The following is a 144,179-nucleotide window of genomic DNA, read 5'->3' on the forward strand; positions in this document are numbered from 1 at the left end:
TTGAAAATGCTTTTAGATTGCATTATGCACATACCTCCTGAGAGGAAAAAACAAGTCTCATCAGCTTTGTTTTTCATATGGAGACCTAACTGAATGGTCAGCAGTATGGAAACATTTGATTTCTTGTTCTGCAAAGTTGTTTCATCTTTTCTCAAAGCCAAATACCTACAAGTGAAAGAAAATGGCAGGCTTCTCAAGCTGCACTAAGGTTGGGCATCTTACTGCAAAAAGACATTTTGTGATTCACAAAATATGCACAATACATTGAACTGGTCACAACAACTGAGATTTGACTGAAGAGACACAGTAGTGTTGTTAAAGCTTTCTATTGTTCCATTGTTTAATGAAGCTTTAAACAACGGTTGCCCTTTGGTGATCCCTTCTGCTCAAGTTTCAGCCTTTAATTTTTTCCAGATTTCACCTGTAGCATCTCCTTTCTTCAAGAACAATTCCAAGGGCCCCAATGATAACCTTAGCATTTTCCTGTTTCTATTTTTATTTTGTAGTAATTCAGTCTTTATGTACAGCTGTCCTGCTTTGTCCTCCACTTAGAGTAACACTCTAAAGGTGGTAGTATTCCAAAGAGACTCTCATTTCTCATTGTCGGTACACTTCTTGGAGGAGATGTATTACTTCCTCTTGCTGTTTATACACCCTTAGAAAAATTACACTGAACTGGCAAATTTTAGAGACTTCTATATCCCATATAAAATTTCTGTTGGGTATCAGTGCAATTTCCTCAGAGTAGTGTTACTACCACTCCACAGAAATCACGTTTTTTGGTTTTTTTTTTTTTTTTTTTTTTTTTTTTTTTTTTTTTTAACTAACTACCATTCAACAGCTGATAGTCATTATTAATTAACATCTTTGGGTACTCAATTTGTGACCAGTTCAAGAAACATTGCATTACGCTGTCAGTCCTTTATTAAAATGCATTAATTCAAAGAAGTCAGTGAGTTAACTGCTTTTGAATTCAGATAACAGGGTGTTTATTTTATGAAAAATAAAAACAGGTACCATTTTACTGTGTTCTCCCAAATTTGCAGGAACCCTCAATCATTTCATTATGGATCATTCCCTCTTATTGTTTCTCCCTGTAATGTGGTATAAACCATAGTTCTCCTGTATGGATGTTTAGCATGATTCTGAACTAACAGTGCTTCATTTTATTGTAGAGTGCATTAAGCGTATTATAATATGTCAGATGTTGGACCAACATCAAGGTACTGCTCCTTAATGTCATATTTATTGATGGCTAAAGGTAACTATCTCTCCTTTGGTTTGTCCTTCTGTTTGGGTGGTTTATGCCACAGAAGAAGCCAAGAGGAAACAGGAAGCCTTGGTAAGACTTAAATTAACCCTGAAGCTGGCTAAAGAAGCTAAATGGAAAAGCTTCTGCCATAAAGACAACAATTTTCTTATCTCTGAAGTAAGGCTAGCTACCAGGGCTAGTGCTTGGGGACAAAAAAAACCAAACAACTGCTTGAAAAAGAAACTAACAACCAACACAAAAAAACCAAACAAAAACCCCAAACACATAACCTTGGACATTGGTGATAAAAGAATAAAAGACTATGTTTCATTTGCATTAGTTCCTTTTACTCTAAGTCTTCCAACATCACGTCTGGGTTATGTATCTTTTCATTTACCTCACATGCTGTTATGTTAGCAAAAAGCTGTGCAGACTGTGTATGTGCACACACTTGTGCATTTGTGAAAGTGAAGGAGGATGCAAAATATTGCACAACTCGCAGTTACTATTTGATTCTTTGTAACTTTCATATCACTGCTCCTACCGGTAAGTGAAAATCCTCATTTGGATCAATTTTTCGTCCGTTTTAGAACATGAAGGTTTCCAAGGATTGCAGTCTCCAGACAGCTTTCTACAGACAGGGATGTGACAGGGATACGATTTGCTGCCAGCAAGGGAAAAAAAAGAAAAAAGAAAAAAGAAAAAAGAAAAAAGCAACAAATCATTCTTAGAATCATCTTAGTGATCTGGTATTGCTGTTCCTAAATTACTCTATGTAAACCTTAAACTCCACACTCCACGCCCTCTATTAAAAAAATGTGTTAAATCCAACTATTTCAAAGAGTACAAAGGCGGCAGAGTGAGGTACGGAGCTCCGAACCCCATGGAGCACTAACTTCCCCAAGTGCAGGGGAGGACGGGGCCAGCAACAGCTCTTCCGTCAGCGAGCGCAAGCCGAGCAAGCGACAAGGCGGCTGGAGCCGCCCTCACACCCCCGGCGCGGTCCCTGTCCTTTCCGCAGCGCGGCCCCTCGGGCGCGGCCGCCTGTAGAGCACAAGGCCGACGGCGACGGTCATCGCTCCGGAGCCGCTCCTGTCCAGCCCCAGCCCGAGCCCGCCCCACGCCGCGCCGGACCCCAGCCAGCCCGAGCCCGCTGGCTCTTCCTCGAGGCGCCGGCGACCCCCAGCCCCGCCGGGCAGCGCCTCCTCTCTGCCGCCGCCCCGCCCGGAGCGGCCCCGGGCGGCGCCGTCGGGCAGCAGCGGGACGGTCCTGGGGCGAGCCGCGGGCCCCCTCAGCGCGCCGTCCCTGAAATGGCCGCCCGGCCCTCCCCTCCTCCGCACGGCCCCCGCCCTCGGGGAGACGCAGCTCCGAACGCGGCACCCCGCGGTACCGGGGGCGCCCCGACCTCCTCGCCGCGGAGCCGCCCTGCCCTCCCCGGAAGGCGGCGGGGCGGGAGCAGGCGGGGAAGAGGGGGAATGAACCGCATCGCGGAGGCGGGGGCGCCGCGTCTTGCGGGGCTGCGGGGGCGCCGCGCTCCCTCCTCACGGCGGGGAGGGTCAATAAAGGCCGGCGGCCGCCTGCCCACGGCGCGGGCACGGCTCGGGGCGCCGCTCCGCGGCCCAGCGGTCACCGGGAGAGGGGCGGCTCGCCCGCCCACCGCCCCCCGAGCCGCTCCCCGAGGTGCCGCCGCTGCCTCGGCGGGACTCGCCGGCGTGTGAGCCGCCGCGCGGAAGGAGCCGCTCCGCCTCTGACAGAGACGCGCCCCCTCCTCCCCTCCCTACCGCCCGCTCGCCCGCCCTCACCTCGAGCTGGCGCTGCGTCCCCGCTCTGCCGCCGCCTCCTCGCCCGCTCGCCGCTGCGCCCCGCTGCCGTCCCCCCGGCCCCGCCGAGGGGCACTTGGCCAGCCCAGCCGTCTCCCCCGCCGGCCCGCTGCGGCTGCTGCGGCTGCTGCATCGCGCGTCCCTCGCTGCGGGGAAGTCGCAACGGCGATTGCCAGGCGGGAGGAGAGGACAGGCGAGGAGCGGAGCCGCCGGCGGCTCGGGCAGCGCGCTGCGTCTGTGTCTCCGGGGATGGACTGGGCTTCATCCTGCGCCTCAGCCTGCCCGCGGAGAGGAGGGCGGTGATCGTCCGCCCAGCCCGGCCAGGGAGGAGAGGCGTCCCGGTTAAATGTCACGACTCCCCGTCCGCTCCCCGCCGCCACCCCGCGCATCGCTCACCTCGGGAGGGGGCTGTGAAGGTGGCGGCAGAGGCAGCCCCGGCTGCGGCGCGCCCCGCCGCCGCTCGCCGTGAGGGAGCGCCCCGGCAGCCGCCAGGTAAGCGACGGGCACCCTGCCGCTGCCGTCGGGAGCCCGCCCGTGAGGGCACAATAAGTTTCGCGGGGGGGCCTCTGGCGGGAAGAGGATCCCCGCGTCGCGGGGGTCTGCGCCTCCCGGCGTGGGGGCTGCGAGGATCGAGAGTCGGCGGGACGCGGCGTGGCCGAGCCCTGCCCGGCCTGTCCCCGGCCCCCCGAGGGCTCCTGCGGACGGCGCTGCCCGCCCGGCAGCGGGCGGTGGTGAGGGAGGGGTGAGGGTGCCCCAGCCGCGGGCCGGGGGGGCGGGACGCCGTGCCCAGCATCACACCTTCCCTGGGGAAGAGCCTTCCCCGCCGGGCGAGGAACGGTGCGATGGGAGCCGGAGTCCTGCGGGGGCTCCGAGCGACGTGACACCAACACAATAGTCCTTTGTCACCAGCCAAGAGATGTTTCTACACCTGTGTCCGCTGCCGTGGTGGATGTGCTCGCTGGAGTACGTGCATCAGTAAAGTGGGTCTGGAGGGGTGGTGGTGGTCGTGCGCGGTGAAGGCACTGTTTTATCTCTTGCACAGCAAATCCGGAATAGCCCCCCCTTTTAGGGAGCAGCTCGAAATACATGCAGGTGCTTCTGAACATACCTGGAAGAAAAAATAACGGCAAGAAAATCATCTACTGTTTCATCCTTTGTCCAGTCTCTTGAGTCTAAAATATAAGGTTTTGCAAGTCCTGTGCTATAGTTGCTGGAGTAAACAGCAGTGTTTCAAATGTTCTTAAGCATTTTCCCCTCTAGCTTTCCTTGCCAAGCAGAGAACTGCAGTGTGTTTTTATTACATGCTGCTGCTTTAAAATACTGTTGTTTCAAAAGACCTTCTCATTTAAAGAGAAAAACCTCTCATATAAAAAGAAAAAACGTCTGAACACTTCAAAAATAAATCAGATCTGAACTTGCATTGCTTGCCAAGTGCTGGGTGGTGGTGGTGGGGGCAGAAAGAAGCACACAGCTTTTCTGTGCCTTTGTCATGAAAATGAGCCATGCAGTCTTTATTTCAGTCAAAACTACAGCACTAAGGGAATGGAAGTGAAAATTAGTTTGCATGGTGTTCATGGAGGTAAGCCATAACCTGTAAAGCATGAACACAATAGTTCTGAAGCCTTACCCTACTTTTTACAGTGACACATCTGGAATTGACTGATCTACAATGTAAAGAATGTATAAGATTTCACCTCAAACCAATGTATATGCTCTAAAATAATTATATAGCATTTAACTTATCATTCAGAACCAGAACAGCTGCCTCCTTGTTTAAAAAAAAACCCAAAAAACCAAAAAAAAACCCACGAAAACACACACACACACACACACACACACACAAAAAAAAAAAAAAAAAAAAAAAAAAAAAAAAAAAAAGCTAGGAGGCAGAATGAAAGGATATGCTTTCCTGAGCTTCTACCTTCCAATGAAAAGCCCAAAATTAAAAGAAATGGTCTCTGTTCCTGCTGTATGCAATCAAGGCACCAACAGTTCCATTAGAGGCTACACCCTTTCCGGGAAGTGTGTCATTTTAGAGTTGGAGCTGCTGTGTGGTCTACTTTGCTACATAATGGGCCACACAGAAGAGTGCACTAATGTCAGTATGTTCTTCGTCCTACTGTTTACATATATACATGTAAATATCCCAGTCAAAATGGGATTTGGGATTTTTTCTTCAGCACTTAAAATGATTGACTCCTCAGCTACTGTGACGCCTCCTTATTTTTCTTGAAAAGTAGTGATTTTGACAGTAGCTAATATATGTGCATCAGAACAGCAATACTATTCCTTTTAGGTAAACAGAATATCCCCGAAAACTGTTCTTACTGCTCTGAATTCCCTCTTCAGAGAGTAGGAATAACACCTACATAGACTGAACAACGCAAGGTGTGATCAGCTACATAGAAACAGTGTGGTTTGGTAGTATAACAGATATCAGATCTTTTGTTACTGTTCTAGAATCCAGACATCCTGTGAAAGGGCTCTGGGAGGAACTGCTCTCCTAGGTAGTAGCAGCAAGAGATGAAAAAATACAAAATATTAGAGAAGTTGTTAGCTTAAGCAGCTGTCCACAGGTACTGTGATTAAGACTATGATTGCCATGCTACTGTGAGCTAATACCAGGATTTGCGTATCCTGCAGTTAAGAAAAAAAGACCTAAGTAACTTTCCCTTTGTACTTCTGAAGCTGTATAATTTTTCTCCAATACAGACAGTTAAGGAAGTCTGAAGATTGGAATATTAGGGGCCTTGTGCCAAGTTTAACAGTGAGAACCTATGTTTGTGCCTTTTTCATATATTGTATTAAGACCCTTCAAATAACATAAATGCAGGGTGGGTGTGGTTATTGGAGAAGGAGGATATTGATAAAGATTCTAGGAGGATTTCTGTGGTGATTTTTCTTAGTCATGCTGATATGACTGTTGCTTGTTTTTAGAAGTTTTATTTTTTTGTTTGTATACCTTTTAGCTGTCTAAACCCTAGTGAATAAAGCAGGGGGAAAAAGGTTAAGGAATTCTGAAGGCTCTGTATGTAGCTGTCTGTTGGTTCATTGGCTCATTCTTTGCAGGAAGGTGGATTTCCTTATAGCTGTTGTTCGTAATTAAAAATCCAGATGTTGGGTAAGTGGAGGGATAAGTGGCTCAATGTCAGTAAATTTACAGGACACTAGGTATATGTATTGCTGCATTCTCCTATTGGAAAGGAGATTATTTTGCTACTAGTACTATGATACATTATGCTGAGTACGTTCTCATTCTCTGTGCTTTCTCTTCATTTTTTGTACAGATATTCAGAAATTTAAGAAAATTCTATTTCTAATTAGTCAACTGATTGACATGCCTCTGTCATAAGGCTGATTTGGCTAAGCTCTGTCTAATTATGAATCTTTATAAATTATGGCTCATTTCTAATTAGTACAGTGACTAGTTTTAACTGTTGATTTTCCAAAATGTTTTCTTCTCATGCATTTTCAACCAGACATTCATTCTTTTTCACCTAATTTGAAACCATAAAATTAATATTTTTCTTCTTTTCTGGAGAGTGTGACTTTTCTGTTACCTTAGAAAAACATTAAAATAGACAATTCTGAAAAGAATGGCATTGAAACATTTGAAATTTATGGACATTGGTCTTCAAGATATGCAGTATACCAATCATTTTTTCTGTGCTGAGATATCAATATTATTCCCATGAGATATGCTGAGTAGAATTTGTATTTGAGCTGCTTCCCATGTCACAAGCCTTTTGATTCCTGGGGACCATTTCATTTCTTAATGATGAAAATCTGTAGAGGGAGTAAACACAGAAGATATACTGTCATCACTGTTGTATAATGACATTTTGGTGGCCCATTTTCTGTTGATAAAATGCAAATCTTGTGATTTTTTTTTTCCTCTCAGCAACTATTTCATGAAGCAGTAGTTCACAAGATTATTTATATACATACCGATCACAGTTGTTTTTTGATTAAAGTCTAATCTCTCATTCCCTTTGAAACTGGAAATAGATATTTGTATCAGCAGATTGTAGGCAGGGCTTATTATATATTGATATATTGTTAATGCTTTCAGATTGATTATTATTAGAAAAGTCCTATTAGGTCAGTGTAGATATTTAGGGAACATCTCTTCTGTGTGGCAGAATTAGTGGACCATTTAACCCATCTTCCAGAAATACTCCTAATTACATGCAAAATAAGGATGCATTACAATTAATATTTTATTGAAGGTTGAAATATTTTAAACTACTTCTTACTACTGACTTGTACTTCTGCTAATAGTTTTCTTATTCCTTTCATAGTAGGCAAGGTTTGCAATGAAATGCCATAGTCCTACCTGTGTTGGTGTATTCTAAATGGCATAGTCAAAGTAGGCAATCCTTAAAAATAAAAAAATAAGAAAAATAAATGTGTCTGATGGAAATAGATATCTGGATTTTCATCTAATGTTCCTATTATATTTCCTAAAACCAAAGAAAACTGAGAAAAATTGGTTTTAGTACCACAAATAAAGTGACATAAAATTAAGGTTGCAATGAAAGAAAAAAAAAACAGAGTACCTGCAAACTTTTGTCATCTTTGGAAAAAAACTATAATGTATTTGAATGAAGTAAACTGAATCATCTTCAGCAGAAATACTTGTCTCTATAAAAATCTTTATTGTGGGTTTTGTTTAATTAACTGCACAATGCCTGTGCTTTGGTAAGATTAAGGAAGAAAAATTATTCTACAATACTATTTCTTTTTATTTAGCTAGTATTTATATAACAGTACCATGATGAATATTTTATATGTTTTAATAAATGCGTGTTCTGTTTCTACTTTTTTTTTTATATATAAAATTTGAATGGCTTCTTAAAGCCATTATTCTTCAGGTGAAGACAGATTATTTTAAATGCTTAGAAAACCATATATATCCTGTAAAAGTATAGGTCAGGAATCTTAAGTCTTACCTATTTTTAATATTTGAAGTTATACTTTAGAAAGTTGCCTTTTTTCTGATACTCATTTTTGATGCCTAGGAGTGGTTACTAATTAAGATTTTAGGAACTTAATAGCACTCCACACCTCTCACTTCTCCCTGTCCCTCAGTTCCCAGTAATTTTAAGTACACCTGTCTTCAGCGTTGAGTAAGAGCTATGAGGTGGCATCTACTGAGTCAGGCCAAAGGCCTTCTTTGAGCTGTACAAACGCAGATCTCCATCTCTAAAGGAAGATTGGGATTTCACCAGATTCTGCTCTTTTGCATTTTTTTGTGTAACTAAGAGTATAATATAGGGAATCACATCACTAAAGAAACCAAATACGCTGGTCTTAAAACAAGACAGATATTTAGATTGTCATAATCTATTCACTTGCCAACTTGCAGATAACCCTTTCATCCTATTATTTCCTTCACTGTATCTTGTTTCCGAGAAAATACAAGGTTTTTGTAAAATGGCATTTATTTCTCAATTGCTGCAATTCACAAATTGCATTTCGACTTGTGTTTTGGTGAAGTATTTGTGGAATAGCACAAATAGATGCTGGCTGTGAAGAGTTTCCTAAGAGAGGATTTCTTGAGGAAAGCTCAGTGTGGTATCTCCAGGGTTCTGTTTCCTTTAAGGTAGAAAGGTTTGTGTTCCTCTGTGAGAAGTCAACAAATAGATTCCCATTCACAGCACATATGAGCCTCAGCACTGATATTTTCCCATGGCTGCCCTACACCTTTTGCAGGCCAACATGTACCAAAGTCAATTGAAATTATCACAACTCCACCACATTTGGAATGCATCTGTTACGCAGACAGGTAACATGTGTGGGGAGGATGCATATAAAGACCCAACTATGTTTTATCATGGTTATAGAGACTGAGATAACCACAAGAGACACAAAATAAGGGAAATAAGCTTCTTGGGAAGAATAAATTCTGCTTCACTTTAGGCCCTGGGGAATAAAAAGGAAGGGGAGATTTCAAGATTCTGAGATTTTACAACTCTGCAGACCCTTAGTTGGGATAGATAATACCTGTCAGCCCTAGTAAAGAGGAGGTAGTTTAGTGGCTCTTTGTGACAAAATCTCATGTTTCTGAAGTGGAAAGGGCTAGGGAAGACTGAAGCTGGAATGGTAGGCTGTGACTGGGAATGAGAGAGCTGGACAAGCCTGTGGCCTCTCAGCATCAATTTGCCTGGATGTTTTCAGAAGTAACTAACTATACATACGCTTAAACACTGTGGTTCAATTTTCCAGGCATAGCAATAATTGTCCTGAAAGAAGAGACTGTGTTGCTATTCCTTTCATGGGTGCTAGAAAGTGTTGAGATTCAGAAAACCACTGATCTTCAATGGCTCCATGTGAGTACAAGATTTGGTTTAGATGTTCCTTTGAATACCTATAGTGCTGTATGTAACTATCAAAATCAGAACAATTATACAGAAGAAAATATGAAACTTATCATTCTATTAAATAGAAAGTATTACTTTGACCATTACTAGCAGAAATAGGTTTTTGATTTGAAAGCCAGGAAAAAATTAATGTTAATAATCTATGTGGGCAGGAACCATTGTGGAAATGGGTTGTGTTTATGACAGTACATGAGGTGATCTGAAAGAATATGCAGAATTCTACATCAGCCAATCATTTTATAGTCCTTTTGATTGTCTTTTTTTTTTTTTTTTTTTTTTTTTTTTTTTTTTTTTTGGTCTACTAAGTGAGATCAACCAAATCTATTGAGAAAATAGCTGTTTTGTGCCAGCTTTTGACTGTTCCATTCCCAGTGTAAACTGGTAAACTGGCACACATTGCAATGAAAAAGAAACACTTTGGGCTATAGGCAACATGTGGAAACAGAAGATGTTCATTTATATATTCTGAAAACAGAATTCATTCATTCAATCTGGGTAGTGAAAGCCTTCAGAGAGTGAGAGGACCAATTTAATTTGAGATAAATTTGCTCTGTGTTCACAACATAAACACACCCTAGTACAAATAAGAATTCATTCCTGTTGGGAATGTATTGAGTTTGCTGGAATAGCTTATAAAGTAGATAAGTAGATTCACGTAAGCTTAAACACCAAAAAATTCTTGTTTCTGTTGTCTCCCTAGACAAAGAGGAGGAAGTAATTATCTTAGGGTTCTTACAAAGGTAGTGAAAAGTCATATCAAGACGAGAGGCAGTGGAAGAACTTTAGAAATTAAACTACAATGAATCATAAGCTGGCAATAGTTTTCTTCCTAGATTTCTGAAGGAAATGCATAGCTGAGGACCTGAGTGACTTTTGAATCTATTGTTTGTTTTTAAATGCTACATCCGATCTGGAAGATAGCCACTTATTAGGAAGAAAAGTTCTGCAAGGAATTACTAAGTAGTCATCAAACCCCAAGGAAGTAATTGAGAAAAATAAATGATGTCAATATCCCAAAACATCTAGATGAACACGACAGGAGGGTATGATTTTTGCCCACTTTAAGGAGACAAATATACAAATCTACTGTGAAAACAGTCCTGTCCAGTTTCATTCTCATTGCCAGCATGGCTCAAAGTGAATGTGCAGTTACAGTCCTATTATAAAACACTTTTCCTACTGATAGCATATTTCTTCAAGCTGTTCATATATTGTTATAAGAAGCTTGATTAGAGGAACAAAGTTGCATGTGTGTTTTTAAGAAAGGAAAAAGATTGTAAATAACTTAGGTTTTTTTATTCCTTGTAACAAGTGCTTCTCTGTTTTTCTCAGACTGTATTCTGAAAATGGAAATTGTGTTGAGCCACTAGGTCTTTCCTGTTCTTTTAGGGATAGAGTTTAGAGAACGGGAGTCATTGGGACTTTGAAAAAAAAAACTAGTTCTTGTAAGAAGCAGATACAATTTCTACTTTGACATAGAAATAATTAAATAGTGGCCAGTGTTATGCATTGGGGACTGGAAAATAAGTAATCAAATTACTCCTGTCAAACAATTACTGTGAAAAGACAAACTAAAAAGTTTTATACATGAAAATAAAAAAATTATTAAGGAGGATTGAAAATTTTACTAAATCTATTTAGTAATTATTTTGTACTTACCCTTTGTGAATAGTTTTTGTAGTTTTGAAAACAGACAAAGGTAAAAAAAGAAAAAAAATCATTGTGATGTATAGATAATTAAAACCCTCCATGTACTTTAAGATTAATATGCTAAAGCTTTGAAATAGAAAAAATAGAGATATAATGCAAGTATATAATTATAAATATTCTAGTTTTATGAGTTTTTTCCCCATTAGAGAAACAAAAAGTCATGTGATAAATAAAAAAAATTGAATTACTAACTATTTTTAAATTAATAGTCCATTTACCAAACAGTATTGAAATAAAAATTTCAGATTTTTTTCTCTCAAAACTATAGAGGTATTATATCCGGGCAAATTTTTCTTAACAGCAGTAGAAGAACAAAACAAGATGGAAAAAAAAAGTGAATGTTCGGAATATTGTAAAGAAATCTTTTGCGCCAATCCTTCCCTGGGTTTGGGAGATTTATCTTTTCCTGTGGGACTTTAACTGTTCAGCTGAAGCTATTCACTTAATTGCTCAAAAGAAAGGGTACCGGAGAGTAGGGACCATCAATTTAATTGCTGTTTCATTGGTTACAGCACCACTAACCAACTTGATTTACATGGCCGTTTGACCAGTGCTTGCTACTCTTCATGGTCTTGCTTAAAAGCAGTTCACTTTGCAGTGTGGGTAGAGAGCTGCCTTCAAATGCTTATATCAACACCTTGTTATGATCATGTTATCACAAAACACCATCTTGATACTAGATTGTACGACAACCAAATTTGAGTTTTTATTTTTGCTTAATATTGATTGATTTTACTTTAAAGCAGCTTGTTATAAGTATTTGAGATTTTCTCTTTCATTTGAATATACGTCAGGTGAGAGTTACAGAAAAGAGATTATGGTTAGATTTAACAGCTAGCAGGCTGAAACAGTTCATTGTTCATTCAGTTAGGGTAACAGTAGTGAATATTTGGTGCATCTAAAGATAATGGCTTGTTTTCACTGTTGCCTTTTATAAAGCAATGAAGCTATTGCTTAGTCTGCAGTTCAGAGACACCGTTGTTTATCTAGGAAAAGAAGTTTTACTGGAAGTAAGGAAATATTTCATATAGAAGAATCAATCTTCATTATTGTAGATGTTCTGTATGAGGAATCTGTGTCATGTCCATGGCTGCTAGAATTTACACTTAAATATGCAATCAAGGTCACAGTTTTATTTTATTCACATTCTAGCACAGTATTGTTGATATATGGAAGGATACTAAATGAGTGCCTGTAATGTATTGAGAGCCTGAGTTTCTGCTTTAATTGCATCCATCCTAACTGTATGGTGTTTCTGTTGGTACTAGGAATATTTTGTATGCCTTCTGGACACATGAAAAATATACTGTGCCAGAATGGTAGAGAAGAGGATATGATAACTGGTACATTTTTTAAAATTTCTACTTTTGATTGGAAGAGATATCATTACTTGAAGGAAGAGATATCATTACTTGAAGACTTGCTGTCTTCAAGTACTTTCACTCTGGACATCTCCTTGGATCAGCACAGGGGTAAAAGGACAACAAAGAGATACTGAAAACTGACATAGCTATAAATTCCTAAAACTTCATCAAATGTGGTGTCAGACATGCAAAGTCAGTTTAGAGAATATCATGGATATGATTTCTTCAGCAGCTGTCAAACCAGAACATGTTCTGCTGCAACATTTTATTTAAAGGCAATATGATCATATCTCTGATTTGAAATTGTGAATAACTCTGAAAACTAGGTAATGGATTTGGACCCCTTGAAAGTTACCAATACCTTCTGTTTGATATAGGCTGTGCAGCTAACAAAACTTTATAATTTACTGTTTGTTCAGTATTTCTGAAGCAAACAAAAAACTGCAGAAAGTAATCATGTAATATACACATAATAGTGTGGTCCTTTCTGTTGACCTAAATTAAAGCAATTACATTTTAAGCTCACCAGAAAGATTTACATTACTAAGGCTCACTAAAATTTACAGTAAGCAGCATAACTTCAAGTTCTTTTGAAACTTCTGCTCTACCAGTCTATGCTCACAAATGCAGGAATGACCTGTTACTCTTCTCATAATAGAAACTGATGTCCCTTTAAAAGTTTAGTGCATATTTTTGCATACATTTTCATCCAAATTTGAAGTCTTGAGTTCCAGAAATATTTCAGTGACTTGTAGCTGTTATGTAGATACTCTATGAGAAAGCATACTGATTTTTTTTAAGAATAGCTGCTAATAATGAAATTTTCCACAAACTAAAAAATAATCTATATTTTTACTTTTTTTCAGTATCTCTTTTGCTTGGATTCTCACATTATTATGCTAGCAATCCAATATTTAAGAATATTTATGGTCAGGGTTCATTTAGAGTTTCTGCAGCTGTCAGGGAGATAATTTAGACCTGTGTATGAAGTGTGTAGTTTTCTCTTTCTCCTGTAGTTTAATTCCAGTTAATAATTACCAGTACATCCTTCAAAGATAACAACAGAGTTACTGCTCACTAATAATTATTCTGTATTATTTGTAGAGCCTTACAAAATATTAACTCCTTGCCTAAAACTGTACTATGAGGGATGATAGTAGATTCTTCCTTTGAATCTGCTACGAGTAGCATTTTTACTTTGAAATGCAAATACTGAGCTCTCTTGAAGTGGTAAGTGCATGACCTCTGATATAATTCATTATTACCCTTGCAGTTTGTTCCACAAATGCTTTGTCTGAGAAAAGAATCAAGCTGAGTTATTGATAATATACACTGTATCATGTATTAATGCAAAACTTTTTTTATTTATGGTGGCAATCACTAGATGGCACTGCTCTATGGTCTTTTTAAGATGTTACATTTTCCTTTTCTTAAAATAATAATTTTCCTTTCTGAGATATGAAATAATGAATTGTTCCTGGTTTTGTGATATTATTTATTTGAAATTTGTGGCAAATGACAAAAAATTAGTATAAACGAATTTTCTGGGAAGGTTAAATCCCTGAACATGATGTTTTAGTTAAGTGTTTGGCATAAGGAAAAGCATGCTGTTTGCTAATCTGTTCCAGGACTAGTAAGAAAGGAAACTGTCAGAAAAAAAGCCACAATGAGAACGCTCTTCAATTTCTGTGTTTGTTGGTATCTTTGCCAGTTGTAACTCAGCATGTTAGGTGTATCCTTTACTTCTTGGCAGGAAGGTGATTGGGTAATCCTGAACTTGCTAGTTGGCAATTCTAGCTTTTCTAATCCTCAGTTGCTCAGTTGTCAATGCAATCCATGCAGTCTTTAGCCAAGTGCGTAAGGAACAATGAGGTAGGCAACAACGCAATCCCTTCTGTCACTGGAGTGTTAGCACGGTATATGGGTGATGCTATTAATTCAACATACCTCTGTGAATGGACTGCTCTAACAACTCTACCTCCAGGTCAAAAATATACTTAGGACACCATCACTGCAATAACACTGTTACTAGATACCAACTAAAAAATTAAAGGGTCTTGCGGACCTGGGACCATCAGCAGCAGCACCCTGTCAAGGAAAAGAAGCAGGAGCTGTTTTTCATGTGTGTCATCTTTTCAAAGTTTAGGGTACCACCACTGCCTCTGTTACTAAAGTTAAATACGAAGTGGTAACAGGTCTTGTAGGACTTTTATAGAGGGGAGTGCCATAAAAGTCCTCATGTATTGGTCTGTTTTACCCCAGTATTTTGTTGGGTTTTTATTGTGGCGCTCTGGCACACTGTGGCTCCAGGCCTCTATGTGGTTCCTTAATTATTTGAAGAACAGTATAAAAGAGTACATGTGTCTAATGGATATTAGACACATGTAAATATAAATTGAATATATAAAAATATAAATATAAATTGAACTTCTTTTGATCTTCAGTAAAGCTGTCTCAGGAGTGTTTTCAGTTCTAGCTGGAAGAACTGCAAGGCATTTTTTAACCAGAAAGTGACTGAGATTCTCTTGATATTAATCTCACTGTGAGATTCTTTCAAGAATAGGTGCCAATATGTCAGTAATGACAGCTGGTAGGCATTCTCTGTTGTCTAATTCTGAATGATTAAAGAGTCAGAGGCTAATTTTTGAGCTTTTGATTTGCAAAGGATTCTACCCTTTGGAATTAGGATGGTAGTTGGACCTGTTCATGTGATTTTAGGGTCCATTTCCAGAGACAGGATTTATCAGTCTTTCAGCTTTTGCTGAAAATTAAATTTCCACTCCTGTGTGTTCATACTGTGTAACATAATGATTGTGAAGCTTTAAATGAAAGACTTTTTTTCAGCTTGGTGATTTTTCGTACTTAAAATGTAGTGGTTATCCTTTCAAAAATGCACTCAGAAAAAGGCAACAGTAGTTAGCTTGAGACTTTCAGAAACTATTTTTCAAAGATAAAACTATAGATACTTTGACAGAAAAGGTTCTTTCATGAACTGCTTTTCAACAATTGGCTTTTTTTAAGAACAAAAAAGAAATAAAATTATTTTTCTTAAATTACTTCCAAAAATGAAGATGTAAATTTCATTATGCATTTACGTAATCTGGTTACTCTTGTGAAATTATAATTTTAAGTAATCTGCAGTTTTGGCTTTGGTGATGGTCATTTGCCTTAGAGTGAGCTGGATGAAAATAAATTTTGCAGAAGTTATCCATTAATAATTTTGGAATTTCATGAAAGATTGACAAATAAATCAATAAAATCTGGTTTATTTCATTATCCATAATTTTTTATGTGAAGATTCTGGGGGCCTGAGTTTAGTGTTGGCATGGCAATACTCTGCTCAAGAGGGTGTCAGTTTAGATATGATATTAATTAGCATTTTTGGATTAAAGTAGAATGCAGGATGATGCAGTAGTGATGCTGGCTTTGAATTGGAAAAATCTAGGCTGAAGAATTATTTGCCCTAGATAATGAGACTGTTGTTGGTATGTCCATGCTGCAGCCACGTGTTTGAGGCCTATCAGTACAAGAATACTTAATGACTTTTATCACCTGCTGGTTTTTATAACAATATGCTTGTGTCTGATTTCCTGATTGCTTTTTTATTTTAAAGAATGACATTTGTGAGCTTTGCCAGTGTTGCAGTGAGGAAATTGTCTCTTCACCAGGACCTGAGTAAGCAGTCCTGTTTATGAATATTTTTCACCAGTGATTGGAATCTGAACTTCATTCTCTATTAATTTCAGAGTACAGTCCACTGAAGTGGTGAATATCATAAGAGAGACTGGATGAATTGTGACTGAATTATACAAGAACTATCATATAGACTGTGCTGCAACAACAGAAATGTCTTAAAATTACTCACTTTCTTATAGTGATAGGCTAGGAAAGTGATTTTAGTAACACAGGACAGCATTGCTATGCCTAAGGCTGTTCTGTCTTACTTGACTCGAGTCAAACTAAGATCTTCTTTCCCTACTCCCCTCAGTGCCTTGCATTCAGTTAAAGCTATAAAAAACAAACAGACATTTTTTACTCTGCTTGGCAGGAGAATGAGGCTGCCTCATTTCTGTCTTTTATTTCCTTGTAGAAAACTTAATTATAAGGACCCTCTCTTAGTGCAAGTCAGGGGGAAAAACCCTCTGCTATAAAAGCATAGAATTTGTTTTTTCCTTGTTACATGACCTCTTGGTTGTTCTCTGTTGAAGTAGTAATCCAGATACTTAGGAAACATTCAGTAGTGGTTTATTTACAATGTCTTTGAAGACTGTGGAAGTTTCAGATATCTCCTCATTTTATTTTCAGTTACTTAAAATTGGCCACTTTGTTTCATAATTGGTATTAAGATTTAAAAATAAAAACTCCCTTCTGATTCATTTCTGAACATATGCACAGTTATGAAACTATTACTTTGAATGAAAGTAGCAAGCAATAATTTGGGTAACATCAGGACAAAAAGAAGTAGCACAAATATTCTATCTGTGAGGGTAGAGAGTGTATTCATATATAAAATACTGGTTTTCTTTGAATATTTTAGATATATAAAACCAGCTTCTTTATAAGTGTTGTGAGTGGGAAGGGAGCTTCAAAAAAGATTTGTCAGAGAGATCCTGCCATTGAGTCATGAGGGTCAGAAAGGACCACTTTACTTTCTTAACACCTTCAGAGAGACATCTAAGTGTATCTGGAGTTAATCCTAGTCAGACTTGGTCAGGTCTAAAGTATTATAGAGGTGCAATTGAGCCTTTATATGAGTTCATCCTTTGTATGATTAAGGATAAAATAAATAATTTATTTAAATAGATGATGATTAATGATTAGGCTAAAATGATTTTTTAAAAAATTAACTACAAAATATAGGTAGTTATAACTATTATAGCGCAATATTTTCAAAACTATATTGCAGCAATAATACTGAAACTAGCAAAATAATTAAGACAGATTGACATTACTCACCTATATCAATGAATATGGGGAAATCTTTTTCCTCAGCCTTGAGGAGTGTCCCAAGTCAAGGAGGAAATCTTCACACACACTCTGAAAAGCGAATGTATATTAGAAGACCCTGCTGTTAAAAAGTGGGATGAGGTTCTCCAGTATAAAGTGATTGACTATCAGTCATTCCTGCACACCAGCTGTGTCAGCTCAGCAGCTTTACATAAGTCATAACTGTTATCACTTGTTTGTTCTCTTACCAAAAAATTTGCCACACATTGACTGGTGCTAGTTTCCTTCAAGAAAGACATTGTTCTTCCCATCCTCAGAATATTTGGCTTTAAGACTGAAGAGTCAGTGTGGTCTCAGAATTCTTCAATACCAAAAGCGGTGTGACTCTCCTTCTTCTGTCTACCACGGATAATTTTTGCAAAATAGGGTAAAATGTGAACTTTTACCTTTTACCCCTACTGAAGCAGAGCATTCTGCTGCACTGCATCCCCTGACTGCAGTCAATCTAAAAATATTTACAGTTTTGTATGCACAGTGATTACAGCTAAATACCTTAACAAATGCACTTAGAAATTCTTTTAAGTTATCATGGACAGTTACTTCTTTATAGAACGCAGCATATTAAGAAGCCGTAGAAAACACTGAAGCTTTGTTATAAATGCTAAATATAAATGCTTCTAATGGCAAATGGTATGAAATGGAATATAGCTTTGTACACTACAAGAGCACTTGAAGAAGTCTTAGAGATATCTGACGAGCTTTACAGTAGGTTGTACTTAGTACATTTCACAATAACCTAGAATTTCAAACATGATTAATTTATGTTTACAATATCACATGAGTTAATCCATTTAATGAAGCTGTATTTTATATAAGTCTCAGGGGCTTAACTGAATTGTCTCAAATGAGTAGTCTAAATTGTACCGAATAAGCACATTGGTTTTGTGTTGTACAACACGGTGGCTTTTTTGTTGCAGCAATAATTTAGTGAACTTATCTCTACAGATGCTTTGTCACTGCAGAATCTTTAAATCAGTACAATCAATTGACAGTAAATTTGAGAAGAGGAGTATTTAGCATACCCATTTACGAAAAGGCATGAGTTACAGGGTGCGTGTCTGGCTTTTGTTGCTTTGTCAGAGTATTTTTTTAAACAGTAAGAGAAAACAGTACAGCTCTTTCCCAGGACCCAACATGCTGGTCTCAAAAACCTCAGAAACCAGGTAAAAATGAGACCGGAGACATTTCTCTATAGATATTTTAGGAAAAGGATGTTATTTCTTTTTCAAGGTAACAGCCAGACTTCACCATCTGTGGATCTTCTTCAGGTTATCCATCTGTGGATGTTCTCTGAATAAACACGTGTAAAACAACTGTGGAACAGTGGGTATGTAAACTCAATACTTAACAGGTTGAATTACAAGGAAACAAGTATAGAGGGCTCTAAGTAGGGTGGGATTTTCTTTCTCTTTTAGATTAAAATAAGACCCCATTATCTTAATTGTACATGAATAATCTATCCCTTCTTTAAGCACTACTTGACTATGATGCAACAGAAGTTTAGAGTTTTTAACAAGCACATGTATACATATTCATAGAGAACATTCTCTTATTTTTGTCAATTTAAGGTTTCTTGGAAAAGCTTGATTTTTATTTTAGGAACATGAAGAATTTTTTACTGCTGTCATAACAAGTTCATTGTCGCTTCTGTTGCTAAGAAAGAAAAATGGATATTCCTTACATGGAAATAAAAACTTTTCAACAATAGCTATACCAATGATTATCTTTTAGTTGTTTGCCTTTTAACAATTAGTGGTACAATGATATATTGGACTGAAAAATATTTTTGCAGGTTTTCTAAATAGGCACAATGAAAAGAATTTCACAAAACACTCCTAGCTGAAATATGTCTATTATCTAATGATTGCTGAAGGAAGTCCTTGAAGGAGGTAGACAAGTATTTTATATGGGTGGATAAATACGAAGATAGAAGTGTAAGAGGTACTCAACTTTTCAAGTGGTGGTTGAAATAATTCTCCTCTCTTCCTCTCAATCCTCCCCTCCCCTCCTGTCCCCTCTCCTCCCCTACCCTCTCCCTAAAGTTATTAGAAAGGGTTTTGTAAGTAATGCTGCCATGTTTTTATTTTATTACAGTTAACCAGGCTTTTTATTAAAATGCCACTGTGATTCAGTTGGACTTTCACAGCCATTCAAGTGGTACAAGCTATTGTATTAAAACAATCTTGTAAGCCAGTTCAAGATTTACTCAGTTGTTTAATAGCATTCTTCCTTTCATTTAGCATGAGAACTTGTTCATATTTTTACTGGAAAAGCTATGCAGCATTTAACAAAAAAAAAAAAAAAGTGCAATCATTAAAAAAAGGCATTACACATGCTTTTTAGGTCTTTTCTGAACTTTAGGTCCCTGATGAATTTTTGTTTTTGTCTTTTGCTTCCATTTAAGCCTCAGTTTTTGCTTCAAGTTACTCTTTTTTGTGCTGATGTTACTCAAATTATGTTATGGTTACAAAGTTTTCTGGGGTGAGTGTTCATATAACAGTGCTCTTCTTTTTCAGGAGGAATGTAGAGGAATATAGGTATTCATACAAGTAGCAAGGCTAATAAAAAACAAAATTTAAAGATTTGTTCTTATTACTAGTAAACCTAATGAAATTATGTCTGCTCAGCCTCTTGTTTCAGAACATTTTTTACCAATATGTTGTTTGAACTAACTTTTTTTATTTTTCAATAGAATTACTGAGCAGAAGGTTCTGTAACTTTTTGTTACCATAAAAGACTGATTTTGAAAGACATATCTTTCTCTAGATCTCTACAAGAGGCACTGGTTTGAAAACTGTCATACCAGTAAGATTATGTTCTTTCTTCAGTGGAGTTTTCAATTCACTAAGAAGCATGCCATCTGGTGAAAGTGACAGAGTCACTATTACTTTTGCCCAAGGGAGCAAAATGTGTTTCAGGTTAAAACAAACAAACAAACGGAAAAAAAAAAATGTACAGGGCTGGAACCTACACACTCCTAGTGAGAAATGACTTTGTCTAGAATTTTGTTATAAGTGATGATGATGTGATTTCCATGAGGGGAAAAAAATTGGCTTAAAAGTGAAAACCTTTAATTGGTATCATGAAGACTTGATCAATGCTCATTTGCTCTATGTAAGAATCATGTATAAATGTGTTTCCTTGGCACACTATGTGCCACTGCCTTTTATCTTCTATTTGAATAAAAATTCAGTTCAAGAAAAAATACTTGTCTTAAATACAGATTGTGTTGAGTTCAGCTGATGGTTTTGAATTTATGTACAAAACAGCCCCAGCATTTTGCTTGAATACTATTGAAATAAAACACTGTCTTTTGTCACCAAAAATAGAATTTGAAATTAAATTTGTTTCACTTAAAGTAGATTTTAATAAGGCCATCTGGAAACAAATAAAAATATGCTCAATGATTTTTACAAGTGGAGGTCATCAGTGGTTAAGGTTAGTCAAGCAAAAGTCATTCAGGGCTGCTCCAGAACTGATCAGTATTTTTTCTTGGAAATCAAAGGAACTGAAATACAAAAGGCAGTTTCAACATAACATTCAGGTGAAGGGATAAGTCTTTATCTCCTCCTTGCCATTAAGATGGCATCGCTGTGATGCTGGTGGATTACTCAAATATCTTAAGGGATGCTGAGTAATAGTGTTATCATTAGATTCTGGGTACTGAGGAAGAGGTGTGGCTGCCACATAAGTGCAGTTGAAATCAATAATGGATGTAGTCGAATTTATGAAAAGCCAGTAATTTTATTCTAAGCTCTTACTCTGCATGAAAGATCCAACAGACTTGTATCAGAATGACATATATTTGAAGGTAATCCTGTAGTTTCTTTCACATGGTGTAGGCCGGACAGTATTCTTGCTAGAAAAGCTTACTTCCAGCAGTCTTTCTCTTACAGTTACCTTCTTTGCTTCTGTTCATATATCATCTGCTGTTTCAACTTGTTTCCAGCTTATTTTACATGGATAGGTTAAGAAGTGGTCACAAAGACTGTCAGTATTTGCATGCAGAAGTTTCTAAGTCACTATCATGAGTCTGAGTTATATAGAAGGCAGATAAATACCTGGTTTGTAGATATTTGGATCTTGAAGACTGTCATGAACTGTTCTAAGAAGAAACTAAATAATATCTTTGTCATATCAGAAATGGATATCAAGACTTTTGTGTTGGATGTTTAAACTATGATCAGCATGTTACTTCTACATGTCACTGTAGAAGAGACATAGATTATTTTATTGGGGAAAAAGCCTCTTAAGATCATCGAGTCCAGCTGTTAACTGAGCAGTGCCAAGTCCACCACTAAACCATGTCTCTAAGTGCCACATATACACTGCTGTTAAATACCTCCGAGGGCTCAAGCATTTCCATGAGCAGCCTGCTCCACAAAACCCTTTCAGTGAAACTTTTCCTAATATCCCATCTAAACTTTACCTGAGGCATCTTGAGGCCATTTCCTCCAAGAGGGACATTTGACCAGTACTTACCCTTTTACTGACAAAGGGAGCAAAAATATTTTCCTTCTTTTAAGTTAAAATTGTTAAAATTCTGTTCTTTGTTTGACTTTGATTCCTGAATTCTCTGACTTGTCTCTTTGTTACCTACCTCCCTGTTCTTGTTCCTTCATTTGTGTAATGTGTAGTGGCAGAAATAAGTTTCCTTATTCCTGAGACCAGAAAGGAAATGAAGATTTTAACACATCTCATCTTGTAAGAAGGTTTTCCTGAGAGATTAAGTACCAGTCCCGCATCTAAGACTTTACTTAGTTGTTAAATATTCAGTGATTTGTAGTAAGCATCCATTTCCTTAGTTACCATGCTACTTCCAGCAACTAAATAGTGTTGTTTTTTTTTTAAAGCACAAGAAATTAGAAGAGAAAGTTTAAATGCACTCAGATCACATTCACCTCGAGTGAATTGACTCAGTGTAAAGTAAATATTCTAATTCACTTCTCCTGTAAATGGTCCTTAGGGCATACTTTGCTGATCAACTCAAGCTGGATTGATCTGAATGAAAAAGATAAATGTTTTTGTTTAAATTGATTTAGTTTGCAAGTAGACCAAGTGTTTGGTCTTGTTGATCATGAGCAATGTGTGTGAGCATTGTTGTAGGTGCAAAGGAGGTACTGTATCATTAATGTAGCATTACAGCGCTGGATTGACTTAAACCAAACTGGGACATACGATCTTGGAGCCATGAAAGCTGTCAACAAGGACACAGCATTCAGATCTGATATTTGCTAATGGTGTTCTGTGTGCCTAGAGCTACATGCTTTTCCTTTGTAAAGCTTTGTTTGTTTGTTTTGTTGTTGTTTTTTGGTTGGTTGATTTGTTGGGGTTTTTTTCTATTTTCTGTTTCTTCTCCCCATAATTCAAGTAAATGACATTGACAATATTCCTGCACTAGATCACCCAGTACAGACAGTAAATCTTGAGAGGACCTGGTAGATAGGAAAAAAATTACACAAAACCTCATCAAAACCAAAACGCCAGTACCCCAGTAGCCCTGAAATATTGTAAGTATTTGATAACACTTAAAATTTCAATAGCTGCAAGTCAAAGTTTCTGAATTTAGATAATCAATTATATTTTAGTATTTTTTTTACTTCTTTTTTATCATCTGATGAAGCAGTCAGCCTTGGAAAGCCTAATATATTTAGTGGAAAATGTCAAGGTTGAAAATGTGGAAAGAAGATAGGCCGGGGGGAAGGAAGGGCCTTTGGGGAAAAGAGGATGAAAGTTCTGACTATAGATTTTGCTTAGATTTGTGGCAGATCGGGCAGCCGGATGTTACTAAGGTAGTACTAACATTTATTTGCACAATTAAAGATGAACGAATCAATATAGAACTATGCCCTCAAGCTTTTTTACCGGGGAAGCAAATGAGAATGGTGTGATTATTCCACTCTGTGTAAGGTGGGAGACATTGACAGAGTTAATCGTAAGTGTACATTATCTGCTGAGAGAGACAGTCTCAGATTCTTGAAGGCAAATGAACTGTAAGTACACTTGTAACTGGCTGTAAGATATACCATTTCCAAGAACAGCACACAGATATTAGGTGATCTTTTGTCTCTGAAAGTTGTTGAAGCTTGTATCTTAATTATGAAATTAAGTTCCTTTTGCGTATTACTATGCATGTAAGTGTTTAGTTTCAGTTTTAATTTCTTCTGAAGGTTTCAACTGCATTATTTAAATGGAAACCCAAAATCCATGATGAATGAACATAGTATTTTCTCTAGATGACCTGTTTAAAGAAAAACAAAAACAAAACCAAAATGCAGAGGGAACCTGATTTAGAAAACAAAGCAATTAGAAAAGAATTTTTACCTATTTAAAAGGTAGATGTGTGAGACTTTGACTTGAGAGTTAAAATAATTTTCCATCTTTACCAATATTTGTTATTGTCTGTATACACACACAAAGGAATAGATAATAATAATAATAATATATAGAGACCCTGTTCTGGCTTCTGAAATAAGCTGACACATCTATGTTGTTTGATAATGGCAAATAGACAGTCATTAATTTCTGCAATTAAATACACTTAGGTTATCTTGTATTCCATGTCAGGAATATGAAGCTGAAGATCAAATTCTGAAATATGGTTTGCAGTAATGTGCATGCAGTGGGAGAAGCAGACATTGGGGTTTATTTTTAAGACTTCTAGTCTTAAGTAATAATGTTTCATGGCTTCTTTCCCTAAGAAGAGAACATCAAAGCAGACTCAAAGATGTAAATCCTAGTTTGCATAGACATTTGGAAAGTGAGATCTGTTGCTGCTTCTTGCTAGACATGGGGTTTTTTGTACTGAATGAAAGCGTGTGCTCTGGGAGACATAATGCTCGGTCTTTGCTTTTGCATTCAGCTATACCATCCAGTAATGCTCCAAGACTATATTTCTGTTATATGATTTTAAATTTAGAGAATTGGTTTCCTTCCAGATAAATCTATTTTTTCTCAACTTGTTATTCTCTAGGGGACAACTAAAAATGAATGAATAACAGTTGATCTGAAATATTTTGTGTTGTCTTTTGTTTGTATTTCATCTGCATGTTTTCATGTGTCATTTAAATATATATTAATATAAACAGATTTTGAAAGGAGATGTAATCTGGAAGCAGAATAATTTTGACATTGTCAGAACATATTTTCTTTTTATTCCCAAAGAGAACCTCCCAACTGAAAACTGGATTCTAACAAATGTAACTTGTGACGGAATATATGTGATGGAATATAGTTGGAGCTCAGTAGTTTTTCTAATTTCCTTTTTTTTTTTTTTTTTTTTTTTTTTTTTTTTTTTTTTTTTTTTTTAACTTCAAGTCTGTCATCTTTTATGTCAGGGATATGTAAAAATGTCCAAAACATTTGAAAAGAAGAGCGATATGATAGAATGGGTGGGGGGGAAGGGATGGGGAGGGGAATTGTGAAAAAGTGGTCTCATAGTAAATAAGGAAAATTAAAAAGTTCTCTGAGATTCAACATGGAACAAAAATCTACTGTCACATACATCTGCACATCATGGCCCACTGCATGTGATCAGTGATCAGTTAAGCTGAAGGCTCAATGTATTTGTACAGTATTTTGCACTAGGAGATTTTGCTTTACACAGAAATGTGTAATGGTAATGATACTAGTTGGGAAATCTACTTTGTGAGCACTTTATACAGTATTTGCTTTAGTTGACTTTGGTTTTGTGGAGGTTTGTTGTTGTTGTTGTTAGTTTGGTTTGGTATTTATTTGTTTATTTTGGCTTTTTTGGTTTTTTTGTGGTTTTGTGGGGGTTTTTTTTGTCAAGGATTGTCTTTGTGTATATGCTGTTCCTTAAAGAATGCTTATATTTATTGTGTTGGAAAGATTTAGACTGCTGTAACATGGTGTTACCTTGATATAGAGAAAATAAAATAACTAATTTGAAACCTTTTCCATAGCTAGTTGTCAGTTTGTATGAGCAGGTTTGGGCCTCATGTTCTAAAAGTAAGAATAGCTGCTTTTAAAATTTGCACAGTTATGTGGCTCACCTGTTCACAGAGAGGCAATGATATCAGTACTGCATGGTATGACCATGACATCTTTGAGTATATCTGTTCTTGGGTCACTGAATCTTACAGGGATTGTGTTAGCCACTTAAAAGTAAGTAAATTATATATGTTGCATGACTGATTTGGTACACAGACTGATTTTGAGGGACAAATCTAGACAAGTAAATGTGCAGATCCTCTTCATCAGAAGATAAATTGCTATTCTTGAGGTTTCTGCAGATAAACATGGCTTATGATATGGAGAAAACACACAATTCGTATGGCAGATAAAGGACATCTTAAATAAGCATTCATTTTTCTATTCTATTAAATTCACACCTCTGAGCATGTTACTATTTACGGGTGGAGTATATTATTTCAGATATATAACAATAGGTCCTGAAATGGGTTCAGAAAGCCAAGAGTTGTTAGACACATATGTGACAAGAAATTAGGGTTTGACTTGCAACAATTAAACCTATAAGGTGAAAAAGCAGGGCAAATTCAGATTCAAGATCTGAAAACTTTTTTTTTTCTGTTCTGCATTAATTTCTTAGAAAGTCTGATTAAAATTTTAGTTGATAAATTATAAATTTATCAATGGGATAAATATGAAGGAAGAAAGGAAGTTTTGTGTTATCTACTCTACTGTTATAAATGAGATTCACCTTTGGATGTATGTGCACTATGCAGTTCCAATTTCTGCTCAATATGTGGTAATTCTTCATTATTGTTGTACTATTGGCATTAGTTTTAGTAGAATCTTTAAATTGGCAATTTAGGGTGTTTTTAGGGGCCTCACTTCGTAGTAGTAGTTTTAATTTGTATGACATTACCCTTGTTTTGGCAGGGAAATAAAATGCTCAGTATTTTAATTTAGAAGTGGTTGCCTTAGAGGTAACAGGAAAACAAAATTGGGAAGTTGGTCATCCTTCTTTTTCCTGGCATTAGTATAAAATCAGTATTCTCATAGTAGACCATCACCTCCTTACTTGTCCTTACCCACAGACAAAATTATTCGCTGATTTCCAGGCAGAGTCTTTTCAGAAATATACTCAAGAACTTACTTCTCTGCCTGACTATGAAACCTATAAGGAAAATGACATTTTGAAATGCGACCTGTTCATTGTTTGAAGTGAAATTGTGGCTTATTGCTACTGATTAAGTGGATACAGTTTCACAAAATACAGTTCCACCCAGTTCTAGCTACAATAGATGAATTTTTTATGCATCTTTTGCTTCTTTCCTAATTCTGAATTAGGAAAGTGCTTTCATGCAGAGGTCTGCTGCTTTGCCAGTTCTTAAAGAATGGCTGTGATAAAACAATTTCATGTCTCTGTTTTATATACAACCATTGATTAATTTCCTCATTTAAAAATTACTTAGGTGCATCCATAATTTTGTCCTTGTTACAATTCCTTTAATGTGCATGTTCTTAATGGCTGGTTCTGCCACAGAATTAACTTGACCTGGAAGATGCCTGTACCTGTCTAATGCACTGCTTGGCCTGTCTTCATTCCAACGTTTCCTTAGAAAAGGATCCTAGTTGCTTGCAATTTCCTAGCATAGTCCTCACTATGCTTTAGTGTTTCCAGGTTCTCTACCATGCTCACAGTGTTTTTAATAGTCACAGACCACAAAGTACAGTAGGTTGATTTTATATCTTCTCTGGCACTAATACCACTCCATTTTCTATAAAGTTATGTTCGATCAGGATTACTTTTTACCTATTTTTTTTTTTTTAATATAAGTTCCTTTTCTTTTGGTCACTAGGAGAATCATTATGTGTCTCTGGTCTCTAGTAATCACTTAAAGCCCTATTTCTATTGACTATGATTTTTTTTTTTCTTTTGAAAATAAAAGGCCTGTTCTCTAACTTGGGATAAGTTGCTTCTCATTACACCTTTTTATCATAAATTTATTCCATTTGATCTGTGAAAAGAATCTTTCATATTGTTGTGGTTTAACAGCAGGTAGCAACAAAGCTCCACACAGCTGCTCACTCACTTTCTCCTAGTGGGATGGGGGAGAGAATCAGAAGGGCAAAAATGGAAAAACTTGTATTTTAAGATTAGGACAGCTACTAGGTAATGCAAAGCCATACCCGCAAGCAAAGCAAAACAAAGAATTTATTCACTGCCTCACTGAATAGGCAGGTGTTCAGGCTTCTGTGGGAAAGCTGGGCTCCACCATGTGCAGTGTTTACTTGGGGAGAAAAATACTAAAAGTCTAAATGTTCCTTCTTCCTCCTACTTCCTGTCTATGAGCATGGTGTTGTGTGGTGTGATACCTTGAGGTCAGTTGTGATCAGATGTGTCTCCTCCTAGCTTGTGCTTTGCATCCTCAGCCCTACTTGCTTTCAGGACAGTGCGAGAAACAGAAATGGCTTTGATGTTGTGCAAATATTATGTATTTTTAAGCAATAGCTGCAGCATGGGTGTGTTACCAGCATTGTTTCTGTCACAAATCCAAAACATGACACCCTGGGAGCTGCTATAGAGAAAACTGATGCTATTGCAGGCAAAACCAGTACACCTACACCTGACAAAACATAACTGATTTTTCTCTGTTTAAATTTCTCCTTTTACTTTTTAAGTCTATAGGGTCTTTTTTTCTTTCAGGAAGATTTTTTTTCCTTTGGGTTTTGGGGATCAGATGTTTCTGAATTTTAACTAATTTCTACAAACTGAATAACTTACCAGTCTTCTGTGTTGTTTGGTCAGCATTGCCTCTGGCTCACTGAGCTCACCCACTCCAGACACTAGCTGAATCATTATAAAGAGCATGGGAGCATTGATAAAATAAATGAGGTGGATAAGCTGTTAACTATCTGCTCCACACTCAAAGAAAAAGAGTAAATCACATGAATAAAATTAACCTTTTGGTGAAAATTTATTTAACAATATCCATAAAATCCTACAACTAAACAAAATAACATATTAATTCCTAAAATTTGATTCTATGCTACCTATTCCAAGCATTGGTAAAATTTTGTTATTTAAAAAAAACAAAAAGAGACTTTCCATTATGATTAACAGCTAGGTTTTAAACATCTTGTACCTAGTCTTAAAGAATCAATGGGTACATGTAAGAATTTTCTGGATCGTGCACTGCAGAAAACACCTATCTATATGTGACCTGCTTGTAGGGACAGACTCCATTTCTACAGCAAACTGAAATTTTGAAAAATTACAAGAAGTTTAGTGAAGCTGTGGGGGAATTTTTCTTCCTAGGTCTGTGAATAACCCTTTGTGTTAATGCTGTTAGAGCTCTCATAACAGCAGAGAAAAATTGTGTATCAAAATCTCAGAAACTTAACACAGAGGTTGAAGGTCTTTGATGTGGCCAGAAAAAGGTTGAAAGGAAGATGAACACAGAAGGAAGAGCTGTGTCCGAAGTTCTGTAGTGCAAAAAATGAAACTTGTTGATTTTGGATTATCTTTTCATATCATTCAAACAGATACTAGATAATAGAAGACTTTCATGCTCTAGGGTGATGGTTTACTATGCTTAAACATATTAAATTCTCAGAATAGTTTCTGCATTTTCTGATCAAATGTTTTACTGACCATACAAGATTTTTGTACAAGTAATAACATGCAGTATCAGTTCTCCTTTCCATTTCTTCTGTTTCTACTTTATACTAAATATCTGTGCAAAAAAATTACCTGAGAGGAAGAAAATTTATTCTGGATTCTAGTGAGACAGTATTTTAGATAATTATGTGAAAACTTTTCAATGCTTTCCTGTTAGTTTACAGTTATTTTTTTTCCTAAATCACTTTTCCATATCTTATTAGATGAATTACCAGTGTCAACATCTTGTATTGCATTTCCTGCTGTTACTGTTTCCTTCGTAGTCTTTATGTTTCTCAGTGCCATGGTCTGCAAGGCACAGCAAGAAATTAAGGAGGTAGAAAATGGCACAGCTTAAAAAGAGCAGAAGTTTCAGCAGTCATTGTCCCTGTATTTGGATCATTGCTTAGCAGAGCTCAGGGGTATTAGTTCACTGTTGTTGCTGATTGAAACATCAAGAATCCTGCTTTCCTGAAAGTAATGCTACCAACTGAATAGTTGAGAATTAATTTGTCAAGTTTTATTAGCATGAATAAAATGATACTTCGTACAGTCTTCGACTTGCTACATGGCACAGCAGAGTTGTCATCCCTGTGGCAATGGGCTTAGTGTTGTCCTGTTCCATGACTGCCCACTAATGAGTAGAGTGCTGGTTAAGTATATGCAAGTCTTTCTTTAAATTCTCAGTCCAGTCTCTTAATTTCAGTGTTTTCTCTACTATAAGTACTGTCAACTACTGCTAATTGATACATTCAAGCATATGTATTAGGTAGCTCTATAAGAAAAACTACAGGTCAAAAGCCAATAATTAAAAATTAAATTGTGCCTCAAAATGAAATGTTACGGCCCATTTATTGGCACATCATCACAGATAAACTATGATTTCCAAATCACATACCCTCAGATGTTTGAAGGAGGCAGAGTTAAATCTATCTATTAAGCCTTAATGGATTATTTACTTTAGAGAAGCAGAACTGAATAGCTTTCAAATAATTTTAGCATAAATGGAAGACAATAGTTTACATTCAAACTGCAATGGTGTTTCAGTTGTGTTCCATTGTTCTTGCCATTCTTTGATCTGTAGATCCAGAAAAAGTAATGAAAACTCCTGTCTCTAACTAAAGGACCACGATAATTCAATACAAAAGATTCTGAATTTTTTTTTTTGTATTCTAATCTGACAGAATATGAAGCTAGTTATGGACTCACTATAACAAAAGGCTTGCATTAAACACAGGTGTTTATTAAAAAATACAGAAAATGTTATGGTTCTATTATATTATCTGTTGGAGATTTTAATTTCCAAGACCAATGCCCAGATACAAAAAGATTTCAGCATCTTTTTTTGGGTCCCTTTTTGCCAAATGATTTGGTAAAACCTTCATTTTTTTAACAGTACAATGAAATTTGGATAGCTAATGTGTTTAATAAGGACATGCAATTTTAGCAAAGACATTTTTTTCTATGAGAACTCACAGATGACTCTACTAATTTATGAAGGTGTGGGTCTCATTTCAGAGACATTCAGAGACAGATAATGTCACTTGTTTCACTGGATTATATGAAATGACATTTCCCATCACTTAAAAAATAGAATAGGCATGTCCCAATTTGTAAATTTATAAATTACAACTGTTTGCTCTCTTTGCAGTATTAATTAACCTCTACAGCTGAATTTTGTTCAACTGTTGCCTGATCAGAATCAGTGTTTTGCCTGGAAACATTGCCAAATAAATTGTGATCTCTCAGCATCATTGGATAATTATTACAGGGAGGGCTGTAAATTCTTTCACAAGACTTTCAAGAAGAGAAAGAATGAAAGAGAAAGGAGGGGAGGGGAGGGAAGGGAAGGGAGAGGGAAAGGGAAAGGGAGAGGGAGAAAGAAAGAGATAGAAAACAAGCAAGCTCAAAATAAATGTTTTATGGTTCGGTCATCTTCATTATATTTTATGTAGTCATTTTCTAATCAATATATCAATGACCATGATGCTCAGTTTTGCTTCTCTTTCATATCATTTTGCACAAAATGATGTTCACTGTGTTTTTGCTTTTTTTTTTTTTTTTTTTTTTGAGAAGAAACAGCAATCTCAGCTGCCTCACTCCCCCAAATCAGACCCAGCCCCACCTCTAAGCTCCACATTTTGCATATATTTCTCCAATTATGATGGAAGTCTCTATCAGTTTTCTGTTAAAATTCAATTATAATTGTTAACTTGATCTAAATTTATTAGATTCTACTATTTAAATATATTCTATTATTGCACCTCTAATGCAGTACTAGATAGGAATTTCCTATATTTATAAGAAGTAAATTCATTAAAACCTTTCTTCAATGTTGAATTGGTTTTATCATTTTTTTTGTTAAAAATGCTTTAGAAATTTATTGGTTTAGGGTGTAATATGTGAGTTCTGTTTAGCACTGTGAGTTCCAACTCTGAGTGTGAATACTAACCAACTGGCCAATAACTCTGTTATATATTAAGTATAACTGGAAACCATGAAGACCATGATTTCCTTTCAGATTGATTCTATATGCATTACTAATATATGTAGTCCTAATGCTATGAACTTTTAAGCTATTTTTAATTTCCAAACCAGACAGAGAAATTTTATTTGAAAATTTAAGTAATTTATGATGTTCAGTAGACATTGAACACTGTATACACTATAGAAATTGCCTTTTTTTTTTTTTTTTTAACCTTTCAAAAAGATTAACACCATTGGGGAATTTATACAGCTAGAACTGCAGTACTTTTCTTTTGTAAATTTATTTTCTGTGCCTGCTGTGTTAAAAAGTGTTACCTTAAGGTGTACATAGGCATAGTCAGAATCAGACTGTGCAGATGTGGCATAAATGAATACAAAATCAAAAACAGGAATGTACTTTTAGGCAGGAATTTACCAGTTTTGAATGTATACACAGGCAGTGATGACAGAAAAACTCAAACCATTAATGCTTTCAGAATAATTAAAAATACCTTAATGTAACATAGTGTACTGTTCAGTCAGAAAAAGCTGAATTGAAACATGTATCTAAAGGATGTATGTGTGTGGGTATTTTTGTACAAGGATAACCCTTCTTGCAAAGAATACATTGATTAAAAAAAAAAAAAAAAAGTATATGATGTAGTGAATTCTGCTTTTCCCGTTCCCTACAAACAACAGGGAGAAAAATCCAGAATATTTACTGTTAACTCTTTGGAAACAAGATTGATCCGAAAGGAATGACTTAGGAACCATAGATTGCAATCACATTGCTGGACTTTGTGATGTGGCAAAACAGCTCACAGCCTATAAACCTGTTTTTATTTAGCTGTATTATAGTAATTTTAATTGTTTTTATGATGAGAAATATTTGATCTTAGCATACATATTCTAACTTTCAGTGTTATACAAAAATTCAGGACAAGTCAGTAGGTAGGTTCCCCACCCAAAAGGCTCCTTTAAAAGCTAAACTAACCATAACTATGTAATTAAGTGTCTGAGTCATTAAAATGTGAGTAGTGAAAAAAGGCAGTGAACGTCTGGGTATGGTGGTTATGTCATGTGGTTTAACCTTTCTCTAGAATAAGTCGATTTGGTGCAGAAATTATGGTTTGATTTGCATTATTATGAGGATTCTTGTGCCTTTCGTACAGTCTTTAAATGTGGGACTGGCAACAGGTGCTTGTTTCCTTTTCATAAGATGAAATTTACCCCAATAAACCAATGGAATTAAGTGAGTATGGTGTCATAGTTAGTTCTTGTATTTTTTGGTTGGTTGGTTGGTTATTTTATTTTGTTTTGTTTGTTTCCTATGTGTGAAATGTTTTGGAAAAAATCATAAGCAACTAGCTGGAATATTATTCTTATTATTGATTTGAGGCTTGGTAAACATGGATACTATTCTGCACACAGTTACTATTTTTCTTTATGATTTTTCTTTCCCAGAGAAGAAATAATACATTTCTTGACTGTTGTAATGTTGCTCTCTGTATAAATAGTATTTTAAAATATTCTAAGGACAATTTGCATGCAATAGCAACTTCAAGGAGTATTATGGAAGCAGTGCCAAATTCTGCTGAGGATTTCTTTTAGATGCAGTCTCACTGATAATTTTCGACACAACACATAAAAGTGCTAACTTTTCACTCTGCTATTCGAGTGACATTCTGGTGAAAGATTTCTGTAACAAAACATTAACCTTTAGTGTAATTGCATTACTCTAAACTAAACTCAGGTAAATAAAATAACTGTCCTGCATGTCTAAATGAGGGCATACTTAACCAGCTGAAGGAGTATGTTTTAGTGACTGGCAGTGATCTTTCAGAAGAGGTTTTATGATTTTTTTTCTGATCTATCTATCCTAGGGAAATGTTATATTGGAATGATACAAACATTAAAAGATTTATTTTGGTAGTTTTGACGTAAAACCAACTTAGAATTATTTCAATTTATGCACTCACCTAGTGTGTTACAGGTCATTAGTCAAAATTATTGTACCTTGAGCTGCATATGAAATTAGAGTTAAATTAGAGAGTCTGGCAGTCTTGCTATGATAATTTATCCTTTTTCTTTGACTTCCTGCAATGAAGAAATAGTCATTCTACTGCATATGATGTACAAGGTGAAAATTTTGTTTCTTGACATGTAAGGTAGACTGATCTAGTGATTTTACATGAAACCTTGAAAGAAAACCTTGCAGAAAATGAGATTTTGTTTTAATACATTTTTAGTTTTATTCAAGGTCTTTATCTGCCAGCTGTTAAAGTTAATATTCATCTCTTGATCCTAATTGCAAATACTTGGGTGTGGAGAACAAGCATATTACTTCACTTTCTTTCCTTTCATCATTAAAATAGATTTTCTCATTTTACCTTGATGATATAATACTTCCTTAGTTTGCTTTCATATAAGATTTTACTGTATTTGGTTATTTCTCGTTTCTGTGATTTTCTTCGTTTCCATTAGATTAAAATGACATGTAAAGAAAATAATTTTTATAAAGTTGATTTTTAAGTTAAGATAATGCAAATGCCTTGAAAAAAAATAGTATCATATATCTTTCTATTACCTGTCTACTTTCTATGCAAGATTGAGATTAAAAATGTGTCAGGTACTGCTCAGGCATACATGTATATACGTCATCAAAAGGAACTTTAAAGTAGAAATAGTCTGTTTTTGCTGTCAGGTCCGTATGAGTTCTTACGCAATGCATACTTACCATCAAGAAGATTAATATCTTTTTGCTATTCTAAATTTCCAACATTGTAAGAATTATGTGATTTTTTAGAAAATACAAATAGAGAAATAAAATTAGTAAATTAAGTAAAATTTAAATAATGCTATTTGATAATTGAGCCTTCTAGCCTGCCACAGAGTAATAATTTTCTAAATATTTACTAGAGAATTCTTTCTCAAGTGGCCTAGTTAAAATCTAGGATGTCAATGTGTCTGTTATAAATGGTACTGTATTTGTCTCATTTATTCTTCGACATGAAGGCTTTTATGGGAAACTAATACATTCTGTCTCTATGCTGTGTGACACAGCATAGAGTAGTTTGTAGTTTATATAGAAACACAGTGCCTAGCTTTTGTTAAAACACTGAATAACATTTCTTCTACATTCAAAGTCATTCACAAAGAACTAGAACAGAGTCCAAATTTCATAAAGGTTGTATTTTTGCCTGCTAATGATTCTGAATAAATGGAGCTCTCTAACTAATGCAGGTGCTGCATAGAAGCAATATCAGGGTTTGGCAGCTTTTTTCCTCTTCTTCAGGAATATGATCTTTAAATGAGCTCCCTATTTGAGAGAAGCTGTAATAGGTAGCTAATATCATGCCTCAGTATTTCATAAATTCTGGATAAATTTGGTCTATTTAATAGGTTGTTTTTAAGAGCAAAATATACTGTATTTTTCAGTGATGCATTTACTGCCAGTGTTCTGAAAACCATGTGACAGTTCGTTAATGCATGCATGCTAGAGACTAATTTCTGTGGACAACGTGTGTGTGCCTGCCCACAGTGGGGAGGTCAGAATAAGATGATCTGTAAGGTCCCTTCCAACACAAATGGTTCTATGATTATTGCGTAGTATTTGACCTTGGAATAATTTACGTTTCTTTACAGAATTTTTCTTTGGACTAGGATCACTACTTAGTTTTACCCTCTGCCACCATGGGGTGTTCCTGCCCTGATCCAGTTGTTTGGATTTGAAGTGTGATTTTTTTTTTTTTTTGTTTGTGTGGTTGGTTGGTTTTTTTGTTTGTTTGTTTCTTGTTTTGTTTTGTTTTGTTTTGTTTTTAGCAAACCTCATAGCTGTTTCCAGTTGCCATTCTTTGCTTGATTGTTTGCTGTGCACAGTATTCTCAGGAGAGATAAATGACCTGTTTAAGATTTCCTGATAGTCAGATTCTTGGGCCAGGTAAGACCAAGGCTGAAGTGTAGTTTCCTGAAATACAGGACATATGGATTATTTTGCTGTACACATTCACTGAACTACTTGTTAAAGTAGAACTGGCACTGTGTACAAGTCACAGAAAGCTTGTCAATGACCCTGACATTGATGATTTAGGAGAATAATTTTTATAGCCGGTTTGATTCAAAAGATAAATTTGTCAAGATAGGTTCTATGAGGTAGCATTTTGTTTTGGTTAAATATACCAAGGATAACTGCTGTGCTGCAATTCAGTTCTTCTGTCTTCAAAGAATTGATTAGTTCATCCTTAAGTCGCTAATTTTCAAGACTACCTGCAAATTTACTTCTTTTGTAAACTCTTTTAAAATAATGTTTCGTTGATTTTGGTTTTGATTAGTTTGTTTGATTTTTTCCTCTTTTTTTTTTTTAATTATAGAATGTTGAATTTGGCCACACTGGTGCCAAAAAAGTGTTTTAAGACTGGAAATACATTAGAATTACTTTTCTTGTAATCTCCTTTATTCTGCAGTGGCAAATAGTCTTAGTGCCTAATAGATAAGGGTTAAAAGTGTCCTAAGGAAATAAGAAATGTATGTCTCTGAAACAAACCTTCCTCTCTCATAGAGACTTTTCTCTCTCAGTTAGACAGATGGGCTCTGCCCACCTTCAGCTGAAAGTCATGATTCATCTATGAACAGCAAAGCTTATCCTACACAGAACCTCATAAATATATAAAACAGCTGTTAAAGACTACATGATTCAGCACTCTTTTAGATGAAAAATAGTCATGGACAATAATAAGCCTGTGAAAGTGAATTATACACTGTGTTCATTATATAGGACATATCAAAATCTGTAAATTCAATTTAAAAAGCCCATAAATTTAATAACAATTTCCAGAAGATCTTCTGTGTGCTTGGCCAATGATACAAGTCATATGTTTTTAACCCTTTTCATGTGGCTAAACTGGTTTGGCTAATCATGCAAGTAAAATAAAAGATGTCTGAAATTATTTTGAGGATTCATATTTATCCCAGGGCCTTGGATAAATAGCTAGTGACGGGTGAAATGGAAATTAGTTCTAGTAAAACAGATATTACTTCTAGTAAAAACATAGTTAATTTATATACTCTTATAATTCAACAGCTTTAGTATTTTCTCTTTTGAAAAAAATATTATTGATAAGTTGCCAACAAACAAAAATTAGGATAATTCTTAATTAGTTGTCCATTTACTGTAGATATACTACTACATCTACATACAGATGAATGTAGAAATATCTTCATATTTAAATGCTGTCAAGGATAAGGTCAGTGTTCAAGCTACTTCTCACATCTTGCTTCAAACAGAGAAAGCTGCTAGCTTAAATTAAAGACATTTGCTTTATCTCCTGTTTGCATAAATTTCTTTAAGACTGACGGTTATCTGAAACAGAGGACGTGTAAAATGAAAATGAAATGTCTGTTGCCCCTCATTACAATGAAACTGAAACACTGCTTTTTAGTTAGTGCATTCTGATGTGTATATAACTTATTTTGTCTTCCAAAGGACAACTGGCTAATTCTTAATCTCCTAGAATGTTTTGATAATTAACCTGTCATGGTAAGGTCTAGCATTGTGGAGTGTATTTCAAGAGGCATTCATGACATAATATATCATCATATTGTTTGTTTGCAAAACAATTTACAGAGATATTAAACTGGTGAAACTGCATTTAAATATGTTTAAAAGGTTTCTAAACCATGGCATTCAATCAAAATTAAAAAAAAAAAATCAAAATAAGTGCTGGATAAATTAGCCCTTAAGATTATATTTGTGCCTCACTGCCCACTTACTATGCTCTTAATTAAGCATTGAATGTGTGTTTGATAAGTGAGTATCTGAAGTAAACAATGAAAAAGTTATTTATTCTATTTTACATCGTTGGAATGGCAGTGCGAACAGTCAGTGATTCCTTCTCAAGTGGGATAAGATTCAGCTATATGAGGAAATTTTTGCAGCGTCGAGAAACTGGGTCTTTTGAGATTTAGGCATTACATGAAACAATTAAGTTTTAATTATTTCTTAAAATAGTGAATAAACTATTTCTTAAACTATGTGAATAAACCAATAAAAAAAAGGAAAAACATTTTCCCTCTGCATAGGTGCGATGCTTCTCTCAGGGCTTTCACCCACACTCCCTGGCTAGCCCGAGCACTGGCGCTGCAGACAGGTATGGTTCTGTATCCTGGAATACAGTTCCGATCCTGTGAGTCCTTACCTCAGCATCACTGTGAACAATGCGAGAAATAAAGGAATGGAATTCCGGTGGGAAGCTTAAACTGGGTTTTATTAGATTCATACCACTTCCTTCCACCCAGGAATCAACCACCAAAAGCCCGCCAAACCTGCTGGTTCTCCCCTTAAATCAGGCGGTGGGGGAATGAGGACATTACAGCTTAGAAGCAATCCAGAATGGAAAGGGAGTGACCCTGAACCTTAGTGACAAACCATAGAACAAATCAAGGAATAAAGGGGGAAGGGGAACTTTGACTTTGCCAATCACTTGAAGCCTTCACCAGAACTTTCTAGACAAAAAGTGAGGCCTCGAAGTGATAGACAAGATCCAGGTGTCACATAAATGATGATTGATTAATAACAATAACAGGGGTAAACTATGCTGGGGTAAAATGGGATGTATGGGGGAAACCATTGTTAAATAACATAAAACAAACGAATGCATACAATAAACTGGTAAAACCACAAAACACACCACTACATCCCTCTTTCTTTTTTCTTGCATTATCTTTCCATTAAAACAATTATGATTTCAGTTAAACCTAACAACATTAATTTCCATTTGATTCTCCTTTTTATGTTGCCATTTTTCCTTTCTTTTCTCCTTTCACAATTTTTGTCAGTATTTTATTTTAGTCCTGAAGCATGTTACTACAAAACAGCAGGACTCATTTACATCCTTTTTATTTGTTTGTTTGTTTTTTCAGAATCCCATTAAAGAAGACAATTGCTAAAAAAGATGTCAACTTAGAATACGAACAACACCCTAAAATAATGTATTAAAATAATCTATGTTGTAAAATTATAAAGTTGTCATATAGCTTTGTTTCTTTTGAAACACTTTTGATGCAAATTTAAATAGGAGCTGAAATAAGTGTATCTGTTAATGAGAAAAAGTGGCCAGATTGACCTTCCAGTTTTCCAGCAGGGTCACTAAGTAGAGATGGGACACTTGGAATACAAAACTGAGGGATGGATAATGTTAGAAAAATCTGAAGGTACAATTACATCCAAGAACTTCTTACAATGATTTACTGTCATGCATTACAGCTTCTTGACCCTCAGATTTTCTACTCAGAAATTATATGAAAGCACAAATGAAATTATAAACATTATATATTATATACGCATTGTTACATAAGCATATAACAAATGAACCAGTTTTGCAAAGAGAAAAATGAAGAAATGCAATCCTATATTTTTTTATTTCCCTCCGAATCTCTTCTTTCCTCTCCAGTTGCCTCTAGTGATCTGCATGGTAGAAGTCTGACACTGCAGTAAATTATGCCTTCTTCCTTTTGATATGTGCTGAACAGCATGATCGTTTCCCCCAGATTCTTCATGCGTTTTCTCACGGTATTTGCATGGAATTTCTGATATTATCCATCTCCCTTATTTATTTCCCTCGTCTAATAGGCTCCGAGAATTGATGGAACTGAAGAGGCATGACACAAATCTAAGTACATAATTTAGTTAACAGGTGTGGTCAGAGTGGGTGAGAAAGGGCAAGGAGGACTGAAAGCATGTGTTCTATATCAGCACCAGGTTCCGTGTTTCCTGATTAAAATCTTTCGTGGAGAAATATCTAGGTTAAATTTAAATTATGCTGGAAGAGTGGTACCAATTGCTTGAAGTAGTAGTTCTTGGATTTTCACTACACCTCCACTGATGTTGTGAAGAACTACACTGGAACTGTAGTGGTTTAGTGTCAAAATGGAATATGAATAATTTAAAAAAATCTTTTAAAGCTTATAATTTGTGTTCTTTGTCCTAAAAACATTATTTATAAATAAAGAATTAAGGTACATTTTACCAACAATAGCTTGTAGAATTTGGGGACTTTTTAAATTTTTGTGTTATTGTATTATGTATAAAACTGATTGTTCATTAGTACTTTTGTATTGTTCTAGGAATATAATCTGATTTAATTAATAAATCTGATAACTAGAAAGCTAAACAAGGCATAGTTTACATTTTAAAAAAAATAATCCAGAAAATCATGGAATGAATAAACTGTACAATATGAAAGCAGTGAGACTCAAGATTAGATCTAAATTGTTCCTTACCATTTTGCATTTTTTATTCCCAAATGAATTTGCATGGAAATAGTGATACTTCAAATATATTAAAGTGAATAGTAGAAATTGGACTGGACAATGGTTTGGGTTGGAAGGGACCTTAGAGCTCATCTAGTTCCAAACCACCTTCTTAGAATTTAATTCAGAAGTAATGCACAGAATTCACTATCATGGATCTGTTTTCTAGGAGAAGAAGGCTGTTCAGTTGATTATTTTCTTAAATCTTTTTATTTGGTTGGTTAGGTTTTTTGTTCTTCTTGTTTGCTTGTTTGGGTTTTTATGTTATTTGAGGGGTTTTTTGCTTGTTTTTGGTGAGGGTGGGGAAGTTGTTCTTTTTTTGAGTGCTGGAACAATACTTTGGGGTGTGATATACTTACCCCATACACTGACATTTGAGCTTCAGTTGTTTGGAGATTCCAGACAGAATTATTAATATCCAAATTTTTCAGGAAAATAAACCCAAACCAAAACAAGCCAAAACCAAGCAAAAACAAAAGCAAAACAAAAACAAAAAAACCCTAAAACAAAAAAGCCACAAAACACCCACTAAAAAACCCAACAAACCAAGACACAAAACAAATGAACAAAGAAAAGCCATCAAAGAAACAAAAAACCCAAACCAATAGAAACAAACAAACAAACAAACAAAAAAAGAAACCCCCCCCAACCAACCCCTCCCAAAACCTCCTTCAAGCATAAGTTATCTTTCTTTGATACACATGCGGAAGTTCTAGTCTCCTTTGAAATATAACTTGACTTTCCTAACCTATCAGTTTCATTTTACAGTGAATGCGACCCAATTACTTCATTTTGCAACATAGCTTGTGATGCTTTTTATAGTAGCTTTTAGTACTTCTGACTTCTGATGTACCTTACTAAAAGTTAGAAGTAATTTCTTAAAAGCTGAAGATTTCTTACTGTCCAAACCATAAAACTAACAATCTTTCATTTTACTCTACATTTCTGCTGAACTGTTTCCGAATATATTTTTCATTCTGCCTTTAAATTTTGGACGATTACACTGTATGCCATGGAATGCTGAAGAAAAAGTTTTAAAATCATGTTTCATTTTTATTTGCTATGTCTCTTGCTTGTCCTGTGTAAAGAAGTAGAAGAGAGATAGAGAATTTTTATGTGTCTGGAAACACATCTTTGAAATATTGATGGCATTGGAGTATATCTATTCCATTTATAAAATCTTGCAGACTTTTGAGCCTTTCATGATATTTCTTCTTTTTCGCCTGAAGGTGTAACATTTGAAATATTGATCCAAATTTTGAGAAAAGAAGAACATCATAGTTTCATTCTTCTTTCCACTATCAAGTAGATGCCAAGATTAATATGTACTGATTTGTCATCTCCATTGAATACCAAGAGTTCAAGAAAAGTTATCTTGTACTGTTCTCCTAAAATTCTCTATTGAACTAAGAGAAAATACCAAGAGACTATGCTATAGAAAATACCAATGATACATTAAAAATAGGTAGGAATTTCAAGAAAAAATATATAACAACTTCTGGTAGTTGTAATCATCTTCACAGGAAACATCAAATGCCCACTGTGCCCCAGGTTAAAAAAAAAAATTAAATTGTCTTTAAACACTTTTTATGAATAAATATTGCTATCAATATTATTTCTATTAATGTAATTTTTATATGGCTTCTTTTTGGGATCTCTTGTTTTTTACTGACATTCACCATATTAACATTTACAGAGAACTCATGAAGTTGTCGCATTTGTAGAGATGCAAGATATGTACGAAAACATGTACTGTGCTTTGCAAGAATCTTTGAAAATCTGTTCTGTGTAATTTTTATTGGACTATTTATCCTTAATTTTTCTCATTTTACACACTTTAGGATTTTTAAAAACATCATTTTTTGTGAAAACTAGTGAAAAGAAATATGGATTTTCTGAGTTCAAAATGGAAGTGCTGGTATTGCCTTCCTTTTGAGGTACTTAACAATCTATTTTCTTGGATTTGAAGAGAATTCATGACTGAGGTTCTCCACAAGGATATAAAGAAATGTCTCTTTGGGAGTCTGGATAATTTAGTCTCTGAAAGAATTAAAAAGACAGAATAAAGTTGAAGATTGCAGCCAATAATTTTTTTCAGGTCTGGGACTCAACCTGAGGAGAGTTTGTAATTTTTACAAATGAATTCTGAGCTCTTTCCGTGGGTGTTAAGAATAATACAAATAACTGTAGAGACTAAAATTGTAATGCACTTGATCTTATCTCATTGATTTCATTGCTAATGTATTTTCTTTGTCCACTTTCCTGCAGTACTAACTAGAAGAAACATGAGATTTTTTTTTTCTCTCAAACTTTGCTCCTTTCAAAGATGTGATATAAATTGAATACCACTATAAGTAAAATTATCCTGGGTATGAACTCAGGTAAACTGGAACTTTTATCATAATTTTGAGGAATGTTTGAATAGGACAGTATGAGCTCTTTAATAGTATTGTATGTAATATGACCTGGTCAGCAGAGAAGAGATATTTAAAATCTGTCACAATTTTCTTTATGAAAACACAGTTGATTTTTGGGGCAGGAGCAAGAAGCACAACTGATTAATGTTCAATTTTCTTTTTCTTTGGATTCCTGCCCCAGGATTCAATTTAGGAAAAAAAAAATTTAAAAAAATTAAAAAAAAAAAATTTTGGGTATATCAAGTGTTTCAGGTTTTATCTGGCTAGTTTTCATTCCTATAAGGCAAGAGAGAGACACATTTTTTCTTTAGACCTTGCACTTGTTTTTCTGTAAAATTATGTTACTTTATTCTCTGGACAAAGTCCAGAGAATAAAGTAACCTTTAAACCTTTACTGGACTTAGTACTGCATTTTCACTAGGTTTGCCCAGCTCAGCAGTGAAGGAATTATGTATGGTGAAAAAGGAGAAATTCAATACTTTACTAGAAAAACCAAGAGGACTTTTTCTTTTCCCTGTACATAATGCTGCGCATAAGAAATATGTGAAAAATCATTGAAGGATGAACATGACAATTTGAGTGTTTGACCTCAATATAGGAATGACCTCGGTGCTACTGTATGTTAAATGTAAATAGCTATTCCCATTTAAATTTTAGGCAACAGTATCACAGACTCTCTCAAGTACTTTTTTTTAACATTTTCAGAATCTGAAATTGGTACTTTCTGAATCTGTAGATGACAAGAAGATGGGAAATACTGCAGGTGTGCTGGGACTAGATTTCTTTTAGAGAGGAGAAAAGGACACACCTCCTTGTAAAGTTTTTTCCAATCTAATGTTTATAAGTGTCAATCATATCATCCTTAGAAACATGTTTTCTGTAATCTTGGAACCTATTCTGCCAAGATTCTTTCACAAAGATTTTTTCCTTATTTTATCTTTTGGCATTGCTAAAATCCTTCTTTTCCGATAATGTTATGCTTGTGCTTAAGTTGTTTTAAAGACTTCATTCCCACTGGAGGTGTTAAGTGAATTTGGTTGCATGACTGAGATGGTTTTGCAAGTCCCACACATGATGGTATGAAAAGTTCATAAGAGAAGATGAAAGTAGAACTTCATAATATTGAGAGGTCTTTTGTTCAAACATAGTATGAATGGCTCTACCCTACTTCTATAGAGGACATTCTTACATCTAGAACAATGGGTCACAGTTAAGAAGAATAAGATTAAGAGCCTTGGAGATGGTGGAGGATCTGCTTTGTGTATAGAGAGATAATGAAGTTGTCTTTTATTGTGGAGTAAAAACCAAACATGTTCCTGGAGTGAAAATAGGTCTTAAGATGAGCAAAGCATAAACTTGCAGAGTTTCAGATATTTTCCTAATTATTTCTTCCAATACTTTCTTGCAGAGGCAAAGTTATGTGTTAGGGCTTTTTTTAAGGGGAAGATTCATCAGTAAAAAAGTCTGTTGGGTCTCAAGACAAATAAAATAGACTGCTTGGAATTCAGATTGTTTTTCAAGGTTATCATGATGTTCAAAGCCCTTGATCTATAGATGAAAGCCTAGAGTAAGGTAAGAGGCTTCACAATTTTAAAAGGAGGTTTGTGGTCTTATTAAGATCAGGGAAGCGCTATATATGCAGAACAATGCGAGCTAGTCCATAACTGTGTGACTTTTAAGGTATGCATGTATTTAGATGAGGTATTACTGATTTTATATGATGGTAGTGATAATTTGTCATTAAATACTGAGATGGGGAAAGTATTAGAGCAAAAGCCTGTTTTAGTTACTGTAGTCATTCCTTCCTTTGGGCATTTAATTTACACAACTGATAAGAAACTTTCAAAAGAAGTTTCAGATGTACCATAAGATTTACACTGCTGCTAGGTTCCATGCCTGCCTATTCACTATTCACTGTTGAGACAAATGCTGTACGCATTCTGTCATGATATCTTTTTTGTTTGGAAACATTGTGGGCATACACTCAAATTCTTTCACATCCTTGGCTGAACTCTTTTTTGACATATACTTGTGAGAAAAAGTAATCTGAAAGGACCCAAAGCTGAAGTTATCTTGGCTGACATTGTTTTTCATTGCAATTGTCAATTGTAACTATTAACCTTTTTCATAGAGAATCCTGTGTCCTGAGGGTAAGAAAAAGAACGTATTTTTTTCCAAATCTTTAAAGATCTTTTGACCCCTCTTTAGTTGTCAATTCTGATAGGTAATGTTGATTGCTTCCCATTCACTTTCATTTATAACTAAATTTATAGTTCAAGTCTCAACCTTATATTATTGCTTTCATGATAATATTGCTTTAATCACACACTTTATTTTACCTCATGGATTATTATTTAGTTCATCCTAATATTTTTGTTTCTATTTTTTTCTGCCTCTGTGCTGCTGTAGTATGAATTGATGCCTCTTTGGTTGCCGCTTCTTTCTCTCTTACCTCTACTATAAGATAGAAAATAATTGCCTAGAGCCTTTCTATACAATATAGTTGTAATAGGCAGCTCTTGGTTTTCATTTGAACAGTACTTTATTTTTAAATAGTTTGCAGATTCACTTCAGTTGTTGAAGCCTGTTCAATCAATGCTCAAAATAGTTAAAAAATAAATCTATAAATAGCTGTTACAATCTACCTGGCCATCAGAAAAATGTTATATTATTTCTTGCACTATATAGATGTGGTTTGTCAAAACAACTTTTTTTGTGAATTAGATATACTTTTTTTAAAAACATCAAGAATGCGTCTCCATCATATTACATATTTATAGTTAAACTGTAAGAGTTACCTGTTGCCTGTTTAAATACCAGACTTAGCTAAACACAAATAATATAGTTGTTATTATTACTTTAAAAAAAATTAAAAAAATAAGGCAATGTTTCCACTGAAAAATTAAAGCGTATCTTTAGAAGACTTTTTTGTTACTGGATAGCTCCGTATCTAAAATTAGTTTTGATATCCTCTATCTACACTATCCTCTATCTTCCTCTAGTGTACAAGTAGTGAATTAGACTAAATTCAGAACTTCTTTTATTAAGAAGGATTCAGCTTTTGAAATTAATGCTACAGAAAGGAAAATATGTAACTATCCTTGAATAACTTTCACTTAAAAATTGAAACTGCACCCCAAGATCTAAGGCAAAATAAACAAACACTTGAAGAGTTTAGCTGCTTATCTAATGCTTACAGCCCCAATTTTTCTAAGGAACATGGAAAGCAGGCAGAAGTTACTTAAACTCACTTACAAGAACTTTGAAATGTTCTTATTTAATAGCAATTATTTGCCCCTGGAAATGTGGATGAAATCTTCTCAAGATCAACATATCAAGCTTGCTGGAGTTCTGAAAGCAAATTGCTTGTTAAGACATTTTCAAAAAATATTGAAACTGGTGAACAAGGAAAACAGTTTCATTCTGTATATTAGATGTACACCAAAATATACTACTAGAATGATACAATGGATTGCAAGTCAAAGCTGTAAAACTATGTTGGTGTTTGATAGGCAAAATGTTGTCTCTTTTAAAGGCATCTGAGGTCACAGTGCAGATCCTCTGTGGACTTCAATTAGTGCAGCTTTCATGGGAATAGTTAAGTGTAAAGCTTGAGTTCGAGCTGAAAAAAAGTCTTTTCTGCATCTTCATCTGACATGCTGCTGTTGCTGTTTGGGAGCCTTTCTGTACTTGCATGCTCCAGGGTGTCAGACATTACCCATTCTCATTGGACCATTTTTTAGCTTTTATCTCCAGTTCTTCCTTTGAGACCTCTAGGTGTTCTAAATAGTGTCTTTTTCTCTGAAGCAAATCTACCTTTCTGATCTTGGACAGTCTTGCCATTCACCACAATAAGTATTACTGCACTTTCTTGGAAGTGTAAAATTGCCTTTATTTGACCGAGTCTCATCTTGTTTCTTGTGCTTTTCTGTACACTCATTTTCCAGCCGTGTGTACAACTGTCTTTCTGCATCTCTGTGATTCTGGATGTGGATGTGGTTGAGTGCCATACCTCAGCAATTTACAGAGTAGCTGCCCTGAGAGTCTTACTTTTGAGTATCAGAATGCGCTGAGTCAGGACAGTGAATTAGACAAAGATTGATCCTGCTCTTTCTGCAGTCAAGATGGGCAGCATTCTGGCAAGTTAGCTTTGGAAAGCTGTTTGCCCTGGTAACGTAAAGTGGTAAAACAGAATACTACCGGGATGCAAAAGACAGGGAGAAATCAGAAAGATACCTATTATAGCAAGTCTACCTGGTGCCTCTTTCTGTGTTATCACTTAAAGCAAATGCTTAGCATGCTTGTTGCAGTGTGTGTCTTAACACTAATCTCATAGTTTCTTTTGATAGTCACACTAAAATCTAAATGAAACAAACATGTATCATACATTATCTGAAGGTAAAATAGCACATGATGATTTTAGGGTTGGTAATAAGGAAGATTTTTTGTTGATTTAAAGAAAGATTTAAAGAAAGTATACTGCTGTACTCTTCCATGTACATTTTACATTGTGAAATTACTTCACTCCTGATAATCTGTAAATTTGAAAGTTATTGATGCAGATGTGAAAAAAAAAATCCTAGTTCATCAAACTTTATTACTAATTTTGTACTGTACAGGCCACCTTTTACCCAGGGTGTGTATTACTCTTAACTACACTTACCAAGGAAATGGTAAAATGTGTGTAGGTGTTAGATACCTTCTGCAGCAAAGGACGATGTTACAGTGGTAACTTATATCCTCCCTGGAATTATAATCAGTGCCATTATGATGAGTCTAAAACGGTAAAATTTATGTAGCTGTGTTTTACATCATGGATGTCAGTGTTGAAATGTTGCCTGTCCTGGGCTTTGTAAGCAATAATTTAAACTTACTCATTTGAAAACATCACTACTTCATTATATTGAGTAAGAGGAATGTTATCTACAGGACTTAAATTTCTATTTATAATGGTTTATCATTTTCCTTATTAATCAATATATCCCACAGCCACAATCTGTATATAACAGACTACTAATTTGCAAAAAGAAAAAAAAAAAAAAAAAAAAAAGGGGGATTGTAGTTGATGACATAAGCACTGTTTGTTGTTTGTTAAAGTGCTAGTCTTCCGAACCTCTGTACCTTTTCTACAGATTAAAGGAATATTTTAAGGAAGTGAGCATCATTCTTTAGCAAATCCTGGAATCCTCCTTTGTGTTTAGAACCACCATTTAATGCATGAGGGAATTGGGCTTCCTTTCTGATGGGACACTTCCAAAAGTAGCTGCGGCTTATCCTGAGTTGTACTTCCCTCTTAGGAGAGAACTCTCCCCTCTTTCCTCTCAGAGCGGTTTTCTGAATCTGAACAATGCACAGAATCAGTTCCTGATGACTGTCACTAGAGGACAAGAAAGAATTACACTCACTTGTCAAGTTGAGAAGTGAGAAGAGAAAGAAAAAAGTTTATTTTTGCTTTGGGTTTAAATAGGGTTTGGAATTGGATCAGGGATCAGGGGACAAGAGTAACACCTCTCTGACCTCAGTGGTAACTTAGAAGTCTATTAATTTGTTCTTCCCCCTAGAAGGAATGTATTATTTACTAAACATCAGTTTTTGTTTTTCTTACAATTAGTGAGAAAGTTCCAGTCCAAGAATGAAAACATCAGAAGGCTGAAAAATCAGGGCGACTGATTTTTAGGTGCTACAACACCTAAAATTGTCATGTTGATCAGAGTCAGCTGACTCCACTTGATTTTGCTGATAGCACATGTTAAAGCCACATGTGCTCTTAAAAATCTTGTCCCCATGACAGTAGCAAGGAAGGAGCAGTTAGCCAGGACTGTCCAACCACCTCACCAGAGAGCAGGACAGTTCCAGGCAGTTCCAGCCCTGGGCAGTGGGTATTTTCTTGAGGATGGCAACAAGTAGCCAAATCCTGACAGCAGGTCATAATCTCAAAGTACTTACACTAGTTTTCCTATCCCTCCTGAAAGGAAATAATGTATATATCTAAAATTTATGTGTATCTAAAATAAGATATATCTCTAAAATGCATAAGAGATTTTGAATCTCAGTAAAATATTTTAGACTATGGTAACAAAGGAAGTGCCTCCTCTGAGGTCTCTTATTCATAGATGACAAAGCATTGGAATAAGAAGAAAGTTGTGAAATCTTAATACATATTTTGCTAGTTTGATTTACATTCTACCCTGTCAGTAAGCCAGTGACTGCTGAATCACATTTCTAAATGGGAGACATTATGTCAGGGAGTGTTACTAACAAGATCCCAAGAGAAAACTTACATGTGTATGTGTGTAGCATAGGTCATCCACACATGCACGGTTGTGCCTAACCTGGCATAGTTTATTATTTGAGAAGTTGTGATATTCAGTTGACTCTATACAGGTAGAAAAAACTGTCTCAGAATTTTTCAATTCTGTATTTTTAGCCAAGCTAACATGTTAGCCTGTGGCTAACACATAGCCTCCACCTACTCTGGACATGATCACAAGTCCTTTTATTGCTTTGGGAGTCCAGCCAATAACTGGAACATAAAGTTGTAGTTTAATATGGTTTTTCTGTTATTATCAGATTCTAAGTAGTAACTTTTAAAAAGTAATATTCAGCATTAATTTCTGTCTGAATTATGCACACGCACAAACTAGGAACATAGGTACATTATAATGATGAAAATATTTTTTTATTTCCTCATAAATTAGGGTAGTATTTATAATTACAATATATAGCTTTCAGGAAGTAAATGGTACATTTGGAAGTTTGAATCAATCTGAAACAAAGGATTACACAAAGCTTTCAGGATTACACAAAGCATTATAATCTTTGGAACTCGTGTTGAGGTCTGTTATTTGAATACATCAAGAAATACAGCTTTAAGAATAAAAAGTCTCATCAGGTAGTTTGACATACTGAAACTGTTATCTGACAAGCATATAGTGGAGAAGGATTTATCAATATGTGAGTGTCCCTTGTTTACTTCATCTGACTTACTAAAAATCTGGTTAAAAATCAATATAACTTCATAAAGAGACAATTCATAAGCACTATAAAATTGTTGGGTTTTTTTTTTTACTTAAGCAAAACCTTTTCTTCTTTGATGTTCTTCAACAGCCTGTATATAATAAATTGAAGTATAATTGTTTAATTAAATTTTCATTTCTGTTTTCTGGTAGTGTTATGAAAACATATTTATGGGCTACTAAATAAATACTATGTTTCAATTTTTGTCATCTTGAAACTGAATTGCAGGCAGGAAATCTTCACATTTATAGTTGCAACTTGGAATGTATTCCAGAATGTATGTGCTGTCTCTCTTTATCTCTCTTTCTTACTTCCCTGGTAATACATTGCTTGTGTAGCTTTGATAACATGGCTAATTTTGCTTCAGATACTGGTAGGCATGGAATGGCTGCCGAAACAAAGCAATGGTGGGAGTTGCCGTATATAAGAGAAGCAGCATACACAAAAAGCCGAGAGAATTTTGGAATGGTTTCTAGAGCAGTGTCTCCAAAACAGCTGACTCCTGAACTGCTCTGTTTTTCTCAGTTCTGCCTCTTGCATATATGAGAGTGTGCATGTACACAACACACTATTACTTGAAATGTAAGTCTTTTCTGTCTGCGTATGGATGGACTCAAAATAAAACCTTCAAAAGATAACTACGTTTTTTCTTTGAATATACTGCCGATTCTTTCATTGTTTATTTGGTAATAACAACAGTGGCAGGTGAACACATGGTGGCTTCACCCCATGCCGTTTTAGTGATAAAAATGTTATGAAACTTCTGCAGAATTTGTGATTACAATTCTGGTCCTTAAAAGAGGAAAGCTGTTTAGCTCTTGTGGTAAATATGTTGTATACAACTGGCTGGCTTCTTCAGTACTCAGTTGAAAATCATGGTATGACAGAGTTAAATTTGCCTGGATGGGTGACTGTGTATAATGGTGTGGTGATCTGACCTAGATTGGTCACTAGACCCTCAGCCAGGAGAGGCAAGGTGAGAAAATAAATTTAAAAACTTGTAGGTTGAAATAAGGACAGGCAGATACCTAAATTATTACTGTCATGGACAAACTCTGCTTAGGGAAAATTAATGTAATTTATTGCCAGTTAAAATATGTTTGGGTATTGAGAAGCAAAGACAAAATTTAAAACCCACCTCCTCTCACTTCTCTACTCCTTTTACCTAAGATCCCCTTTACTCTCTCATTCCCAAACTGTCTGCCTGCTCCCCAGCAATTAATGTCCTGAGCAGCAGAGGGGGATATGTAATTAGCTCTGTGGTGAATATGTAAGAGATCTCTGCTGCTCCCTCCTTCTCATCCTGTTACTCCCCTTCAGTGTGGGATTCCTCCCATGGACTAACATCCTTCAGGAAATAGTCACTTGCTCCACCACGTTCTCCACCAGGCTCTTGTATGGGGTGCAGGCAATTACCACTCTGGTAGCCTAGAGACACATAAAAGGAAGGATCATGGTTAGAAGTTCCTACACAAAAAAAGGGAAACAGAGCACTTGTGTACACTATTAAAGATACAAGTGATATTTAAACACTGAAACCAAATACATTTTAATAAACACTCAGTCTTAAATAACTGGAGAAATGGAAGTTAATTGATTTTTTTTTTGCTAATCCAGATGGTGAAAGAAATGTTTCAAAACATTTTGCTTTTATTATGTTTTTATTATTTTATTACCCTCTCAGATTAAAAAAAAAAGAGGGAATTACTTGCTGTTGAAGAAAATCAATGACTAAATGTTGAGCTTCAGATGTGGAGTTACATTCTCATTTATGATAAATTCACATTAATCTGCTGAGAAAATTTTGATTTCTGTAATTGATTTATGTAATAGTTGATTTCTATAATCGAATAGTTGAATTCTGTAATTTCAGTAATTGAGCTATGTTTTCACGTCCAGAGTGACACTGTGGAATTAACTGAAGTCGTACCAGTGAAAAGGTAAAAAGTATTTTCTAAAACCCTGCATAGTAAATAACTGTCTTGTCTTTTACTTGTGGTTCATAAATTCAACATCTTCCCTGATATCTTGGGTCCCTAATTATTTTCTATTGAAATTCAGCACTCTTCAGATCTCTGTTTTGAGGCCCCTGAACATTTCTGCTTCTTTGTTTCAAGGAACATGTTGAATTGTGATCATATTTAACTTTATGCTTGTATAAAATGTGTAGTCTTTCTTCAATTTACAAAACAGTGATGTATATGCTACTTTAGAATTTTTTACTTGATTAGCCCTGACATGTGCACGGAGAAATTATTTTAGAAGAAACAGTAGAAGAAACAGACAGGAAAGATAGGGAAATTTAAATTTTAATCTGCTTTCCCTGTACTTCCTTGTCTATTTTTTTCCCTCCTTTACAAAATGCAGGTAAATTGCACTGATCTGGGAGATGAACCATTTTGATCCTTGGCAAATATTACTGATGTTAGCAAAATTCCCCTAGGATTTGCGAAATTTTTCTAATCATCACTTGGAATGATCATAACTTTAGTTTAAACAGGATGCTAGCTGCCAAAATATCCTTGAGATAGTTACTTTTTTTCAATTGTTTGCTTTTGATTTTCCTGAGCAAATGTTACCTCTTAACTTACTGCTGAGAATATAAGATTTAATTTGATTTTGAATTTTATATCAATGGTATCTTCAATAGTTACTAATGGCCAGGGTTTTCAGAGGGAAAAACTTTGCAGCTTTTGTTAGGACATATGTTTTATCATATTGAATCATAGACTCGCCTTCAGACATTTAAGATGAATTTTGTTAATATGGCAAATAGAATGCCATACTTGTAGTAATGCCACATTAGTAATACCATCTCCATTAGTAAATGGAGATGCATGTAAAGGTCTGATTGTTTTTTATTTATGGTGGTAATATTAACTTTTCATTTATTGCTAAAATCATCCTCAAAACCATCCTAAAATGACAATCAAAACCATCAAATACATTGAAAAAGTCAACTTGGAATGAAAATGAGCATCTGGAAACTGCAAGTTTAAACATTAGGAATATAGTAACCAACTACTTATGGAAAAAATGAAAATTAAAATGTGAAAATACTATTAGATACTTCACTATATATTGAGGTTCATATATTCATTTCCTTAAATGTGTGAAGTTCTGCACATCAATAAATTAAAGAGAGTCAGTTCTAAGATATATACACTGCTAACTGAAATAATCAAAGAAAATAAATTATATAGCATTCATAAAGGAAGAGATCTTACGTTAACTTTATCACTTTCTTCAAGAGAAAATATGATTTTAAATCCGTAATGTCCATTTGCATTGGAGTGCTTTTCTTAAGCTCCTGCTGTAAGCTGTTAGTTAGAAAATAGATTCATTTGCTAAGGCTGACAGAATATTGCTTACAGAGGTTGTCCTTGGTCCATCTGTAAGACCCATTTGTAAGAACAGGCGGAACAAATATCTTGTGATGGATTCTGAATTACATACATAGCTAATTTTGTCCTCAGGTAAAGGTGAGGTGTCTTTCTGAGGTACATTCTGATCTTCTGTGATTATATTATGTTCATGAGCTACTTAGAAATTACAACAACTACAACGAAAGGCAGTGTGCATGGGAGAATAGGGAGAACGAAATATCTGTATTATTGTGCTGTAAAACAGTGAATCTGTCTTAATTACCTCTTCAACTATACTGGTTGTGTCAATGATTCTTTTCCTTTCCATGGCAAAGCAAATAAAACCTGTGCTTATCTTGCTTTTGTTGTTTTTGGGTTTGTTTTTGTTTTTTTTTTTCTTACAGCTGTATGATTAAAATATGCATGTACTGTGTTTTCTATTTCAATATAGCAATTAAGAAACAAAGAAAAAAGACTTTTCAGTGATTTCAAACAATTGATTTTCAAGTTAAAAATTCTGGTTAAGGTGTTGCTGAACTAAAGCTCTAACTAAAGGAAAATGTGGAAGTATTTATTTAAAGTATTGTTTCAGAGGTGTCAAAAGAGCATAAGGTGCTGCCTTCTAGCAGCTGAATATTTATGTGTACAGAACGAGGCAACCAGAAGCAGGCAGAGCACTAGTGCTGCATCACACTTTGCACACTTTGCAGCTGACATGGCAAATCATACAGCAAAAGAACAGAATAATTTTCTATTAGAGAGAAATTACAAATTATCAGGCGCAATTCACAATGAATGTATTTGAAGACATGTACAGCACTACCAATTTAATTTTATGTGAGGGCTTTTCATTGGTATATCCTGAATATAGTCTGGAAAATCTTAGTTTCTTTCTGGTTGTTAGGATTTGCTAGAGTGAATTGGACACCTCCTGTCATTCAGCAAATAACTGAATGATTGCGGAAAGAGAATTCATTGACTTTAAAAGATCAAGGATGGCTTTCTCCCTAATGAATGTTTTTTCTTATATTATGAATACTTTTTTCTTAGTAGTGAAGGACACAATGTATTTTGTTTGTTTCAAAAGTACATTAGTGTCCGTCTTTATCAAACAGAATTTCACAGGGTGGACTGCAAAATAAAGATGAAATTAAAAAATGCAGTAATATATAGGATATGACTGGGATAATCATATTAGCCCTCACATACATATGTTTCCTGAAGATTTTTTTGTGTATGAAAGGGAAGTTGAAGACACATAAAGTAGTTCCCCTAATTATTTTCCTTCCTACCATGGCTACTGATTGTTTCAAGTTCCCTGGCCCTAAATTAGTAAAACATACTCTGAAGTTTGAACTTAGGAGTAAGCTTCTCTTTTTTTAAGTGATCCACTTCTGAAACACATGCGCAGAAATAAAATAATTTTGCAGCACAGCTTATTGACACTCACAGCTCTGAAAAGACTCTCATAAATGCTGCACAGAATTGGAAGCAGAGGCAGAAGAAAGCAAAGGACCAACTACTTCTTGTGTACTAAACTCTGATGATATGCTGCTAATAATTTTTCAGTACTTAGTTGACTTTGCTGGTAGAATTTAGATATTCATAGCTGTATAATGATTTTCTTAATAACTGTATTGGTAATGCAATTCAGAGTTCTGAGCAACTTAAATTTGCTCTTTGTTTCTGGCTATGCACAAGAGGCACAGTTTATTGGAGAACTTCTCTATTTGATGACTTTTAGTTTCTATTTCTTAAATTATTTTATCAATTTTGAGTATTTTTATAAATGATTAAATATACTAGCTAATATAAAAATTAAAAAATACCTATTGCATGAAGTTCATGTTTATTCTTTGGACAGTTTCTATAGCAAGTTCCAAAACTTTACTGCTCTTTAAGTATTTTTTTCTTTACATTGTATAGATTTAATACCTAGGGCTTATATTTAAAGGAGGTAAGGGGAAATATTTTTTGTAAATTATATTCTAATAATGCCAGGCTGTTCTATCTGTGGTGAATAAAGTTTCATGGCATAAGATGCCTGTCTGTTAAAGGCAAAAGCAATAGTTTTCCTTCTCTAGAGTTCCCTCTTCTTCTTGGGAAGTAACATGAGCTTAGTAACAGAAGAAACATCTGCACTTTTGACAGATGTATGCAGGTGTATTGTTTCCAAATTACGAGGTTTAAACAAAGGTAGCAACTTCTTTAAAACAGTCTATTATTCAGCAGGTCAATGACTGCTGTTTATTGTTAAGGTCTCCTCCCTTTTACAGATATGAAAGAGGCTGCATTCCAGTGCACACCTTGTGTTCAGTACACCCTTGGTATATGTTGACATAAGTAGCAGCTAATGAACTAATTACACAAATGTCTTTAATGTTTTCTGAAATTGTTTTACATTAAACTCTCAAAGTTCACAATACATTTTAAAGACAGGTTAGAGCAGTTTTGATGATAGAAATGATCCTTATACACCAACTTCGTTTAAGATAGAAAGTGTACATTTGTATTTGTACGTCTGGTTGTATGTCTGTAATATGTTAGTGTTGAGTACATAGTCTTTGCTAATGCTTACACAATGATGTTTTTGAAAAAGCTGATGTTAGAGATTCCTCTGAAAGTCAGCTGTTCCAAGTTCCTCGATCAGAGCATGCTAACCTAGAGCAAGTTGTCCAGGCTGTGTCTAGTTCGATATTGACTTGCCTCCAAGGGGAGGGAGTCCACAGGCTCTGAGCAACGTATTCAGTGTTCAGCCACTCTTATACTAAAAAAGTATTTTACTTTTACTTGTATGGAATTTCTGCATTTCAGTCTGTGCCTGTTGCCTTCTGTCCTGTCACTTTGCTAGGTATCTGGAGATCTTAGCTCTATCTTCTTGATCCCTTTCCATCAAGTATTTTTTCATGCAGCTGAGATTGCTGTCTGAGAGTTCTCCAGTATGAACAGTCCCGGCTGTCTTAGTCTCTACTTCTTGGTCTTTATTGTCTTTGTGACTCTTCACTGCACTCATTTCAGAATGCCCATATGTCTCCTGGAGGTAGGAGCCCAAGACTGGACCCAACACTCCAGGAGTGCTTCACCAGGGCTGGTTAGAGGGGGAGTATCACATCCTTTCTACCTACTGACAGCCCTTCTAATGGAGCACAAGAGACTGAAGGCACGCTGCTGGTTAATGTTCAACTTGTGGTCCAGCAGGGCCCTCAGATCTTTCTCATTAGACTTGCTTTCTGAACAGCTACACCAACTATTTCTTGGTGTCATTCTTCCCCAGGCAGAGGTATTTGCACTTCCCACTCTTAATGTTATAACCCATTTCACTTTCCCACTGACACTCACCTGAAGTGTGGTACAACCGTCTGACCTATCTCTCACTTCTGTCTGTTTTTCATTTCTCAGCAGATATGCTGACCGTGCACTTTGCCTATCATCCAGGCTGTTAATGGAAATATTGAATGGCATTGTCCTCATACACTCATACACTCCTGGAGTTCAGCAGTAAAGAATGACCTACAGCTAGACTTTCTGCAAATGATTGCCTGTGTTTTTTTTAATTATGCTCCAAAATTTCTTCATTTACACCTTGGTTCCACCCAAGAAATACAGCTGCACTTGGGTTAACACTACTATTTGGAGTTGACAAAATTGCTCATACTTGAACTACATTGGAGTCACCCTGTGAAAAGTTTATATTTGGAAGGCTGGGTATGATAGAAAATTGATAACAGCAAAAATTGTTAATAGAAAATCAACTAGACTTAGAAATTAAAGATTACCATATACAGGAAAATAGTTTCTTTATAAGAACATTATTGGAAAGAAACACCTATAAAAAGGCAAGGTGCAATAAGGATTATGTTTTGACACTGAGAAGGGCTTCTCTAACTCTCTTCAAAATAGCAAGATTCATTTCCTTCCCTGAGCTGACTCAAATTGACTTTGACACATAGTTCAGAGAAGGTTAAAACATTTTTACATTCCATTAAATTTTGGTATAATAGGTGTTCAAGGTGAGCTTCTCATATTGTCTGTTGCAATTCAACTAGACACAGAATTGAACAGTTTAAAGGTGATTATAACTACTGGAAATACAAATTTTTTATCTGTATACTATTCCCAAAATGAAAGCCTTTCTTTTTAAGGGAGCACCTTTGATGAATATATCTGCTTTTTTAAGACTGCTTTGATTTCTGAGATACGACAGTACAGAAAAGGAATACCATAAGCAGTGTGTTAAAATGTCTCTTCATTCTGTTATGCAATTGAAATTGTTCTATAAGACAAGTGAAAAAAACCTGCAGTCATTACATTTCTGTACACCAATCAAGTAATGTAATCAGCATTCAGATTTAAGAAGTGCATGTGGAAAATTCCTCCTTTTTTGTAGAAACAAGCCTTGAGTATTTCCAAAAGTACTTTGATCCTTTCCTGATGTCCTCAGTGTACTGGCTGGATTTGATAAACAGGAGTTTCTTGGCTGCAACTCCATTTGTGATCATGGACTACGGAAGCTAGCACTCCAGATCTGATTTTCGCTATTACTTTCTACAGAATATATACACACACACATATATATATATGGGTTTTTTTTTAAATTCTACCTCTGTAATTCAAATTTAATTATTTTTATGATACATATTTTCATTATAATAAATTCAGGTTTTGAAATATAGGTTATGTATAAAGTTAATTTTTAGCAATATTTCACAGAGCTATAATAGAATTGTATTCTTCTGGGATCTTGGAACAGAAAACCTTTATACTTGGAGACAAAAGGCTAGGTGACATCTTGCAGTATATATAGACAAAAGTTATGGTTTTGGGAATAAATAGTAGAGCCAAAACTTGTCCTGAAATATATCTTTTGTGGCTTAATATTTAAGGATCTTCTGTGGGTTTGCTTGGGTTTTGGTGGTTTTTGCAGGGTTTTTTGTTGTTGTTGTTTGTTGTTTTGTTGGTATTAGTTTGGTTTGGAGTTTTTTGTTGTTTGGCTTTTTTTTTTTTTTCTTCTTTTAATAGCATATTTTGACATACTTATTAACTTTGATTAGATGAGAAGTGTTTTCTACAGCTAAGTTGTGGGAGACTAAGGAAATAAAATGGTAACCTTTCTTTTATCACCTAATTGACCAAATATTTTCATCAGTTTAATATACTTTTAGAAACAATTGTCAAAGGTTCCTGATAACCTTTTAAAAATAATTGCCTGTTGCCCTGAATTTTCTTGCCTTTGATTCTTTGAATCTTTCTAGCAAGGTTCTCAGGCAGCTTGATGAAAACAATGTATATTTTTAGAATTTATCTGTGTGTTTACATAATTCTCCTCTGAGAGAAGAGATATGATTGATGGTGATGGTGACCAACAAGGTCCATGAGGTGGCAACTTTTTTAGCCAATCCTTGGCTTTTGTACAAAGTGTATATAAGTTGTTGGGGTCAGAAATTAAAGTGGAGCTTTCCTTGTTTGACTTGCTGCTTGTCCTCTGTCATGAAATTGTGACAATTGCCGTCCCATTAATATAAATAACTTTTTCATTCAGACCAATTTTAAGTTAAAGTTATTTAGAAGAGAAACATTAGATATAAATACTAAAGTTGATGGCCTAACCTGTATATAAAAATATACACAGATTTATTGTTGAATTGTTCAGTGTTCATGATGTCAAACTGATTTCTTTGCTGGATTTTATCTGTTTATTTTTACGAAGCATAAAGGCAAAAATTATGAGAAAAAATTGTACTTAAATAAAAGCCTAAAAACCTTTTTCTTCACTTTTACATTTCCATACAATTGATTAATTTTTTTTTTCTGTAAAATTGTCTTTTTAAGCTTTAAAATATCGGCAGGTATTTTATGCTTACATATGGTTCTCAGAGTTTTTTTGCTATATTTTTCTTCATTTCTTTTTTCTAAAATAATTGGGATTTTTTTACTGTGGTGGCATCAGAGTAGTCTTTCCATCCACATAATGATGCTATGAATTTGCAGTGACAGCAGCAGACTATAGAATTTCTGGTTCATTCTAGGAAATGGTGCTATCTAGTGGTCCTGATTTTGTAAAGTGTTAAATACTTGCCAAATTTGCTCTTAGGAATAGTTATATTTATCATTTCTTCACTCAATTCTAGGCACTCGTCTCCCACCCCCAAAATGCTCTTAAATGAGACTGCTCTGAAATAAACTAAGTGAATGTTTTCGAACTGGTCAATTCTGCCTAAGTCTTACATCATTGGAGCCTTGAGGACCAGGACATGACTACACGCAACAGCTGACAGCCAGCTGTTCTTTATAATTGTGTCTGGTGATATCAATTCCAGAAAGACACTGAAAAAGGTGAAAGGTTATTGTTAATGTGAACATCCAGATTCTGGTGTTTTTCTTTACACTTTTGAGCTGTGAAGACTACATTCCACTGCTGAGAAAATTAGCGTGACATTAGGGTTATGTTATGGGCTTTTATTCAATTCAGCTCTTGCAAAAAACCAAAACTGCCTTTTTAGGAAGATTAAAATTGATCATTTAATGTGTGTTTTGGAAACAGATGTGGGAATAGATGGTATTAGCTAAAAGGTTGCTTGTGAAGATTTGCACAGTATTTTTTCGAGATAGAATCATAGAACAGAATAATAGAATAGATTACATTACAATACATTGCATTAGAAAATATCTCCAAGATCATCAAGTCCAACATTTAACGAAACACCACCATATCAATTATACCATAGCACTAAATGCCACATCCAATCATTTCTTGAACACTTTCAGGGATAGTGACTCCACCACTTTCTTGGGCATTCTGTTCCACTGCTTGACCTCTTCAGTGAAGAAATCCTTCCTGATGTCCAACCTGGGCCACTGCAGGTATGGCTTAAGGCTATTTCCTCTTGTCCTGTCACAGGTTTCTCGGGAAAAGAGGCTGGCCCACATGGCTATAACCTCTTCTGAGGTGGTTGCAGAGAGCAGTAAAACCCTCTGAGTCTCCTTTTTGCCAGGCTAAAGAGCCCCAGTTCTCTTAGTTGTTCCTCATATGACTTATTCTCTGGACACTTCACCATCTCCATTGCCTTTCTCTGGACTTGATCCAGCACCAAAATGTCCTTCCTGAACTGAGGAACCCAGAACTGACCATGGAATTCAAGGTTCTATTTCACCAGTGTCAAATACAGGGGGACAGTCACTACCCTGCTCCGGCTGGCCACACTATTGCTGGTACAGGCCAGGATGCCACTGGCCTTCTTGGCCACCTGGGCACACCCTACTTCGTGTTCAGCTGTATTTCAACTGGCACTCCCTAATCCTTTTCTGCTGTTCTGCTTTCCAGCCACTCTTCCTCCAGTGATGCGTGGGGTAGAAGGCATTGAAGCCTAGGATAATTTGAATCAACTTTAGTGAAGCATTAGGAAATCTGAACTATGTGTTCATGAATATGAGGAAATTCAGAGAATTCCATTGTCTTGTTTTCAGTATGAATGCCAAAATATCTCTGCATGATCCATTAGAGCATTATGAACGTGTTAAGTGTAGCCAAACCCATTGAGCCTGCTGAGACACACACAGATTTTGCTGAGTTTTGAGTTGGACACAGGTGGGTTCTCATATTCATTGAATGGTGAATCATATGCTTATTCATTTTCAGTTCTGACCAAGATAAGGACTCTGTAGACTGATTATGTGTTGTTCTGTACAGCTGCTACTCTTTCAGAAATGCATTTTCAGTGAAACGGATGAGAAGAATTGGTGGTAGTTGACATGGTTTGTGTTAAGGCTGAAAGGTACATTTGCTTTCTTTCCCCCACTGAAAAGGAAAAGCTTAATAGAAATTTTCTGTTCATATAATTGGACTACTTATTTTCTTAATATTTTAGACAGTAACAATTGTTTCTGAGATGCTACAAGGCCTATTCTTTAGTTAAAATAAAGACAGTACAACATCAGCTCAGCATTGAAATACATTAAAATTTCTGATCAAAAAGCACTCAAATATTCTCCAACACAGTCTAGGCCACCTACAGTGGCATATTTTCTTGGTTTAGGGCAAATTTGTAAAAGAATCCCTGAATGGGATCCCTCCGGGAAGCAAAGCCAAAGAGCCCCTCTCCCCAGCCAGTCCAGGAAAAGAACTTCCTCAGAGAAAAGTGGAAAAAACTATTTATTTAACAAAGTACGCACAAGAATAAAGAATTAATAATATGAAGCAAAAAACCTTTTTGTTGCTCTTAACTGAGATGGTAAATTCATTAAGTCCTTGCTGTGGGTAGCTCAGCTCGCTCAGTCCCTTATCAGTCCCTTATCAGTCCTTCCAGAGGTCCACGACCCCGTGGGCTGCAGGTGCAGGCCCTCAGTGCTCCTCTGGGTTTTTCAGACCAGAAGGTCCCAAGAAAAAGATCTTAAAAATAGTCCAGAGTGCTTCTCTGCGTCGGCTAGCTAAAACTACCAAAGAGCAAAGCAGGTCTCTGTACTGCTGCCTGTCTGTGCCTCAGGCAAGCCCAGTCCAGGAGCAGGAATGCAGAGGCGTGAACGCTGTTTTCAAAACAAACTCCATACATCTTGTTTCTCCTCCTTCACTCTCACACCACTGATCCTCTCTTTCCAGGATCCTGCTTCATGAGTCCGTACTCCTCAAGGTTGCTCCTCCGTGATGATCCTCCCCTTACCAGCTCTTTTATCTTCGTAATTGAATACAGCTGTTACTCATCAGGAGCAAGGCTGTATTGGTTAATTTACACGGCTGGTACTTGTCAAGAGTTACTTAGTCTTAAAGGTACAGAACTTAGCATACAGCATAAACAGAACAGACAACTGGGGATACAACCATCAAAAAGTCACCCCAGGACACAGATACATTTTTTTGCCCTTTCTCTGGTTGGATTTTAATTACAAAATAAATTGAGAAGAGTACATAAATTCTAGTTGAAAACTTTGATGCACAGTGAAACATATTCCCATTCTTCTATTCCGAAGTGCCAATCCTTATGGTTATATTTTCAGGAAGACACTTACATACTAGAAGCCCCGGCTTCTCTTGCAGTTTCTACTGACTAATTTGTACACTATCTTCAGTTATATTATTTATCGTATTTTTTAAAAGTCTATTGTAATAGTGCATTTTTTTCTTTTTTTTTTTTTTATTTATAAAAGGATACAGAAGTATTCAAAATAAATTAAATTACACTATAATAGTTTAGGGCAATGTAGCAATTATCATTTCCTCATAAAGTTTTCTTTGCCACCTTAAGTTATTTTAAAATATTTTTTAACTGGCTTACTGACAGAGCATCAAATTCCAATGTTAAGGATGAAAAAAATGAGAAAATCAACTTTATTACATTATCCTATATGATTAAAGTCCAAGACATTTATAGTACTTGGATGATCATGTTATTAGAAAAATGTGCAAGTGAAGGCAACACTGTAGTGCATTAGGATCAATTACTCTCTCGCTTCAGAGATCTAAGGTGCTTTGTTCCTCCACTTATTTCATTATGAATGTCTTCTTTTGAATAATTAATGTGAGTTGTACTTAGTTTAGGCTTTGGTATTTTCAGTGTTGTGTAACATTATTTTTCAGTGGCTTACTCGCGCTTTAAAAATTTATCCTGTCACTTGTCAGCCAATATTTTGATAATACAGGTGTCAAGTGCTGCCAGGTCTTTTATTTATACTAGATACCTCTACCTCTTTAGAAACCTTTGAAGTCTGAGTCAGTACCTAGGGCATGATCTGATGGTATGTTTAGGGTATTTTTAGATTTTACTGAATTTAGAGGTTTTCATAAGTAAATCAGGAGTATACTAATTATTAGAAGTTAATCATTCTCATATTAATCTAAGAAAGTGGTGAAAAAAATCATCCTTGTAGATTTAATTTAGGTATATTTTATGTTTCACTTATGTTCTGTTAGTGTTATTTTCCTTTATTTCATGGAATACACAAAAGAAATTATAATTAATATTAAGATTTAGGGCTGCTTTTCAAATTTGAGGATTTAATATAAATTTTTAATTGTAAAATCCTATGAATCTAAAACATATATGAATGTGTTTAAAAAAAAGAGAAAAGAGAAAAAAAGAAAAAATGTCTACTCATGTTAAGGGGTTTGATCTAATATATTTTTCCTGAGACAGTAATTTAATCCTACATATTTTCAATTATTCATTTATTTAAGTATTTAGTTACAATGAGGAAGTTTGTTTCCTTCTGAGGAACTTATTTCCAGAGTATATCCCTATCCTGTAAATTTCAATGGTGTTTGTAGGAAATGCTTAACATTAGACTGAACTCCCTTTCTTTTGACATAAAAATTTGAGAGAAAGAATGAATTTTTTTAAAATTCTTTTTTGGTATTAAGAATTCTGAGTGCATCATAGGTAGCATCAACTGAATCTTGTGGATAATGACTGACAAACTCATTTTGAATTTTACGCAGTTAAGCTTGAATTGCAAGTATGAAGCACTTTTCATTCATTCACCTTCAAAACATTGTGACATATGAATACAGAATATCTTGCTGTTGAATGTAATCCATGCTTATATCCTGGTTTGGTCCTAAGAAACACTTGCATTGATAGATTGTGAAAAAATAATAGTTTTTCTGAAAGCTGATGTTTCTGCTTTTTTGCCATCTGTTAAATTTGATGTATGTATTGTCAGGCACACCATCAGGAACATTATGCATTAATGTTTTACTTTCCTAGTTACTTAATTGTCTAATGGTAATTGCTAATTTGTGTCATCATCAGCTTTTGTTTGTACAATTACAAATATGATGATTTTTGTTGAGTGGCAGTCAATATATCTGTTACAGCAGCTTGTTTCTGTTCATCTAAGAATATTCAGTAGCAGAAGAAGTAAGTGAATGTAAAAACCTATGGAAAAGGTTGGTCTGGCAGTTGACAGTATATTGCAGTATAATGTGTTTGTAACAGGTCTGTTTGCATGTGGAGATGCAAAAGCAGGTATGTTCATTTAGAAAAAGTCTTCTTTATTCAATGTAAGGAAAGCTCAGTGAAAATCAGGCCCTCCGTGTTTATACAAAAGTTCACCCTCTAGATTCAAGCCTTCTCATAAATGTCTTCAATCAAATAAATTGAAGGTGAATTAAAATCAGACCCATGGTCTTCCTTGTATAGTTTTGTTCTGTGTGACTAACAAAGCAGAATTCACTGAACTTAGCATGATCCTTTATGATTTTAGTATTTTTCCATTAATATGCTTCCTACATGTGTGAAAATACTTGTCTCAGTGAGTCTTCTATTTTTCATACAGCAAATAATTTGGGCATATTATTATGCTTATTTCCTGTGGACCAGAATTTGATGGCTGTTGCTATAGAGCTAAAACCCTCAGTCCCCCCATTCTAGAGATTAACCAGGCAAAACAACCCAGATTAGTTCTGTCCTTAAAACATATTGTGGACAGCATGGAAAGGGCTATAGCCTTTTGTGTTGATACCATAAATATTTCAGCATTCTATTTTCACTTTGGATAACTTTGTAATAAAAAAAAATCCAATTTAATAGGTATTTGGCATAGAGTGTGTGTGTGAAAGTTTTTTGCAACAGAGATCCCTTATGTTCTCAGGTTTGATTTCTCTTCACCGGAGATTTAGGTGGTGGTTTGAGAGAGTCTCTTTCATCTTGTGAAGGCTCTGAGCCAGATGCGAGAATGAAACTGAGTCTTCAAGGTCTTGTTTTTCAAGGTTTCTCGCGTTGTTTACTGTTCCTTATCTTACAATTTTCTCTGTGCCCGGCTGAGATCTCTTGGGCTGCTCAGACACAGCACAACTCCCCTCTTGATGGGAGGTCACTGCCTTCTTATACAGAAAATTACATATTTATTATTTACAATTATGTGCCAATGCCTATTACCTACACTAAAAGGGTCACCTCTACTCTGACCCAATCTCCTTAAACTACTTTGTGCCATTGTCACTGCAGAAGATGGATGCCAAGGGAGAAGAAGAAGAAGAACCCAGGGTACCACCCTAAATCCTCCATCTTGTTCCCCATTCTAAGAACCCCAAAACTACAAAATTTTCCACCAAGTGATAAACTACGCTACTGTCTGTCACACCTTTGTGACTTGTAATTCTTCTCTCAATGTTAGAAGCTTTTTTCCACGGACTGAAGTCAAAGACTGTGTCTTCCTGGGCTCTGTGCCAGGGTGTCAAACCCCCCTGGATAGACCCCAGATCCCCCTTTCTCAAGTCCCAGACCTCTCTGCTGAGGTCCGTGACCTTCCAGGGCAACTGAAGGGATGCCCTGGACTCCAACACTTACGGTTCTTTGTCTACTTTTTGTTGATGAAAATATTTTTTGATGCATCTAACTAGGAAAAAAGTTTTCTATTGATCCTTAATCAGCACTAATTAATACACAGAAAACACATGATTAAAATAAATTCATTTTAAAGTCCAAAATGAAATCCCGCTAAAAATTTTTGCTATAAATCTATAAAGTGCTTATACAGTGTGTTCTGTATCCAACAGGAGATTTTGATTAAACATATCTTGAGTGGAATCATTCACATTTGACATATACAAGATATATTTATTTTGTTTTCTCCCTCCCTCTCTTACATGCGTCTACACTTGGATAATTCATATGTGTTACGTGCACTCTGTGTGGTATGGCTCCATAGTACAGGCTTGACCTAAATATGTTTGAAACTTTTCTGCTCATAAGGTCTTTTCAGAGAAGGAATGAGGAATATGAAGAAAAAGATGGTGTGCACCCTAAAGAACTTTTAAAATGTCATGATGAATACAGAGGATACATTATTTTGAAGGTAGTAAAACTAATAAACTTTCTCCCGTATTTATTTTTTCCTCTGCAGGAATGGTATAGATTTCAAGCAGGAGGAATGGTATAGATTTTATGGTGGGGAAAAAAAGACAAAACAAAAACCAGGTGTTTTTGAAAGCTGAAGCCATCAAAATGCAGGTAGGATCTTCTGGACAATCTTTGGATTGTCCAGAATCCTACACAGCAAAGCCATCTAGAATGAATCTGAATGATAATTTAAAGTGAGAGAGAGAACAAATTTATTTCATAGCGATAGATAGTTAGAAGCTCCATGTTTGACATGAAATTTGATTGCATGACCATAAGACAAATGTTCCAGTATGAGTGAAAGACAGGACTTCTATGTAAAAGCAACTTGTGGTAGTTTCATCTTTCCACCTAATTTTTCTAAAGTGTTATTGCTATAAACTAATCAGCATGCGGGTGATGTCTTAACCTAATCTTGCAATAATTGAACTGAGAAACCCTTTGTTCATCAATCCACTTAGCTTTGCAGGTGCAAATTTTGAAGTTTAATTGAGACAGTTTAAATGCAAGTACATTTAAAAGTATCATTAGTGTTAGGCATTTTTTCCTCCTACTTTAAAGAAATGGTAAAGATTTTTTTTGAGGAAACAGGTCAGTATAGTGTTAGACTTCAAAATGAACACACTAAAATGAACCTAACACCTAAATGTATGTGACTTTCAAAGTGAAAAACACTGCATTAAAAAAAAAAGGAACAATTTTTAAAAAATTGTGATGCTAACACAGCATTACCATAAAAGACCATAATGATATAGTGATAATTAGTTTTACAGATTGGAATTCAATTAGAAATGGTTTACTCTCTGAAAAAAAGAAAATATACTATGGAGTTAAGAGATTTTTTTCAGAAAATATGTACTTATTAGTAGAGGAATTATAGCTGAATATACTACACGTAAAAGTTTAGTAATGTGATTAGTCTGGAAAATTACCAGGTTTTGGTACTGCTTGTATGGTGTATCCCTTACCTGTAGGTTTTGACATGTAGTAGTTGTGAATAGCTGTGCTCAAGATATGTTTTGTTGGCTGTAATGGAGATAATGTGTTTTGAATCACCACAGACTTTTAGATCTTAAACTGTAGGTGTGAACTCCTGGTCTTCTGAGAAAATGAACTGAGCTTACTGCAGCTGTACCATGAAACTGCAGGTTGACCCATCTGGATGAGAACAGAATTGGATCATTACCTAAGGACTTATTTTAGATCAGCTGCTAATTCTCTACCCTCCAAATGAACGGAATTTACGTCAACAGGGTTCAATCCCAGTACAGAGATTGTTAGAAGCAGATGTAAAATTTCTAGTAATTTTATTTACTTGCTTAAAAAATATGACTTTCTTACTGAATTTTCATTGAAAATCCTGAATATCTCTGGTAGTTTTGGCACTGTGCAGCTCTAAACCAGAAAGAGCTATGTTGTAGTTATAATAATGACTCAAACATTGGATTGCCATCATCTTTGATAAAAAATACCTCTTTATCTTTAATGAAAGATCCTTTACAGTAATCCAGATATATGTATGCACAAGTAACATGCACATATTTACTGGTTTTTTTAGTTCTAAGCTTACATCACTGTCTCAGTTTGACACTGCAGAAGACAGTTTATAAAGAAAAAGGTTACATTTAACATATTGAAGTGAGGACAGAAAAATTTGAGCCTTTTAGCAGCATTTATGGAATCTTATTTGAAAATATATATGGAATAATAGAAAGTTATTAGGGAGAAAAATTATTTTTTATGGTTATCCAAGCATCACTACCTCAAGAGAAGGCTTGCTAATATGGCATAAAAGAAGGCAGTCTTCACTGATTTTTTTTTTTTTTTTTTTTTTTGATATTGGAAGTAGATTTAGAAAAAGTAAAAATTTGAGTTAAGTTATTGAAGGCAGGTGCTATATTGAAAGAGAGTGCTAGTTTTGGTGTGGAAAAAGTAAAATATTTCTGACAGAAGTGTTAATTTGGAGAGTTCATGTCTTTGAAGGTTTTTTGACATTGCAACAGTACTGTTGAAAATTTATTTCTAAATGCTCAGTATTTACAAATATGAAGGTATTTTGAAACGTGCATTTTCAGGCATAATAAGAGTATTTGGGAAGTCAGTGAGATGTCAAAGAATGTTCCATCAGTCCTGTTGTATTTGTAGTATACATTACTGTGTAGACTAAAACCAAAATAATCCATTTCAGATATTGTTTGAGAAATACTGTCATACAAGCACTGACTTTTAAAAGTTGCTATTAATGAAGAGGTGTTTATGCTTTACAAACCTTCTAGTCCGATACTAATATATTCAGACAGAGAATCATAAATATCTGATTTGCATAATGCAGATCAATGGTTGTTTTTTTTCAATTTAACTCTGCCATGTTTTATTAATGTTTATCAGAGAACTAAGCTTTATCAATATGTTATGAATGACCTGACATTTCAAACCAGAAATTGGCAACCCTGTCATCTAGAGAAAAAAGCTCAGAAATGTGGAAAATTATTTGGTCGTGGTGTTTTGTAGGGTTATTTCCCCAGCAGTGACATCTGGATTCTCATCTGGCTTTCTGGCACATCTGTTGCTTCTGCTGGTCTGACTGCACTGCTGCCTGATACATTCACTATAAAGCTGCCCACGAGGCTGGCATATGTTCACCCTGTTTCTAGCCATCCATGCATCCTTGCATGCCATTGGTTTTTGACTCCTTTGCAGCAGAAAGGAAGTCTGCCAAACTGCAATGCCTAGTGTAATGCTAGGAGAGCATTCCAGGAACAGCATTCCAAGTAGAGAGGAAGAATATGAACTCCTCAATGCAATTTATTTCATTGTCCCTATAGTAGAAAGGAATGTCAGATGCTGCTAGCAGCATGGCAGCAGCACAGTAATTGAGCAGAGAAGCTTCCAATATAGTTAAGAAAAGTCTGACAGTAGAACTAGCAAAATCAAAGAAACAAAAAAAAATACTAGATAGTGACAGTGAGCCTGGAGCTTAATTGACACTTGGAATGAGTGAAATCTAGGCCTATTAGTCTACACTTGTCAATAATCTTTTGGAATGTCTTTGAAATGAAATATAGTTTTATTCAGAGTGAAGAAGAAAGTAATGTCCTGATAGGCAACAAATAAAATAGATTAAGAGTTTGATCTGTTTTGCTTAGTTGGTTGATTAGTTGCAGGGGGAGTTGTGGCTTTTGGGATTTTTTTTGGTTGATTTTGAGTTTTTGGTAGGTTTGGATTTTGGTCGAGTTTTGGATTTGTTAGGAGGGTTTTTTGCCAGGACTTTACAAAGAGAATAATCTAATATTAATCTGTTAGCTAATGAGGTTGCTCAAAGCAGCTGCCAGCTTTCCATTTATCTTGTAATACCATATATACCTGCTCTGTTACAGCTTTCTAGTAGTAAAATGAGCTGTCAGTGGCATTCATTCTGTCAAGAAGCAATTAATTTTTATGTGAGTTTGTAAGTATTATACTTTTGTACTTTTTTCATTTAAAAAGTGATTTGGCTATAAATAAGTCTTCACGAAAATGTTTTTCATTTTCATCACCTGGTAGCTTCCCACACATCCTGTGAAATATCTCCACCTCTCACTGTAGGAGAGTTACACAGACTTACAAATACACCTTTATAATATTTTTTTTAGTTACTAGAAATAAACTGTTGGAATAAATAATTTGCAGATTTACAACTTAAGTGCCAGAAAAATCCCCGAAGTAATACATAACTTAATACAATAAATTATGTATTAACAAGACCCTGCTAGCTGCTGCTGATAATGCAGGAAAATCAAATTTGATTGTGGTAATTTTTGGTTTCAGGTGATATTTTGTCATTCCTTTGAGTAGTAAGTGGGTCTTTAGAATAAATATTAGGTATGGCAGGAGCAGTATTCTAGCAGGAATATTGAAAAAAACATTTCTTTCCTCTGTCTTGAAAAGTTCCTTTTCAGAATCACTCTAAATCATGTAATGCAGATCAGTTGTCTCATACTACCTTTAACATATGCTGCAAATCTAATATGATTATATACTTGTCTACACACCAGGAGTCAGAAGACACTGATGTCAGGAAAATACTTTACTTTGTTTTAATTTCAGAGCAAGAATAAATTTTTGTTATTTTTTGATAGCCTAACCAATGTTGAAAATTAGAGGTACTAATTGTGTAATAGTTGGCATATTAATCACAGGATCATAGAATGGACATGGTTGGAAGGGACCTTAAAGATCATCCAGCGCCAATCCTCCTGCCATATACAAGGGCATCTTTCACTAGAGCAGATTCAGGCTCCATCCAGCCTGGCCGGGAACACTTAGAGGGTTGGGACATCCACTGCTTTGTGCACTTTTACAAGAACATGTAAAAAGTCCTCCTCCTCTGTTGCCGGGTCCCTTTAGGTACATGAAGGTTGCAGATAGGTCACCCTGAAGCCTTTTGTTTTCCAGGCTGAACAATCCCAATTCTCTTAGCCTTTCCTCATAGGAGAGATGCTCCATCCCTTTAATCCTATTTTATCCATTTGGAGGACCCTCTTCTTATGATCAGTGTTGTGGTGAATTAAAATTCCCTCATCAGTCTCAGAGTTTTAATTCATGTTGCTGATTTCTGCTTTCCTCTTGTGACCTATTATATTTTGCCGTAACCTTATCCTTGAGCATGTCCTATCTGGAAAAAGTATTATTGCAGATATCTTGTCATAAGGAACAGAAAAGTGTTTTTCACTACCTGACAAATACCTCATGTTCTTAGCTCGTATCAGAGACAGAAACCCTCATCTGTGAAAGCTAACAATAGCCAAGCAAGAAAAAGTTTGTGTGAACTCACGTCTGTTCATAGTCATCCATCTCAGAATCCAGACTCAACCATACAAAAATAGAATAGTCCACTGTCAGGTTCAATATTTAAGAAAAAATTGAACACAGACATTTTGCCTGAATCTTCAATAGCGACCCATCTTCCCACTCGCCTCTAGTGGATGGAGTAGGAGATGAGGATGGGTAGGAAAGCCCCTTCACTCTATGTTCTGGGCTGCATAAAAAGCAGCATGTCCAGCAGATGGAGGGGATTATGCTCCTCTGCTCTCCCCACTCTGGGGTCCCCAGCTCAAGACAGACATAGACCTTTTGGAGTGAGTCCAAAGAAGGGCCACCAGGAGCATTAGGTTACCAGACAAGATGCTGCCCAGGAAATTTGAGAATTAGTGAGAAAATAGCTTACATAAAGTTCAGCAAGAAATTTAGTTCGATATAAATAACTATATAATATGCTTGAAATGTATAGATGCATAAATTTATTCAGAAACACTGGACAATGGTCCAGTGTAAGAAAAACTGGAATTTTGTCCTGGTACCTGAGGCATACGTTACATGAATTCTTATCACCAAAGGACTGGAGGAAGAAAATAAGGGATAAAGGGCCTTGAGGGGAAGCCATATGAGGGGAGGCTGAGGTATCTTGGTCTGTTCAGCCTGGAGAATAGACTGAGGGGACACATTGCAGTTATACCTTCCTTGTGAGAGGAAGAGAAGGGGCAGGCACTGATCTTTTCTCTGTGATGACAGTGACAGAACCCAAGGGAATAGCCTGAAGTTGTGTCAGAGGAGGTTTAGGTTGTATATAAGTAGAAGGCTCTTCACCCAGAGAGTGGTTGGGCACTGGAAGGGGCTCCCCAGGGGTGTCCTCACAGCACCAAGCCTGATAGAGTTCAAGAAGTACTTGGACAAAACTCTCAAGCACACAGTGTCATTCTTGGGGACATCCTGGCCAAGGCTAAGAGCTGGACTTGATCACCGTGATGGGTTCCTTCCAACTAAGAAATTCGGTGATTCTGTCATTTTATTTTATGTGTCCTGAATTTATCAATGAGACAAATGAGTCTGAGGAAAAAAACAGTCAAATTCAGATTATGCAGAGTTAGTTTGTTTGGAAATGTCAAACCTTTAGTATTTCAGATCACTTTTAAAAGTACAAACAGTATTCAAAGTATCCAAGTCTTACTAGTCATCTAAACATGGTTCAAGTAACAACTTTATTTTGTAGATTAAACTTCATGAACCATTTCTCCTTCAGGTTTTATCTTATGTTTCTCCTCAAAATTCTAATCAGATTTATGCTGTGTATTTCCATTGTGTAAATACTTTAGTAGCATTAGGTGTTGTCTTTTTTTATAGTTTCGACATTATGTGCTCTTGGTTTAGTACACGCTTACTAATTTGCTAAGGCTTGCTTTGCAGATGGGTAACTGATAGGTTAAACAATAACTGAAAATTGCTTGGTTTTTAAAGAAGAAAATGAGCTAGGTTTAACACTGCAAGGTTATAAAGAGCATAACTGAGTTCTGTGTTTGTTCATATGGATTCTTTTGAAAGAGGCACAGTGAATGCTGCATTTGACACTGTCTGGGGAATTTGTCTTGCCTTACACTCAGAGCTATGTTTATGGGTGAGGTGTTTACCCTTGCCAAATAGATTTCATATTTTGAGGGACAAATTAAAGTGAATAGCAGTACATTCATGCAGAACAATTTAATGACAAGTGTTCATCCCTGGCAAATGGGGCTAAATTCTGGTCTTCAGTGTGTTAAAATAACAAAATAATTCCTGTCAAAATAATGCTGCTACATTTGTGCCTTAACAATGACAGAGACCAGATATGTCATTCTTCTCTAGTTAATGGAGGTTTTTACCATGTTTTGATGCCATGAGAATACAGAGTTTCTGTAACTCCTATTGCTATGAGTTCCACAATCAAGAAATTAATGCCAGTGATTAGAAGATAAGTCAGATCTATGATCACTTTGGTGAGATCTCTTTTTGCATATTATCAGGTCCAGTTTGAAAGATTTTTAGTGTTTCCTTGAATAACTAAAGATAATAATCTAGAGGAAAAAATGTTGTTTTTCAAGAAAAAAACCTGTTGCTTGTACATTTTTTCATTAAAACAGGTTGTTAGAGTGACAAAGAAAACTAACCTTTTGAGAATGGTGTAGATAGTCTTACGGTGTTGGAAGTACTTTTTTGAACATAACTTCCAGGCACCAGAGACTAATGAGATGGGTGTGGATATTTTTTTTTTTTTTTTTAATTTTTTGAAGGTTATTTCATTACTTTCTTGTCACAGGTAAATGCTTGTTGGCGTACTAAGACAATTTCTGCCATCAGGACAGTCAAAATATGCAAGTGGTAGTTTAAGATTTAAACAGAAATCAACAAAAATACTGCTAAGCTATCGCATTTTTTGGAGGAAGTTATGGATCTCTGTGGACCCCATTGTGTTAAAATACTTTCATAAGTATGGCACTTAGTTGCTTGGCTTGCACGTGAAATTATGTAAATTGACAGCATTACTTTTTGTAAGTTTTGAAGTTTTTGTATAGCAAAGCAAACCAAGATTTAAAACTTAGAATAATTAACAGATTTCAAGATAATCAACAGCTTCAGATTTCAGATAATCAACAGCTATTTCAAGAGGAAGATATAGACTTATGAATGTACTTTTTAATGTTTCTTTTATAATTTTTGGAATTAAATATAAGTTTCTGATTTATTTTTCTAGAACGACAACCGATAAATTCAGTGTCTGATTCATTGCCTGCAGTATATTCTGGGCATTCATTATATAGCAACAAATTGCCACCAGGTTGCTTCTATCACACCTGGCATGAGCTGATGCATTATTTAGCTCTTTTTATCTTCAGAGCACTTCTTCCTCAGTTTTCTCAGTGGACAGCTGGTACAGTCTTGTATCTTGCACACTAATGTTCTTTTCAGAGAGATGACTGTTTTTCCTTCAGTTGAAAGCTGGGACTTGTATTAAATAAGCTTCAGAAGCTTGTGATAAACAGACCAGTCAAGTTCTGGTCAAAAAAATAGTGATACTCCAATGGTGATTTTATGGACCCTAAAAGCTTCTTAAGTCAAATGAATTGGAATTTTGACTAATCTGTGTGAAATTAGTTGAGGACTCAGGTCTACCTTTTTGGAAGTTGAATGGAAATTTTCTGAGCACTTTACACTTCATAAAATGTAAAGGAATAGCTGTGCCTTTTATAAAGCAATAGCATCATCCATTCTGTAACTGAATTCCTCCTCTCTCTCATCACATCTCATTATTTATCACTTCTTTGCTTATAAGTTTTTGATTTTTGTATTGACTTTTAGCATGAAATTCAGACATTTTCTGTACCCACATTGTTTCTTTAGGAAAAATTACATAGTAGTTTGTAAAAAATTATAACATTTCTCTAAAAATTCAGGAAAACAACCTTTTGATATAATTTATTTTCTGGAAACCAGTAAGTTATCTTCCATGTTATAATTGTCAATTGTTGTCATTACAAAATAACACAGCAAACATTATGTATGTTTTATCAAAGTTCACTCATGATTTTTTATGTTAAATTGTCAGTGGGAATGGGTTGGAGGATAGGGTCTCCACTGTCTGCTGGAACCTGAGAGCAATACTGGGAATACATAGTGGTCTGAGTATGACAAGCGTCTCATAACATTCTTCTGGGGAGGACATAGGGCTTGCTGTGAGTTTTGGTTTCATTCTGGGGTTTTTGTTTGCTTGAGGTTTTTCCTGATTTTTTTTTTTTTTAATTTGGTTTGTGTTTGCTTACTCTAGGTTGTGATGCACAGTTCTTTGGGAGTGCAGTGCTTACCCAAGAGATTACACAGGAGCTGCCCTTTAAGCTGTTACACTAGTTTGCAGCACATTGTCCTTTAGTTGATAACACTAGTAAATTTCAGGTTTAAAGTAACTTCATTTTCTGGCTTATTTCACATACAACAAAGTCTTTTAGAATTATCTCTATTTCTTCACCCAAAATGAATGACTTTGTCTGGAAAAAAATCGAAAATGCAAAGCAGGAGAGGTCTCCAGGTGCTAGTTTTTATATGGTTATCCAAACTCTCTGGAGTGAAACAGGACTATAAACCTGTATGTGTATAACACTTTGAAGCCTCTGAGGAATTTAGTCATTTAGTAGATGTAATTATTTGGTTTGTTTTTGTTTGTTTCTGAAAACTGTCAGAGTTTCAAAGCTCTTTATGGAAGAAAGAATAGAAGGAGGAGAGACAACATTGGGGTATCACATGTAGTGAATTGATCAATTTTTGGGAACACTGGGATGCATTTTATTGAGAAATGCATTGTATCTACACAAGAAGAGAAGCAGAGGACCAAATAAACTTCCTTCCATCTGTAGCTTTAAACAGGCCAACAATATCATAGAGTCCAAAGTACTTCCAGTACTTAATCTCTCATAGCCATTTTAATTTCAGTTTTCTGTATCATTAAAATACATTTTATATAATAACTTTATAAAATCATGAAGAATTGCCTCATGCTTTCTGTGATGTACTCTTCATGTCTACTTAGTGTCTGGTAGCTGACACATACTGACACATATCCCAACACTACCAGGTGCTTACAGCTGTTCTGTGCACTATTTTGCACTAATGCAAATAAATTATATGTATGCCATTAGCCTGGAGTACCTGAGTAAAATTTTTCTGCTAAAAAAAGAAAAAAAAAAAAAGAAAACCACTTTTTCCTTGCTCTGGACTGCATCCAGATGGTTCCTGAGTACCTCCAGGGAGGGACACTCCAGTGCCACCCACACAATAAAGTTCCTCCTCATGTTCTGGTGGAACTCCCTGAGCATCAGATTCTGCCACTGCCTATTATCCTGTTTCTTAGCAGCACTGAAAAGAGCCTGGAGCCATAGCGAAGATGTTTCATCTGCTTTTGTCCTTTGATCTATGAATCTATAGCACATCAACCATGATGCAGACCTGTGTAATTACTACTTTTAATCCTGAAATCTTCTTTTCTGAGGCTTGATTTAGTTTCATTTTTCCTGTAGCCATGAAGTCTTAGTATTTAATTCCCAGTCCTAGTCACCCCTTTTTCAGTGTAAAAATAAATGAAATAGAGATAAGTCATAACATTGTTATTAAAGAGGGTCTAAAAGAATTAACAATTATGAGAAGTTCTCTTTAATTTGTTTTGAGTTTCAGCAATACACGTGTAGTCCCCACATATGCTATATCATGCTCCTGCTGTAAACTAGCAGTCACCTTCATTCTTGTCTCTGCTGAGAAGACGAAGATATAGTTTCTGTTGAGTAATAGTATTGAATCAATTACTGGGGGGAGTGGGATTCTGTGATCAGATAATCATTTTCCTTAACTTTCCTTTTTGCTTTGTCATGAGTTTGCTTTTTAAGAAAAGATTTCTAGCTGTGGTAATCACTAAAGTACTGCATATTGTATATTCAAAACTGAGCTGCATCAATTCTGACTGATCATAGAAATCACTTAATGTTTTCAAGTCATTAGAAGTCAGGTTTTTTAGACTCTATCTCAACATTCTAAATAACAAATTCCCTCTAGTGTTGCTTTTATATCTAATAAACTAAGTTAAATTGTGGCTGCTATTGGTACAGTCCTAAATGGTAGGGTACAGCATGGGCCTCCTGCTGTGTTGTTGCCATATGGGCACATGAATTCAGTCACCCTTTGTCCCACCTGCCAGAGCCCAGTGAAACAACTGTAAGAACTACTGGATGATACTAGTGAAACCGAAGGAGGAGATTTCAACTCAGATATAATTAGGACACCAGGGAACCCATTGTGGCTGTGAATCTCTGATGGGAAATGGTGCTTTGAAGGAAGATGGCAGCCCAATAATATTTTAAAAATATTTTAAAAATTGTTTGTTTCCTGCTTCTGCAACACATGTTGTGCTTCAGCCCCTTGCCAGTCTCCAAGGGTGAGGCTAAGATTACCAGTGTGCTGAAAGTCAAAAATCCGGCTGCTGCTACAACTTCAAGGCCAGCTGAGGTTCTGAAATAAATATATTTATTAATTTATTTATTTTCAAGGGCTGGTCAACATCTGAGTAAAATGTTGGAATTTAAAATTTCTCCTGATTCACTGTGTACGTTTATCTCTTGAGCCCTGTGGACTCTGTGATTTAATCCTTGTGAGACACACTGAGTTCCCTGCATGCAGTGCCTCTAACAATAATCTCATCTGTTACACAGAATAACATTCTCAGCATAGTTATATACTCTACTGCCTGTTCATCAGAAAAACTTCTATTTGCTGCAAAGCAATATGAAAGAGACCTGTTTCTTAAATCAGTCCGCTAACTATTTCTGAACAATTTTTGTTGTTGTTTTTGTAATTAGAATTGTAGTTATACCTTACTGCTGGTTTAAAAGCTATTTTTAATTTTTTGAAGAGGTGGAGAGAGAAGGAAAGGGAGGGTGTTTCATGCATAATAAAGGAAATTATTTAGCTGTTCTTATGTTTTAACACTGAAAAACATTTACAGAAGCTGTTGCTGTGGATGGTTTTATTGTGGTCATGAAATGAAAGCATGACCACAGGAGTAGTTTAATATGTAGTTTGTGTTCCTCTCTTTAGATTTCATTATTTCAGTTTCATTATTGCTTGGTGTTTATTCTGTCATGAAAAGTGGGGTGGAGCAAAAAAGTGTAGCAGTTTTCAATCTCTAATTCAACTTTTAGATCTCCTTTTAAATTCAGTTTGCTTTATGGCACAGTCCTGTAGTGGTGCTGGGCAGGAAAGCTGCAATGTGGTTTGTCTTTCATATGCTGCTCTTTACATCAAATTATTTCCTTGTGAGTGACTGCACCAGCTTTCTGAAAACCTCCCCATTTACACTTGCTCCTTCCAAAGACTGGGTAGATGCCTGCAGGTAACAAGCAGAACCCAAAAGCAAACAAAAGAACCCAAACCTACAAACCTACTCTTCAGATTGAAAGTATTGACACATGCACAAAAAAAGCACCTTGTAATGAAAAATAAGCACAGATGATAGAATGAACAAATGAGAAGACTGAGTTCTAGTACTTGAGGCACCAGTGTTGGTAGAGTACTCTCATTTGAAACTGTGGAAGGACATAATTTCAGAAGTGATTCCAGACCAACCATGGATCAGTCAAGCAGTTACTAGTGTTGAATTTTTGCAGTCAAAAGAACTGTGCGTTAAGAGGTTCTTCTGGGAGGTACAAGCACATGTACTTTTTTTGGTGCCAATGATGTGGTGAAGAAGATTTGTTTGTTTGTTTGTTTGTTTGTTTGTTTGTTTGTTTTTGGTTGGTGAGTTGGTTGGTTGGTTGGTTGGTTTTTGGGTAGTGGGTTTTTTTGGTTTTTTTTTTTTGTTTGTTTGTTTGTGTGTGTGTGTGTGTGTTTTGTTTTGTGGTTTTTTGGGTTGGGTCGGGTTGGGTTTTGTGGGGTTTTTTTTTGTTTTGGGGGGTTATTTTTCCTGATGTGACAATTCACATAGCTAAATTGTGCCAGGCTTTGCATGTGCATGCTGTGGCACAGTGACCTGCTACTCCTGCTGGTCATAAAGCCAGAGCAGGCATGTCCACCTGAGTATCACTGCCTCCAGTGTTTTTCAAGGTGTGAACCACAGACCTCTGCTGACAAACATAAAAAGTAAGCAATAAAATACTCTCAAAATATTACTGTTAAGTTCATTTGAGCAGGTTTTATTTGTCCTGTAGTATTTGACACTGTGATGTGTAAGGCAAAGACTTTTAAGCTAGCAAGGCTCAAAGCCAATTATTTATTAGAGACTCTTTAAGAGTGCCTAAAGTTTATTGGAACCAAGAATTGAAAAGAAATGTGACTTGCTATAAGATCTCAATGGCAGTAAAATATGTTAATGATGGAAAAAGCAGTTTGTTGTTTTGCTTTTTCAATAAAGCTAGAATCCTTGAGTCATCAAAATATGTACAAAATTTGCAGAACCTAAGAGTATTTAACTCTGAGAATTACAGCAATGACAGATGGTGTGGCATTCTTTCAATTATGCCTGGAGTTTTTAAATTATGCTGGGTAATGTGGCTGTACTGATTAATGTAATGGTGTAATATATTCATATAAAGTTCATTACTTTGGTAATATGTGTAAATAACTCGGACTGATAGGAATAGTTCCACAAGGGGTAATTTAATGTAAATGTTTGTGCTTGAAATGTAACTATCACTCTTTGTCGTACTAAAAAGGTAATAATTTTTGCAATATTTTCCAGACAGATTATTCTCAGATTTCAGAATGTGTCAGGATTTTTAGTTTCATAAGACATCTATATTTCCATTATCTATCCAGGGATATTGAAAAAGAAGAATGCCAACCTAGCCCCACTGAAATCTATAGTAAGTTTTAATATTGTGAGTTAAATCCTCAGCTGGGTGTTGTCTGTAAGGCTTCATGATGAAAAAACTATAGCTGTTGTTCAAGAAGTGCCTTGGGGAACTCAAGGCTTTATTGCTGGAAAAGAACATGAGTTCCAAAATGAATATGGAGGCAGGTTCATCCAGTATAAATGGCTGAAAAAAAATTTCCAATATATTATTAGCACTCAGGTAAAATCTTTGACTATAGTGTTTTTAAAGAATATATATACTTTTATATATGTGGATTTTTTTTCCTAAAATACATGTATTTTTTCTTCAAAATATATTTTCTCCTATACATACATCTATACATACATACATAAATCCTGTATATAGGGTCTATGTGTATATATTTTCACATGGAAAAAACCCCCAAACTTTTGGAGGGTTGACTCGGAGTAACTCTGTTGAAACCATACTGAGCTCTGCTGCTTCTCTTCCTTTTTATGGGAGACACATATGCATATATTTCCTTACTTTGTGGAATTATTAAATATGCATTTAATTTTTAATTATCAACCATGTGGTAAAAGTTTTGAATTTGTTTTTAAGTTTTGAAAGTGAATGTGAACAAAAAACCAAAAGAGAACTCCCTATTTCATAGCAGAGATTTTAGCTCTGTAGGTTTCTGTGAAAGTAATTTTTATCAGTTTTGCCACAGTGACAGACAATAGGTCCTAGACTAAGGCTCTCTCTGTTGAGACATAAAATACAAGAGCAATGGTGTTCCATCCCATAAAAGAATTCACTTGAACAGAATACTGATTTCTCCTGGAAACAGTGATTTAACCAAAACAAATTCTAAATTCTGCTTTACCAGTCTACATGTCATAAAACTTTTCCAAATTTCTATAACATGTTTTTACAATTTAATAGGTAAACATCATATATCTGTTGCTTCTATGTCACCTTATTCTTGAGCCTGAGGAAAATTGTCTTTTGTCTGCTTTATTAGCATGAAATCAAATAACTTATTCTCATAAATGACAGTGTAGATGTAGTTTTGAATACAGTACAGACACTAATATTTTGCAGATTCAATGAAGCTTTGACTTTCTTTTATTACTTTGTATGATGTAAGAAGATGACATTTCAGAATTTATGTGTTGTAGCTACAGAACTATATAAATATAGCATTCAGTGACTTAAAAAGTTAGATTTATTTAGTAATGAGGAAGAATATGATGACTATTTTGAAATTTCTTGAGATTTTGATCCAAAAGGTGTCCACTGGACACACCCACAAAAGACTGGAGCCCCCCAGCCCCTGAACAGAGGAGGATTTCCACTCTGACCACCTTTGTATTATCAGTAGATCAGTATCTGTTGACAAGCAAGTGCCATAGTTGCAGTTATTGTAGTGTTAATGCAGCAGAAGTAACACAGTGTCCCACAGAGTGGCTGGTTGTATGTTCTGTACTGCTCTTCTGTAACAGAGACCATACAGCCCAACCCCCGTAAGTATAGCAGCTTTAGCTGTAGCAGGTTCCACACTATTGTATCCAGGCAGGTTTTGAATATTTCCAGAGGAGAAGATTCCAACCTCTCATGCACCCTGTTCCAGTGCTCTGTTACCCTCAAAGAGGTTTTTCCTCATATTTAGATAGAACTTCCTGTGTTTCAGTGTTTGCCTATTGTCCCTTACATCATCTGTGGGCATCACACTGAGAGTCTGAAAAGAGTCTGGCACCCTCCTCTTAACACCCACCCTTAAGACATTTCCTGACTTTTCTAAGATTTCCTTGCAGACATTTCTTCTCATAGGCTAAACAGGCCCAGTTTTCCAGACTTTCCTCATAAGAGAGATGTTCTGGTCTCTTCATCATCCTTGTAGTATACTTCTTTCTTGTAGTTTCTTATTTTTCCCAAGTTGTGGAGCCCAGAACTGAATACAGGAATCCAGATGCAGCCTCTCTAGGGTTGAGCAGATACATCCTGCAACCTGCTGGCAGTGCTTTTCCTAATACTTCCCTGCATATCATTGGCCTGCCTGGCCCTTATAACATAGTGCTGCTTCACGGACAGCCTGTTGTCCACCAGCAGAGACCTACTTCCCAACAGGTCAGCCCCCAGCCTGTACTTGTGCATGGGGTTATTCCACCCCAGATGGGGAATCCTGCCTTTCCCTTTGTAGAACTTCCTTATGTTCTTCTCTTCCCAGCTCCAAGAGTGTCTATTAATTGCAGAGTGTAAAGCAATCAGCAAGTTTTTCAGGCTAACAGTAAAAATCAGCAAACTTCTACAGTTTCCCTCTAAAAAGTATTAACTACATTGCATTGCAGAGAGCTATTATTATCCCATCTGTTCTGTTTTGGGGGAGAATCACAGAATCATTAAGGTTGCAAAAGGCCTCCATGATCAGGGAGTCAAACCATTTATCTAAACCTCCCATGTCCATCACTAAACCATGTTCCTAAGCATGACATCTGCACATTTTTTGAACTCTTTCAGGAATGATGATTCTACCACTTCAATGGATAGCCACTTCCAAAAGAGTGTTTATTTTTAGTTTGTTTCTTTGAAAGAATGAAATAATTCAATCCCCTGTCAAGCTGGTACTTTTTCCTGAAACCTTATTTGTCATATTTTAAGTTCAAGCTAGCTCCATTAGCTTATCAAACTGATGATTCCAGAACTGAAGTAGTCCATAAAAATGGCATCTGTTTCAGTGTACTAGGTTGAAGAGGTTTAAAGGCCATGATAATTGTTCAGGGTTAAGAATGCAAGCCTGAAAGTTTCTCATGGAAAATATAATATGGTTCAGATGAACAGGTGGTTCCCATGCCAACCTCTTCTACAACATACTGGATGCTACCATTTAGCACATATGTATATCTGCCAGCTGAGGATACATTTTTTAAATTTCAGTTTCTGCCATATGGAAGTCACACAAACGCTTCGTCTCCATTGTCAATATTTCTAGCAAAGAAAACTCTAGGAACTTAAAGGAAAGAAAGAGGCCATCATACAAAATAAATGACTGCATTGCATCACGTTGTAAGAGAGGTTTAAAAGAGAACAGTGGATTCAAATTAAATTTTGTAAGTCTCATTCTATTGTCATAATCAGAAATCCACATTTCCTCCTGAATTTTTGATCTCTTAAGTAGTCAATATAATTTCTTTCATAGTATTGTGTTGTAGTGTACTAGATATGGAATATTTTTTCTCTTTCTTTATTCTGAAAGTATCATTGACATATTAAGTTATCTGATAGATAAAAATATAAAACAAATATGGAGCAATTATGTATTGTGTCAAATATTTGTTTAAAAATCCTGCAATACAGAATAATCTTTCCAAAGCAGTAAAATATGTAAAATACAAAAATTTTGTAATTATTTTATCAGTATTTAACAGGGTACTTACAAGCTTAAGTAATGGATAGAAGACACTGTGATGCATTTAAATCTAGAAATGTAAGCGTACTCTTTCTTTCTTCACAATTCTGTGTGGAACAGACGTTATTTGACTAACACAGGGTTCAAAATTTTTAGTGAATTAAAAATAGCACTAAAATGTTATTTCTCATGTCAGTGCTTTCTTCTACTGAATCAGCTCATGAAAATTACCTGTGCAAAAGGCAGGTATTTACATATGTGGTATCATTCCTGCCTCTTTGGAAAATGTATTTCTTTTTTTTTTCTTTTTTTTTTTTTTTTTTCCTATTTTTTCTTTTTTTTCTCCTTTTTTTTATTTCTTGGATATTTTTACTTTTTTACTCATTTACTAAATTTTTTTTCAAGACAAAACAAAAGGTAAGGCGAAAATATTGTACAATAAAGATGCTTTTGAGATACCTACGTTGTTTCACAGTGTTATATAAATATTATTTCCAAATTTAGAATCAATTAAATATTGTACCAAGAGAAAATAAAAATGTGTTGCCTACTTATGCCAAACTCTAAACATATTTTTTAACATTCTGTCTGAATAATCTATGTTTAAAATTAAATCCTTAGGTATTATGCAATTGCTGAAGAACATTTTTGCGGAAGGGTAGTTGGCCAGTGTTAGAGCTGAGATTACATATGCAGTCTTTAAGTGGTGTCTGGCACTTTCCTGTTTTGTTAACTAATAATCATCATCTGCATTTCATGTTGATAGTGCATGTATAAGACTTCCATTAGTATGAAGACATTTTGACCGCCCAAGATCAGATTTTTCTGTTCTCAGGAGAGACACATGCTAATGCCCTCTGTGTGCATCACTTCACAAGGTGACCACAACCTGAAGTTCTTCATTCCTATCTGTTAAATGACAAGGTCCCAGGTAAATTTAAAGCTGTAAGATCATCTTTCTGTGCAATGTTTAGCTGATAACTATCAGCATTTCGAAAGGCATTTCTCTGCACTGAGGAATTAGGAATTTAACAATGTTATGGCCCAATTATCTCACAAGTATTTTCTATAAGAGTTTTTTTCTATATATAAATGAAGCAATGACTTTTTAAAATATTTTATGGAATTTGTTATTTGCATCAACTAGTACATATAATATGTCAAGTAAGTACATATAATATGTCAAGTAATACCTTCTAACAAGACTTCTTAAGGTAAAAATAGAAAGAACAAAGAGGGGAAGAGGTTTGTTTTAATCTTGTTCCTGATCTATGTTTTAGTAGACCTGCTCATACCAGCTGTCTCACTTGTACCATTTTTAATTATCAGAGCCATACTCAGTTAATTGTGTAGTAAAGGTAGATCACACAAGGACTTCTTTAGATTAAATATTTGTTTGTTCAGATTAAAATTGTAATTTCAGTTAATTAGTAAATGCATGATGCATACACAGTTAAATTTAATAGGAATGCATTTAGACACAATTCACTAATATCACTGAGTATTAATTATCGCTTAGCAAACACAAATGTCATATTTTGTAGAACGTTCTGCTTAAATTGAGCAATCCATAAATATGTTGCAAAGCAGAGAAATATTAATGCAATGATAGATGAAAATTATCTTTTTTTCTAGGATAATGCATATAACATAGAGACAGAATTAATGAACATCACCAAGCCTGAATTTTCTGCTGGGCTCTTGTCACTAAGAAAGACAAGGATGGCTATAAATGATTTTTCCTCTTTCAATCTGATAGTCTGATTATTGCTTCTATAAATGTTTATTGTAGTGTAGCTCTGAATTAAACCTTCTGTCACCACCGCTTCCTGTATCCTCTCAGACTTTACTACATCTCAAGGCAAGCCATTAGCTGGATGTTTTCTTCTTTCTGGCATTCCTTGGCCACATTGTTGCATTGTGGTCAGAACATTACTGAGAATGTGTAAGTTTTGTGCTGGATAAGAGTTTTTGTGTTAAACTTTCGTAGATGAGTAATTCTGCTCTTTCCTTGTAGGTGTGGTGTACATCTTTTTTAATCCATTTTGCTAAGACTGTGCTGTTGATTTAAACCAAATTTAGGTTTTGTTAAAAAGGGGGCATGTTAGCTTGTGTGTGGGAAGAAGGTGAATGGATGGAAAGAGACATGGTATGGATTTGGTATGCATTTGAAACAAGTTCAAGTATAAAAATTATTGGAAAAGTACTGCTGTTGAACTCATAGGAAAGTAGAATGATATATATAGGTTCTCTCTTCCATTATACAAATCCAGACTTAATAAGCTATAAATACCTGTTTTTCTTAAGTTGGCATTCTAGTTAGAAATGGATTTGTATGTCAATGCATATAAAAGGCTACAGTATTTTATTATAATGGTGTTCTTTTCCTTTAGAGGTGCAAAGTGGTAAAGAGGGTCTCAGGCATGAAAGAAGGACCTTTTCTAACTATCTGGTATTTGAGAAGTTGGCAGCAGCTGCTTCGTTCTGGGGCCTGTGGCTATGGTAAAGGGCTGTTGGCTTTCAAGGCAGTAGACTTGCTACTTAGTTCTAAACATTGGCTATTATTTAAAATAAGAAAGAAATTCTGTCAATTTTAACATTTTCTCTTCACAGTTTGTTGTTCCCAATTCTCATTTATATAGAGATTTGAAATTTTTCCTTGATCCTAGGATCTGAATTGTGATTAGTCATAGCCTTTTGTTGGGAATGGAAAAGAAAGGAGAATAGTTTGGTGGGAAGAGACCTACAATGATGAGCCCATCCAACTGCCTGACCTCTTCAGGGCTGAGCAAACATGAAAGCCTCATAACGAGGTCATTGTACAAATGCCTCTTAAACACTGAGAGACATGGATCACTGAGCATGTAGGAAGTCTGTTCCAGTGTTTGAACATGCTCTCTGTAAAGAAATGTTTCCTAATGTCAACTCTGAACCTCCCCTGATGCAGCATTGAGCAGTTTCTGTGCCTTCTGTCACTTAGAAAATTGGTCAACACATCCCTATCCACTTCTCCTCAGAAAGCAGTAGAAAGGAATGAGGTGACCCCTCAGCCTCCTTTTCTCCAAACTAGACAAACCCAGAGATCTCAACCACTCTTCACAGAAGCAGCAATTTTGTTGGACACAACTGAGAACCTTCACATCCTCTTATAGGTTGTGCAGCCCAGCACTGGAGTCAGACAACACCAGTGCTGAATACAGTAGGATCACCACCTCTTTTGACTGTCTGGCTGTGCTGTGTTTGATGCCCACCAAGATTCAGTTTGCCCTCTTGGCTGCCCAAGCACACTGCCGGCTCACAGTGAGCCTGATGCTGACCAGCAACCTCAGATGCCCACTGCAGGACAAATCTCCAGCCACTTTGTTTGTCCTGGTTCATACTTGCATCCAGAGTTACTGCGTCATAGGTGTAGAATCCAGTGTTAAGTTTCATGATTGCCCATTGCTGAAGCTATCTAAATCACTCTGCAAGGCCTTTTTTTCCCTCAAGAGAGTCAACAGTACATCTGAGATTGGTACAGTCAGCATAACTGCTAATGGGGCATTCAACTCCTGAGTCATGATCATTGATGGAAATCTTGAACAGAACTTGCCCTAGAACTGAGGTCGGAGGAACATCACTGGTGAGCAGTCAGCAGCCCCTTTCACAACCCTTTGGGCCTGTCTTGCAGCCAGTTCTTCACCCAGCATCATGAACCTGCTTGTACAACAGCTGGATAACTTGCCTAGAAATATGATGTAGGGGATAGTGTCGAAAGCTGTATTAAAATCCAGCCTTACTATGTCCACCACCTTCCCCCTTCGTACATGAGGCAGGTAAGTAGAAGGATATCAATTAGTAAAGTTTTTTTCCTGTGTGAATCTGTGTAGACTGTGCCTGATGATTGCATCGTCATTTAGATGCCTTTCAGCAGGATTCAGTATCATCTTCATTATTTTTCCAGGTGCTGAGGTTAAACTCATGGGTCTGTAGTTTTCTAGATCTTCCTTCTTGCTCTTCATTTAAGTTGTAACAAAATTGGCTAGATTCCAGGTATCAAAGATCTCCCCAGACTCATTCTTCTCACAAAGAAACCAAAAAGGGTAATTGAAAAGCCATTGCACAGAAATAAATATATATTATCTTTTCATAAAACTTAGTAAGTAAGAAGGAAAGAAACTATACTTGTTTATAAATTATTCGCAGGGGAAAAGGTAACTGAAGCATGATTTTTAATTATTAGGAGCTTAAGATACTATGTAAATAGCAGCAGCAGGAGGAAGGGAAGGAAAAACCAAGCTTTGATTGTTTGCTTGTTTGATTGCTTCTCATTTGGTTTCCATTTTAACCAATCATTCTAAGTCTATGCATAAATAATGTTCCATATTCATTTTAGATTAAAAAATACATAAAAATGACTGCATAAGAAACAGCACAGTAATGTATTCAGCAGAGTGATGGAGACTAAGAAACAAGAAGAAATTTTTTGTTAAGTCTCAATTAAGAAGTATCTAGGGTAATCGGCAATTTCAGATGTTATTTTCAGTCAGTAAGGATTTTGTGGGAGGAGACAAAGGAGTAGATTGAAAGAGAGAAGTGGAAAGAAACTCAATTTCTGAACAACTTGTAAAATACCTAGCATTTTCAGTGAAGTTTCATGCCATTGATTCCTGGGTCTCTGTTAATTGTTACGGCTTTGTGCTTTGAGCTCTCTCAAAGGTTAATATTTTTCTTCATCTGAAAAAAATTTCTGGTCCAATGCTAAGTCCTCTTTCTCATCTCATGACATACTACTTCATGTTCATCTAATAAGGAAGTATGCTTATTTTGGTAGTGGTTTCATCATAAGTTTGGGACATAGAAGCATCTTTCAAACAAAGCCACAAGGAGACATAGCTAGTAGCTTTTCAGGCATAAGGAATCTCAAAGAAACATGAGACCTTTCTACCACGGAAAGGGCAGTACGGGCTGATCTGAGTTGTGGAACTTAAACTATGGCCATGGTCATGTGTTAATTACTTCTCTTAGAGGCAAGATCTAAAAGCACTGTAGATTAAGCATGCTCCTAAATCCAATTTTCTCTTTCTTCAAAACTGTTAGACTAATACTGAAGCAAGGGAGTTAAGATTTATGGGGTGATTATTGATTTGGGGTAGCAGTGTGGGCAGTGTATTTGGCTTTACGTTTACTGTGCTTAACATTTACTGTGCTTAACATTTACCATGCTGGTAAAAGCAGTTAAAGCCATGGCTTGCACAACCAGGCTGAGGAATGCAAAGCTGTGTGATAAGGAAAGGACTACTCATCAAAACAGGACAAAGGAACGCAAAATCTGCAAGGACCCTCATGGTAAGGAGGCTCCTCAGACCCTAAACTGGCCGAAGGCAGAGCAGTGGTTTGTACTGTGACTGAGGGCCCGGGGTGCATGTACAAGCAGACAAGGTGAAAAGTTCAGCCCAAAGAAGACTCGCCTTAGCTTCATCCTGAGGGCCACCATGCCACCACTGGAGAGCACTGGGCAGGTGCAGAACGACTCTGAAGCTCATTTTAATAGGAAGCTGGGTAGGCAGGGTTAGGTAGTGAATATGCATAGGCAGATAGCGAAACTTAATGCATACGTAATACTTCAGAGAATAAATAGAGGGAGAAAATCACTGGTGACGCACATGCTTTCAGAGGAGCAATCCCCCATGCGCCTCAGTGCTGAACAAACACACCTACTTTACAACTTTAACAAGTTGTGGAGTCCTTCTGCAAAACTTTACCGTCAGGGTCTTCTTTAGTTAGCCGAGTTGCTCTCCTTGATTCTATTTCACAGTTTATAGCGAGGAAATTTCACACATAGTGGGATTTGCAATTAGTTGTGGTATTTTCCAGCTCTGTGTCTCCTCCCAGACTATCCTTTGGAGTTTTCCCCACTGAATATTTTTACTAGATTCTGTGATTAAATGTACTTTTTACCTATCCAGAATTAATTTAGGTTTTGATTTTTTCTTATAAAATAGGAAATGTTTTGCTAGTAGTCTTCCTATTAAGCAGAGGCTCTGACAGTGGTAATGCACAAGGCCTTGAACATGTAGTATCACACAACCATTGATGGCTTTTCACACGCAGTGCAGGAAAAAGTTAGTGATTAGTTCTTTATTTCTTATTTTTCTGTCTCTTGGTGAACCTAAACTGCTCCAGGCTTACTGAGGTGTTAGCAGAGGACAAAAGACTGCACAGCAAGCATGCACTGAGGGGGCAAACCGAAGCAGCCATGTGGCAGGGTTTAAGTACAAATATATCAGCTAGGCAGCAACAACAGAAATATTCCTTAGAATCCCACAATGTTTGTATTGATGTCCATGAAAGATATACACAGGAGACTCCAGAGTCTTAAACTTGTTTTGAGTTTCATGACTCCAGCATGTGTGTGGCAACTGGATTTTGCAGCAGTGTCCCCATGACTCTAATATGCATTTCATTTGGATAATGCAGAAAAAAACTCTAACTACCTTTGAGGAGAAACTTGATCCTCATGAAAAGAGATCTATTAGATGTAAGTGTGTCTCAGCAAGGGATAGACACTAGGTCAGAAGATCCCGTAGAGTCCAGCTTGTTAGTATAAAGAGAAGATGAGATTGAGCTGCCTTCTTTGTTGCAGTTGTAGTTGGTACCTATAGCCTTAGCTGAACTTTACTGATTGCAAAGAAACTCTTTTAATATGCTTTTGTCTGTGCAATTTAACTTTTTATAACATTTCTGATGAAACTTTTTTTTTGTGCTTAGCTTTATGGAGTCTCTGAAATGCCAGAGGAAAAAAAGTAATTAAGTAGAGTAATGGAGTAATGGTCTTAAATGCAGTTCATAGTTCTTTGTCGATACATTTTACAGAATGCTTTCTGCAGAGCAAAATCCCACAGGAGAATTAATGTGCTTCAAAGGATAATACCTATACTATTTCATTATTTAATAAGAAAACAAAAAGAGGGAAATCTGGGGGGTTTGGCCATTGTTGAGGGTTAGGTTTGCTCCTTTTTTACTTTAAAGAATTTTTTCCTCATGAGTCACCAAGGAGACCAAATGTTGGATACTTAAGGGTACTTGACCAAAACAAAGAGATAGCCAAAGGTTTTATTTTTCTTATCTGTTGTAACTCCAGAAGGGAGGGGGTAACTGCCTTCCCTGATAACAAGCCAGCTGTTAAAAACCGGGTGGGATATTACCTCTTATCTCTGCTCAGTCTTTTACTATCCCCATGGGAATATCTTTTGTTAACACACCATCAAAGACTACCAGTTGTGTGACCCATTTCATCACCCTATTGGGAGATGCTCTACTAGAAAGCAGAAGAGTAACCATTTCCACCTAGATAAAAAGGAGCCACAAGTGTCACCAGGCACTCCGGTGTTTCCCACGGGACCCCAAGGACCCATTTCGAGACCCCTGGCTCCACAGGACCATCTCTGCTTCCAACAGGATCACATCTGCCACTCCAGGAGGGCTTACTTTGGACTGTTTCCAATGCCCTGATTAACAAGGCATCAGGTTGTATTTTTCTGACTCTGTCAGAGGTTTGGTTTTTTTTTTTTTTTTTTTGTTTTTGTTTTTGTTTTTGTTTTTGTTTTTGTTTTTTTTTTGTTTGTTTGTTTTTGTTTTGTTTTGTTTTGTTTTGTTTTGTTTTGTTTTGTTTTTTCCCCTGGGATTCCTTGTTTGTTTGCTTGCTTATTATTATGTACTATAACATTTGTATTTTAATATCTCTAGTAAAGAACTGCTATATACCTCTTCCCAGAATCTTTGCCTGACAGCCTTTTAATTGCAGATTTATAATAATTTGAAAAAGGGAAGCCAGGGTGGGGGGGCTTGCATTCCAAGGGAGGCTCCAATCTTCCTTGGCAGATACCTGTCTATTCAAACCTAGACAGATTTTGGTGCCCAACATGAGGCAAGAAGGCATTGAGAGGAAAAAAGGAATAGCAGTTCTTAGGTGACCTAAGTTCTTGTGTATAGAAACCTCGTTGGTCAGCATTATGTGGTCAAGTTTTCCCTGGTTTGGGTGGCATGTGGTTGTGGCTGTATTTCTGTATTGCAGCCCCTTATCTAAATATGGGCCCTATAACTAAGGCTACTGTGGCTGTCATCCAGTTTATTTTATGGGTGAATAAGGTGAGGAAGTAATGGATTTTTAATTTCCTCTGGAAGGCAGGCACCTGGATTCAGGGTTATCATACACTAACTATGTGTTTTTGGGGTTACTTTGAGAATGGTACTTTCTGTGAGGAAATGACAGCAGGGGAAGTTTTCTCCCAACCCTTCACCCAGCTCTTTGAATCTACCTCACCAGTTTTTGAAGGGTTTAAATCTTCTCTGAATGCTAATGATACCATACAATGGCTGGTGTTGCTAATAGGCCTATTCTATTTAGCATTCAGAGATTAACCTGGATAACCACGCTGATACCTACCCCACAGAATAGGGATGTAACCCCAGAGCCTGATCCTGTCCCACAGCCTGCCTCAGAAAGGACCCACCCAGATTGGGCTGAGGTTCTGGTAAAAGAGATGCACGAGATGGGGCAGATGCTGAGGGAGTACATTTGCCCAGCTCATGGGAAACCCTCCCCCTGCCCTGAAAAGGCAGAGTCTGATGGTGCAACAATGGAACCCACAGACGTTGTAACTGTCCAGGTTCCAGCTGAACCACAGGAGCAGCCACAGCCAGCAGCAGTCGCCCTTGTGGAAACAAGGATGTCTAAGATGAAAGTGATGCAGTCTGGTAGTAAGGATAAAAAAGAAGGGCCTTCACAGTCCACAGGAGAACCACAACTTGACATCATCACCAAGTCCCTGTTGTATGAAAGTCTATGTAATCTGCAAAAAGATATTGCACGACGGGGACGTGAGGCTTATACAGCCTGGCTACTTTGGGTCTGGGACCTTATGTATGCCTGTATACAACTGGATGGTAGTGAGGCAAGGAATTTGAGACCCTTGACCCAGGACTCAGGTATAAATCAGATATTTGTAAGGGAGCAAGGGCCCCTTTCCCTTTGGGAATGACTTTTAACAAGTGTGTGAGAGAGATTTGTCCACAGAGAAGAATACAGGAGCACAATAGACTGCACTGGAAGACCCTTGAAGAAGGGATCCAACAGCTGAGGGAAGTGGCAGTGTTGGAAGTACTTTTTGGGCGGACAGGACAGCATGATAATGACCCCAACAAGGTGAGATGCACAGGGCACATGCTGTGGAATCTAGCAACTCATGGGCCATCTCAATACGCCACGTTGCTCGCAACAATTAATACCGAGGACAACCAAGAAACAGTGGGTTCTGTTGCCAACAAACTCAGAAATTCTGAAAGTATGATCAGTGCCCCAATGCAGGCTCATGTCTCTGCTATAATGAAGGAACTCAAAGAGGAGATGAGAGAGATGAGGGAAGAGATGAGGAGAAACAGTTCCCACGCAGCACCGGTGCGAGTCACAGGTCCCAGAGTCAGAGCCCAACGCCCCCCAGCTAGAGAAAAAGGGTACACCTCATGAGCTGACTTGTGGTTTTATCTCCTTGACCACAGGGAGGATATGGGAGTGTGGCATGGGAAACCCACTTCTGTCCTGGCAGCACGAGTATGTGAGCTTAAGGAGAGAGGCACTCACCAAGGGAATTCCACAAAAATGAAGGTAGCCTCAGCCTCCCATGACCAAGCTACCAGGTATTACAGAGGTGGGGATGCTGTGTCGGACCCCCTTGAAGGAACCTCTACCATGTATGTCCAGGAAGAGAATGATAACCAGTGCTAGAGAGGCCCTACCTCTAGCCAGGAAGAGGCACAGGAAAATCAGATCTTTTGGACAGTGTGGATTCAATGGCCTGGCACATCAGAGCCACAGAAATATGAAGCTTTGGTCGACACTGGGTTTCAGTGTACTCTAATGCCATCGGAACATGTGGGGGCAGAACCAATTGCCATTGCTGGGGTGACAGGGGGATCACAGGAATTGACTCTTAGAAGCCAAGGTGAGCCTGACCAGAAAGGAGTGGCAGAAACATCCAGTTGTGACCGGCCCGGAGGCCCCGTGTGTTTTGGGCCTAGACTTCCTCAGGAATGGCTATTATAAAGACCCTAAAGGACTCAAATGGGCTTTTGGGATAGCTGCTGTAGAAGCAGAGGGAATTAAGAAATTGAACACCTTGTCTGGACTATCTGCAGTAGGACTCCTGAAGGTAGAAGTGCAACAAGTACCTGTTGCCACCTCGACGGTGCACCCCTGGCAGTATTGGACAAATCAAGATGCCGTGATACCCATCCACAAGATGATCCGAGAGCTGGAGAGCCAAGGGGTGGTCAGCAAAACCCACTCACCCTTCAACAGTCCCATCTGGCCTGTACGCAAGTCTGACAGAGAATGGAGACTGACTGTGGACTACCGTGCATTGAATTAAGTGACTCCACCACTGAGCGCTGTTGTGCCGACATGCTGGAACTCCAGTTCAAGCTGGAGTCCAAGGCAGCGAGATGGTACACCACTATTGACATTGCCAATGCATTTTTCTCCATTCCTCTGGCTGCAGAATGCAGGCCTCAGTTTGCTTTCACCTGGAGGGGCGTGCAGTACACCTGGAACCGACTGCCCCAGGGGTGGAAACACAGCCCCACCATCTGCCACGGGCTGATCCACGCTGCACTGGAAAAGGGTGAGGCTCCACAGCATCTACAATACATCGATGACATCATTGTGTGGGGGAAGACTGCAGCTGAAGTGTTTGAGAAAGGAAAGAAGATCATCCAAATTCTCCTGGAAGCCGGTTTTGCCATCAAGAAGAGCAAAGTCAAGGGACCCGCCCAAGAGATCCAGTTCCTAGGAGTAAAGTAGCAGGATGGATGGCGTCAGATTCCCACCGAGGTCATCAACAAGATCACTGTGATGTCCCCACCTACCAACAAGAAGGAAACACAAGCTTTCCTAGGTGCCATAGGCTTTTGGAGGATGCACATTCCTGAGTACAGTCAGATCGTGAGCCCTCTCTATCTGGTTACCCACAAGAACAACCATTTCCACTGGGGCCCTGAACAGCAACAAGCCTTTGTTCAGATCAAACAAGAGATTGCTCACGCAGTAGCCCTTGGCCCAGTCAGGACGGGACCAGATGTGAAGAATGTGCTTTACTCTGCAGCCGGGAACAACGGTCTGTCCTGGAGCCTGTGGCAGAAGGTGCCTGGGGAGACTCGAGGCCGACCATTGAGATTCTGGAGCCTAAGTTACAGAGGCTCCGAAGCCAACTACACTCCCACAGAGGAGGAGATTTTGGCCGCCTGAAGGAGTTCAAACTGCCTCAGAGGTGATTGGCATGGAAGCACAGCTCCTCCTGGCACCCCGACTACCAGTGCTGGGGTGGATGTTTAAGGGAAAGGTTCCCTCTACCCACCACACTACTGATGCTACATGGAGCAAATGGATTGCTCTCATCACACAGCGCGCCCGTATTGGAAACTCAAGTCGCCCTGGGATTTTGGAATTAATCACCAACTGGCCAGAAGGTGAAAACTTTGGTCTCAAATGAAGAGGAGCAGGAACAAGTGACAAGGGCTGAAGAAGCTCCTCCATACAACCAGCTGCCAGCAGAAGAAACACGCTACGCACTTTTCACTGACGGTTCCTGTCGCATCGTAGGGATGAACCAGAAGTGGAAAGCAGCCGTGTGGAGCCCCACACAACAAGTTGCAGAAGCCACTGAAGGAGAAGGTGGGTCAAGCCAACTTGCTGAACTCAAAGCTGTTCAATTGGCCCTGGACATTGCTGAAAGAGAGAAGTGGCCAAAGCTCTACCTCTACACTGATTCGTGGATGGTGGCCAATGCTCTGTGGGGTTGGCTAGAAAGGTGGAGAAAAGCCAACTGGCGGTGTAGGGGAAAACCAATCTGGGCTGCTGATGAATGGAAAGACATTGCCACTCGAGTAGAGAAGCTACCTGTAAAAGTCCACCATGTAGATGCCCATGTTCCCAAGTGTCGGGCTAATGAGGAGCACCGGAACAATGAACAAGTAGATCAAGCTGCAAAAATAGAGGTGTCAAAGATAGACTTAGATTGGGAACACAAGGGAGAGTTGTTCCTAGCTTGACGGGCCCGTGATGCCTCAGGTCATCAGGGCAGAGATGCCACCTATAAGTGGGCACAAGACCGAGGGGTGGATTTAACCATGGACAGTATTTCCCAGATTATCCATGACTGACACATGTGCTGCAATCAAGCAGGCCAAGCAGGTGAAGCCCCTATGGTATGGTGGGCAGTGGTCCAAATATAAGTATGGGGAGGCCTGGCAAATTGACTACATCACCGTTCCCCAAATCTGCCAAGGCAAACGCTAGGTGCGGTGCTGACCATGGTGGAAGCCACCACTGGCTGGTTGGAGACCTACCCTGTGCCTCATGCCACTGCCTGGAACACCATCCTGGGCCTGGAAAAACAAATCTTATGGAGACATGGCACCCCTGAGAGAATTGAGTCAGACAATGGAACCCATTTCAGGAACAGCCTTATAAACACCTGGGCTAGAGAACATGGCATTGAATGGATGTATCACATCCCTTATCATGCACCAGCTGCCGGGAAAGTCGAACGGTGCAATGGATTGCTTAAAACCACCTTGAAGGCACTGGGTGGGAGGACTTTCAAGAACTGGGAAATTAATTTAGCAAAGGCCACATGGTTGGTGAACACTCGAGGTTCCACCAACCAATCAGGTCCTGCCCAATCTGAGCCTGTGCAAACAACAGATGGAGATAAGGTTCCAGTGGTACACATGAGAGGTATGCTGGGAAAAACTGTTTGGGTTAATTCTGCCTCTGGCAAAGACGATCCCATCCGTGGGGTTGTCTTCGCTCAGGGACCAGGTTGAACCTGGTGGGTGATGCAAAAAGATGGAGAGACCCGATGCGTACCTCAAGGGGACCTTGTTTTAGGGTGAACTACCTATGACATTGTGCCTGTATTTATGTTAAAGGTTTAAGCTCAATGTAATAATGTTGGTATGGGAAAAAAAAAATTTGGAGTGGATAATGTTGGGGGTTAGGTTTGCTCCTTTTTTACTTTAAAGAATTTTTTCCCCATGAGTTACCAAGGAGACCAAATGTTGGATACTTAAGGGTACTTGACCAAAACAAAGAGATAGCCAAAGGTTTTGTTTTTCTTATCTGTTGTAACTCCAGAAGGGAGGGGGTAACTGCCTTCCCTGATAACAAGCCAGCTGTTAAAAACCGGGTGGGATGTTGCCTCTTATCTCTGCTCAGTCTTTTACTATCCCCATAGGAATATCTTTTGTTAACACACCATCAAAGATCACCAATTGCGTGACCCATTTCATCACCCTATTGGGAGATGCTCTACTAGAAAGCAGAAGAGCAACCATTTCCACCTAGATAAAAAGGAGCCACAAGTGTCACCAGGCACTCCGGTGTTTCCCAAGGGACTCCACGGACCCATTTCAGGACCCCTGGCTCCACAGGACCATCTCTGCTTCCAACAGGATCACATCTGCCACTCCAGGAGGGCTTACTTTGGACTGTTTCCAATGCCCTGATTAACAAGGCATCAGGTTGTATTTTTCTGACTCTGTCAGAGGTTTGTTTGTTTGTTTGTTTGTTTTTTCTGGGATTCCTTGTTTGTTTGCTTGCTTATTATTTTGTACTATAACATTTGTATTTTTAATATCTCTAGTAAAGAACTGCTATATATACCTATTCCCAAAATCTTTGCCTGACAGCCTTTTAATTGCAGGTTTATAATAATTTGAAAAAGGGAAGCCGAGGGGGGGCAGGCGGGGGGCTTGCATTCCAAGGGAGGCTCCAATCTTCCTTGGCAGATACCTGTCTATTCAAACCTAGACAGATTTATAACAAGGAAGTATTAGCCTTGTCTTTGCCATTTCTTTGTTGTCTCTTTCACAGTGATATTTTCTTAAAAGCCTAAAGATTTATCTTGAGTTTTAAGAGAGATTTATGTGAAGGGAAAACCTATGTGCATTTCAGTCACCTCATTCTCAAACTGCAATCCCCAAATCTCATGTCCAATGACCACTTAATTAGGGGCATATCTTATCCTTGTAGTCACTTAGTGACTTGTGTCACATAGTGAACTTTCCTTTTGGCCTCAGATTTCATGAGTGTCCACAGGTGCTTCAGGTTCTGATTGCACCACGGTGTCTACAGAAAATATAAAGCAACACATACCAGTTTCTGAAGTTTATGCAGCTAAAACCATCCCCATAGTTTTTCTTTACTCAGAACTAGAATATGTACTAGGATATGTATTCTTCTTCTGCATATTTCTGTTTCCCAGTCTGGTTCTTCAGCCATCCTTCTTTCTGGGTGCAAAAGTGAGAAGCTAAAAAATTATTTCAAAAATGTCCAAATAGTGTCACAGCCTTGAAGATTATTGCATATATTACAGAGAGGACTGACACAATTGCTTGAGTACAAATGGAAAATCACCCTTCCTTCTTCATTACTGCTTTTGGATAGTATTTTTTTATTTTCTTGGACTGACTGTAGTGGATTCAGTTTCCTTTTTTTTTGAAGAATGAAACAGTTTCAGCAGGAAATGATATCTGTTCTCCTGCTAAGAGGCAGAGAACAGAAATGGACTCCTGTGAGGCTATGTGTTTCATGTTCATGCACATGAAAACAAGGAAGATAGCAATGAAGGTCCATGAAAATACAGTGTGTATCTTTGTAATTTTACAGATAGAAGAATATTTGCATCTAAATGTGGTAATAAACTGTATTATCTTTTCTGCAATACTGTGAGTCCCAAATGCAGATGTATTTTTAACATTTTAAAATTGCACTTTATACAAGAAGGAATCCATACACAGAAGTCTTCTATGGAAACATATGCAAAATATGAGCTTTTTTTTATCCTTTTAGACATTTAGAAAATATGAAGAGATTCAAAATCTTCATATTTTTCATCTCATGATTAGAATTTTTGAAAAAAGGCTGTGCCTACTTTGCATGTAGACACAAAATTTTGTAAAAAGAAGCAAACATAGGGAGTGGTTTTCTGCTGGTAATGTTTTTTGCAGTTGTGTTTCCAGTATGCAAAAGACAAGTCTGCAGTTCTGCTTTCTAACTCAAGAACTATCCATCATCTAACTAGCTGTAGAGATGGTTGATTATAACCAAGACAGTGAATACTATATCTGTAATGAGTCCTTCAGGAACCTCTATGAATTTCCAACAGCATTACAATCTGATTTACACTATTGGATCATGATTCTTCTATGTCTGTTCAAGTATGGCTGATTTTCACAGGAAAAAAATGAAAAAAAATCTTTGAGAAATATGGTGAGAAATTGAAAATGTTGGGAGAAATTCTCAATTACGACTTAAGAAATATATCATGTAAGACATTTATACAAGAGAATTAGTGTTATCAAACCAAAAATAAGTCATGCACTTTTTTTTAAGTATACTGAAAATATCTTGTGTAGTAGACTACAGTATTACTAAATATTACCGCCTACTAAATACTACTCTTAGTAATATTTTTAATTATTATTTATTTTATTTCTTTACAGAAATGAAACAAAAATTAATTTCTTACTGTCTCAGCATAATCAATGTTATTTGGTGCTGTATCCATTGATACATCACATTCTGTGATGTAAAAAAACGTAGTTACTTTGTTGCTTAAAAAAGATCTCTAATGGTGATGGGAAAACCTGTGATAATACAGGTCACTAAATTACAAATTAGAGACAATTTTTTTTAGATAAAAGACTACATTCTGTCAGTTTGGGCCAATCTCTTCTATGTTCAAATCTGTGTTTGTGAGTTTTCCTCTGTCCCAGGTTCTTTTATTACAGAAAGTTAAAAATAGAATTTTGCTGGAGAGAAACTATCTATATTCATAGACAGAGCAATTAGCAGATGTTCTGGGTTACAATATGTCTCTTAATATAACATCCACAAAAATATTGTCTTATTTGTCATATGATTGCTTAAGAAGTAAATTAACTTTCAGAATGAGGATTTGTACATTCCTACAAATTAACTCATGTATTTGCCAACTGCACTATTTCATTTAAAGACATGTCTCTCTTATGACCATCAGGTTGCAAGTTCATTTCATAGGGGAATGTAATGTCTTTATTTATTTTCTTTCTAGTCTAGTTTTGATAGGTAATATGTCAGCTACAGCCTCTTTGTTGAATTTTTTAAATGGCTAGAATTTTGTTTGCATAAATACATTTACAAAGTTGATTTTTTTTGTTAATGTTCGTGATGAACTAGAACTGTACTATTTCAGTCTTCTGTTATTTTGAAATTTTAAGATGCACATCAATTTAATCATTGCATAACTATTTATTTTGCCTTCATTTAAAATATACAATAACATTTCAGCTTTTAATTATTTAACTATTTAATTTTAAAATAATTTATGGCTTTATTTCACAATTTTCCTCTCATCTGCTGATGAGAAAGGTATGCAGTTCCCCATTTCCATGCAAGTTCATGCATTATGGCTATGTCAACATAACTGGAGAAGCCCAAAGTTGAAAATACTCTGCTTATTCTCCTGGTTCCCTACATGCAAATGAGAATAGAATTCAGGATTTGTAAGTCATTGCAAACAGAGTACTATGAGACTTCTCTGTATAAAACACATTCCAACCTCTTCCTTAAGTCCATCCTGTGTTGTCCATCACCCAAAGTTGCTATTAGCTTTCCAAATGGGAGAGGTTTGATCAGGAACTGATGTTTGACAAATCTTGACAACAGGTTTAGTGACAAGTTTTGTTCATCAAAAACTGCTTGTTCTTGAGTCTGAAATCACAACTCTTAGGTTGTGCCTAGTTTACAAGGAGTTTTGGATCTTCCCTCAGTAGGAGATGAGAGCCCAATCCCATCTCCAACAGAGGCAAGATTTATTTCCAATCAGACAAGATATTTCTGATATCCAGCTCCCACTGACCTGGGAAGTTAGAGGACGTGCCTGTTGTTCACATCCCAGGTCAGCTTTTTGCTCCTGCTGGTTGTTAAAGTAGAGCTTAACCCTTAGTTTGATCATGTTCTCTGTTTTGGTGCATGGCAACAATCAACATGTTTTTTCTCAGAATGTTCCTTTATTAGTATTTTTTTTTCATGATTATTTTTTTAGTAAAAACTTCAATCCTTGGCAAGCCCATGTTGTTTTCTATTCTGTTCTCTCTGTTTTCTCAGTCGTGTCACATCGAAAATTACTGAGAAACTTAGATGAATATATTGTAAGAGAATTACACATTTTGCTTTTTAAGAATGTAATTATATGCAATAGTTTCACAGATAAAACATTTGAAGTTGTATAGTTGCTTTAGTATTCAGGTATCTATGCATAGGAAAATTCCAGAGTTTCCACCATAGACCCATTAGAATATTTTCCAATAAAAGACAATTTTAGGCGTATTCTTTGGTTTGGAACGAACTTCGGAGTCTGATGTGTAGAGCGAGGCTGACTGAAAGCCACATCAAATTTGGCAAGTGAAAGGCAGTCTTGGTGCATTTGGATTCACCAGGAAAAATGTTGATTTAAAAATCATTCCCTATATAGTGATGGCATGGTGGATCAGAGGTCGCATGGTGTTTCAATGGGTTGGGAAGGGTGTCAGGATCTTCTTTAACTGAACAGCACAGCCCCCTGGCTTCAGATGTAATCAGGAGCCAAAAAGGGTAAATGCTGGTTTTGTCTTGTGAATCACCCATAAACATTTGGTAATTATTCAGGATTTATTGAAAGACATTGAATGCTAAGAATACACTTATTTTTTTGGAAAGATTTTATATATTCTTTCTCTGAAGAAAGACTGAAAAAAAAAATGTTCAACAGCAAGCAGAAATCCCCCTGGGGAAGTTATATGAGTAAAGAAAAAAGTGAAATTATAATGGAAGTACCTTGCAGTCACCTCTGTAATAAGTGGTTGTGCTAAGAAAAACAGTGATCATTTACTTTGCATTATTTTTCATTTCTATAACCTAGTACGTACATTATTGCTTTACTGCTAGTTAGTGATGAAAATTTTGTTCCACACCATATGTTATAAGCTAATTTCTGGCATCATCCCTTTATTCTTTATTTAAATACAGTATGTTTGTTATAACAGGACACTGAGTTGCAGTAATAATATGATACCCTAAAAATGTGAATAACTATGCATTTTTTGAGCCATTTTCTTCTTTTTTTTGCTTTTGCATACAAAAGCTTCAACCAAAGATTACTATAATTTCCAGTAAACTGCATATAATTGACTTTTAGTTGACTGTTTAGTTGACTTTTAGTTGACTGTTAACTATCAGCATGTTTATTTACTTAGGTTGTATAGAAACACTCTGTGGAAGAGTGCAAATATAGTTGATATATTTGAAATGGGCTCAGCATGCATGCAGAAATTGTCTTTGAAATCATTTTATGCCATATTAGTTCTCTTCATTTAAGAAATACTTAGCATATAGGTAATTACTCTTTTGTAACCTCAAACAAAAATATTTTATGGTTGTAGGAAGCATATTTAGAGAGTTGTGTGAAATTTCAAAGGAAGTACTTTGTCATATAATTTTGAGCAAATGTTTTAATTTGAATTCCTTTCTTCTTTGTTAACGTAAGAACGTTCCATTTGACTTTTTTTTCTACAACTATTTAATCTTGCAATTAAAATAAAAAATCTTCTGTATAAACCTACTGTTATTTTTGTAATGCTTAAATGTTTTGCATTGCAGTGTTTGCAGTGGCAGTATTTAATTTTAAAAATGAAAAGCAGAAGCATGGCTTCCAAGTTGCTGTTCCCAAAATCAGTCTCTCGTCATGTGATTCAAACCATCTCCAATGTTTTCTGAGCTGCATATCAAAGCCCTAGAATTCTTCATTCAATTAGAATTGCCAATTGATTCCTTAGCTCAAAGTAAACAATGGATTTTTTCAGAATTAATAAGTAATGATGCCATGATTTCAGTGAGAATTAGATGATATCAGAAACCTTCTGTTTTATCAGCTGTCTTTTGAGATGTTTATAATTTATCTGTCCAAAACTCTGATTAGAGTAACAATATTATTTCATCTCTATTTAAACAGTCGACAGCTAGGCCAAATTTCAGCAAACTATTTCAGAGTAAGTTTTCAAGCAGGTGGGTGTTTGGTTGACATTCTTTCGTTTGGCTTTTGACATATTCCTCCTTCTCAGCTCTCAAGCTATTTATCTCTTCTAAATTTGGTGAATGTTTTTGTTATCAGGGTAATGTGTCTGGTCTCAGCCACCAGTGCTTCAGTAACGAATACCTCTAAAGTGCAAGAACTGTATTGCCTGAGAAAATTTCATGGACAAGAAAGTTGTCTTACTAGAGACAGAGTATAAGTAACACTCATAGTACTTTCCATGCAACATTTACTTAAATAAGTCTGCATAAAGGTTCTTATCATATAATCATAGAATATCTTGAGTTAAAACGACCTACAAAGTCCAGCTCCTGGGAGTTGATGGTGATTTATAAAATTCTATCTGAGCTAAATTTATAGTTAGAGTATCACTTTCAGTCCTCCAATAAAATCTGTTTTATGGAGAATAGTTTTCTGCATTTTTCAACCTTTTTCTAGGTCTTTTCAGTTATTCATACTAATTATCTTTTAAGATGCCTTCCTCCTAGCCATCTGTGACTGCATTCCCAAGTTCCTGTCCCATTCATTAAATGACACAAAGGGAAAGTCCCATTAACATTAATGCTGCTGTAATGATTTACAGCTACTCGAGTTGTCTGATTGTCTGCAACTGGACTGGACACCAGATTTCTCTGTTTATTTCTCCACCATTGTCCATTTTCTGTTTACTATTTTGTACATTGTTATCTGAAAACTGTTTTCTTCATGGAAATCCTAGAAAAGGCAGCAGACTGCTTCCCTGGTTTACCTATTTTAGGGAAGCTCCACTTTCACTTTTTTAATAGGCAGTCCTGAATTAATCCTTTTGGTTCTGTTCTACCTTGCCTTGTTTTCTTTCTCACCATTTTAACTTTTTTCTCTTTTACAAATCATGCCTATGACATACCAGTCCCAGCATTTCCAGTGCTTCCTTCCATTCTTTCCACTGATTTGGTCATTAATACTTCCCATGGTTCTTGCCTTCATTTCCATGTTTAGTCCTCTCACCTATTTTAGTGTTGTGCTTACTTCTTTTGAGTAGCCTTCAAGAGGGTCATTATTGCCAGACAGTCACTCTTCTGTCTCTTCTAGAAATTTAGGCCAGCAACTGCTGCCTAGTGTTTCTCAGAGCTATTTTAACCAAGCTGTCTCAGCCACATACATTTGCAATACTGTGTCTCACACAAGAAATGAAAACTGAGTGATTTCTTCCAAGTCAGAGTGATGTGTCTAGAGTCTTTAAATTTATAGCAAGCACCTTCATGGCCTCTCTTTTTTGACCATTTTAACCTGCTCTGTCCCCAAGGCTTGTCTTTACTCCTCCCAGATCTTTAATTCCATGTGTTTTGCCGACATTTTATCTGGCTTGTATTTGTTGTTCTGCATTTCTTGCATGCAGATGCTGGTTCCTTCTCCAGTCGTGTCTCTGGTAGAAAATTTTTTTAAACTTCATTCAGTTTCTCTACTCTCCTGCCCTCAAATGCAGATTTTAACCTATCCCATCACTGGAAACTTCTACTGTCTTATAAAGTAACCTCTTCATAGGTAGTTTGTCAGACATCTGCAACTCCTTGACTGCTTTCTTCCATCTCAAAATCTTGTTTCCAGAATGCTTTCTCTCAATAGTTACTGCTGTGGCTCATATAAGTTTTGGTTTGGGGTTTCTTTTCCATTTCTCGCCATGTGTGTGGGATGTTATTATCCAATCCATTTGTGGAGCTCTAAACTAGATTCAGGTGAATATTGTAGAATGGTATAATTTCTCCCCATTATGACTTCCAACAGATCATTCCATTTTTTACTTTTACAGGGAAGCAAGAATGAAATTAGTCTTAAAGTCCACAAAGGAGGAAAAGATGCCTTTGCTGTTGGGCAGTGGCACAGGATATTTAAAAATACTTTCTCATTGTCTTGTACCATATATTTTGCACCAAATCAGCAGAAGAGAACTGAAAGTAGATCTTGTTACCTAATGTGAGGAGAAATAGCTTACTCAGTGATAAGTGTGTACTTCACATACCTGTTATCTTACTTCATGGTTTACAGGAGCTTTGTAGTCTGGCAAAACAATTTAATGAAACCTCAGGCTCTGGAAAAGTGCTTAGTTCAGGTGCCATGTCACCAGGCAATTATTTGGGATAGGAACTAGAACAAAGGTGTAGGCATGCACTGGCAAATGGCATCTCAGAAGCTGGAATTCTGTTTCTCAGAGGGCTCATCCCTCAGTGGCATTACAGTTTAGTGGATTGTCTAATAAGGTGTAATCAGCAGACAGTTGATGAGCATAGCACTCAGTTCGGATTTATTGGAGCACTAATGAATGATCCTTCTCATGCCTACACTGACCATAAGATCATAGTAATTATGTTATTTCACATGTAGCCTTTATTATGTTCATAAGGCTCCTACCTGAGATTTTACATAAATTTAGTCTGCACAAGGCTGAAATGCCTACCTTGGGCTGTGCTTGAAATACCCCAGATATGCTATATTTAATTCTAGCATAAAAACCAAGCACAAAAATGTCAAGTGAGGCTAATTATTTAGTCTTAAATTTTTGTAAGTATCTGCAAAAGTTAACTATCCTGAATTCAGGATTTCTGAAAAAAAATTTTAACTACCACTTGAGTGGGTTCATTCTCATGTTTTTAACTCACTGGTGCAGTGATCAAGTTGCAATTCTGCCATTTCTGTATAGCTGATTCCCTAAAAATGGAGAACGGGAAGTGGAAGGGCATGTGTTCTTTTACATAAGCATTTTTATGTTTCCAGATGGCATGTTGGCATTCTAAGGAAAAGTGTTAATATAAATTCCTTGTAGCACTGCTTTATTATCTGCAGTGAAGAGGGTAAAGCATCAAAGGTAAACAAGATGGAAACGAGGAAGGTTGTTACAGAAAGAAATAGTGAATGATTGTCAGTATGTGACACATACTGCCTTTGGCCTCTGGGTTTTAGTTGTGGTTGGCAATACTCTGTGGTATTATTGGCATCAGTTAGCATCATTTATCTCGGTGGGAGAGGCTTTTGAGGTAAGCCAAAGCTGCAATGCAGCTACTATTAGCTAGTCAGGACTAGCAGCTGTGTCCTGAGATCATCTCTGCAGCTCATCTGTTCAGAAAAATATTTTCATATCCCTGAAGATTTGATTCTTCCTATTTGTTACTAGGTAAAGATATTTTCCTTGTGAGTGAGGCAAGAACACAGTTTCATCTGTGATTCCATTATTTTCTGCACAGATTGCATTGACTTTTTTTTTTTTTTTAAACTTGGGCAACAGTCTAAATCATCATCAGAACCCTGATGGTTATCTATGTGAATGAAGGGTTTATAAGCACATCATTTTAGAAGAGCAGCGAGTCTTTGAGATTTCTATGTAGCATTTTCCAGTTGTCATACATCTCTAAGGAGCCATGGATTTGGCGGCTCTGCTCCCACAGGCCATTTTTAGACAATGGCAGTCACACCATATTGCATAACTGTATCCCAGGCTTCCCCTCTGATGAAGGAAAGTACATATATATATATATATATATAAAATAGGTTAGGTTTATGTCTTCTCACAAGCTATTTTCCCAAGGATGGGAATGTCAGGAAATACAGCATATCAGGAAAAAGAGTTACTGACTTAACAGTCTGAATAACATCCTGGCATCTTCAGTGCCTCTAGGAAATGAATGATTCTAGTACTTTCTGAAAAATCACCACAGATCGTCTTTGCAAACATTTTTCTCTAAGTCCTTATGAAGAAAGTGGGTTTGGATGTAGAAGAGGATGCTAAAAATTGCAGGCCAGATCTCAACTGCTACTGTGACTTAGAAGAGCTTCAGAGTCTTCCCTGAACTTCGTTAGCGTTGCTTTTATATCCGGAATGGTTAGAATAGGCAGACACACTAAGACTTTATCTTTGCCCTACTTTCATGGGAGTTTGGTATTGCATATTGAAACTAAACTGCACAGAAACTCATGCTGTCTTTCATATTCTGTAGACCCACGTTCACTGAGCCTCATGTTCTTACAGAAGGAGACCCAAATCCATGTGTTGGACTTCCCTGTTACCTGCTGTCATTCCAGATGCCACCAAAGAAAAAAAGAAGGAAATGTGATGCTCAGCATTTTTCACCTGTCACCAATAGGTGCCTAACCACCAGCAAGGTAGCTTGGTGGTGGGAGATAACATCCTTTTTCCATTGTTATATCATTTAGAGCTTTTGTTCTTAAAAATTTCAGATGGTCTTGTCGTCCTCCTCTTTATTTTCCAAACATAATTTGTTAACAGAGTGAAAATAAAAAGAGAGACAAAAATATCTAAGGGAAGAATAGTGAGGCAGTTAACTGCTCCAAAACAATTTATAATAAAACTTTAAATATTGCTGATGTTATTCTTCATTGCTGGTTTCCCAAAAAATGCTTTTAAAAAAGTCATTTATTTTCTTGAAATCAAATTATTATGGCCTCCCCTGTGTTTATTTAAAAGATCATTTTTTCTCATGCCTTATCTGTTTCTTACTGTCACAACCTGGCACAAGCATTAGTCCCTACAGCAGTACAAGAAAATTTAAATTGATTTTCATCATGGCACAGTCAACAATATTCTTAGTAGGATGGGTTTGCAAGATGACTTCCTAAAATTGCAAATGAACAGCATAAACCTCACGAGGCATATACTTCAGCTTTTGAAATTCTTAATTATGGGGGTTCCATCTTATTTAAATAGCAGTAATACTTAATAATTTTGCAGGAATATCTTATAACTAAGCAGAACTGCCGAGTTCTATATTGAGCAGCTATAGTTTCCTAGCTCAGTGGTACTATTCTGAAGTCTTGCTGGAAGTATTCAGTGTATTTTCTTAGGAAATATCAGCAGGATGATAAGTTACTTTGCATATTAAAGAGTAAATTGGGAAGCACTATTTCTAGAGATGATTAAACATTAATAGTACCTTTGAGAAATTATCATTTGGAGATGCATATTGTGGAGAAAAATTCAGCTTTGACATTTGATTTCAAGCTTCACATACTTCATTGGACTGAGGGTATAAACTACTTCTAACCTTGTCAAAAATTTCTTTGGCTTCTTTGGAAAGTGAAATATATTGTGATTATAATAAATAAATGTTAAGTGTAATTTGATTTCTTTTCAAGTAATGTCATGGTACCTTACTTCTAATTACATTACCAGGTAATTAGGGGAATACAAAATAAAATTATGGAAGCTGACATGAGACATTCTTAACATCAATATTTTAACATTGATTGCATTATAGCATATTTGATAAAATTAAATGTTCAAACAGCATTTGTAGATAGAAACATTTAAAGGTCTCCTGTCTTGAAAAACAACTTCCACATACTATTCTGAGGGTTTTCTTAAGAGAAAACAAAAAATACGTTTTGTCTTTATGCTTTGTACTGTCTTGTCGCATCGAGTGTTAGTAAACTGGTAGCAACAAATGAGAAAACTGAGATACTCAGTAACTTCTATGTCTCTATCTTCAGTGGTAACTTTGCTTCCCACACCTCTTGAGTTGAAAGACAGCAGGATGGGAAAGGGAAGCCAAGTCCTTTCCACTGTATGGAAAGATAGGTTTCATGACCTGAGGAAACGGAATGTACATTAGTCTGTGGGACCTGATGAGATGAATCCCACAGTCCTGAGGGAACTGGCTGGTGTTGCCAAACCCCTGTCCATGACATTGAAAAGTCATGGCAGTCAAGTAAAATCCCAGGTGACTGGAATAGGAATAACATTGTACCATCTTTTAAAAAGGTAGAAAGGTGAATTCTGGGAACTACTCATCTGTCCTGGGAACTACTCATCTGTCAACCTCACCTCTACACCTGGTAAGGCCATGGAACAGATCCTGCCAGAAGCTCTGCTAAGGCACATGGCTGACAGGGATGTGATTTGGCCAGCAGGGCTTTACTAAGGACAAGTCCTGGCTGACCAACCTAGTGTCAGACAGGAATGCTAGTGACTTTCTGTGTTCTAGTGATTACATCAGTGGACTTGAGAAGGTCTACAGATGTCGCTTATCTGGGCTGTTAGATAGATAAGAAAGTGCTTGGATGGTCACATCCATAGGGTAGTGGCCAACAGCTTGGAGACCTGATGTACATCAGTGACAAGTGGTGACCTTCAGGGGTCTGTGTTTGAACCAGTGTTTTTTAATATCTTCATTAATGAGGTTCACAAGGCCAGATGCAAAGTGTTGTACCTGTGATGGGATGCACAATCCCAGTATCAGCACAGCTCAGGGATGAACAGATTGAGAGCAGCCCTGGTACAGTGCTGGTTGACAAGAAGCTGAACATGACCCAGCCATGAGCACTCACAGACCAGAAATCCAAACGTGTCCTGGGCTGCATCTAAAGCAGTGGTGGCAGCAGGGGAGGGAGAGGATTCTGCCTCTCTGCTCTGCACAACTGAGACCCCACCTGGAACCCTGCATCCAGCTCTGGGGTCCCAGCACAGGGAGGACATGGACCTGTTTGAATAAGTTCACAGGAGACCACCAAGATAATTAAATGGATGGAGCTCTTCTCCTATGAGGAAAGACTAAGACAATTGAAATTGTTCAGCCTGGAGAAGACAAAGGTCCCAGTTTACCAAATGGTGGCCTTCGGTATTTGAAGGCAGCCACCAAGAAAGAATAAAACCAGATTTTTACAAGGGCATGTACTGGCAGCACAAGGGAGAACAGATGCAAATGGAAAGAGGCATGTTTAGATTAGATACTAGGAAGAAATTTCTTAGTGTGGTGGTGGTGAGGCACTGGAAGAGCTTGACGAAAAAAGTTGTGGATGCCTCATCCCTGGGAGTATTCAAGACCAGGCTGGGTGGGATTCGGAGCAAGTTGGTCTAATGAAAGATGTCCCTGGCCATGGCAAGAATTGGAGCTACAAGGGCTTTAAAGGTCCCTTGCAAACCAATTTTATGACCCTAAGATGATCCTGGTCTACAAGGAGAGGCAGAAATTGGAGTATATAAGTGACAATGTATATTGGGGCTGGCTGAGATGGAGTTCATTTACCCATAGCAGCCCTCACAGTGCTGTGCTCTGCACTGGTGGCTAGAAAGGTGTTGAAAACACACCATTATTTTGGGTAATGCTGAGCAGCACTGGCACAGTGTCAGAAATGCAGCACTGTTTCTGTCATTCTGCATCACATCAGTATGCCAGGAGCAGGCAAGATCATAGGAGGTGACAAAACCAGGTCAGCTGACCCAGTTTAACTAAAGGGATGTTGCACACCAAATGACATCAGCTCAGATTAAAAAAAAAAAAAAAAAGAAAAAGAAAAAAAGAGAAGAAAGGGAGACCTTCATTATTTATGGTGTTTGCCTCCCAAAGTAACCACTCTGTGGTTGAAACCCTTCTTCCTGGGAAGCAGCCAGATGTTGCTTCTTGATGGGAAAAAAATAATTATTTTTTTTGTGCACACACAACTTACTGTTACTGCTTTAGTAAACTGTCTTATATCAACTTAGTTGAAAACAAGTTGTTTTCCATCTAATTTTCTATTCCCTGTCCAGCTCAGGAGGAGTAATAGAGGGGCTTGGTGGACAGCTGTCATCCAGCTGAGGTCAACCCACCACACAATGCTGTGTTATGCTACATCCTACACTACGGTTACACTATGTTATTTTTACCATTTTTCTTCCAGGCACTTAAATTTACATGTAGATAGGCCATAGTTTAACCCCAGCCAGTAAATAAGCACCTCACAGCCACTCACTTAAACTACTCTGTTGGATGGGGGGAAAATTCAGAATAGTAAAAGTGAGAAAACACGTAAGTTGCGATAAAAACAGTTTAATAGATAAAGCAAGAGCTGCACAGACCAGAACAAGGAATTAATTTGCCACTTCTAATCTAAAGACAGGTGTTTAGGTGTCCAGGAAAGCAGGACTCCACCATACACAACTGTTACTTGGGAAGACAGGCATCATCACTTCTGTTATTATTTAGTTTGCTTATCCTGGGTTTCATCACCATTTATGTGGAGGTATTACATTTGCCAATTTTGTTTGCTAACTAGGAGATAGGACTTTGGGAGAAAAAGGCAAAAACAGGCTCAACTTAGAAGTTAAAAAAAAAAATAGATTTTATTAACATACACTAAGAGAAGAAATTAAGGAAAAAAATCAAACCACAAATTAATTTCTAAAACCAACCCTTTCTCCCATTACAAACTGTTCATTTTCTACAAGCAATATAAAGAGGTAAAACTCAGAACTCCAGGTCAGTTAGGAAACAGTCTTTCATTCAGTCCTTGAGAGAGAGAAGTCACTCCTGTGGTTTGGTAACTTTCACACAAAAGCAGCCTGCCCAGAGAATCTGTATCCGTGGAACTTCCCATATCACGCAGCCTTTCCCATGACTACCTATGGGCCATGGATTTTAGAAATTGGGCTGGTACCTTTTAAGAATAAGCTCTTTTAAAAAACCAAAGGATCTTTTTCAACTCCAGGAACAGAGATGGTCCTCTCTCTTCTTCACTGGCAGAAGGCTTCTTCTCATCTCTCTCTGTTCAACTCTCATGGGGGCACAAAAATATTCATTCACTTCATCACAGATACCTTTGCTCAAATCCACAAATCATCTCCCCAAATTATATAGTCCATGATTTAAAAGATTATCCTGTTACCAAAATCCATAGGAGATTCTCAGCCTAGAACCAAGGCAACTCGTCATCTCTATCACTTAAAAAAGTCACTCTTCCTTTACTGACTTTGAAATCTCCATATTCTCCCTTTCTTTACATGTCTCCAATTTGGCCTTTTCTCTCATCTCCAAGAAGGGTTAAAGTCTCAATCTGTGTCAGGAAAGAGTTAAAGCTTGCCCAGGCCTGCAGTGGTCAGTGATCTCTGCCAAGGCAGCCGCACAAGTTCCAAAGCCGTGCCCCATGGCGCCTCACTCTGCAGGCCGGAGCCGCTGGCAGCCGCTCTGTCAGGCCCAGCGCAGAGTTGGGGGAGAGATCCCGCCCTCGCCCCGGGCCGGGGGTGCCGGCAGCCAGGGGGGCCGGGGCACGGCTCTGCCCCAGCCCAGCCCGATCCCCGCCGGAGCCCCAGAGCCGCGGCCGGCCCTGCCGAGCTGCAGCCCGGCCTGCCCTGCCCTGGGGCAGCGGCTCCCGGAGCCCCGGCCGGGCCCGGCCACCCTGGGGCAGCCCCGGCCTCAGCCGGGCCCTGCTCGGCTCCACCTGGGACCTGTTTGTAACGGGGAAAGGGGAAGCCTCCAAACAGCTTCAGCTTTTGTATGGGTAGTACCAAGAGTCGTCTTGTGTTTCCTGAGTGGTCACAACTGCATGTCGATCTAAAACCTGCACCCCCACAGATCCCTGTCCTTTCCAGAGAATTCCAAGGGCCTGGCAGAGAGACTGTTTCAACCCATGACAACTTTGAATGCCCCCTCCTTCCTTCTCCTCACAATTTTATAATTTTATAAGTGGAACACCATATGTTGTGGGATACCCTTGGGTCATCTGGGGTTAGTTGTCCTGGCTCCTTGCACACCCTCAGCCTCCTCGTTGGTGAGATGGGTGAGGAGCAGCAAAGGCCTTGACTTTGTGCAAGCCCTGCTCAGCATAAACAAAAACATCCCTGTGTTATCAACCCTGTTTCCTGCACAAACCCAATACAATAGCATTCTATACTGGAATGAAGAAAATTAACTGTATCTCAGCCAAAACCACCATGGATAAACTTTTGACTTCTTGTCACTGTGGAAGTGGGACAGAATTACTGATATTCAACTTGGCTTGCAGTGTGGCTGGTGCATGACGTGCAGACCCAGTGTGCTCAGTCAGTGGTTTCTTACACTGCAGAAAACCCGGAGGTGTTGGTCTCTTGTTATTTTCATAGTGTTTGATGCCCTCTGCTTCTAGCATAGCCCAGCCCAGGAGTCCCAAAAATATTTTATTTGATCAGACATTGACTTGAAACATGAAAATTTCCACTCAGGTTCCTGTGTTGTATCTCACACACCAGATGCCAAAGATATCTCTGGGTTCTTCAGCACACTCAGGTGGCACATGGTTTTGGCACACCAGGGGTTTTGCTCACTGACAGCTACTGGTTTTTTTCATTGCCTAACAAGAACATGATTAATTCAGGCAATGCTTTTATTACTCGCAAGTTGAGGAGAAGTAAAATTCTGCCGTATTCATCAGCATATGTTTCATTGGAAGTCTGAAAATGACTGCATATAATTAATAGTGATTAGAGGCTGTGATGGTTATTATGTATTGCCCTGCTGTGGCAATGGGGGTGTCATTCCCTTGTCATGCTAAACTCAAACCAGTGAACTCTTTAGGAACCAAAACATGAGGTTTCTGTGAATAAGTTTTCAGTAATTGTTATATTTTTGGGAGAAAAAAGGGGATAAACATAGACAAAAACTTCAAATGAGTACTTTGCCCTCCTCATGAAGACAGCTAAAAGCACTGTTCCTGTGCTTGGCTGGTACTCAAATTGCTGTCATCAGTAATCCTTCATTAGAGCATCACCTTATTGGACTTTTGCTCCCTTGGTGGATGATAGCTGTTGGAATGAGCAGGTGGCCAGCAAAGTGTGCAGTGAGCACTGCTTAGCCATTGCACTGGTGACATCTTCCATCTCCCAAGAGATTGAGAGGACAGAGCAAAGCATAGGCAACTGGCTGTGGAGAATGTCTGCCCTCTGTAAACACAGCCAGTGAAACAACAGCATGTACAGGCAGTATCAGCAAGGTCCATCTTGGACCCCTGGAAATGTCCTATTTTTGGTGGTGTGTGTTTGTGTTTTTATGTTTTTGTGGTTTTTCCCCTAAATAAACTGGTACCAGGCAGCTGGAAGGGCTATTTAATGAAGTTTTGTACCTTTCTATCATTTTTCGTTTTTTCATGCACAGTCTGAGAGAAATATCAGGTTCTGTAAATGGGAGAAAATCTCTCTTTGTGCAAGAAGTGTACTACCCCGTTAGAAGTGAGCAAGGTTTGTAATGAGATCAGTAGGAAGCAGATACACTATCAAGAAGAGAAAATAGTTTTTCCTGTGTGTCATATCTAGTGAGCCAGAATTTTGCTAAATATGTCTTAACTTATACCATCAGGGTACCAAAAATTGTTATGTCTTCTCCAAACTTTAAACATAGTCTGAATTGCTGAAATATGGGAAAAAAAAACAAAAACAAAAACAAAAAAAACCAACCAAACAAAAAAACCCAACAAACAAACAAACAAACAAAAAAGCATAGTGTGAATTCTTTAAAAATTTATATTCAGGATATAAGCAAGAGTTGAATAAGCTCAATCAAAATATTTAGATTCAATTTTGACCCTTAAAGAGATTTTAAACTGTTTCAAAATATTAACTAAAATTAGCTAAAGACCACTTAATATAAAAAATAATTTTTCCCCTAGAAAGCAGAAAAACATCCTTCTTCCATGAAGAAAAGATCTTTTCTTCAGCTTCTCTAACCAAGCTACTAAAAAAACCAAACCTCCTGTCAGACTCCTTGTGTCTTCTCAAGGACATGGCTTTGCGTTACTCACATTTCATGTTATTGAGTCCCAGTAAAGGGCAAAATCACTTGTCAGAGCAGAATGGTGCTGGCCACAGGGAAGAAATGGGGAGCAGGTATTAGCTTTGTATGAGTGTGCATTCATGCTTCAAAGCAGAATGAGGAACAGTCGACCCATACTAGAATTCAGTTCATTAGGATTGTTTCGGGTAATTGATTGATTGCATAATTGCATGGAGCAAGTTTTATATGTTCCTGAAGCTAAATTTGATGAGAAAGTGGAATGTCAGTCAGGAAGTTAAAAAAAAAAAAAAAAAAAAAAAAAAAAAAAAAAAAAAAAAAGCTTTGTCTGCTGCAGTAATTAATTAGAGCTTAGAACAGAGGCAGCTATTGTACATGTATTTATTATGTAAAAAGAAGATGAGAATGAAGAAGGTTTTAAAACATGAAAATTTGTTGAGTTTTTGAAACAAATCCTTAAATTCAAGAACCAAGTATAGAGGAGAAGCAAAAGGACAATTGAAAACTGAAAATAAGATGAGAAAATGTGATCTATGAAGTGGAATAAAGACATTTATACTATCCAACTGTATACAAACAGTTTTCTTCAATGTGAAGGGGGAGTCTTTAAAATTTAATTTATATAATTTGGATTTCTACAAAGATAAATCTGTGAATTACAGGTTATTTACAGAGCAGTTCACTTTTACTATCCTGTATAGCCTTTAAACCATCAAGCAGTTTGACATTCCTGCCCACCTTGGTGTCATCAGCAAACTGATGCACTCAATCCCCTCATACAGTTTATTGATAAAGACAATAAACAGAACCAATCCATTAGTATGCATTGTAGTGGGGAAACCTACTATGTTTACATTAATAATAATTAAAAACCAAACAATTTTTTAATCTTGCTATCACTAGATTTTTAAGAGATCTTCTTGTGCGCCTGAGCAAACAAATGTCAAAGTTTTTCTTAATAATGAAGAGAATTCCTTCAATATTCAGTTAACACAAACTCTAAAATAATAGGGAAACAATAACTTTGGAAAAAACCTGTGTTCTCCTGAGATCTCTCTTCTTAATATGTCTGCTACCATTCAAAATTACACTAAATCATGTCCAGAGCAACAAACTCTCTATCAAATATGCAATCTCAACAGCAGAACTGCAGTCTGTGTAGCTGTGTAGTATGGCCTGTGTGTGAGGTGCTGCCTAGGGAATGGCACAGGTTGTGTGATGGTTTTTACACAACCGCATTGAGGATGCTCCCTGTTGGAGAAGATGAAAATTTAATGGGAAATTCTTACAGATATGAATGCTTTGCAGAATCTTTAATGGAAACAAAAGCAAGTTTTGATATAGAATAAAAATTTTTAAGTTAGGGATTACTGAGTTAGTTGTTACTGAACAAAAGATGAGTTGGAAGAAAAATTTTATGGTTAAGAGCAAAGGTTACATTGTCTACAAACAAAACCATGTTATTACCAAGTAGAAGAAGGTCTAAGAATTTTTCCACTGCAAGAAAACAGAAAAACAATTTTAAGCTTAAACTGTAACATACTAACTTTTGTTACTGGATAGTACTAACCATAATATGGTAATAATAGTAGTTGTGATAGGCTATAGGTAAATGTAAAGGTACTGTGTATGATGCCAATTGGTTTTTTATGTTTTAGGATGCTCAGTAAAGAAAATTATATAATGCATTGCAACCAGAACTAAAGTGGCTTCAGGTGTTGCCTATAAGCTGATGCTGACAGCTATAGGCTTGGCTCTGTTGCCCATGACCCAGGACTGCTATGACTTCAATCCATGAAACAAACAGCACCTTTAAAGACCTGCCTGGAGTCCTGTATCTCTCATTTAGGCTCTTACAGCTCCCCTCAGTAAACTTGTAACCCCTGCTCAAATTCTGCTCTTTCTAGTATACTGAATGCTGTATGCTGTAATTCATGTCTCTAAAAGAGTACGGAAATGCCTACCAGGGAGGGAGGTCTGTGCAGTGACAATTCTCATAAAAATGTGCAGAGACAGAGGAGCCTGAAGATGTGTACGCCTTTGTATGCAAAATGAGCAAATTCATTTTGCTTCAATTGTCAACGTGTGACCTAGACCAAGAGTTTGTGTGACAGCTTGTGAAGTGCAAGTTGTAAGTGGCTGATAACAAAATATTTCATTGGAAATATTTATGCAACTTCAATTGAGTAGTCATGCCAAATATTTTATATGTTCTATATTGAATTATGCATCAAATATCTACCTTCCAAAGCTAATATATTCAGAATTGTAAAGGCTAGTGAGTAATCTGGAACTATCAATCCGTGTGTACCCTCGTTGTGGTGGAGAGACAAGGGAGATACCAGGTGACATTGATGTATAAGAAGTTAGAGAGCTAGTACCTACCTTCATTTCTCAAAGAAAAAAATGTGTGACCCTTATTAGGAAGCTTTCTGGACATGATTTTGTTGATAGAGCTATACCTGCATCTCTACTTGAAAGGGGTTCATTTGCTTGAAGAGAAAAAAATCACTTTGCATCATGACAAGGCCAAGAAGATTTTCCTGAATTTCTAGATCAATGGTGTCAGTCAAACACATAAAATCATTTGCATTTATTTGTATGTAACATTACTCTTGTACAAGGTTGGTTTAGTCAAGCAGTAGTCAAATTCAAAGCTTGATTTTTAACCAGTTTTACCTGAAGTGAAACTCTGCAGCTCTAGAAAAGGCTAAGACTCTTCACAGAAGTTCTGAGAAATCTTGTTTCTTTCTAATATGATGTCATTTTAGGGCAGCATATAAGCATTTTTTATCTGTAAGCATCTTTTCACTCTTGGGATATAGTTTGCACTGATACCTCCTCAAATGGTGACTATCTTGTATCATTTAGAAAAGAAAACGGCGAAATGAAATTAGGAAGATATTTTCCCGTGCTGTGCAACAGTTAGATACACATTCATACTGCATTCAGAATACTTGCCTGCAATGCCAGAAACAGAAGTGCCTCTGTTCTGGGGGCAGGGAGGAAGAATTTGGTCCCTGCACAGCATAGTTAACATGGTATAACTGTGCATAGTTACTGCATAGCCTACTAAAGTTTATAGTAAAATATTTGTGTATATGCAGAGACATATATGTGTGATGTATGTATAACTTGTTCTCTTTCTTTTAACAAAATATTTAAATATAGCTGGGCTAAAATATCAGCTAAGTTATTGTTTACTCCATATCATTAATATTTTGGTAAAAACTAGTTTTTGGTTAAAATTGACTTGAGTATTCACTTATTGCTGGGAAAGCAGTTACACAGCTTGTGGTGCTACGGACTGAGGGCTCTGTGGTGTTGAATAGGTTTTGTGGGTGTTGTATGGCCAGTGAATATTTGAGGATGAGGAAGCTGAGCTGAGATTAGATTCTGAACAGCCTTTCAGTATCAAGCCATGCACATATGCATGTGCACATCACATAGGCAGAGCAAATAGTCCCAGCAGGTGAGTTGCAAACCTCTTGTTGTATATCTTTTAGTGAAAAACATTGGTGCTGTAGATATATAAACCTCAAAACGGAATGTAATAATGTAAAAATAGCTGGAGAGAGCTAGTGAACTGGATCATCCGAAGTGGGACCATATGCAGGTCACACTGTGTAGACACAAAGAATGGTTCTGTTTTCTGTTAGAGAGGATGATGGATTTCTTTGTCTGTCTATTTTGGGTGGTTTTTTAAGCCTCAATTGCAGAATTAATTGATACAATTTTCTATCTATAATTGATGGGTTCTCTAGCTCAGCACCTTGGAAGATCATGCTGCTGATTTAGAAACTTAAATCAAAATGTTTAATTTTAAATGGTGGTGATGTGAACTTTAGCTTGAAGTTAATATAAAAAATGTGGCATTGTCCCACCTTTCTAATCTTTAATTTGGGGCCAGCAAACATGTTAAAGGCATGTAAACAAATAATCTCAAAAAAACTGAATAGGCAAGAAATTTGTGGCATCCCATGGAAAATATGGGCACTGTGCCTTATTCGTTCATGTGCATTTTCTCTGCAACTTAATAATGACTAGAGTATTTCTAAACCTAGTGTGAAATATTATTGAAGAATAATTACTTTTTCTTGCTCAAATGCACAGCCATTTAAAATAGTATTATAGTTTGGGAATGTGTTTATTACAGAGAATTTGCTGATGAAAAAAATAATTACTTGGCTCCATGATGTTTTCAATTCAAGAAAAACAGTAACAGCCTACTGTTGGGTTTATTGTACTTTTCATTAAAGCAGCTGGTATTGGCTATTCTCAGAGTGAGGATATGAACCATTGTTCTGATGCAATAATTACTGCTTTCATATGGAACCATCTGGTTTTACCTCTGTTCTTAGTATTTCTGACATTGGTAAGAAATAGTGAATATCCATAAAAGCTGAGTTTTAATGTAATTTTCAAATAATTAGATTTATTTGCTTTGTTTCATTTAATGTAATATAGGAGTCTAGACTTAACTTTTAGCCTATTCTTCAACAAAAATAATAAGATTTTTTAAGGACAGGCCCTGAATACAATTGGACAGTCTAGCAGAAACATAAAGCAATTTGTGGCATTTTTGTGGATTGGGATTTTTTTTGTTCGATTGCTTTTGGTTTTGGTTTTGTTTTGTTTTACTTTGAATTGAAACATTATATAAAGCTTCGACATTAGCAGCACAGTTGGTAGAGTCTCCAGCATTTTACGTCAAATAGTCATGGAGTGCCTTTTCACAGTATTGCCAGAAATAACACAGTTGAGTTAGGTGATTAAGTGTCCTCTTTAAAATGGATTTAGATCTGACTTAGATCAAAAGATATAAAAATGTAGCTTCTCTATTCACAAGTTCTTAGAGCAGTACCAAACTTTTAATTACAAGATTCTGGTAAGAATTAAATTCCTAATGCAAATGCATCCCCCTAATCCCACAGGCTGGAAGAATGGGGAATATATCAAGGCTATTTGCTTTTTCCTACACCTGTCACAAATCTCTAAAATGGCTGTGGTTAAAGTACTGCTAATGACTAGCTCAATTACCTTCAAAAGATTTTGCTTTTTCACAGTTTAACATTTTAAGACAGCTCTGGTTATCAAGTGAGCTCCTCTTCGTTGTCTCTCAGTGGTTTTCTCCTTCCTAGATACAGCAGGGAACATTTCACAGTTTCAAGGGCATTCCTGGCAGAAAGTACATAATAATATTAATTGCAAAACTCTCCAGGTACTTGTCATAGTCCTGAAGAGATCAGCCTGCACTGGCATTGTGTATTCAGATAAAGCTCTGCAAGCAGCAGGATGCTTGGGTTTATTACTGCTGCCAGAAAGCAGGCACAGTTTGCTGGTAATGGTTTGTCAACGGTGCTGTGCAGTTTTGGAAACTGATGACAATTTTATTTTATATTTTGCATAAGGTTTTTGGGCGGGTTCTAATGGCACTTAGTAAAGTATCATGACAGCTAAAGACAGAATCAATCTGCTGACTGCAGAGCATTAAGATGGAAAAAAAAAATATTAAGACTTAAAACAAGTCAACATTGATAGCACAAACCACGGGACTTTTATGCTGAAAGTTGTATTCCAGCATGAAAGCTAGAGTTTTGCATACATCTAAAATGTATGGATCTGTTCTGCAATCCTGATTATTATTGAAGTAACTGAATAATCCTCTCCAAAGAATAATTCAGACACAGTGTTTTACTGAAGATGAGAGGATCTCAAATGAATAAATTTAACCAAATTTTCAAATTAGGAAAGCTGAGTCATGCTGAACGTGTTTACTGTTCTAAAAATATTCACCCTGAAAGCTGAGGTTGTCTCATCCTCTTGGTGTGTGAAAGTAAAGTGACGCTAATGGAAAACTAGGAAGACTAGGATGGAAGACTCTCAAAGATGCTTCTTCTCAATTGTACCTGACCTGCATCTCTTGAACCTTGTCCAAAAGTCGGGACAAATATGGCTGGCTAGTTGGAGGTGAAGGGTGCTGGTACTGTTATGTTGCTGAGTTCTGGAAGTCTGAAAATCTTACAAGGAACTATCCTGTAGTTATCTTTCATATTTGAATATATGATGTATTTCTTTCATTATTTTGTGCAATATTAACTTCCTCTGATAAGGCTGTCTTTGAAATACTAAATCCGGTATCATTGATGTACTTTTGAGGAAAAGAGAATCAGTCTACAAATAGTTTTCTAAGTTATTAACACATTCCCACCTTGTTTCCTTTTCGCTATTGAAGAAATTTGGCTCTCCTGTTACTGGTGGTGAAGCATTTTTAACTTTCTAGTGTCACCTGTCGTTTGCGTTTTCCTTGTAGAAGTTCTAGAAAAATCCCATCTAATTTGCTTTCCCTATCCAACCTATTTCCTTTTTAGCACTAATAAGACAACCTTCACTTTCTTTTAGATTCGCTTCAGCAGTCATAGGGCAAATTTTTCTCTATTATATGAAGAATTCCACCAAGTTTCTTCTAATCAAATCATTAGTGATGGTAAAATCAAGAGAATGTGAAAAGGCAAGATTGCTTTTATGGATAGAAGTTCATTTAGGAAGGGGTTTATTTTGAAATCAGGCATATATAAGAAGTTTATTCAAGAACTAAAAAAAGACAAAACCAGAGATCATTCAAGGCACTGTTAAAATTTGTCTTGTGCTCTCTTTGGTCAACATGCATCAATTAAAATTTAGATAAAATAATTATAAAAAAATATTTTCACTAATCATTCAAAATAAGCAATGAAAATTGCATGTATTCTTCAAAACATAACTCCTGTCTTTTACGTGATGCTGTGATATGGGTGTCTTAGCCCAGTTACTTGGATGATAGTTATCATAAGGAAACACCACATAATTTTCTGAATAAATGTTGCAATTAATTGACAGTGTCATTTCTATCTCAGGATATAGCTATTGCTGGTCTTTTGGAAAATGAAAGTAGTATGATAATTGAGGCTGATATTTGCTTGTATTGTGCACAGATTTAGTGGCTGTACTGAATTGCTGTGTCACAATGAGGCTTAAGACCTCATTAGGAACCTTTGTTTTCTGCAAATACTTGGGAAGCAGTCTGTCCAAATCCAGGAAAAAAAAATCAGCAATAAATATAAGTAGGAAAAATTTCAGCAAGAAATAATCAGGTTTTTCACCTCTTTTCCACAGAAACCAGAATAGAAGCATGATCTGTTGGTTCCTCCACTTGCTATCTGTGCTGAGCTGTAGACCCTTTTCCATAGGATTTTGTTTCCTAAAACCAATATTTCTGTATTATATGTTTTAAATAACATATATTTTTGAAGGTATTCTGAAGTCTTTGCAGAGACTCTGTATTAACATTTTTGCCTGCCTATAAAGGTGAAAATTTGAGTAGCAACATGATGCTGCAGCAAGAGCAAATACAATAAAATCTCTAAAGAGACAATATTGAGAACATTCATTTTATTAAAAAAAAAAATCTAGGAAAAGGAAACTTTTTACTATACCATAGAAGACTTATTAATAATGCCTGCAGTAAAATTAGATTAATTTTCATCTAAATACTCCTGGAACTGGAAGGATTTTAGATTACAGGAAAAAGCATTTCATAAAATTACACTCAAGTACATTGGACATATTGTTTGCCATTATAAGTTGCTTTCAATCTTTTTATATTACACAGTGTATGTTACTGTGAGATCAGAGTGTAAGTAACCATCATCTTCTAGTCAGGATGAAAATATCAAAATGGAATATTCGGAATTTTATTCTTTTTGCAAGCCTTTTTTCCTAACATTTGGGAAGGAAAAAGATTTTGAAAACTATGCTGTGGTATTTCTTCTTATTAGTGAAATATCTAGAAAAATTAATGAACATTTTGCATGTCATGTTCAATGTTTCTTGAGAAAGAAAGTTCTTGTGGCTAGAAGTTGAGGAGAATAAGCCTTCTGTGCTGGATTGCAAAAAGGAGTAGGTGATGAGGTAAGAAGAAATAGCGTAATGAGTTGTCTAGCAGGACCTTTTTCAAGACCCTATAAATTGGTGCAATTTCTTCTAATTTTGATGAATTTTGGTTTCTGAATGAACTAGTAACTACTCTAATAAAGTCATAATAACAAAGTTATTATCTGTGAGCCATTTGAAATCATACCATGTTTCAAATCAAAGGGAAAGAGAAACTTTAATTTCTATATAGGGTTAAAGGCTGCATGCATACATGTTTTATGTATTTACTATTTATTTTTTCATGTCTGATTAGTGTGTCAGCACACAGTGGAGTGATAATGGAAGGACAAAGTGGATCTTTTACTCAGGCCATGGATCATGTGATCAAATTTCTGGCTAAACTCAGGTAATCAAGATGAGGGCATATGCTCAGCACAGAAGCATTTTGTGTTTTAGTGACAGAGGTTGCTGTTTAGTGAACAGAATATTTATACCTATTTGTAGTACAGGATATTGGGATTTATCACAGACTCTTTCACAGCACATCTGGGGATCTTTGTATGCATTACAGAAATATACCTAGTCTATTGTACAATAGAGAGTATTACACTGTCTGATATAGCTACATATGCTGGGGATATTCGTGTGGTATTTCCACATGCCTTTAAAATAAAGCTGCCTTAACTTCAGGAAAAAAAAAATCAAATTGTTCCAGCAACTCTTGGAGGAATTTTGATTTCAGTCAAAAGTCCCTGATGTGCATGTATATATATCCTTTTATACTTGAGGAGAAAGAATTTTCTTTCCAAGATTCATAAATGTAAATTGTTGCAGCAGTGATACTTTCATCATTTAACCATAGAGGAGTTTCAGCCTTGTCAGTCAGCCAGGTTACAGGACTATGATCTGGCAGCTGAATAAAGCATCTGTGAAAGCAGAGTTATACAGCTCCTGAGAAAGCACCTCTTGTACAACATGGCATCCTTATGGCTGCACATTCATGACCTCCAGCTAGCAGTGCTTTTCATACAGTACTGGAGTTTCTTCTTACTGGCATCTTGAGCAAATAGAGAACCCAAGCATTACATACCTTGGTTTGAGTAAGAAGCAGACAGTGAAATACTAATCTATAGGCAGAATCCAACATACTGTCAATAAAGGGGTTAATTGCTATTTGCGTGAAGCTGAAAATTTTGTATATCTTTCTGTAAAGAATTATGCTTAATGACCATTGTGATTTTTTACTGGTTCTGCAAGTACACACATTTAGATTTCTTCTCAATACCTGCTCAGTTCGAAAGTGCTTATAGTGACTTTAGTATAAGTAGGCCTACATAAATTAAATCAATAGTCAAGTGGGAGCAGCTCACAATGTTATTTACAAAAATATTATGTGACTGGAGTAAATTATTTTACAAGACACTGATGAGTTTTGATGAGTTTCAACACAAACTAGGTGGATTGGATACGTGTTTAAAAGCTGGGAAAGCATAGATGGACATTTTCTTACAGGAATATTTCCTGTGTGTTTTCTTGAAACATTTTGTATTAATCTAATCCATCATTTGAAAGAACATCTCTGAAAATTCCATTCATCTGGATACAGAAATATGTGGTGATGAGTTTTTAAATCATCATGGCCCTATGAAGATGACCAAATTATTTAAAGTGTAGAAATAAGTCCTGAGTGAGAGTGCTGGTGTCATTAAACCCAACTTCCAGTAAAAAAGAGTGGAATGCATTTAATTTATCATTGTTTTCTTGAGTTAAGACATTAAAAATACATAAAGACATCTTTTCAAATGTGGCAAGTGGAAGTGAGTGAAGACAGTGCTGCATTACAGACTAGTCCAGTTGGAGAAGATTCAAAGGCAATGAAGAAGAATGACTGGGGATTATAAGTAGTATTACTTCATAGAAAAAGTTCTGTCTTTTAGCCTAAACAAAACACAGCTGCATTATTCATGACAGACTTTTGCCTTGATAAAAATATTCCTTCTTCACATGCAAGCATAATTATTCTATTATTAGAGGTGGTAACAGAGATAATGAAAGAAAACCTTTTGTACGCTGTTGTCAAAAGAGATGGGTGTGCATACACTTCTATGTAATACTCTTCTTCTTCCTGGCAAACACAACTGCATTTGTGCTGACCAAAAGTTCCCTGGATTGAGAAAATGGGATTCAAGCTGATGTATGTTTTTGAAGGGAGTATTCAGCTTTTGTTTCAGCTTTTGCGATGAGTAATTCTTCTGTTACCTTTTTGTTTTTTTTAAACAAATGCAAGGAGGGAATTTTTCTTTCATCTTGACCAATGGTGCTGAAACAGAAAATAACCAGGAAAATAGAATACCCCTTGGCCATTGATGTTACACTGTGTCCTGCATCATATCTATTCTCTACTAAGTAATTTTGCTCCTCAGATTCTGTATACAGAAACTGTATGCAGACAGTTCATCTAGTGATGAACACAGTAATAAAATCCCCAGTGAGAATTTAATTTGTAGTATTATTTCTGCATTATTTAATTCCTTAGCTGTTTCCTTCAGTTCTCTGATTGAAGCCTTGCAATTGGCACTAGATCTCAGAAAGATAGAACTGTAGTGCTACTTGCCAGAAGAAAAGAGGTTCTTTAGACATTTCTAGACTTTCATACTGAACTGAATATACTTTGTCAAAAAATCTGATTTTTGGAGACCTCTCGCTAGAAAGCTTTGTTTCCTGTAGTTACTGGAGACAATGGGAGGTGAACCCAGGAGTCTATAATGCCACACAACAGTTTTTGAATTTGGACAACTTTACAGTGCTTCTTTTATTTCCCTATTTTGTGCTTAGTAAGGAATGCTGATAGGATTCTTTGTAGTTACAGAATGTGGCCAATATTTATTTGATCTATTTCTCCATAGCCTTTGTCGAACTATATAAATTTACCAATCTTTTATATCTGCGTTTTAATATTGGGAACATGTCTTTATCTAGCTTTATATAGGTTCGCCAAAATAATGCTTTTTCATTGGTGACTTGCATTCAGGTACCAAATGGAGTGACTAACGTTATTTAGAAATATATGGATGAAAAAGAAAAATGGTGACATTAACTTGATCTTTTGCTATTTTGAAAATGTTTTATCTGAAGGTAAAATTATTTGGGTAGATTATTTATATTCAAGTGTAATAAGAAAAACAACCTAACTTTCAATGAAAATTTGCATTATAATTGAAAGAGGAAAAGGGAGAGGAATGAGGGTTTTCCATAAAGTTTTATTCATAGGCATCATGACAAGACAGACAGTTAAACTCAATTCCATTTGTCTATCACAAACAGAAATGTCAGTATTGGGGCAAAATTTTACCATAATTTGGATCTCTGACTCTTATAAAGATTGGGAAAGTATAACAGACATTAAACCTGGAGGTAAACAGTTGCTTATTCAAGTATCTGTTTTAGAAGCTGTGTTTTGTATTTTGTGTAATTAACACCATTTTTATCCCCTAAATTATCAAATTTCAGCACAAAAATTTTGTACCAGAAATGTCAGTGGAATGTATACTTTTTCTCAGAGTTTATGGGAAATACCTGTATTTACCTGCTGCACAGAGATCCAAACTTTTTTTAAAAAATTAATATGACTTTAAAAAAAAAATCCTTAGTAGTTTTTCAGCCTTCATCAATGACCATGTGGATTTACTATGGAAATAACCATGTACTTCCATTGCAGGATACAGATATTTTAAAAATTACTGGATTTGAAGTTCTCCTAATACATCTAGTTTACTAATGAGACTAATTCCTGTCTAATATATGCTCTCTGTATAATTTTATTGATCACGAGTAGTTCTTTAATTGGCATAAGTTAAATTACAGCCTATTAACCATTTTTTGCCATGTCTGTTTTTCCTGTCATTGCTTCAGATGGTAAACTAACTAGAAGAGAAATTACCAAGCTTGCAGAAAATGTTGAACAGTTCACTTGCATTGAAACAAGTCCCAGGAGATGTAACTAACCTTTACAGAAAAGATAGTAAAGGGCAAGATGTTGACTGTAGCTCTTAGGTTGGAAGTCCTCTTATCAAAAGCTGCAGTAATGTCTAGGTTTATGCACTCCATTTGCTCTCATTGAAAATGCAGACCAGGCAAAGCACATACTTAACATTCAGCAAGAGTGGAATCACTGTGCCTTACAAGAAGTTACTCTGTCTTACAAGGAAATGCCTGTTAACAATGTGTTAAGCTGAACTTGAAAGCCGAAAAGGACATCTGAATTATGAAAATCTAGGTTTTCCATAGTATTACAACAGTAATACTCATAAGAGAGTCAATCTTTTTCCAGCAAGGCCAAGTTCCTGTCTTTACACAGCCAATAATGCCCATATCTGGCTTATATTGATAGCTACATTATAAATTTTTAATTTTTTTTAATACACACTCCATTTTCATCTTCTCCTCTGAGAAGATGGTACTGCTTTTTATAGTAGCTAAGGAATTAGAGCAGCAATCCCTATTTCTCTTAACTGTTATGTTTTTCAACTTTAAATTCCTTCTGGGCCAAATATCAAAGAATGCAGGCTCACTAACAAGACCAATCTGACTGTGATGAGGGAAAATCTTGATTAATAATTAAATGTATATTTTAGGCAGTGTTGTGGCCTAATGTTGTTGTAGATTGTGAGAATTTTTTTTCTTAATGCAAAATACTGTGATATGAGATAGACTCAATAAATTGTGCTACTTGGAAAGTATGGTTATATTGGGTGCTGAATTTGTAAACTAGACACTGTGCCATTAGTTTTGTTTTTATGTGTGAGATGGTCCAAAACTGAAACAGAACAGGTTTCTGAATCACTCAGATAGACTACGGACTGTTTTACATTTTTTTCCTTCATCTTCCTGAAGCCTCCAAAACTACCTTAAATATTGCAGCTGCACCATCCTTCTAAGGTCTAGTAAATTTACAAGAAGCCTGAAGATTTCATCTTGGGTTTTTTTAATGTTTATACTTTCCTCTTGTATCATGAAATTGCCATTATCAGTTATTTGTTTTCCAGAGGTTAATTTTAAAATTTGTTATCCAGAAGAATGGTCCTTTATCCCTTTGGACAACAATATATGCACCTCCAGAGTCACACTCTGACTTTTTAGCGCCTTGTAAGCATTTTTACAGAAAGGTGATGGCAAGATATGTATACAGAAAAAGGTGCAGATAGTATTTCTTGGATTTTCTATTTCTGTTGCATCTACATTGCCTTAGATAAGGTAATTTGGTGGAATAAAATATGTAAAAGAAGAATAATGAATTTGCAGCCCATGGACAGGAAAAATGATGGATTATTAGAGCTCAAGAAACACTCTTTTTTAATTTATCTTGTATATCCTGTAAATGCCTGAGAAAAAGTGGGTTTTTTTCAGAATTATTGTAATTGCATGCTTTCTAAATAGCTGGGGAACCTTCTGCCCTTCCCCAACAAGGTTGGTTTTAATTTAGTCTCCTATGGCAACTAGAAGAAATTAAGAGTATTAAGATTTTTCCCTTGCTGATCACACCTAGATTTTCTCAGGACACCAGCTTTCAAGTATGGAAAATTATTATTCCTATCACATCAGTTGCACTTAGTTTATCAGAAATACTGAATTATCAAAAGTAGAAGTCATCTATTCAATTTTTTCTACCTTATAATAGCTTCTGTATTGAAGTGCATATATTTGCATAAAATGTTGGAAGTTTATTATAATGCTACTTTTCATATTTTCTCTCTTATATAAGAAAGTGGCAATCACTTCAGTTAGCATTTGTGTCAATTATATGAAGATATTTGAGATCATGTTATAATGTGTTCTGGCTTTGCAGTGATTTAGATGAAGTGTAATTTCCCATTCTCCATTTTCTGTATAGTAATCACATCAGCGGTTTAAATAAATTAGGAGACAGTCACTGGAATAGGAAACACCAGAGATTCAAAACAGTGGTGATTAAGTAATGATGTTTGTGTTTAGTCTTCACCAGTATGGACAATTCCTATCATGATGATCCTCTATACTGTATCACATGTCAAGAAGAAAAATTAAATAAAATAGCAGCAACAAAAACAATGTATGCACACTGCAACAACAATGCACTTCTGAATATAGCATAAAGGCAAATCTGCAAATTTGTATTATGTATAGGAATAATTTGTAGGACATAGAGGGGAAGGTACATACATCTTAATTTAAGAACCCATAACAACATGGTTATTACTGCTTAATGTATGTGTCATGACTGTATTCCTGAAAATATTAAAATATGTATCTACCATTTATACTTTTGTGCTTTGTGAAATGCTGTTCAATTATGCAAGCTTTATCTGTAGTTTCTTTCTCATAACTTGCTAATGGAAATATTTTCAACCCTTCTTTGAAACATTTCTGTGTAAAAAAAAAAGCTTTCTTTCAAATTTTTTTAAGAGAAAGTTTCTCTTTGGAATACAGTATATATCTAAACAGAGTGGGGTTTTTTTAACATTTGAGGGGAGGGGAGGGGAGGGGAGGGGAGGGTGCAGGTATCAGCCTTCTTGTCTTTCCTTGTGTCAAATACATGTGTTTAGAAAGGTTTATTTTTAAGGTTGGGATTGAAGAGTAAGCTCTCTCAGATAAGAGAACACTATAAAATAAAGGGAGGATCAGCACCTTTGTTTGTATCAGTTGTGCTTATTTTCTCTCTGAGGTATAAATTGAACAATCTGCAGCCCTATGACAACTGTCACCAGGAATCTAGTCATCATCAGCTGAAAAGCAGGATGTCTTTATCTGAGTCACTGGGAGGCTCTGATATGTTACTTTTAAAATAAAGCTTCAAGCATAAGTAAGTTGAGGTTTTGTAATAGCAGAATAGAGAAGATAGTATGGGAGTTAACAGTAGGATGGTGAACTATGATGGACTTTTAGGTCATGGTTCTCTGTACATATCAACATATGGTCCTGGAAAGTGTTTAATTTCCTATGGTTAATTTTTTTTCTTTGCAAAATCTAAACTAAACTTTCAGCTCAGGGAATACACCCCCCAGAATGGGAATCTTCTTTGTATGATGATGGAAATGGATCCTGTTTCCTACTCACTTTCTGTTCTTCTGCAGTAATGACTTCAAAAATTAGGTTGACTTCCAAGCAGCTTTGGAAAATTTCAGGTATTTCCATAGAAATTTCCATGATATTTGAGTAAGAAAACAAACTACTATTCATGTATCAAGCTACATTTTCATATTTGCTTTTATAAGAAAAATGAAAAGCAATATGACTGCATAAATAAATTTATTCCCATTTAGACATTTTATGACAGTTCTGTACAAATGTGCTTCATATTTAATATAGATTGTCTGGAATTAACTTAGTAAAATAAGTACCTAAGCTTTTGCAATTTCTAGTTGCTTCATAATACACCTTAGTATGAATTTTGCTGCTCTGTTCAAATATGAATAAACCAATAGCATGTTTAATGATTTTTAGGAGGATACATCATGGGTTAATAGACTTAAGCCTGATTTCCTAGACTAATTTCTTTTTTTTCTACTGAAAAATAGGGAAACATAAACAGTATTGAAAAACATCTTTAAGTGTTAGGCCTCAGCAAATCTTAAAAATACCTTATATATTTCAAAAACTATAAATAGATGAAAAATTATTTAGTTTTATCAGAATACATAAAATGTCTAAAATTTAAGAGTTCAATCCTACTACAACATCTAGAGTAATTTGAAATTCCTACCTTTATTTCAGTAGTGCCAAGGTTAGATCTCAAAAATTATTCAGTGCATGCAGTTTAGAAACCAAAAAAATCTCTGAAGGGTTTACATCTGAGGATTTTCTGAAGACTGCAGATGCCTTTTTGGTTTTGAGTTCTGTTGAATGTTCAGAGAGGTTGACAGATCTCGGCTGAGATCTGAGAAGAAATTAACTCGATGGAGCTTCTGGAGTATGAATCTATCCTATTCCTTCAAAAATACCTTGACCTGTATTTCTCAATGCTTTGGTTTAGTAATATTTATTCAAGTGTTTAAAATTGAAGAACTTTATGTACTTTTGAAGTACTAATTTAAGTCCAGGCTAAACATGGCATCAGTATAAATCATGAGAATGTAATGACTGCTCAATAAAAGATATATTATGTAAACTTATGGTCAGATGACAACTTTTTTTAGTATTAAAAAAAACCCAAAACCACTTCCTTTTAAAAAACTATGGAGAGCAATTTGCTGTCCAGAAAGAGTAGATTAAGAAGTTAGATTTCCTATGCTTTATTTCTGGAATGTTAGATTTACACTCTTAGTAAAAGATGTACTTAGTCCAGATGTGCTTTCTTATTTCTAGAAACTGAACATTGTTAGTCACTTCTAAAGATTTTTCAAAGACGGTAAACAATTATCAGATATTTCTATTATATTCTTCAGTTCAGTCTATAAAAATCAACTTCTTCTTCTTTTTTTTTAATCCCTTGCTTAGTTACTCTCTTTAAAATTAAGGTATTTCTCAGTTCTAGCGTTGTAGTAAGATATAGTATATTCTTCCTTCACTGAATATTATATGATTATGAAGTGCACCATTTTACTTAGTAATTTCTAAACACCTTCCCATTTTCATGACTATTCTTAATTATAATGATGATAACTTCAGGAAGACATTGTATTATTTTAATATTAAATATATTATATTATATTAATTATATAAAATTACTAAGGTTGCTGTTCTTTTTTTAATATCAGTTTCCATGAAAATAAGGTTTACATGGTAATACGCTGTCAGAAACTAACCTTGTTTTCTCCCTCTGGTACCTTTCTGTTAACTGTGATACCTTTATGGTCACTGGTGCTTCTAATAGCAAGTAATATTTCTATCTTTGTCTATCAGATAGAAAATTTATTTACATTAAGCTCTAGAAATCCGAATTTGGGTAAAGAGAGTTGCATTAGGAGTTCCTTAGAAGAGAAAGTACTTTACAACACAGAGAAGCTCTTTCCTGAATACCTGCTTTTTTGAAAGACTGTAAAATACATTAGGCTGTAGAGGTTGTGACAAGGAATTTAGATTCAGTATTCCAGGCTAGTAAAGGGAGGAAGTTCAAGGAAAGTATGTAGTGCAAGGAAAGTCTGTGGGATGTCCATTGGATAGTGATAAGAGTTAAGCAGAGAGAAAGGAAATTGTTTTGTTTGGCTGTGGGGTTTTTGTTTGTTTGTTTGTTTTTGGGTTTTTTTGAGTTTGTTCTTTTGTTTTGTTTTGTTTATTATTTTGTGACTAAAATATGAGAAAACAGAGATTCAAGTCTCCAGGAAATGATGGAATGCTGCACCCATACAACATATGAAATATTTAAATGAACAGGCTTTTTATGGAAGCTACCCAAATATATTGAAGACAATATAAGAAGGTAAAATACATGCATCTGAAACAGACAGAGATTAGAGATTTAGTTTAGCTAAGTCTAAAGCAAAAACCTCAGAGCATATTTGTTCTCAGTTTTTTCTCTTACAGTTTGTTAAAGACAGTGGCTAATTTCTTGGGTTTGTACAAAAACCCAAGAAAGTTTTTGTGTGCTTCATGTTGTCACATAACACCAAAAGACTAACATTTTTTTGCAGAAAACATCTATTACGCATGATTACTTCAGTATGATGTTTAGAGTTGCAAACTAATTGAAGCTAAATTATAATTTTCCATCTCTTCAGACACAACATTCTGATGTGTTGACTCGGCAACACTGGGCAATTATCAGGCAGTCTCAAAAATTCTTGTAAGTTTGTTGGCTTTTTTTTTTTGCATAAGTTTTATATTATAAATATTCATTGCATTTTACAATTGGATTAGAAGTGTATTCTACCTTATTTTAGCTAGGGTAGGAAGCTGCTTGCATTCTTTTTTTTCTTCCATGAGACTTGCACTTCTCTGTTCTATTCATATCATCTGCAGTTGTTCAAATGGACTGTTTGCTAGGCAATCAGCCAGCTATTTGAAACATTTGCAGTACCTGTATTGATAAGGCAGACTGCTCACTGAAAGAAGTCTGTCATTGTCTGAAATTTAGGATAAATTATGGAATCATCTGCATGTTAGCTAGTTAACTGACTGACTGAGTTTACATACTCAATACTGGCAGAAACCCTTATTTGCTATGCATCTTAGACCTAGTATTAAGAGCATTTTGCTGAACATTCAACTGTCTCTTTCACATAATTGTCATAGTGATTGTTAGACTGTGTCAAGGTGATTAAATGTTTTTTCGTACTAGTTCAACTATTGTTCTGGTTAATTTACTTGGTTGCAGAAAGTGAGATGTAGTCTGCAAAAGCAAGCACTCAAAAATATGAAACCATACTAAATATGCTTCATTTTGATTTTTAAAACATGCATTTTTCTGTGTTGTTCAATTCAAATACAGAATGCATCATCTATGAATTTCAGAAGCACAGATACTATTTTTCACTTGTATTTGCATTCTGATGCACTCCTTTTCCAGCTTCTCAAATCAACAGATCTGACTTCTGGCAGCAATGACTGTATAGAAAAAAGGACAGTCCTTTACATAAGAAATTATTCTGAGTCTTCATTGTAAAAAGGGGACATGACTCTTCCAGGCCCATGAATAAATATAGAGTTTATTTTTCTGTGTTATAAAAAAATTGCAAGGAAAAAAAACATTGTTGAAATAATGCCAATGGGATTTGCACAAAAAATTTCCAGGAAAGTACTGTACACAAAAAAATCAGAGTATAGTTTCAGTTATATGAAATCTGCTTTAAAATCTGTGTTTTCATTAGGGCAGCCAGGAACTTCTTTTTATTTCATTGATACCACAGTATCCTCTTAGCTCTCACATGTAATGAATTTTTTCACTTCTTGGAGTGTCAAGAAAATGTACACATCAGGGTGGTGATCAGAATCCCTAGATAACTTGGTCTTGTGATTTTCTCGCCCATACAGAACCAGACTTCTTATATACAAAACAGATTTTATTTGCCTGAATTTCTAAAAGGCAGGATCAGACTTTTTCGACCTAGGCACTTTTTGCATTGTATCTAAAAAAGGGAAAAAAGATTCACAGAATCACAGAATCACAAAACATCCTAAGTTGGAAGGGACTCGTAAGGATTATTGAGTTCAGATACTGTTCCTCAATGGCACCAGCCCCAAGATGTGCATGCTGTCCTACAAGGCACACACTGTGCCTGAGAGTGTTGTCCAAATGCTTCTTGGGCTCTGTCAGGCTTGGTACTGTGACCACTTCCCTGTAGAGCCTGTTCCAGTGCCCAGCCACCCTCTGGGGGAAGAACCTTCTCCTGATATCCAACCTAAACTTCATATGACACAACTTCAGGCCATTGCCTCTGGTTCCATCACTGTCATCACAGAGGAAGATCAGTGCCTGTCCCTCCTCTGCCCCTTACAAGGAAGTTGTAGACTGAGACAAGATCTGCCCTCAATCTTCTCCTCTCCAGGCTGAACAGACCAGGTGACCTCAGCCACTCCTCACACGGCTTCCCCTCAAGGTCCTTCACCATCTTTGTTGTGTTCCTTTGGCCTTTCTATAATTGTTTCATATCTTTCTTATACTGTGGCACCCGGAACTGCACACAGGACTCTCTCGAGGTGAGGCTGCCCCAGTGCAGAGCAGAGCAGGACAATCCCCTCCCTTGCCAAGCTGTGATGCTGTGCCTGATGCACCCCAGGACATGGGTGGCCCTCCTGGCTGCCAGGGCACTGCTCAGTTGTTCTTCAACTTGACATCAGCCAGGACTCTCTGGCCCCTTTCTGCACAGTTAGTTTCCAGCTTCTCGTTCCCTAGTCTGTCAGTACTTCCAGAGTTGCCTCACCCCACTTGTGCTGTTAAACTTTGTGCGGTTGGTAATTGCTCAGCCCTCTGATTTATTCAGGTCTCTCTGCAGGGCTTTCCTGCCTAGGAGTCAGGAACACCTCTCAGTTTTGTATCATCTGTAAATTTACTTAGTATCCCTTTAAGTCCTTTGTCCAAGTCATTTATGAATATCTTGAAGAGCACAGGGACAGCTTCTCACTCATCACATGATCTGTGAGACTGACAGGGCTCCTGTTTCTGCAGTCCTCCTTCTTTCCATTTTTGAAAGTCAAGACAATATTTGTCAGATTCCGATCAGCTGCAACCTCTCTTGATTCCCATTGACCTTGGTCTCTAGTAAACATAAACTCCTGCCATTTTCTCAAGCCCAGAAGTCAAACCCTATTTCCACAGGTTTAGCCTGTTCTTTACGACAAAAGAAGTCTCCTGCAAGCAAGTTTGTGAGCATTAGTGTGGCCAGCAGGACAGGGCCATGGTCATGTCCCCTGTACTTGGCACTGGTGAGGCCTCACCTTGAATCCTGTGTTCAGTTTGGATCTCTCACAAAACTAAAAACATTAGGAAGCTGGGTCACGTCCAGAGTAGGGCAATAAAATTGCAGAAAGGTCTGGAGCCCAAATCTTCTAAAGAATGGCTGAGGGAGCCGGGAGTGTTTAGGCTGGTGAAAAGAAGACTCAGGGAAGACGTTATTGCTCTCTACAACTGCCTGAAAAGAGGTGGTAGTGAGGTGGATGTCAGTCTCTTCTCCTGGGAAACTGATGACAGGGTGAAAGGAAATGGCTTTAGCTGCTCCAGAGGAGGTTTGTATGGGCTAGTAGGAAAACTGTTCACAGAAAGTGTTGCCAAGCACTGAGATAGGTGGCCCAGGGGAGTGTTTGAGTCACTATCCCTGCTAGATGCGGCATTTGGGGATATGGTTTTGTGGTGGACTTGAGCATTAATGAGTTAATGACTGAATTTGATGTTCCTGTGGAATGCAATATCTTCCTTCTATTTTTTTTCCTTTTTCACACTACTAGGATATAGTTATTTTTATTCATAAAGGAAGGAAAAGAGAATTAAAAAAGCTAATAGGAGTGGTTAGGATGATGTTTATTATTATTTCAAAGTATCTTCTTTTGATCATGATTCAACTTGTTTAGTTGCTGCCAGTTAATATTCTTTGAAGAAAACTGCCTACTAGCAAAGAAGGGAGTTGTGTCAGAAAATCACTGTGAAATTAGGGTGACAGGAATAGAAATATGAGCTGAAACAGAAACAGACAACAGCAAAGGTGTTTATTGCATTCCCTTTTTCCTGTATATTCCAGTGTAAATATCTATGAATTTCCCTTTAATTTGGCTCATCACAGTTTTGTGCCAGCACCACGGGGCCAATAGTTCCTGCTTTTTTTTTTTTTTCCCTGGTGTCTAGTGCAAAATCTAAAAGTCTGTCTGTCTGTCTGTAACTGAGGGGAAGTTTCAAAGATGTTACTGTCAATAACACTTGTGTTTTTAGCAGGATCAGCAGTACTGAGGCTTAAACATAATGCATATTTTCTTCCTTACTCTCTTAAGTGTTCTGTTGGGTAGAATCATCTGCCACTGCTAATGCAGGCTTAGAAAAGACCACAGTGTAAACCCATAAAGAATTGGTATCCTCTCTGAATCTTCTATTTTGTCATAACATGGCCAAAATGATTCTGCACTCCAGATAGAAATTAAATATATAAATACTTTGTCAGCTGTGTCTCTGCTTTCCAAGTTGCATAACTGTGCCAGATTGTTCCGTTATTTACTGAGAATGTCAGGCAACTGAAGGTATGAAATCCATCATCACAAATAAACTGGGAGTATTCACCTCATGAAGTTCAGTGGTTTAATTGGAATTTTTGTGTATTTCTATTTTCTGTATTTCTAAGACTTTGCTAGCAGACCTGATTCACAAGTAAAAACCCCTTGGTAGAGACCTGGAATAAAACCCAAGAGGAAGACAGGGAACTATAGAGAAAGCACCAAGCATGATGTATGGCCCTTCAGAGAAGACACAACCTGCCTACAATGAATTAAAACTAGACACTTTTTAACATACACACCTAAACTCTTGTGGGATTTTTTTCCAAGTTATTCACTGTAAAGTTTGAAAGGATTTTTATATTCCACCAATAACCATTTTTGTATCTCAATGCCAGAGGCATTATCTCATTTTAGGAACTTTGGCTGACCACTTCTAAACCCCATTGTTCCACAGTGATGCTGCCAGTAAGGCTGTGGCAATCAGTTATGGTAGAAGGGTAGCATGATTCCAAGTACATGAGCTGGGGAATGTGAAGAGTAGGCTTATTAGCTATAAATGACAACAAAGAGTACTGTGGTATATTATATGATTTATGTAGCATATGAAACATTTGAGACATTAATTTTAAAGAGAGCTGGTGTTCAGAAAAGAAAGACATTGTGTATTAAGGTTCTTCTCTTTATATATGCTACTTTAGTGATCTCATCTGAAATTTGCAGTTTGCTTAACATATTCTAAATTTTTCATAACTGAACCCTTGGATGTGACTGTAAGTACAGACAGATTTCTTGGAAATTCTACAGACATAAGAACTATGTCTAGAAGCTGAGGAGAACCTGTGACAGCTAATTCCTAAAGTTTATTCCAAGATCATATGTGCACAGAATTTGGCTGATGGTTCAAAAATTTCAAAGAGAATGGCACATGTTTGCCATAAAGTTAATTTCTTAAAAAATACTTTGGTTAGTGCCTTTTTTTTTTTTTTTTTCCCTTTAGTAAAGTATTAGGAGTAATTTTGGATTACCCAAATGATTTTTTGTTTCTTGTAATAGTGACTCTGTGTGTCATGGCTACATTAATTTTCTTTAAATCTCATGCTAGATAAATTATGTTTTGTGAAGTACCAGGGACAATTGTATTAGAATAAAAAATACAAGTACAACTAAAATTTGGGACATTTTGTTAACTTGAAAAGCAATGCCAATTCATATTAGGACTCAGTACCCAGGCCCATGTCTCTGGAAACTTTTTAGCAAGCTTTTTCATAAAACACTACTGTAGGGAGCCAGGGCAAGAAAACACATTTCAATCCTTTCTCTCAAGTCACATGCCCTAGAAAATCTCAGAATTAAAAAAAAATCCATGCAAAGCCACTATGATTTTTAGTAAGAGCCTGACATTTAAGTATAACTCTTTGAAGATGATGTAGAATTTTCACATGCAAAATGATTTATGGTACCATTTGCTAAATGCAGAAGGCCTATAATGTACTGACATCAAGGTCACACTTATTTATTAATCTGAAGAAGAAGAAGAAGAGGAGGAAGAAGATGATCCATACCTTTGCCTTCTGCAGAAAACAAATCTGTTGGCCAGGTGAACAAACTACACTGAATTTCAGTATATGGTTGAGGAAAGATAATTCTCATTTTGTATAATTCCTTAAACTTCTTCAGATATCATTTATCTCTACATGAATTTTAAATTTTTCATTTTAAAAAGGGGTCGGAACTTTTGAGAGCACAATTTACTTCCATGTTCTAGCTAGTTTACCAACTGAAAGCACTCATGACAAGTGCTGTTGAAATCACCTTTAGTTTATAATTCATCCAAGTGGATGAGTCTGAACAGCAAATTGTAGCATTTAGGGAGACAAGATTTTTACATGAATAGCGGTAGACATTGACTTAGGTGGAAGTGCTAGTTATACTGCTGAGCTATATTATACAGTAACCAATCATCAATTGAGTTGTCAGTGTTAATATTCTGCCAAGAAAAATAACTGACCTATTAGTCTCAAAGTCCAATTTAAAAATATGAAAGTAAATTCAAAGAGTAAAACCTAATAAATGTGATCTAAAATGTCATCAGTGGCATAAAATCAGTAAAGCAAAGGAAACCAGAATTTAGATATTGATTTAGCTGCAAAATTTTCCCTAAATGTAAATGTAGATGTAATGTTTTTCCAAAAACAGCGTACTTTACAGTACATGAGATAGGGCCTTTGAACTCTCAAACAGATCAATGTTTTCACACACCATGGTCTCAACTGTAAACTGACTGAGGGTACACTCATCCAGTTTTTTGGTAAAGATATTGAAGAAAACTGGCTAAGCCTTGGAAAACAGCATTTGTGACTATTGGCCAACTGGATTTGATTCTATCCCCCCACTCTCTGTAGTCTGGGCTGAGGAGCCATTTTTTTACCTCCTGAAAAGTTCATTCATCTAGACCCTAAGCAGCTACAGCAGTGAACTGGATTTCAGTGCAAACCATAATATGAAATATCCCTGCATGTTTTGCCAGACACCTATTTCTCAGGTTACAGACATCCAAAGACAACTCACAAACTCTTTTTTTCCTGCAGAAAGAAAAACCCCTTTTCCTTCTAAAAGAAAGTAGTTTCATATGTGCAAGACTTTTATAGGTCTGTTCCTCAGTGAATAAGAATCTGATGTAGAATATATGGTGGTTGTCAAAAGTTTTACTGTAACATTCATATCCAAAGAACCATTCAAAATGTTTAATTCATATTGGAGTAAAATAATTAATATTTTGACAAATTAAATTACACTACTTAATGAAAACAGTATCTGTCAGATATCAACTAAGAAATTGATACAGAAATGAGTATCAACTTTAGTTCAAAATTTTTTTCAGAATTTCTTTTTAAATGTCATTTGATCAGATGTTTTCAATTGATCTATAGTTCTGAAATAGATTCATTGAAAGACAAAAGGCGTTTCTTAGACTCTATATGTTTTTGGAGGCTGTGGTTTAATGACTTCATGACAGATTCTAGTCTAGATAGAATTGGAATATTTATCTATTTCACCTAAATGAATATTCACAATGAATGCTTCTGCATTATCTTATTCCAATGTATCAAACGTTAGCTGCTTCTGGAAGACACCTTCTCAGATGACCCTTTTATATGTAACATATTCAGAGCTACACTTAATTTAGCAAAATATTTAGTGTTTTAGAGAGTAGAGCTGCTGAGACCACAATGATATTACTGATAAATCAGCATGTTGTCACAGTTACATACAGTGCTGAGTTCTGTTCAAGTAAAATCCAGCTTCAAAACAGAAGGAAAATAATAGCAGGGTGAAATACTGGTCTACCAGGTGCTGTAGTTTTTATCCACATTATTACTATTGATAATCCCCTACATAAGGGATGGAGGTTGTTTCCTGTAGCTTTGAAATTTTGTTTCCAACCACAAATAAATTCTGAGCACAATTAAGACTTGATGATACTGACATTTGCAATAAACTCTAAATTTTACTTTCTTTTTGTCCTGATCACAAATTTAAGTTATTTTGTATAAGTCAAGAAATCTGAATATGTTTGTACATAAAAGCTACTAAATCTTAATAATTTTCCCTAACTTGAATATATTAGCTTCACAACCAATTTTAATATATTTAATTATGCTCAAAGAATAGGATAGTCTTTAAATGCTTCAGTTAACTAGAAAATGGCATCATCTTCCCTTCACCCTCTGACACCACTTTTAATTATTCCCCTTGAATTACTGTTGGCTGTAATTCATTTTTTTATTTTCTTGTGGAGATGCCACTGTATAAAATAGGGAGAAATGATTTACTACTACACATGAAGACAGTTCATCTCATAACTAATTTCTGAAGCCATACGACTGAATGTAATATAAAAGTTACTTACAATGGACCTCTTTTAACCCCAAGAGAGGTAAAGGCTGTTGAACTTCATGGTACGCTCATTCTAACAGGGAATTAGGGACTTATATTTTCCTTCCCTTTGTTACCCTCCCACTTCCAAATCCCAAAATATTCTGTTAAATTGTTACCTTAAAAAAATGGAAGTGACAAAGCTTAACTCAGTATATTAGTCTTGTCTGAACTTTTATTAGTATAACTCTTAGTTTTTCTGTTGAAATTAATTCTTATTTGCAATGATTGTTTAGCACCCAAACTACAGTCTAGCCTTTTAAACACAATGGATAAGGACAAAGATACCCACAGTGTACTTTATAAATTGTGGGAGTTGAACAAATGCTATGTTTTCAAGAATTTGAAAGACAGATGTGCAGAAAATCATTTTTTTTTCTGCCACTAAGGCATTGTTCATTTACCAGAGTTTCCACACCACTAAATACAGTTGCACAAGACTTTAGTTGTGGGCTTTTTAAATAAAAATGTACATCATTTGCCATCACATACCTGCTATGATTTAGCCTGTGATAGTATACAGGGTTTTTTTAATACCAAAATTTATATTTACTTGATATGCCTCTAGGGTACTAAATCATCTTAATTTCCTTATTTCAAAGTAAGAAAGTAAGTGCCAAAATATCCAGTGCTGGACTCTGGCAAATGGCTGCTTGACATCCTAAGATTACGGGTACTTAATACTAAGGACACTGTGAACCGATTGCTTACTTTCTAGGAAGATATACTTGTTTCCTAGAATAAAAAAAAATTAGTGTAAAGGGCAATATAATCCCAATCTACTGCAAAATAACATGTGAAATTTTATAATTACCAGTAATGATGGTAGGATTATACCAAGAATCATGGTGAAATTAAAATAATTATTTAATAATTTATGGTTATTAACAGAAAATTACTATTACTGTCCTATGAGAACTAGTTGAGTCATTTCACTAATGGTAGTAGTGATACCAAACGATTTTTGCTTTTTATATATTTTTGATACATTCGTAGGTCTGTAGACAATTATTGTATATTTATATAGTTTCTTATCTAACTTCAGTACTTTGTTATTCAAACGTGTTCCTGGAATTCTAGTCTAATCTTGCTTTTTCAGTGAACCAAGACCATGTCATTTCTCCATTATTTAGACATGAAAAATGTGGGACTAGAAGCAAGGGGGAGGTTTCAGTAAGGGGCCGAACCAAGAGAAGAATTACTTCATTAACTGTACTTCTAATTGGGGATTCTTGTCAATTATGCTAACAATTCCGCTAATTTTCTAAACTTGTGAAAGTGTCAGAGGCCTACATCATGTGTTCATTCCTTCCTAAGTGCACCCGGAGGACTTCCAATAAGCAGTAACTGTTTTTCGTGACTTTAATTTTTTTGGGCTTGTGATTTTAGGGCTGAAAAGCCATCAGTCGCAATTACTAATCAAGATCATGAAACAGAGTTTTTTTTTCATTTGTGTGTATGGTGAATACTATAGATCTCTTGAAATACTATTAAGTTTAAAGATAATGCATAGAGTATGTACAAAGATAGACTCATTAGTAACACAAATTAGTTCACATATTGAATTTTCTTTTCCTAACATGATACCTCTGAAATCTTGTTAAAATGAAATGACATATTAAACACCTGATCATTAGTAGTTTTCAAGTGTGTTTGATTGCAAGGGGACATTTTCTGCTGGAAAATTATATGATGTAGCAGGTTATTTTGGCTGTGGTAATCTAAAAAAATCATTTAGATTTGAAGGCAAAAGCAAAGTTTCTATTATGGAACAGTAACAGCTGATTAAAAAAGCAACATCTTGAAAATTTAGTAAATAGAATATTAGAAAGTAAAGGAGAGGTGTGTTTAATGATACCATACAATTAGTTAGGCATTTGTTTATTTATTTGATAATAGTAGTAGGATGATAACACAAAAGATGAAAAAAAAAAAAAAGCCAAAAAGCAAACATAAAGGGTTGGTGGTATTTCAAGCAGTAATTATAATTAAGAACATAGCTTATGGCTATTCAGATTTTTTGGGAAGTGAGAGAGAAGTGCACAATTCTTACTGGTGACTTCAACAATCTAAATTTCTGGATGACAGGAGATAGTCCTGTTACAAAGTTCAAGGTAGTAGTTTTCCATGTTATAATTGCATATATTTACTTTCTTTTTTTAGATAATATAATTCATGTGTCTATATTTAGGAGTTCATAAAAATTAATATGGTTCTGTTGCGGAATTTTTGAATATAAGAGATTTTTTATGGTGCCCACAAATGTATTTTGTTATGTTTTGGGTGGTTTGCTAGGGCTTTTTTATGCCACAGACTAATCACAGTATTATATTTAAAATCTGGTTAAAAGTTTAGTGTACACTGCATCAAAGTTTTACATATTTTGCTATTTATGTTTACATTTTTTGCCTGATTTGTATCCGGGAACCTTAATCAAATAGGGTAGTAATTCCAACTTGCAAAAAACCCACCACTGACAAATGGTTTAAAAAGTAAGTTGACAAAGACTTTTAAATGTCTAAGCTATTCATTAAAACTGTTACTGGTTTTAATGTACATTATTAGAGATCCATGAAAATTTTTTATGATTTCAATAAAATTGCTTCTTTTCTTTTAAGAAATCATAAAATTACTAAATGCTAAATTAGATAATGGTAATAAGGTTCTGTACTAATGTGATTCCTGCTTACCTGAAAGTTTTCTTCAGCAATCAGAAGAAACCAGTATTTCAGGTTACTTAGGAATACTTTTCATTCATGTAGTAAATAAAATTCTCTATATAGATGAATATTTTAGTTAGAATTAGAGTAGATCTGCTTAATTATTATTAACAGAAAGAAAAAAAGTTTTTATTTTATCTTGAAGGTGAATTTTTGAAGTGTTACTATAAATTATAGGCTTAAATGAAAAATATGGTTTGTTTTGAGTATATTCATTTGGTTAATTCAATCTTATCTACATTAGCAGAGCAATTCAAGTGTTTTTACTCCTGACTAACAAGGAGTAAACAGCTCTAAGTGTGGAAAACCTTTCCTTCTCCAAAAGAAGCTCTGAGTGTTTTCAGTTGTACCTAGATCTCTGTATTTCCCAAACAAAATCCAATTTGCCAAATTAAACTCCAATTTTTGGTATTGCAAGTGACATCAAGAGAAGCAACAAGTATCGAAGTGCAGCCTTTACTTTTGTACCTGGGCCCATCATTCCCTGTACCCATCCTCTTGATGATGTTTTATCTTACCATGAGTTCTCAAAATGCTGTCTGTGCCTGCTTTTATGGACAGCTGTTCTTAGCCATGGGTCAGCTACTGATGGGCCTGCTCCTCAAATTAGTAGAAGTCCTTATATTGAGAATGAATCACTGTTATCTTCTACTGAGTTAATATTATAGTATAGGAGTGATCTTTAAACTCTGGACAGCAATTTTTCTTTAACTTTGATCTTCATGTTAAGCATTAGAGATGTTGCTTTTAAAACTTTTTTTAGAAGACTGATCAACTCTAAGCCATTTTTAATTAGTGGAGACTAGTTTTAAAGCAAAAATATTTTCATAAATCCAGTCTAAAGTATTTCAAAATTGCTTTGACTGAGGTTATTTGAACTTTTTAATTGCTTGTACATTCTGTTACCTAATTATTTTGTGTTTGATAATTTGTGATTTCCTTAGTCTGCCTAAATACATCAAAAGAGGAATTATTGGAGAATGTTACCTATGAGTGTAGTGAATTCATGAGAACTGTGAGTGGTTAATAACTTTGCAAATATGAGAAAAGTAGAATTTATTTTAACACCTCATTGACTATCACTGCTAAACCAGCAGTTCCCACACATTTTTTTTTCCTTCTGTCAGTCAAACTAGTAAGAGCAGTACATGCCTTCTTCATCTATTAAAATATGGAGGTTCCACAGGTTTACTTACTATCATAATTTAAATAATAGGATCATGGCTGGGGTTGGAAGGTACCTTAAAGATCATCTTGTTCCAGCCCCCTTGACATGGGCAGAGACACCTTTCACTAAACGGTGCTCCTCAGAGCTCCAGCCAGACTGGCATTGAACTTTCTGGATGGGGCATCCACAACTTCTCTGCACAATCTGTTCCAGTGCCTCACCACCCTAACAACAAAGAACTTGTCCTAAATAGAGGCTTGATGCATACAAGGGGATCGCATCCTTTGTGCTTTTATATCATATCATATCAATCATATCATATATCATCATATCATATCATATCAATCATATCATCATCCTTTCTTATTTGAAAATTGCTGGGAATCTTACAGAAACATAGACATGCTTTTCAGTGAAAGGAGGCACAGAAGAGAAAAGGAAATATGATGATGGATGGCACTGGTTTAATGACGCTAATGAATGAAAAAAAAGCAGTCAAATAGACTTTCTGAGAAGCACCTGTGTGTATCCACTGTTGATCTTGTGTCTATTACTGCCCATCTTCCTGCTGCTGAGCCATAATTCATTGCAGTGCGGAATTGTAGGTGATCAGCACAGTTTTACCCACGTGGAGGACAATGAGTGCTGCTGTGTCAGTCCTCACCAGCATTTTGGTTTTATATGGGTGTAGTGTGAGGTGTGCCCTGCTGTTGTTAGTTCATGACAACCTAGTATGAATAGACTCGCAGAAAGGACTTTGTATGTTGGTTTATTGTCTTAGGACAGAGATTTTGAGAAATATTTTGTGATTTTGTCTTGATGGTTCACTGAGTTCAAGAAAATTAATCGGTCAGTTATTGATAAAATTAAGAGTTGTTGGAAAAGTGTTGTTTTAGCAAAAACAAACAAACAAACAAACAAACAAACAAAACAAAACAAAAAACAACTCCAAAGCAGCAAAATAAATGTGCATAAATTTTCTCTAAGGAAAAAAATATTTGCACATATTTCAGTATTATCATTCTCAAAGGTGTTCATAGAAATTTCTCTTTACTCTGGGAGGTATTGGGAGGAGCGATGAAGTGGCCATTCTCTATTCAATTAAATTCTCTTCATTTATCTAGGCAGAGCTCTTCTTTCAGTTAGTGATTTGAAAACAAGTCTTTATTTACATTTGAGAGGATGAGTTATTCATAGTTAGCATAGTGCTAAAAACAAGGCACAGATAATGAGCTGTGGTAGGCAGGGGGAGTCACTGTTCTGAGGATACCTTTGGCTTTGGAGGTACAGTGAACAAATACTGTTCATTCCAGCTTCCCATTCATTTTGATGGATAATCTTGTCAAATGGCTGTGCTAAATCCAGTCCCAGAGCACACTCATTTGGAATGACTGAAAAATGGATGGCTACAAATATACTCCATCAGTAAGCAGTTGTTAAATCTCTGTCATAATCTGTTTTCATCCATGATTTCAAATTGACTGGAATACTTTCCTCACCCTTGGACTGTTTAATTATTATTGTGGTTGTGAGATTTTTTGTTTGCCTTTTAAGTTGTTTTACAAAAATGTTAACTTTCTTCTCTGTAAGTCCTAGATTCTGTGTTCGTAGGACTCATGAGTAAATGCTCAATATTTTTAGGCATGTGATTTAAATTCAAAGAATTCCGAGGCTTTAAATGAATCATGTGCTTTACTAAACATGAGCCAAAATAGTGAGCAGGGGCATGAGAGGTGGGAGGAAGCTGTTCTGTTAGACACATATGTCAGGTCTGTCTTCTTCCCATAGTCTTAGGGATGACTAACAAGGTGTACTGCACTGAGAAATAATAGATGTTAATTGTTTTGTTTACAGCACAGTGGATTTTTAAATTAGGCATAATTTATGTAAAACTATTGGATGAGGTACAAGGATGTGGACAGTAGGTAGACTAGATAGATTGTGTTACTGAATCTAGAAAGCAGCAATCAATTAAATGGAATAAAGACATAGGATGATTGGTTATAGAAATGTGATTAACGCATTGCTTATAATACTTACCACTGGGAGAAAACACTGATAACACAATTACAACAAATGAAACCAAATTATAGTGTATT

The sequence above is a fragment of the Zosterops lateralis genome, assembly GCF_965231275.1.
Source record: "Zosterops lateralis genome assembly, chromosome: Z".
NCBI lineage: Eukaryota > Metazoa > Chordata > Aves > Passeriformes > Zosteropidae > Zosterops > Zosterops lateralis.